The sequence below is a fragment of the Tachypleus tridentatus genome, chromosome 13, assembly GCF_004210375.1.
Source record: "Tachypleus tridentatus isolate NWPU-2018 chromosome 13, ASM421037v1, whole genome shotgun sequence".
NCBI lineage: Eukaryota > Metazoa > Arthropoda > Merostomata > Xiphosura > Limulidae > Tachypleus > Tachypleus tridentatus.
Genome location: NC_134837.1, coordinates 96,093,131 through 96,237,309, shown reverse-complemented (window position 1 = coordinate 96,237,309; position 144,179 = coordinate 96,093,131). Strand labels below are relative to the sequence as shown.

The following is a 144,179-nucleotide window of genomic DNA, read 5'->3' as shown; positions in this document are numbered from 1 at the left end:
TTAATGTTTTCTACGATAAATCTTAAGTCATTCTGTCTCTTGTACCCACACTTTGATTACTTATCAGCTTTTTAAACATTAACAATTATATTATTATATTTCTAAAATGGAATTAGTCAGAGCTAACTGCCTTTTCTTGTCTTATTTGTTTATGATTTGGTTTGGTTTGGTTTGAGTTTCGCGCAAAGCAACACGAAGGTTATCTACACTAGCCGTTCCTAATTTAGTAGTGTAAGACTAGAGAGAAAGTAGCTAGTCATCACCACCCATCACTGACTCTTGAGCTACTCTTTTAGCAACAAATAGTGGGATTGATCGCACATTATGACGCCCCACGGCTGAAAGGGCGAGCATGTTTGGTGTGACGGGGACTCGAAACCGTGGCCCTCAGATTACAAGTCGAGTGCCTTAACTACCTGCAGAGCCTTGTTTATAATTAAGTTCAAAGTTACACAGAGGACTATCTGTGTTCTGCCCATTACGGGTATCGAAACGCGATTTTTAGCAATATAAATCTACAGACATACCACTATGCTACTAGGGGCTCTTTTTCTTGTTATTTACGTATATATAATATAATAATTGTTTGTTAGGAGACATGGAATCATTTTTCTTGTATAACATCACTTTTTTCCCTTTTGTATGAATATGTGATTTAATATTAATTCATATGATTTAGTCTTAAATAGCTAATGGTAAAAGGTACGTTATGTTGATCATAAAATTTTCCAAGTTAGCTTCCTTTAATATTGGCTAGGCCCGGCATGGCTTGGGGGTAGAGGATCGCAGGTTCGAATCCCCGTCACACCAAACATGGTCACCCTTTCAACCGTGGAGGTATTATAATTTTTCGGCCAATCCCACTATTCGTTGGTAAAAGAGTAGCCCAAGAGTTGGCGATGGGTAGTGATGACTAGCTGCCTTCCATCTAGTCTTACATTACTAAATTAGGGACGGCTAGTGCAGATAACCCTTGTTTAGATTGCGCGAAATGCAAAACAAACAAATACTCAATAATGGTCAGTGTATACAATTTCCGTAGCAGTTATATCAGGTTGTCGAAACAGATAAGTCTAGGGTATGTTTAACTATTGCTGTATGCACTAAGTTTGTCTGTTAATAGATGTGTCGTTACGTCTGGTTGACATCGAATGATATTTCATATGACCCGCAGTAAACAGGGGTGTGACTTGTTTCTACTAGGTACGACTAAAATGTTTTGCTCAAGGACACAACATGTTGCACACAACCTGCAACCTACTAAGAGAGAAACAGCATTTCTCAAACTGTGGGTCACAAACTGACTTTGGAAATACATAATAGTTTATGTGTTTACTTAGTAAGTTTTTAGTAAGCTTCTCTGCATTAAAACTAGTTTCTGAGTCACAACTAACTATTAGTGTGTACAAATGGGTTCTAACCCAAGAAAGGTTGGGAATCACTGCTCTACAAATTGCTGTCCGATCTGGTTAATACTGAATATTGTTGAATCTGGTTTTTAAAGAATATTGCTTTGCTAGCTGCTTCTACGTATGAAGTAGGTAATATTCCCAAGTGTTAATGAGTCTGGAATTGATTACTACAGGGTAATTCTGGGTCTGATTGTTACTATATTATGTTGAAACTGGCTTATGAGTATTGCTGGAATTAGTTGTTGCTGATTAATACTGACTACAAATGGATAATGCTGCGTCTGATTGATGCGAACCAATGCTGGGAGTGACTTTCAACCCTTTAACGGGCAGACAAACTTCAACTTAAAAAAACAAACAAAGTGGTTCTGGGTTAATTCAGTAAGAAATAAAAGAAAAAATAAATTACATTATTTTATTTTCCCTTTAATTTATACGTCTTTTTTTTCGGAAGAATGGCAATACAGGTGTCACTACCTTATTTCTCCCAGTGGCACAACAGTATGTTTGCAGACTCATACAGCTAGAAACATGAGTTTGATATCCTTGGTGGGCAGAGCACTTTTCCTAGCACATCACGAAAATATTTTTTTTGTGAATATCTAGTCATTTCCTGTACGCTTTCCTTGATCGTACCTTTGACTTAATATATTTTGTGTGTTGTGTTTAAACGTTCTTCTTAATAAAGCCTTACAGAATGAACTATGCGAGAAACATTCTTCAAGAAATATTCATAAATCGTCAAATGCTTGATTCTGTAATCTAATAATTTTGAAGACGAAGGTAATCAATTTTACGATGACTGTGAAACTTACAAAGATATAACTTTTTAACGAAAATTGCTCATAAATATTTTGACTAAATATTTAAAAAACTCCTGCCAAGAAACATCAATAATAATGTATTATATTGCCATCTAGTGGGGTTAAACTATATTTAAGTCGTTTTTGACACATACAACAACTTGTGTTTATTTACATAACATGATATTACCCCTTATTCAATCTATAATTGTATTTATATTTTCCTAACATTATAAAGGCTTGCTGTGGATATAATAATAAATATATATAATAACAAAAAATTTCAATATATAATCCCGACTCCACTGCAACTTGAACGCGAAATTTCCAGGTGACAGTTGAGTGCTAAAACTAGTATGTCATTCAGGTTGGAAACACTTCACCTGCCAGGTTAAACTATCATGTTTTTGTGCTTCTTCTGTTCTTCATAATATTATAATATCTATTTTTCAGAACTTGAGTCAACATTTTAAAAAACGTTATAACTTGATTGATACTGGAACTGAATATTTCCGCTTGAGATAAACCAGTGAGCTAATTTGTACGTATTCTAGAACTGGCTTCTAACGAGTAGTGCGGGGTTTAGTTGCTGCTACATGGTACCTACTACTAGTGGATAATGCTAAGTCTGATTCATACTAAGTACTGGTGGAATTGACTTCTAATGAGTAATGTTGGCCTAACTGCAATTACGTGTTGGCAACTACTACTGGATAATGATTGGTCTTGTCGATAACATTTATTTCTTAAACTAGCTTCTAAGAATAAATGCTAATATTAGCTGTTGCTGCATAGTTCCGACTACTTCTGGATAATGCTGGGTAATAGCATTGTTAATTAGTGCTGAAATAGCTCCAAATGAGTATGGCCGGGCTCAGCTTTTGTTGCATAGTACTTGTGCTGAATACTTCTGAATTTCACTGATACTACATAATGTCATATTCTATGAGATATTTTCTTGGTCTGAATGATATCACATAGTACTAAAATTAGCCTTTAATGAGTAATGTTTGGCGCAGCTGTTGTTGCGTAGTGTCAACTGCTAAGGGATTACACTGTGACTGAACAATGTCACATAGGCTTCTGAGAAATAATGGTTAGTCTACCTGCTGCAACTGGATAAAGCTGTTTCTAATTGATACTAATTAATACTGGAACTAGATTTTAATGACTGTTACTTGATTTAGTTTCTGTTATGTCATGGCAACTACAACTTTATAATATATACTGGATCTGATTGATAGTCATTAATGCTCTCACTGACTTTTATTGATTGGCTTAGCTGGTACAGCATCGTACAAATTGTTTCTGAATACAGCTGTTTCTAAATTATACTAAATAATGCTAATAATGCTGCAGCATTGTGTCGATTGCTGCTACTGAAAAATGGTATATCTGATTGATACTAATTAATTCTGTAATTAGTTTCTAATCCGTACTGCTGGACTTAGCGATGTTGTTGTACAGTTCTGTCTGTTGGTTATTAATGATTAACTGCTGAAACTGGATTACCAGCATTGCTCCACTTGCATAATGGTGGACCTAATAGACACCAATTAATGTTGAAATTGGCTCCTAAGAGTATTGTTAGGCTTAGCTTCTGCTTCCTAGTACTGATTGCTGCTAAATAATGCTACACGTGAGTGATCATGCATAATACGGAAAGCAGTTTTTGATACGTTTATCACGGACTAGCTGTTGCTGAAAAGTTTCTACTGGATAATTCTTGACCTGATTATAATAAATATTTTTGTAACTAGTTTTTAACGTGTTACTATATAGTTCTTGATAACGCTATCTCTGACTGATACTAATTATTGTTGGAATTGCTTTCTAATGAGTACTGTTGGGCATAGTTGCTACTGCATGGTATCAACTGCTATTGGATAATGTTGAGTCTAATTGTTGATTGACAGTGAATACTAACGAGTCTAGTTGCAACTAGATATCCCTGAATCTCACTGCTAACGGATACTGCTGGGTCCCATTCATATTAATTAATGATGGTATTGACTTATATAAATTACTAGACTTAGCTGTTGCTGCATAGTGACGACTGTAACTAGATAATTGTCTGGCTGACTGATAATAAATACTTCTGGAACTAACTTCTAACTACTGATATTAGGCTTAGGTACTGCTTCATTGCAGTTAATTATTAAAATAGTTTGTAACTGGTATTGCTGGGATTAGTTGATGTTGCGTCGTGTCGAGTGCCACTGGATAATACTGATTGCTGCTAGTTAAAAGCCACTTCCAGGTCAAACTATCATGTTTTTTGTGCTTCTTCACAATATTATAATATCTATTTTTCAGAACTTGAGTCAACATTTTAAAAAACGTTATAACTTGACTGATATTGGAACTTATAACACTAAATTTATTGTTTTTCTTTAACTGATTTGGTTTGGTTTGTTTTGAATTTCGCGCAAAGCTACACGAAGACTATCTGCACTAGCTGTCCCTAATTTTGCAGTGTAAGACTAGAGGGAAGGCAGCTAGTCATCACCAGCCACCGCCAACCCTTGGGCTACTCTTTTACCAACGAATAGTTGGATTGATCATAACATTATAACGTCCCAATGGCTGAAAGGGCGAGCATATTTGGTATGACGGGGATTCGAATCCGCGACCTTCGGATTACGAGTGGAGTGCCTTAACCACCTGGACATGCCGGACCCAGTTTCTTTACTGAATTATGACTAGCTTTTATATCTCCTATCTACGAGGTGTTATGATCTGCTGGGTGTTAAGATATGAAATCAATTAATATGGTGTGAAACATTTGTTTAGATAACATGATCATGTATTTCCAGTGCTTAAGTTTATCCAACCATGCAGAGAGAAAGTTTTTGGTTTGCTGATCTGTTTGTAAAAGCTGATGCTAGAAGGTTTTCTCACTCACGCAATTGTTTAACTTTATAAGCCTCCATTACTTCAGGCCCGCATGGCCAGGTGGTTAGGGTGCTCCATTCGTAATATGAGGGTAGCGGATTCGGGTTTCAGTTACATCAAAGTTGATCATCATTTTAGCTGTGGGGGCGCTATAACTTGATGGTCAATCAAATATTCTTTGGTAAAATGATAGCCCAACTTATATATTATTTATGTTATTGATTGTTTGTGACAAAAATGCAATAGCATTAAAGAATATTATGATTTTGTGTTATGTTCAATAAGTTGTTAATTTCCGATATATATTAGTATAAGATAATGGTTGAGATAGACTCGCCTTTTTACGTTTTGTTTATTTATATATTTGTTAGTATATACAGAAATATTTTGTCACAGTTATTAAAGAGATTTCAACAAATAACTTGATTAAGCTTTGTGGAATTTTCTTTTTAATTTTCATATACTTATTTTTATTGATATATAAATACTGTAACAAAAAGAAAATAAATTATTCTATTCAAAACCTATAAGAGCTTAAGTTTTCAGCATATTATCTCTTTGTGTATGAGCTGTATACAAATAACCAGAAACATAAAAAGTTAAAGCATAATTTAATCTTGATAAATCCTTTTGATGCGCAACTCGGTTACAATTTGCTTGACGGTGAGACGTAAACTAAATATCTTAGTAAAATATAAGTGTAACTATCATTGCTAACAAGCAAATGGTATACAGTGCTTAAAACATATTGCAGATTATTGAAAGATAAAGCTAACATAATTTATAAATGCTTTTTGGTTAACATACTTCATTTTGAGACTTTTCCAGAATATATTTCCAGGATACCTACTTATGAATTCTATCGGGTTTTTTATTGTTTTTGCATTGAGACACGCATTTTTACCCATTATCAAACAACTTTTACGAGCCATTTACGCACAAGTGTTATCGGATATAAGAATCTATTTTTTGTTATTTTCAGGCCAGTTTCCTTGGAAATTATCAGATAGCCTTTTTTCGCTATATCTCTTATGATTTTTTTGATCTGATAATAGTTTAACAGCATCAATAAATATGCTCAACTACATAAAACAATGACATGAAATAGAAGATACAAGTTGGAGCTAGGTAGCAAAATAGATATCATGACCAGCTTTTGTCAGCTTAGATAGGCCGATTGTGTTTTCGTATTACAATCTGCCCCCAGTAAAGGCGAAACAATTCCAATTGCTAAAATAAGTGGAAGATCTAAATAACTTGTCCGTTAGAGAATTTCGCGAAAAGGTCAAAATAGCCTGTTTGTTTGAGAGTTTCATGTATACCCATCTCTAATTTTGAATTCATACACTATAGGAAAGGTAGTTAGTCAACAGTATCCACCGCCGACTCTTCAGATACAAATAGTGAAACTTGATTGTCATCTTTCTCCTATAACAGCCACAACCTCAAAACACGGAGTGTGTTTAATGTTCATTTTTTCTTACAGCAACAACATGTCGTGAACCAAAAACTTTTAAGTTCACAATCTAGAGTGTCGCGGGTTCGAATCCCTGTCACACCAAACATGCTCGCCCTTTCAGTCGTGGTGGTGTCATAATGTAAAAGTCAATCCAACTATTTGTTGGTAAAAGAGTAGCCCAATAGATGGCGGTGGGTGGTGATGACTAGCTACCTTCCCTCTAGTCTTATACTGCTACATTAGGGACGGCTAGCACAGATCGCCCTCGAGAGGCTTTGTGCGAAATTAAAACACAAACAAACAAACCAAATGTTGATAAAAACGTGGGAATACTTGATGTACAAGAATGTTTAGTGTAAATGTCGTTATTTAGTTTATTTTATGACTTAATATTTAATGATTGTTTAGTTTTTTTAAGTCAGGAATGTTGAAGATGACGTGTTTTAAAAGTTTTAGTTGTGACAAATATTCTTACGTTACTCTGTAGGAGTCATTCGTTGTGTTTGTAATTACATTTTTGTCTAGGCTTTACTAATATTATTGATATCATGATAGTCGAATCTTCGGTATTTTTCCCATTACCTTAAAGGAGTATTGTTACCTTACTGCGACACTCGCGTAGTAAACAACTTCAGGGTCTCAGTATAATGTATACGAAGGCAAGCGAGTGAAACTTAAGTGGATAAAACGTGCACTTCAGTTGGAAAACTAGTTAGAAAAACAAACAAACATTACGTTAGCCGACGTGTGAATGATTATCCGTAACAAAAGATAATTTCAATTTAATTCCACACTTCACTAGATGCAAGGGGGATAATTTGTCTCGTCAAAGCATGTATTAAAATGACAGAACCTGTCTTTGTGAGCTCTGAAGAAAATGAAACAATTACCTACAGTTCGAGATATATTTGTGGTAGTTCCCTAGTGGCACAGCGGCATGTCTACGGACTTACATCACTAGAAACCGATTTTTGATAACCGTGGTGGGCAGAGCATAGGAACTCTTTTATAGATTTCTGTTTAAATATAAAACAAAACAAACAGCTGTGATAACCCACGGGGTAACTTAACTGAAATATTTACTGTTAAGAGTGGTGTAAAATAATTCTTCTTATCAACTGGATTTTAAAATAATCGAGTCAGCCCGAGTGGACGTTTTGACAAGAAAAGAGAATTTTTTTATAGTTTTAAATAAAATTGTAACTTCCTATAGCGTAAAAATTACAAATGACTTATTTTTTATACATTATTTTAAAACAAGTGGATTGTGTGCTGTATATTTATTGTTCGAATTTGTCGTCAAAAAGTCACGGGCACCTACTGTATAAGAATCCTAGCCTATACGTGTATAATAAAACCTGACATACACTTGTGAATTGAAGTAAACGTGAACATAAAGGAAAAGACTGAGCGCGGCCGATGGCTAGTGAATCGTACAGGAGATCCAAGTGTTTCAGGTTCAAGGTATGGTATTATCTATTATGCTTAACAGTTTTAGCTATAGGTGTATTATACGAGTTACAGTTTGTTTGTTTGTTTGTTTTGGAATAATCAAATTTTTAAATAAAAATTAAATTCACCAAACTGATTCATGCGTGCAAACGAATCTTCTATAATATAATCTGAAATGGCTGAAAACATATTTATCAAGATGCTTGTTTTCTTAAACTTGCCTTCAGTATAATCCCTTCCACCTCTTCTTTGCTTATGCGTCTGACCATATGGATTTCCGTCTGAACGAACTAGAACCAATTTTACAAGACATGCACAAGATTTCCCTGTGAATGCATAATAATAACTCAGTCTGTATCTGTCACAGCTATATAAAACGGGTAGGAGTTTAACGACAAGTAAGACTTCATCTACTGAAAGACTCGATCACTAAAGTGCTCCATCAGTAGAGGCCAATTATATTATTTTTGCCAATGGTTTGCAGTTCAATACACACACTGAAAAATCAGAATTTATCCAGTTGTATATAGTATTCTATTGTTTTAAAACTAATTTTTAAGGTTACGAAAACACGAACTTCGATTTTGAATTATTTCAGAGTATATTTCGTTTTTTACTTATTCTTTAAATGTTTAAAAAGATGGCAAAATGAGAGAAATGTCGGAAAATACATTGTTTTTATATTGTGACGATTAACTGAATAATTTAACGTTCTAACAAATATGCCACTCATATTTCGACTGTTCCAATTGTTCAATAACTTTTTTCCGCATTCTGCAATTTGAGAAACTGGAACTCTAACCGCCACTATTGTCAACTCGTTAACCTACGAAGCTTCAAGCCCACTAAATAAAATGGCGAAATTCGAATTTACACAAAACTTAGTTATCAATTTAAAAATGAAAAATAAAGTTTGTTTGTTTAGAATTAAGCACAAAGCTACACAATGGGCTATCTGTGCTCTGCCCACCACGGGTATCGAAACTCGGTTTTTAGTGTGTAAGTCCACAGACATACCGCTGTGCCACTGGGGGATAAGAAAGAAAGAGTGAGTTTCTTGGTAATATCTCTTCAAAGCCGTTTATATTTTTTCAAACCATCATTTCTATTTCTGCTTCATTTTGATATATCGACATATATACATATCTATACTTTTTTTTTTTTTTTACATTATCCATTTCTCTGCTAGTAGTAATATCACAACAGAACTGAATTTTTATCACGTCATTATCTTCTTCTGTCATACTCTGTTCTTACAGAAAATTAGTATGGAGCTAGTGAAGATTGGTTCCTTTTTTCAATTTGTTTTTATCTCGCCTTTGTCTGTCATTAGGCCCTGCTTTATTCTTGTCTATAATCTCTTTATCAACATTTTGTTTTTTCTTTTCTTCTTTCTATATTCATCTTTTTCACATCCCTTCTTCTTCAGTTTTTTCTTTACATCTTATCGTTAGAGCGCTCGATTCGTAATCCTAGGGTCACAGGTTCAAATCCCCGTCACATTAATCATGTTCGCTCTTTTAGCTGTAGGGGCGTTGTAAAGTTACGGTTAATCCCACTATTCGTTGGTAAAAAAGTAACCATAAGAGTTGGCGGTGGGTGCTGATGACTAGCTGCCTTCTCTCTAGTCTTACGCTGCTAAGTTAGGGAGGGTTGGAGCAGATATCTCTCGTGTAGTTTTGCGAGAAATTCAAAAACAAGCAAACAATTTTCACGTATCGTTTTGTTGTTTGATAGTCTACATTCATCTCACTCTACACAATTTCTACCCAGTTCATCTCTTGTTACTTGTGTTAAAATTATCTCATATTTCCTGATTCGCATCCCTCATTTAATTCTCAATTTTTCAATTATGGTTTTCTTCTTTTATAAAAAAACTTATATTTAACTCTGTTCGTTATTTTACCTTAACTTTTTAAAACTCTGTCTCGTTTTATCAAATGACTATAAATCATTATCCTCTTCTACGTAATGTTTTCGTTTTATCTCACATTTTTTATCTTCAAAAATATATTTTCTTGTTTTTGTTGGGAATTTAGCACAAAGATAGACTAAGCGCTATCTGTGCTCTGCCCACCGCGACTATCGAAACCCGGTTTTTAGCGTTGCGAGTCCACAGACATGCCGTGTGCCAGTAGGGGGCTGTTTTCTTGTCGTTATCCTTCCAAACTTTTTCTCACTCTCTCTTTTTTTTATAACCTCTATGTAACTTGTTTTACAATAGTTATTTTTAACTTTTCATTTCTTCGTCTTCCTGTGTGAATGAATTTATCACCTCCAATTATCTCCTAAAATTAAATTTTATTTTTTTTATTTTTTCTGCTTGCTCACCTCAGATTTTTTACATTCATATTTACTCGTAAATTATTGTTAGTTCGCATGGGATCCCCAAACTCTTCCTAAGGCAAACATGTGTTTGTAAATTTTAAGAAAAAATTGTAGTGAAGTTATATTGAGTGGTATCTGCTAGAAGGTAATTAATCAAGAGGTTTTGTTGATAAATGATTTGGGTATGCATATAAATTTGACTAGTTTTTTGTCTATTGATTTTGTTTCTACGTGAAGCGTTTTCTGTAATTGTTTGCTAATAAAACACTTGAAAAATATTTTTAAATGACTGAAGAAATACATACAGATAAAAGTTTCTCTATGCTACAAATGTCATATTACGTGAAGCATTACATTTATCACTGCTAGACGGAACTGGATTATTATAGTTAACGAAATCTGCAATATATTATTGAATGCACTTAACGAAACGTCAAACCTTTACTTGCTCCATGTGTGTCACCCCTTGAGTTCGATCGAGCCGGTCTCTTTGTAGCTTGACAATATAAAATCACTTGAATTCTATGCTTGCTACATTTTTGTTATACAAAATGCAAAAAAAGATGTTAAAATTTGCTTAATATAATTTGGATTATTACAATTGTAAAATATATCCTTATCACACGATTCATCTGAATACTTACATCATGAACGTGAAGGAACAGACGATAAATTGGAATATTTCTTATATGTTAAGGAACGTTCCACTCAACCGACTATAAAATAGCGTAAAACCATTGTCAATAATTTTGTTTTAGATCAACAACTCGTGGAGATCGTAAAAGATATTTTCCTTATTACACACCGCTATTGTTGACACAAATAGACTTTCCGATCATAAAATTTTATGCAACTTATGCAAACTGAGATGTAGTAGCTTTTTTGAAAAGCTTTTAAACTGGAGCCATAAATTTATGTGGAAGCTTTGGCCTAAAGGAAGATCTATATCTTTACAGTGTCTGTAAAATTATCATTTTAGTTTCATTATTATCGTTCGTAAACTGCATATGCACTTATTGACTCTTCTTTGTTTATATATTACATTACCACACAAAAATGTCTACGAGTTGAAAATACAACTTAATTTCATTAAAGAGGCTTTTGTCCATGCAGTTTATTTAGGAGGTATAATAATGGCCATGTTTAACATTTTTATTATTTGGGTATTATGACATACATAGTTTACTCCCGAAGAAAGCTGAAACAAAACCGATCCTTCTTACCGCAGCGTGATATTATATTTTAAATTCTATACGAACAATAGAGGTCGCCATAAGAAGAGAGATTTGCATCATAAACAGCATGAAATATAATATAAATTTTAAATAATATAAATTTCTGGTATTATAGAACTTAAAGTGTAAAGAAACATTTATACAAATGTCAATACTTACATGGATTATAAGTAAATATATAGTCAAAAGAGTGACAAAAGTATGAAAAAAAATAGGCAGCTATTAACTGAAGATGAACAAACTGTTTATGTGGTCGGTGAATTTCATTTAACACAATCGCCGCTAGGCTTCACTGATTTTGATGTATACAAAAGAAAAAAGAGAAAAAAAAGTCGGTTGTTGGATATTTTGCAGTCTGTGTTATCACAATACCAAGGCCTAACTAACACATTGAAAATAATGTACTATAAAATATAGCTCTTGGACTCCGTGCATATATGTTATAGCGCTTTTTTACCAAACCATCATACTTTTTCTGAATGGTTTATTTCGAATTTCTGAGAAAGCTACATGAAGACTGTCAGTGTTAACCAACCTAATTTAGCAGTGTAAGTTTGTTTGTTTGTTTTTTAATTTCGCGCAAAACTACACAATGGCTACCTGCGCTAGCCGTCCCTAATTTAGCAGTGTAAGACTAGAGTATAGGGAAGGTAGCTAGTCCTCACCCCCCACCGCCAACTCTTGGGCTACTCTTTTACCAACGAATAGTGGGATTGACCATAACATTATAACGACCTAACGGCTGAAAGGGCAAGCATGTTTGGTGTAACGGAGATTCGAACTCACGACCCTAAGATTACGACTCTAGTGTCTTAACCACCTAGCCTTGCCGGGCCTGAATGGAGTTATAGTAGAAAAGATATTTATGAAAAATATACTTTCAATCACAACATTACTTATCATGTTTTGTGGTATTCATTGTCACATGGAGCAAAGAAAACAACGCAAACTAAAAAGATATCAAAATAATTAATAATTTGTATACAATAATTTGTGTAAATATGAACTTAGATAATTTACTGACAGAACTATCGCTTGATGCATGGAACAACACGAAGTATGCGCGCTTGACATTTGTCGATCGCCTTACGTTTTTCGGCTTCCCTGCTAGTACTGCGGTAAATCTACGGAGTTACAATCCAAAAATCAACGGTTCAATTCCTCTTGGCAGACACAGCAGATAGCCTGATGTGGCTTTGCTACAGAAACCCCCCACACATTACGTTTTTCGGTTTTTAAGTCAGCAGCACATGACAGGGAGAATTTTTATTTCATACTTAAAGAAAGAGACGTATATGCAACAATGTACAAAACAAAAGTACTGTTTTTGGGTCCCCACAAGTAAAACAAACTAACGTAAAATTAAGAAAAGAGAAATATTGTTTCTTCCTTCAGAGTTATGCACGGCACGGCCAGGTGGGTTAAGGCGTTCGACTCGTAATCCCCGTTGCACCAAACATGCTTGTCCTTTCAGCCGTGAGGGAGTTATAATGTTACAGCCAATTCCACTATTCGTTGGTAAAAGAGTAGCCCAATAGTTGGCGGTGGGTGATGATGACTAGCTGCATTCTCTCTAGAGAGAATGCACCGCTAAATTATGGATGACTAGCGCAGATAGCCCTCGTGTAGCTTTACACGAAATCAAAACAAACCAAACTTGCTTCGTCGAGATTTGAATTTGCAAAATGCTTTGTACCTTTAATATTCAAACTTGTACACTTTAGATTCGACTTCAATTCAATTTGGTTACAAAAATACGAAAATACATCGCTAAATGGCTAAAGGTTTTCCTAAATAGGTCGTATTAAAAAGACTATTTCTAGATGCTCAAACAAAGCACCTATACAATTCTTCTCCTTTGTGTTTAGCGTTCAAAGTAATGACTCCTATTAAGACACTTAACTATTTAAACCATCTATTTTCATACACGTTAGCCATATTAATGTAATTAATACTTCTGGCGAAGTACTTTTTATCTATTCAAACTACTCCTGTAACAAACACTGATTGTGTTAACCCAATAGCCAGTCCCCTTAAAACTGTTTAAATTACGCACTATTCCTTTCGTGTTAACTTATAAGTTACTTGTGGCAAAATATTTTTCATTATTAAAACAGTGTTTTTCACACTTCTTGTCGGTTAACCAAATGCCTTCTATCTTCCTTAAGTACTAACTATGAAGCTAATACACGTTAATCGTGTTAATGTAATTATTACTATGAGTAAAACATTTTTTTTATCTATCTCGCTTACACATACTACTTTTGTTATGTTAATCTCATAGTTATACATCTAGAAAGGAACTTTTTACTTATTCAAAATATCTAGCCTTTTCGTTGTAACCTCATAGCCGGTCCTAATTAGGCCCTTTGAAACTACTTAAACTATCTCGTTCGCAGACATTTACTTTTATTAAACTACTAGTTGCTCCTAGCATGACAACGTTAACTATTCAAATATCCAAATTTAAACACATTGGTTTCATTAAACTAATAGTTACTCCTAGCATGACATTTTTTAACTATCATTTTAATTTATAAACACTAGTTTCATTAAACTAATAACTCCTAGCATGACATTTTTAAACTGTGATAGCCTACACGTAATAGGTCTTCCCTGATTCAGAGATAAGTCTACAGATTTACAACGCTAAAATCAGGGGTTTAGTTCCCCTCTGTGGACACAGTAGATATTTCGATGTGGCTTTGTTATAAGATAAACACACGAGTACATATACATATTTTGTAACAGTAATCTAATAATTCTTCCTAGCAAGGAACATTCTAATTATTCACATACATTAGCTTACATGAACTAGTGTTGCTATCTTAACGTAGATAATACTCCTGGTAAAGTGCTCTTTAATTGTTCAAGTTATCCAACTATCGCACACATGTCGTTATAACCCAATAATTTATCCCAATACGTCACTTCTTAAATATACCATCTTTTTTTTTTTTCACACACCAATCTTATAGTTTTAAATTAAGTTATTCCCAGGAAGACATTTTTAATAATTAAAACTATGTTGCTGAAACACACTTGTCATGTTAACGAAATGGTTACTTCTTCCAAAGCACTTTGATTATTGAAATAATCTAACAATCATACATATGTTATAATAACCCAATAACCAATCCATTCAAACCAGTTTTAATTATTTAAATTACGTAGGTTACTCACACTAGGCCAGGTGGTTAGGATGCTTGTCTCGTAATTTGAGGGTCACGGGTTCGAATCTCTATCACTCCAAACATGTCCGCCCTTGAGCCATACGGACATTAAAATGTGACGTCGATCCCACTATTCGTTGGTAAAAGAGCAGCTCAAGAGTAGGCAGTGGTTGGTGATGACTAATTGTTTTCCCTCTAATTTTACACTGCTAAATTAGGGACGGCTAGACAGATAGCTCTCGTGTAGTTTTGCGCAAACTTCAAGAACAAACAGGTCCCACGGTCGGATTTGATAAGTTTAATATTTGTAATATGAGTTTAAGCCTGTATGGGTTCAAATTAATACATACAATTGTGAAAATAATTAATGTGTGTGTGTGTGTATCTGTATGTATCTATGCATATATATATATATATAGAATGACTGTAAAGACATTTTTTAATTTCATCGTGTCATCTCACAAACGGTATGGTATAGGAAGGTGATACCATACAGGATGGTTAAAACCATTCATCATCCCATTGAAAATACCATACCTGTTACATGTTACCACCAGAGACACCACTGTGACTTCCTTTATGTATTTCTTATACATAAGAAATGATTCTGTCAGTCACGATGTGACTCATTCATATAACATGAAATGAACAAATACAGACATACACGAACGAATTAAATTTTATTAATTAAAAAAAACACATTGTTCAATCAGTTTTCAGTGAATGTCATTGGGTGCATAATGTTCGTAGAAAGCTTTGTTCCAATGTTGCCCTATACTATTTCGTTACAAAATTTGAGGAGATAGGTCGATAAGCTATTTACAAGCAAATTATCACCACTAACTAGAGCTATCGCTGAGGTCAGCCATGCCATAGCAAGAAAAGCCAGCAGAAGTGCACGTTATGTTGTTCAGTGTATGTATTTTCCAATTTCAGCTGTCCCTAAGATATTTTTCAAATATCTCCTTACAGTCCACTTCATGTTCAAGCATTAAAAGAGACAGATTTAACACACGTTGATTTTTGAGTTGTAGTTCTTTGTGTGCCAGTTTTACTATTATGTATTTATTTTAATATCTATGTTTGGTTCAGTTAAATATACATATAGAAATGTACGTAATTTATAATGTTAAATCACTATCGCGAAATTCCCGCCATTTCAATAAAGTTGTAGAAGATTCTCGAACGTAAGAATCAACAATGTATTATATATATGTATGTAAATACCAGTATTGTTGTTTTTGCTGAAATCTCTCGTCCAATGGTTATAAACGGTAGCCATCACAACACAAAGAGAACACTACATATATATTGTTGGTTTGCTACAGTTGGTAGACTATGACTTTCATTAACGCTTGTTTATTAGGAACTTTAGGTATTGATCAGGAACGTTTATAGATTTCAAACATTACAAACGGTTTAACTTAAGCGAATTAACACCGGACGTTAATATTTTTACGAAGACATTATATAACTTCAGCTGTGAAATATTCGTGTGTGATCATCGAAAAGCTAAGTGTAATCACCCGTTAGTTGAATGTACCAATATCAACTCGAAATTAATTCACTCCTCGCGAACCCTCGATAGTATATCAAGGAAGTCCCGGATCACATAGAAGACTCAATATTGTTTGTAAGTTTGTAAAACTTGTATATAAACCATTATTATAAATTGTAATATTGTTTGCATTTTAAAACATATTAGCATTAAGGAAGAAAACTATGTGTAACAATCTAGTTGGCAAATACCACAAATTTGATAATATCAACATTTAATTAAACTTCAAAATTTAAAATACAATTTAACTCAGTTTCAGGCTATTTCAAATTGTAATACGTGAAAAAATAAATTGGAAATTCGTCCAAGATAAATTATAATATGTAACATTAGCAAGACTGGAATTCTGTGGTCAGTGAGCTACCAATATCTTATGGTCTGATGAAACACACTGAACTCCTCATGGAAGTTTAAAAATGGACAACTCTAACCTTTGGTTGGAAACTAATCCATATGTAACTTTTCCATGATACCAAAATGACAGTATGGTGTGGATTCACAACTGGCTTTATTATCAGACTATGAATTTTGAAGAACAATCCGCACACGAACTTGCAGAGTCAAATGTTGCACGATTCCATACAATGATAACAACTAATTTGTTTCCCATGATACTACAATGAAGTAAAATAAACACTTTTATGGCACTTTCCTTGTGAATAAGTACTTCTTTCACTAGAAGTAATACCAGTTAATTTATGGGTGGATAGTTGTGGTAATTGCATCCTCAAAACTCCTGTGCAATTTTATCTTCCAATTTTTATGAGATATAGCACACTGAGTTTCAAATCTTTCTTTATAAACATTGGCTCGAAGAATAGTTTTCATAGGTTATTAAGTACTACTGTGTGATTTTCAGTGTATCACATGCATTCAAAACATGCAGTTCATTGAAGACTGAACGCTTTTATAAAAGACACAAAAAATGGTGCAATGAATACAAAAATAAACAGAGACTGAACAGTTGTTATGACTGATTATTATACAAGTCTGTGTGTATTGGCACAGATTAATGGTTAAACCATAGTTGATCTTTCAGTAAAAAAAAACCCAACAAAACTGTTACAACAGTTATAACTGTTATGAAAGCAATGTTTCATTTTCTTTTCATTTGTTATATACTATGACAACTTCTTTTAGACAACACAAGATTACATTTCAGTAAGGTTTTAATGAAATCTGTCTAACTAGTGGAAAAAAAAATATCAGTATGATTTTATCAAACTGAGCTTAATATATATTAGTGGTACTTGCATTTCGTAAGTATTTTCTAATCGCTTTTACTTTAGTTATTTTTCTCGCCTAATACGCCGAGTTCAGAAGTATTAAATGAAGTATCGTCAGTTCTACTAGAACCAGCAACTGTCATGTCGCACACAGTGTACACGTTTGATGGGTAATATTAATCGGTAGCAAATAAACATCTAATGCATTTAAAGCACACTTTCTGGAATTGGCCAGTTTCGATTATCATGCATTTCGTTCCACGATGAACCATCACCAAGACATTATGAGCGCAACAAAATCACAAGTCAGTAATTGTTTTATTATACTGCTCCCTCTCTGTTTTAACTTTGACCAAAATATGATTAATTAACGCCGTCATATAGTACACTAAGCCTACATCACTAGGACTAGATGTAAATTTTAAGGTTTAACATTTCAATAAATACTTTGATAGGACTTTAAGAATCGGTAATAAATCAGTACGATTTATAAATTGTTTAATTTTCAAAATATCAGAGCTCATTATGATTTTTTACAACAATAAGGTATAAAGTACGAATTTGTCTAAATTCAGTACAAAACTTGCCTTGAATGCGACGAGATATCCGAGAATGATTGTATTAGACTTAAATGAATCGCTGCGTTTTACCCATGCTGTAATAAATTGCCGTCTACACAGTTCTGCTACAATATCATTACAGCGGTTTTGACATCCGAGTAGTGATGCAATTTTTTGCCTAGCTTTCAAGGCAGTATTTAAAAATATTACCTACAGCGTGATGCACTCTTGGATAAACACAGCAAATAATTCATGTCAGGATGTATAATACCTTATTTTTATATATTCTGGAAATAAGGCTCAGTAGCACTAAATAAATTTCAATTAATTGTACATTTTATTTGCCTAACCTCTTGACAGTTTTCTTTTGTGAGCGCTAATCTTGTATGCCGTTCTTTTTGTACCCTGCAAAAAATTATACGCATACGCGACAAATATGGATATAAATTTAATATTTAATATAAACGTTTGTAATCCATCATAAACTGATATTAATGACGTATGTCAATGGTATTCTATTGCTAAACTACATATATATATATTATTTCTTAATTGACTTAAATGGGCACCTTACACTAAAACAGCTTTACTGGTTATTTACCCTTTCGTTCGTTCTACTGTATAATAATGTAAGACATCAGAGAATAAATGTAGTATATTCTTTTCAGCGCCCTCTAATCATGAATAAGATCGTTATAAAAAAAAAAAAAAACGAAACAAGAAAGGTATGACTCTTTAAAAAGACGTTTTGGTTTGTTTTTCTTTTCTCCAGCAACATATACCCTGTAATTTAAATATTTGCCCCATAGGCTTTCAACTTGGGTGGTCTGAAGTGGAGAGCGTGATCTCCGTGAATGTCACAGTTTTATGCAATTAAAGGTTTTAATAGGCTTATCTTACTTTGCCATCTGCCATCAGAAGTCTCCATATGATGGCTTTTATCCTATTTTTCAAGCCTAAGGGTTTGAACATTTCCTCGTGAATTTCTACTTTCCGGCTATTTACTTTTTGGGAAAAATATAGCCATGCCCCTTGACCTTTCAGATTGCAGGTAGCTGGTAAATTCAAGTATCCACTTAGGTGTTCATGGCAAAACCGTTTTGTCTCGTAACTGAACTTTAGTGTGCCGGCTGATTATTGTTTGTTTGTTTTGGAATTTCTCAGAAAGCTACTCGAGGGCTATCTGTGCTAGCCGTCCCTAATTTAGCAGTGTAAGACTAGAGGGAAGGCAGCTAGTCATCACCACCCACCGCCAACTCTTGGGCTACTCTTTTACCAACGAATAGTGGGATTGACCGTCACATTATATGCCCCCACGGCTGGGAGGGCGAGCATGTTTAGCGCGACGCGGGCGCGAACCCGCGACCCTCGGATTACGAGTCGCACGCCTTACGCGCCTGGCCATGCCAGGCCAGGCTGATTATTATAGTACTTAAATTCCAGCACGCTAACATACAAAAGTATAAACAATTAGACCATAAGTTAGGTAAAAACTAAAATAAATAGTGTCAAACCTTTTACATAGAATGATAGTCATGCATTTTATCTTGTAAATGGAACAAAACGGAAAGATAGTTATGTCGACAAGAAAGAAAACACACGTACAAAGATTGTAGTTTCGATACGAATAAACTCGACTTAATGTCTCTTCTGATGTTTTTGAAGAGTTTTTATTGATATAAAAACTTGATATAGAGAATCATACAAAGACGTTCCTTTTCCTTTGGACGGACCATTACACTTACACAAATGTGCTACGTAGACGTCAAACATACATTTTCAATTTGAAAAAGAGGGGGGGATATTTAATCACGAAGTAGGGACACACCTTGGATCAACTACGCAATTTCTTATTTTTATGGTGAGAAGCTAATGGGGCTGTATTTTTTATCATATACATTAGCCAGCCATAAAACTCATATTACTTCTGCCAAGGTTACTGGTTGTGGTTGATGCTTATTGTGTTCTCTTATTTTCCAGAAAGATGAACCAAAGGTAGCCCAGTGGCTAATGTGCTGGGTTATCTACCTGAGGTCCCATGGTTTGTGTCCCGTTACTAAAACAAAAAACACTTCGCACTTTCGAATCGTGGATGCTTAAGTTTGTTTGTCTGTTTAGAATGAAAGCTATCTGCACTAGCCATCCATAATTTAGCAATGAAAGCCTAGAGGAAAGGCAGCTAGTTACCACTATCCGCCGCCAACTCTTGGGCTACTCTTTTATCAACGAAAAGTGGGATTGATCGTACAATTGTGACCACCCTCACGGCTGAAAAGGCGAGCTTGTTTGCTGGAATGGGGTTCTAACACGAGCTTCTCAGACTGCGAACTGAGCGCTTTAACCACCTGACCATAAGAGGTCAGGATGCTTAAGAGTGACACTCAACTCACACTCTTCGGTCTGAGAAGAGTATCAGAATAGTTTGTTGTGAACGATGTTGCCTTTTATATAACCTAATACCACAAAATTAGGAACGGTTAACGTATATAACCCTAGAGCATCCTTGAACAAAATTCAACAAGAAACAAACAAACCCCAGAAAGCTATGAAACCGGTCTTTAGTTTTGTTTGGATGATATTTTGAAGGTAGATTATGTACGATTTATTATAATAGTACTGTTGATATATGCAGCTGCCAATAGAGCACAAGATTAACAAAATAGAAAAAAAGCATATGAAAGAAAACTGTTGATACAAAAAACACCAATTAAAGCTAAACTTTAAATTAAAATAACTCATTGTTTTCTTCAGTTTCTTTAATACTTCTGATATCAACAGATTAACAAAGGTAATTAAATCAGATAATGAACAAAAATTATCACATCTGGCAATATGTAGCCTACGAGTACTGGAAACAATAGTTGGGAAATGATATTCAAATAAGAAAGGATAATCTCATGAAACTCTGTAATATAAAAACTAATCTTTATTTCTTTGACTTTCCTTTGGTTAATGAAATATATATTGGAAAGCGAAACTCCTAACTATGGTCAACAATTTGTTATCCAGTTACAATATATATTTTAACAACTTGCTGACTGCGAGTGACAACCGTTTTCTGACCGGTACTCTCAATTACAAATGTTTTGCCCCCCGCTGGTACAGCAGTATGTCTACGGATTTACAACGCTAAAATCAGGGGTTCGATTCCCTTCGGTGGGCTCAGCAGATAGCCCGATGTGGCTTTGCTATAAGAAAAAAATACATACAAATGTTTATGACGAAATTGCGAACTGCATGCTATTTTTGTATTTAGAAATTGTGCGCGTCATCTAGTGACAAACGTATTTATAATAATAGTCTCTTTGTTCCATTATGTTAGGGATGGTGCTCGTATTTTTAAAACCGTTATTCCTTTGAAATAATTAAATAAATAGAGGAAAAGAATACGTAACATATTTACCATTATACGTTTATTTTAATTCCTACGTGTGTTTCAGTTTTATATATGTGACGTATATTGTTCGATGTGTATTGCGCAAGTCCCTCTGTTCTCTAAATTTGTAGAAGATTCTTAAGAGTAAGAATAAACAATATTTATTTTACAAAAGCGCTAGCATGTTCGTCTAATGAGTATAGCTTTGTAAAATGCGCTAGGAGAGACAGGAATAGAAAGTTATTGGTCAGCTACAGTCAGTATAATATACGTTTCGGGAGCTATAATTGTGATTAATGGTTATTAATCGGAAGAGTAGAGAATTTCACCAAGAGTCTTTATATATTTCGAACGTTATAAATTAACTTCAAACGTTGGTATTTCTACGAGGACAATAAATATCTTCGTCAGTAAAAAGTCAGCTTGTAAACGGTATCACACCAGCCAAGAATAGATATCTAACTAGCTTGAGTGAGGTGTAACAATATTAACTCAGAATCAATTCACTTGTCTTGGACCCAGACCTTCAATCAAATATTTAGTTCTAGAACAGATAGAACACTCAGTATAGTTTGTAAGTTTGTAAAACTTGTATATAAACATTTATTATTATAGATTGTATTGCTGTTTGTCTATTAAAGTGTATTTGTGTTAAGAAAGAAAATTGTATGTATCAATCTTGTTTGAAATCGTAATACGTAACGTATGAACCATGATAAATCAGAGACTCGTTCGAAATAAATTATAATACGTAATACGTGAAAGTAATTTGAATGAGAACAGCGCCAATAAATGAGTCAATCCAACATGTGGTATGGGGACAGTAGTGAGATTATTTGATTGTTTATGAATTTCGCGCAAACCTACACGAGAGCTATCTGCTCTAGCCGTCCCTAATTTAGAAATGTAAGACTAGAGGGAAGACGGCTAGTCATCACCAACCACCGCCAACTCTTGGGCTACTCTTTTACCAAGAAATAGTGAGATTGACCATCACATTATAACACCTCCACGGCTGAAAGGGCGAGCATGTGTGATGTGACGGGGATTTTAACCCACCTGGCCATGCCGGGCCTGCCAATAGTAAGAGGGGAGAAAATTGTGTACAAAATTAGTATGAGAGCAATCAAGAAAGAGCAGGTGGGCAAAATCAACGGAAATGTTCAAGCCATTAGCCATAGAAGGTGCCAGTAGCCAGCCCACAAAAGTCAATTACTGGGTCAAGTAAGACTTTTTTAAATGATAAGAGTGTCTAGATCAGGCTAAGCAGAGAGACCATGAGGCACCAAAACCCTCCTAGCACCAAGAACAAAGTCAATAGAAGGACCAGAACAATATAGAGGATGGGCCAGAATCCAGATCTCACAAAACATATTGATTTGATCAGCAAGAGGTATTTATCAGAAGCAAGACTAAAGGAAACATATGAATTAGGCTAGTACTGGAATTGTGCTTGCAGTCAGATCATGGCCAGTTGATGGGCCAGCAGCCAGGCCATAAGAAACATATGTACCAAATTAGTTGTCCCTGCACTAGTTATCAAAGCACTGTTCCACAAAGACTATCATTACAATCATGTCAATCAAAAGATAAACTTATAAACGTGTATTTTGTGGTGTGAGAAATGAGAAATGTGTTGATCCTCTTCTCTTCAGAAAAACGTTCTGTTATATAAAGTCTATTGAAAGCTAGTTAGTTGTGAAATTATGAATTTTCTTTGGCTTGTTATTTGATAAAGTTTTAACATATTTTCAACCATTTAGTAAAATGTGATGAGAAGAACATACCAAGGGGATTTTAACTATGTTATTACAGTTACTTATTAAAGATAACTATTATATTATTTTATGTTTGTCATACTTTTCGTTCTGGCAATAATAGTCTTTCGTATAGTTCTTGGCTTCACTTCAGTATATGCATATTTATCATAGTCTTAGCTGATCTTGTTTTCAGCCATTAAAACAATTTTGTTGAAGATTTTAGGTCTTTTGAACACATAGTATTGAATGTATATAAATATATTAGTACTGTATGTCCATATAACTACTTCGCATGGTGGGATAGATCTTCACCAAAATTGGTATGGTGGTTCATTAGATCCCTTCAAGAAGTACATACAAATTTTCAGTTTTGTATTTTGCTGCTTTTATAAACATTTATTATTACTACTTCGCCCTTATTGATGGATTTTCACCAAATTTAACAGAAGATTTGTTGTGTTCATGCGGTTTCACATTTTGTGTTTTACAGTAGTGCAACGGAAGCAACTTTTTATGTCCTAAATTAACCTTCTATTAATCATGAATTTAGGTAACTTCCGTCCAGAAGACGGGTACTCCAGCTAGTTATCAATAATAAGAATTATATTAAATTATCTGAGATTTCTCAATGATAGAAATTGGAGTTGGGAATGAGAAGCTTGAATTACGAAAATTAACGCAAATAACAAGGGATAAAATTTGTTTGTTGTTTGTAATTAAGCACAAAGTTACATAATGGGCTGTATGTGCTGTGCCTATCAGGGGTATAGAAATCTAGTTTTTAACATTACAGACCTGCAAACGTACATCTGAGAAACTGTAGAGTTCGAAGAATAAAGAACAAGGTAAAACTATAGTCGTCGATCCTCATAATTAGAAAAGATACCATGATTGGGAGTTAGTACTTCATTTTTGTTTCCTTAATTACAGAAATCTGGTATAATCTGGTGGTTAGGGTACTCTGCAGGTTTGTGGGTTCAAATCCCCTCATGGAACATACCCCTTTAGCCATGGGGGCATTATAACGTGCGGTGAACTTTACTATTCGTTGCTAAAACTATATTCTGAAAGTTGGCAAAGAGATCATTGTTTGACTTTTCTCTAGTGTACCAATGATAAATTCTGAACGACTGGAGCAAATAGCTGTAGAGTAACTTGAATAAATATATAATTCTTTTCTGTAGATGGTTGGATAAACAAAGGCTTTTAATTTTCTTGTGAATAATTTACTATAATATACTTATTTTAATATCGCTGTTTGTGTAAGTTAAATTTATATTTAGAAATGTACGTAACTTATTCTGTTAAATCGCCTAATGTAGAAGATTTTCGAGTGCAAGAGTAAAAATGTGCTATACAGAAATAAACGCCTATTCTCTAAAGTTGTAGAAGATTTTCGAATGCAAGAGTAAAAAACCCATATGCTATTTAAAGTATTTGACATTATGGGTTCTATTAACAATCTAAAAAAAGAAAACAGATTAAATGTAATTATACAATTGTAATTATATAACTAATTACCAGTATTGTAAATATTACTAATTACCAGTATTGTCGTGCAAGCTGAAATTTGTAGAAATTCACCTCACTCTTATAAAAATTATCCAACATGAGGTGCCAATAGACAGTATATGTTACTTGTTTGTTACTGTTGGTATAATATAAACCTCGAAAACTATAACTGTGATTAATCTTTATTAACTGGGAACTTCAGACATTGATCAGAAACGTTTGTTTATAGATTCTGATCATTACAAAGGATTCAACTTCAGCGAATTAATATGGAACATTATGTAATTTCAGCTGTGAAAATGTCGTACATAATCAGCGAAGAGTTAGCAAGCTTCCTGTAAGTGAATTGTGCTATATCAACTGGAGATAATTCACTCATCATAAACCCTCGATTGGATATCAAGGAAGTTCAGGATCATAAGACTCGATATTGTTTGTAAGTTAGTAAAACTTTTGTGTATAAATCATTATTTGTTATAACATTTAATTAACTTCCGAATTTAAATTACAATTTAACTCAGTTTCAGGCTATTTCAAATTGTAATACGTAACATTCTAAATTTGAAACCTAAAATTGACACAACGCAGTTAGTCGAAATATAGGCAGGCAAAAGCCGCATTTTGAGCTAGAAACACGACATAATTAATGAAATTATATACATATTTTATAAGTTTGTATTATATTTTGATCATAAGTATTAGGCCTATTGGTACCCACTGCTTTGAATGATGTGGTATTTAATACGATAATACTATTTATTTGTCTACTGTACATAAATTACATTTTATATGGACTTTGGACTAACATAATCTAGTCTGGACCAGCTGACAAGTTTTGGTGCTGAACAAAAATGGTGTGAGCAGTGAGTTTGGGCAGACAAAGGACAGAATGTGAATGCTATTTCGCATACCTCAGGTTTGAAATGAGTGAAGGATTAATAAAGGAGATCGAAACAACAAAATAAAATATCTGCAGCTATATATGATTTTTGTCTAAATATTAGGCCTATTTGCTTCCATTATTTCACCCGCTTTTGTTGTTTAGTATTACAACGTTAATATCGCCTTGTCATAAATTGTGTTAAATATCACGTGAGAACCGAAAATACTGCAGTGACGACAATAAACACACACACAAAACACTAACATTCACTCTTTTGAGTTAGTTATGGTTAACTATTCAATAAAGCTTCATTACGTTACTTAAACAAATACACGTATCCTGTAATGTATGGTATTTTTCAACAATATTTTCACGTGTTTTAAGTTCTATTTCTGAAATAAATCATTACATGAAAGAACTACTCATTAAATATATTCAAATATGTATTACGTGGTGAACGGAAAATGACTTTTAAGTTGACATGATTATGGAAAGTTACGAAATGATCAAATTACGTTAAATAGACATTCAGAGACAAACAGATGAAGGCTTTTCTTCAATTGTTCTTTATTTCTGCAAACTTAGCAATTGTTTCATCATTTAATCCAGTCATAGGTAAGGACTGAACTTATAATTTTATTTAGCTTTTAATATTCTAGTAGCTTTTCTTTTGTGAACGTTTGTGTGAAATTTTACAAAAAGTTCATGTAAACAAAATGGTGCTTATTGAATCGACAGAAATACTGTCAAAAATGTGTATGCACTACAAATTCTGTAAAACGATAAAATAGTTTAGTTTTCTACTTCACAAAGCATAGGCCTCTAGTATAAAAAGAAATATATCTTGAAGTTATTTGAGTTATCGTCACGTTTAATTACGTTTTGAAGTGTTAAAAATTATATATTTCACGTTTTATTTGCAAATAAAGAAAACCCCTTGGGCTACAGAGTCACGAAGTTAGGTTATAACTTCATCCACGCCTAAGAACAAATAAAACTGGTTTATTCAGTAAATAGAATAGAACAAATATCACGAGGAATATTAAACACAACAATGACGAATGTAGCAGAAGACAAAAAAACAAAACAAAAACTGTCATTAAGCGAGTAGTTTTTAATACAATAAAAAATGTTGAAAACAAATTTAAACATTAACAATATAATGGAAGGTATGATAAACCGTGCAAAATGTGTATAATAATATTGTTAAGAGATTTTATAATTGTTTCGTATTACAATTTCAAATAGCCCATGTTACGTATTACGACTTATCTCAGAGTAGCGTCCAATTTATTGTTACGATTACAGTTTGAAACAGCCTGAAACTGATTTAAATTGTAGTTTAGATTTAGAAGTGAATTAAATATTGATATGCACCAAGTTTATGATATTTAACAAGATTGATACACAATTTTATTTCTTAATACAAATATATTTTAATATACAAATAATAATACAGGGCCCGGCATGGCCAAGCGTGTTAAGGCGTGCGACTCGTAATCTGAGGGTCGCGGGTTCGCCCTTTCAGCCGTGGGTGCGTTATAATGGTACGGCCAATCCCACTATTCGCTGATAAAAAAGCAGCCCAAGAATTGGCGGTGAGTGGTGATGACTAACTGCCTTCCCTCTAGTCTTACACTACTAAATTAGGGACGGCTAGCACAGATAGCCCTCGCGAAGCTTTGTGCGAAATTCAAACAAAAAAAACAAACAATTTATAATAATGGTTATTACAAAGAATGATTTATATACAAACGTTTTACAGACTTACAAACAATGTTTAGTCTTCTATCTAATCCGAAACTTCCTTGATATCTTCTCGAGGGTTCACGACGAATTGAATTAGTTTCGAGTGGATAATGGTAGAATTCACTTAACCCTATCATGACGGGTCATGGGTCAAAAGTAACGTCATCGCGTTTGTTAATTGGTATTCAAAATTTTATTTAACTACTGTTTTATGAATATATGTCATTAGTTTGGTATCAAACTAGATTATAATTCAAAATTTCATATTATACATTATTTTTGTGTGCTACATGGTATTTTTAATGCAGCACTAGTTGAAATTGGATGTTTCTGATATCAAAATACAAAGTCTATGGTTTTGGACGAATTGGAAACTCAAATTAATGATATTTAAAAGCTAGAATGTAAAATAAAACCTCTCTATCTTTACAAAACGATAAGATATCCCTAACGTACTTAATTAAACACAACGCCCCTACGGCTGAAAAGACGAGCATGTTTGGCGTGACGGGGATTCGAACCCGCGACCCTCAGAGTAGGAGACAAGTGTCTTAACCACCTGGTTATGCAGAGCCACATACGAAATTCTTTAAGGCTTAGCAACCTACGACAAGCTGCAAGCGAGTACAAAGATTGTAACTAGAAGAGATAATTATTTGTTTTTCTTCTTTATTTGCTGTTCTATGTTTTAAGGAAAATAACTTTAAAATCTTACTTGTAAATAGTAATAATGTATATACATATCTGTGAAGGTTAGTAAATCATTTTTGTATAATATTTTATCAAAATATTTGAACGAGGAATCTAAGACCCTGTCGTGAATTGGCTGCATATTTGCATATTTATACGCTAAAACTGTTTGTTGATTTGGTTACTCTAAGTACGTGACTATTACTGAATTTTGTATTGTTTGTAACTTCTTAATAAGTGGTGTGTATTGTTGGTAAATGTCGGACTGACATATTAAATTACTGGACGTTTGTACAATTTATACATTTTAATATTTGGTGATGATTCTGTATTTTTACCCAACAGTCACTTGACATAGCTTATATATGTAAAATCGGCTCGTTTGGGTTGAGAAAATATTTTACGTAGAAGAGCGAACAACGTTTCGACCTTCTTCGGTCATCGTCAGGTTCACAAAGAAAGAAAGAGGTAACTGACCGGAAGCTGACAACATGTTTGGAAGGGGTTGTGTAACTGAGTGTCGGAATGTAGAGGGCGGTGTTACATGTTTGAATATATAATTTTATATTATTTATTTTATTATATTTCATATAGGTATAAAGGTGTTCCTTTACTTTGTTCATAACAAAGTATAGCACATCACAATTAACGGGTCAAGTACTACTACCCACAGTTCGCCCTAACCTCACACTTAATAGCTAACAAAATAAAATTTTGCGAAAACAAGCTTGACCGACGTGTATGAAAGTCCTGAAACGTAAGACAAAATCTAGAGTGTCGTAACACATACTGGTTACAGGTTAGATCTCTGTGATGTGATTTAACTACGTTAATTTAGAATCGTATGCTAATCCTAAAATGTTTACTGGTGTGACAATATGCAGACAAGTTCTATGAAAGTATAATTTCATTGAGTATAGGTAACGGATTTACTGTTATGGATTAATTTTGTTACCTACATTTGTTACTGTAGAGTTTTTTATGCATGTGACGTATATTTTTGATTGGGTATAGCGCAAGTCCCGCCTGTTCTCTAAATTTGTAAAATCTTATCGAGCGTTTGTTTATTTTGAATTTCGCGCAAACCTACATGAGGGCTATCTACGCTAGCCGTTCTTAATTTAGTAGAGAGAAGGCAGCTAGTATCATCATCCACCGCCAACTCTTGGGCTACTTTTATACCAATAGTCAATAGTGAGATTGACTGTCACATTATATCCCCTCACGTCACACCAAATGTGCTTTCCTTTCAGCCGTGGGGCGTTAAAATATTACAGTCAATCCCACTATTCGTTGGTAAAAGAGTAGCCCAAGAGTGGGTGGTGATAACTAGCTGTCTTCCTTCTAGTTTTACACTGCCAAATTAGGGACGGCTAGCGTAGATAGCTCTCGTGCAGCTTTGCGCAAAGTTTAAAAAACAAATAAACAAACAAGCATAACTTTTAAATCGTTGAAAATAATGAGATTTAGTATATGTTGAGTACAGAGCTAAAGAAAAGGTTTTGTTGGTTTGGAACTAGGGGATATATATAAACGGCAAGCAGCGTTATGCATGGCAAGATAGATAGGTGAATGCTACATAGTATGTATTCGAGTATAGTAGGAGTGTTGTGATCTGTGGTGCTAAAGTTTAGGCTATCTTTATATAGTAAAGCCAAAATTCTGGTACACTCACTGTGATCTAGGTTCAGAGATTATTTTATAGTTAGGCAGTTTGAGAGACAACTTAGAGCTCAACAGTGTTTCATTCATGGCAATGATATAAGCGATAATCTGTTGTGATAATACAAATAATTCATATTTAGTGCAGTAAAGACCTCCTTGGATGTTTACATGTAATAATCTAAGAAGAAAATTTGGCTTACATTTGAACATAGGCTTCCTGTTTATGTGTGATGATTTCCCTGAGAGTATCCGATTTCAGTCAACTTAGGATTAAAAAATATTAGAGTTTATAAATTTCACACCATTAGAAAGCCAAAGAGGATTGATTATCCCGATTATCTGTATTGTTAAATATTATCTAATCATTAACACATTGTTGAAATGATATGTATCTCAGAACGGCTGGTATGGATTTTAACACTTCTACTAATAAAGCAGAGAACAACGTTTCGACCTTCCTAGGTCATCTTCAGGTACCTAGGAAGTGTTAATACCAATACCAGCTGTTCTGAGACACATTTTTATTTCAAGCGGGTTTCTCGTCACTGAGAATTATTCAAATGACTGCCAGGTTTACAAATATATCTATCAGTTCAAAATTATAGATGGCTGACATAGATAGCCCTAATGTAATTTTATACCAATATCCAAAGCAAATGACCTCTCTAGAATAACTTTAGTATAAATAAGCTGTATAAATCTTTTCATGATCTATGACGGTCAGTCCCTATATTCGTTGGTAAAAAAGTAGTCCTAAGCGTTGGCGGTGGGTGGTGATGACTGGCTACCTTCCTTCTAGTCTTACGCTGCTAAATTTGGGACAGCCAGCACAGATAGCCCCTGTATGGCTTTGCGCCTAATTCAAAAAACAAATCAATATTTCGTAAAAAAAAAATTCGATAAATACCAGGAGGGGGGATATGTCCCTTGACAATGTGTGACTAACACAAGAAAGAGGTTAATACAATCAAAACCCCATTTATTTTAATGTTATAAATTCAATACCTAGATCGTACATAGGTTATTATTAAGAAAATGCTCACTTTTTTAAAACATGAAGGAAAAGAAACATCAGATGTTTCACATACTACACGTTCTCCACCTCTTTACGTTCAGTTTATCCTGGTATATTAATTGGTCCATGTTAAATTAATTTATAGATGGCAGATGGTCTGACTGGGGAAACTGGCAAGATTGTTCTGTCACCTGTGGTCTTGGAAGACGTCGAAGGTTCAGAACTTGTGACAATCCTACACCGTCTTTATTTGGTACAGGTAGGCCTTCAAATAATGATATTTCAATTTTCTATGAAATATGTGCTAGATTTCCAGGTTTTAAGCCCTCTACTATACTTTTGTGAATAAAGTTCATTTCGTTGACTGTCCAGTTATTGAAACTTGAATTACACAAATGATTGAGCAGCTCCTGTAATCTAGGTTATTACATTTGACAAGATTCCAACGATAATACCGTTTGAGGCTCGTGGTGCATGTTATTTTTAAGCTCTGACGAAAACCATCATTTTTAATCATCTTAACAAAAACAATTTCAAATAATTTCTCAAATGAACCTCCATACATATATAGTACTGACAACCTCTTGATATCAAAAGTCATGAACTTTGGCTCCAGGTTAATCTAGCCTAACCAACGTTTCAAAAACTATCAAAAACATAAAGAAGTGATTTGTCCTATAAGATCTTAGTATCCTTCAATCAAGAATCATCTTACACTTCTCTGGAAACCCTTATTATGGTAAAAAAAGTACAAATTCAATCACCATCCAAGTCACTAATCTGACTGTCACATCAAGTATATGGAACAGATAAAAAATATTTATCTTCGTTTCCACTATAATTAATATTACACAGAAATAATCCAATTCGCCTAACTGACACAAAATATTTTTTTTTAAAATCATATAATAACTACAAGTCTTCAAGTTCCTTCTGCTTCTGTTGCTCGTGCCCGACTCGAACACTTGCACGAGGGATGGATTAACGGCTGAGTATGATATTTTTTAATGAATATTTCTCACTATATCACTATATATAAAATATTTATATTCCTTTTGTCATCATGCAGTTAAATGGCGTATTTCTCTGTTAGTGAAATTATCAAAATCAATAATGAAACACTTTTCATACAGCAAAATATAATCAAAATATTAATATTAAAACAACTACGTGATTAATTATTTTCGTATGTATTTAAACCAAAGGAAATTTCTTCACTGTTGTCCTCATCTTACTACTATGTTATTCAAATTTATAAAGGGAACTCGGCAGATTTCCGAGTATCCGAGACTGAAACCGAACATGTAAACTGCTAACAGCAAAATAAAATAATTTTCGATGCTCAGATTCTTGTGACAGTCGACAGTTAACACAGCTGGCTCATCGTGTTTGTTCAGGGCCTTTTTAATACATAAACTTTCATACATTCTGATATCAAGAACGTATATTACGACTTGCAGGTACATCTTGAAAAAGTTCAACTTAAATTTCCCGAAAATACAGTCACGAATAAGTAAAAAATGTGCAGTGAACCCGATGCTTTTGATCATAGCGTATATGCTATATGATTGTCTATTAGGCCATTTACAGTTGTATATATTTAATCATTCCTTGTGTTATCTCAATGAAGAAAATTCCATTTGGCTTGTTTGTGTTATTTTGTTTGTTTGTTTTTTTGTGTAAAGAGGCCTGACTGACTACAATGAATTTTTATGCAATGCGTGCATTAACACAGTACAAGACTCAAGTTCACTAAGTTGCTGGAGTGGTTTTTTTACCGTTGAAAGCCAGCGTTCCTTGCCATTTTAGTGAGCACAAGAAGATGCTGGTACCAAAATGAACACTTTTTGACACTTGAAGTATCTGCAAGAAATTTCAAAGAAGAGATAGTCAATTAAATTCAAATGGATTTATTCGGCAACATACAATAGAATCATGCACATATGTAATACCAATATGAACATATAATAAACTGAAGGACAACAAATATACATTCAATAAGTTTTTCTTGTCCATGCTCATATCTTTGAAATTTTTTTTTAAAATCAGTTGACGGAAATAGTCTTGCTCTTTCGTGAGATTTCCTTATAAAAATAAATATTTTTGTTTTTAATAATTTTTCCTGAGATTGAATATTCAGCACAGACGAAGACTGAGGGATCAGTGTTAACATAAATATTAAATTTTAGGAATTACAAAAAGTGGACACATTTCCTGCATTTTACACTTGGAAATAAACATTTTGACGTATATAATTTTTATATGTTATTAACCTTTTAGATGATAGAGGGCGCGGCATACAAATAAACAGACATTTGGCTGTTATACATGTAGATAAAGGTTTTCAGTGATTTATAAAGTTAGTTTTTGTCACCAAATACATATTAACAGCTAGACTTAATGTGTTCTGTTTCAAGAATAAATAAAAGAAAAATTAAGAGTAACAAATATTTGTATTTCTAACTTTTGAAGTTCACGTGTCATGCTATTTCTTAGTCTACATAGTGCATTACTTTTTTCGTGATTTATAGCAAGCACATGTTTTGCTGGCATCACGACAATACAAACTGCAACGATAAACGTTCCTTAGGTGATGTCATTTTAGTGTCTACTGATTGACTGACAGACAACTCACTACTTTATTGTGGTACGAATGATTAAAACAGATGACTGTCTTCCAGACACTCTTCAGACCCCTTTCAGGGAAATAAGTATACACATATTTTAATGCATTTGAAGATCTTTTTTTTTTTTAAATTAAATTATATATTTATTCTTTTATAACATATCTTTCAATGTATTCTAATTCAAAATATCACGAAAATAATAAATGTACTTCTGGATAAGTAACTGAATTTTAATCTTAATCTTATCAGTGAAATTGTTTGGAACTACTTTGTGATTTACTAAAAAAATTGCTTGTAGCACTTTTAAGGTGTATTTTTATAAGAACAGATGACTCCAAACAAAAATGGCAAACTAACAAGGCACAAAAAACAAAGTTATTCCATGGAAAATTAACAAGACAAAAACAACATAGTTATTTCATGGCAAACTGACTAGAAACAAGCAACAGAGTTATTCCATAGCATACTAACAAGGCACAAGTAACATACACTACATGGCCAAATGTATGTGGACACTTCTAAATAGTGGGTCCGGCTATTTGCTAACAGGTGCATAAAATAAAGCATGCAGTCATGTAATCTCCATAGACAAACATTGGCAGTAGAATGGGTCGTATTGAAGAGCTCAGTTACTTTCAGCGTGGCACTTGGATAAGATGCCACTTTCTAACAAGTCGGTTCGTCAAATTTCTACCCTGCTAGAGCTGCTCCGGTCAAATTTAAGTGCTGTTATTGGGAAGTGGAAACGTCTAAGAGCAACAACAGCTCAGCCACGAAGAAGTAGGCCACACAAGCTCACAGAATGGGACTGCCGAGTGCTAAAGCACGTAGCGAGTAAAAATCATCTGTCCACAGCTGCAAAACTCACTACCGAGTTCCAAACTGCCTCTGGAAGCAATGTCAGCACAAGAACTGTTTGGCTGGATTGGTGTAAAACACAGTGACATTGGACTCTGGAACAGTGAAAACGGGTTCTCTGGAGTGATGCATCACGCTTAACTACCAAGCAGTCTGACGGACGATTCTGGGTTTAGCAGATGCCAGGAGAACCCTACCCACCTGAATGCATAGTGCCAACTGTAAAGTTTTGTGGAGGAGGAATAATGGTCTGGGGCTGTTTTTCATGGTTTGGGCTAGATTATTTAGTTCCAGTGAAGGAAAATCTTAATGCTACAGGATACAATGACATTTCAGAGAATTGTGTGATTACAACTTTGTAGTAGTAGTTTGGGGAAACCTTTTTTTTTGTTTCAGCATGACAATGCCCCCATGCCCGACCTCACTAATGCTCTTGTGGCCGAATAGGAGCGAATTCCCGCAGCCATGTTCCAAAATCTAGTGAAAAATCTTTCCAGTAGAGTGGAGGCTGTTATAGCAGCAAAGAGGGGACCAACTCCATATTAATGTCCATGATTTTGGAGCGAGATGGTCGGATGTCCACGCACTTTTGATCATGTAGTGTAGTTGTTCTATGGCAAACTAACAAGGCACATGCAACGTAGTTATTCCAGACTGAATTGTTTTTATGCAGACTGTCCTGGATCTTCCAAAGAAGAAATTAATTGTAACACACACCGAACTTGCCCCGTCCACGGAGGGTGGTCTCCATGGTCTTCCATCGAATGTTCAGCATCCTGTGGAGGTGGTCTGGGAAAAGTTGTACGTAGGTGTGATAACCCTCCACCAAGAGAAGGTGGAATGCCGTGTGTAGGAACTAATTTCCATGTACGAATTTGTAACATATTTCCTTGTCCTGATACGCTAGCTACGCTATCTCCCGGTGAGTTTTATGGATAGAACTTTTTCTAGTGTTCCATAAAGTTAGAAACAATTTGTCGATTTATTTGCTAATTCATATGAATAACTTTGATAGGCATATATTTTGAGTATGTTTAAGTTTGTTTCATGAAATTCGAAGTTCTTCTGTAATAAAACGAATATATATTCGTCCTAATAAATTAGTTTTTTTTTTATAAATATACAAATAACCTATCCAATAAATGTTGATTATTATTCTCTGTATGTATAAGCGCGAATATCTCTCTCTCTATGTGGGCCATATCTTTAAAGTTACAAACTCGGGGTACAGATACAACTTTGTGCGGAAATGACATGGGATAAGTGGTCGCAGCCTCAGAGGATGTCTTCTGGTTAAAGTGACTAATATAGCATTTTGTTGGCAAACAGGATGACCAAATGGTCTCATCTCTAAAAGGCCGAATTTTCTTGGTAATGTTTCTTCTCTGTTTGAAAACTTGTTTTGATCATTTTATCCATAATCAATTAAAATCAATTTACAAACTTCGTGAGGACTTAATTTGTGATCTTTCTTCTACACATCCAGGTTGGTTAAAGTACTCGACTTGTAATGTAAGGGTCACGATTTCGAATCCTGGTTGCACCAAACATGCTCGCCCTTTCAGCCGTTAGGGCGTTATAATGTGACGATCAATCCCACTATTCGTTGGTAAAAGAGTAGCCCAAGAGTTGGAGGTGGGTGGTGATGACTAGCTTCTTTCGCTCTGGTATTACACTGCAAAATTAGGGACGTCTAGCGCAGATAGCCCTCGTGTAGCTTTGCGCCAAATTAAAAACAAACACAACAAACACATGCTTATCTACTCTTTAACTCCATTTAACTGAAAACGACTGGCGCTTTCTCTTGAACATGCGGACACAGTCAACTAAATAGGCTTACTTCAGCCATATTTTGTCTTTGCATGCGTGTGCTACAAGAATCAACTACACGATGAATTTACAAAATCGTTTCGTATAGGCAAATTTTCTTTCACGTTGTGTCACAACAACAAGATAATAAATTATTTTTTATTATTATTGGAACGATAATAAAGCATAAATACGCTGCATACGACATCTGACCACATAGCAGAAAACAAATTACTGAAATAAGAGAAGTTTATTCTGCAAAGTTAAAATATGATGCAAAACACATGCAAGAAACAGTAAAAATGTATTCGGTTTTACTTTGAGTAAAATAGCTAACAAATTACTTTTTTTTACATTGTTATATGTACTAATTTTCATCAAAATAATTATTTAGGTAAAGAAACCTTTTTTGTTTCGTTTCACAAAAAAATTACGATTTATATAGTTGATTTAATCAAAACAACCTAGAATATTTTAAAACATTGTTATCCGAGCAACAGCGCGTATTCTGCTAATATTATACTTTTCGTAGTTAGATTTATAACTCAAAGAAGCCCTAAAGTGATACGTCTGTATGGCTGCGGACCTATACCTATAGAAAACGTGTATCGAGCATTGTGTAGCTTTGCCCATAACTAAAAACAAACAAACTCATAGAAATATTAAATATGGAGATCTTTACATGTTCGAAATGAGTATTCACGTAGTATAATAAAAAGTCAAATATAAATTACAAAAAAAAACAATAATAATCAACGTTTGTTTACTTCAAAATAACTCAATATCTTCATTTAAAAACTGTTACTAATCTTATATTTAAAAAAATATTATTGTATTGTCATTAATGAAAAGACAATGAACACGTTTTACTCCAGGTATAATTTATTCACTGACAGCTTTGGTCTACTTTTTTCTAGCCGTCGTCAGGCTAAACTGAATAAAGTTAAAGTAAAAGCAACTGTTGTAATGGAAAGCAAGTCTCGTTGAATCACCAGCTTAGCCTCACGACATCTACAGTAAAGTAACCGAAAATATGAAGTGAATAACTTTCAACGAGGAGTAAAACTTGTTCGCTGTCCATTTATGGAACATTTTCTTATTCGCTCTGTGGGTTTTAAAGAATATACTATTGTACTTTGTTGAAGTGACCACTGCTCAAGGACATTTCAAAGAATAGTTGTGTCAGGGTTACTGATGAGGAGTTAATTCTCCGAAACTAGTATAACACAGTAACACACACTGATTGAAGTTACAAAGACTGATCAAACTGTACATTGAAATGGACCTCTCTTGAGCTTAGACTTCGAAATTAAACAGTTTTTGGAATAATAAGTTTATTTATGACACTTCAGTAGTTATACACAGTTATAACAATTGGCAACAATTTGATGATACCAATTCTAAAATTCATGTTAAATATTACAAATCACCTCTAATTTTCGCGTTATGATATATCTATCAAAAATATTCTTATATATCGTGAAAATAACGGTTTTTTCTTTCATAACTTTATTTTTTCATTGAAAATTCTATTTGAGAATGTTCAAAAACAATATATGATAACAATACTGGTTTAAAAAAGCAACAAGTATAATAAGGTTATATGCTGAAAATACATTAGGTCATACTTAAAACTTTCATCATGGTATTACTTTTTATTACAAATTATCTGCTTGACTTATGTGACCTTTCATGTAAGTTCTCAGTTTTACGTTGTAAGAATCGACAGTAATCTACCATTGTTGCGGGATTCAATCATACTTTATCACTGTTCCATTGTAGAAGTATCGTGATGGAAGCATTCACTAAGTGTAGGAAGTGTATTTTTGGTGGCATCATAGACCATATTTTACAGCATGCCATCAATCATTACAGTATAGTTTTTATCTCTATGATTTCTTAATAAAATTTGACCACCAGTTTGAATGAATTCCCGGCAGAATATTCTTTCTGATTGTTTTCAAAATTATCATCTATCACCACTTCCCACACTATGGTCCAACAAAAATACCTTTTTCATTTCCACTTAAACGATTTTTTTACACTTGTAAGACATATATTTGAAATCATTACCGTCTTTGTTCATTTCTTTCACAATATTCTTTTTGAGTCCCAGTTGAATATGAAGTGGGGCAGAAACACATTTTGAGAATTCACTGAAGTTTGAAAGTCAATATTCTGTTTCCCTGGTATGTTATGCTCTTTCACTGGCCATTCTTCATATTTAAAATAACTTTTATCATCTCAGCTGTATCAGAAACGCAAAAAGCAACAATGTTTGGTATGCTCACTCTGTAGGCCTAGCAGAAATGCATCTATGAAATCTATGGCTTAGTGTTCCTACTCTGTAAAAGCACAACCTTTAGACTAAATGCAGGTAAGTGGATTGAGGATGATATTCAGTACTTAGTTCTTCTATTAGTGCATCACTGCTTGTACAGAAATGCGAAAAATTTTGCATGATGTAGTAAAAACTAATACTCTGGTGTTCACTTCAGTAAATTAAAACTTTTTTCTGGAGCTAATAGATTCCAGTGGTGTAAACGAGAGACAAAAATTTCCCCATGCTGCTTTGATAGAGCCAAGTCACGAATCAGATCATTTAGTTATTCTTGTGTGATCAGTTGAGGCAGACTATGTTGAGGTGTTACAAAAATAAATTACTAAATGAAAGTAATGAAGATGACTCGTTACCTTCTCTGCAGGATAATTCTTCTCCCAATTCTCTGGTGGATATCACACTGGAAGACCATCCCCATGAGGTACTGGTTTCATTGCAGATGTAATATTTCAATATTCAATGTATTGTCGAGGTTTGCCTGCATATCCAGAAACATTAGTTATGAAAAATTCCAGTCTGTTAGATTATTTTTGGCTTCAAGGCATATCATGGGAAATACGAATAGTATATTTGCTCTCTTCTTACCCAACCATTTTGCTAAATCAGATGCACAAATTGTGGAGCACATTGTTTTCTTGGTTTGCTAATTTTACACCCAAAATAATATTTGTAAGGTATCTTTCGATTGTGTAATATTTTACTTTTGTGAAACTGTGATATATTTTCCGAGTGAAGCAGAAACTGCTTGGATGATTTTCACACTTTATTTGAACTAAAAGCAACCAGCACTTCACATTATTTTCTGAGAAGTAGAAAATAATGTATATTTACAGAACCAGAGTTTAAAAATATAAAAAATAAAGTTTTTAAGGATTTAGTTATATTGTGGGTATGACGTAAAGAAGAAGATTGAACATTGTTTTGACTGTGTGCAGGACAAGGCAAAGTAACCAACTGAGTGAATGAGAGGCATATATAAATAATATATTTGAAATTTTACACCAAAAGGACATAGCCAGTGTTTGAAGTTATTAAAAACGTATTTCTTTCATTCATTAAACTGTCCAAGTAAACTTAATTTCACAGCATATATCTTATGTACTGAGTTAATTGTATGGTATTCCACGTAGTACGGATAAAGGGCCTGGCATAGCCAAGTGTGTTCAGGCGTTCGACTCGTAATACGAGGGTCGCGGGTTCGAATCTCGGTCGCACCAAACATGCCATTTTAGCCGTGGGGGCGTTATAATATGACGGCCAATCCCACTATTTGTTGGTAAAAGAGTAGTCCAAGAGTTGGCGGTGGGTGGTGATGACTAGCTGCCTTCCATCTAGTCTTACACTACTAAATTAGGGACGGCTAGTGCAGATAGCCCTCAAGTAGCTTTGCGTGAAATTCAAAACAAACAAACAAGTACTGATAGAGAACTGAGTTATTATAATAACTCACAATTTAGAGGTAATGAACAAATTCTGATTGCATTTTTTTTAAAATTAGCACTGTTAAATTACTCTGAATTACTTGTTCAATATTATCGACATTCTTTTATCTTTAAACAGAAGTTCTCTAAAACAAATTCTTGTACCCACACTAGCGTTTTCTACATTCTTGACGCTAACAATTTTTGACATTTTCTCTCCATCTTCCAACGTAGACATCTACACATTGATATCAACACACATATATTGTCTTTTGCCTTCATACAATTTCTTATGTCTACTCTGTGTTTCTCACTACAGACATATTGACATTGATATCATATAAAAACTGTCTCTCGTATGTATTCATGCTAATTTCGTAATATTAACAAGTACCTCCTCTTTCCTGCACTGTTATTACTTCTACATCTTAATACTAATATTATCACACACACTAACATTAACACTGTTTCTGATAAAACTGAAATAGAAACCTTTATAACCCGAACGCTTTCGAAAGGTGGACCTTTCTTCTTCAGGGGCAATCTGATTATCCGTTCTTAGTAATGAGAGAAGTTTAAGTTAATCTATTAATTTCAATTATTCCATGGACTTTTAAAAAGGTTCATTGTGTTGCACTCTAGATTTCACTCAGAGCCAAAACATTGAGCTACTTATACTGCCCACTGCAAAAAGTAGTTGTTGAGAATCTCAGTCATGCTAATAGATGCTCAACAATAACATAGAGTATATCCACATTTTTATTCTTTAAGTTACGTCACATTTTGTGTTGTAGATGATAGTGTGATTACTTTCTGACAATCTTGTGTAGTATATGTTGTTTGTAAAATAAAATCTGACGTCAACATTATTCATGCCTGTTCTGTCATTTCAAAAATGAATTTTGAGCTGTGCTTGGACGTCAGCTTTTCAACTGGAGACAGAAAAACACTCAGACAGACATCATAGTTTGCAATATTTACAATATTTGGTTAATTAAAAGTTTCGTTTTGATTTTAATTACCGATTAGAAGTATTGTTATATTACAATTTATAGCTTTTATTATACAGACGAATATTTTCAGAATAGGTACAACGTTTCAATCACTAGTAAAGACGGTTTTAGTAGTTAAATTGGTATTTAACAACTTAACAATGTGTTCAAAGTTTAGAGTAGACAGTAGTTACATATGCACGTGCATATCAACCTGCGCAAAATTTGTAATGGTCTAAACTTTAAAGTGTACAAAGTCAAGCTCAACAGGGTCTTCTTTCCTCGCTGATTTCTCCAAGCCCGTTCCCTTGGCTGTGGTTTCGCTAGATAGTAGATAGGAACAGTGGGAATCTCGTTAATCCATTCATGCGCGTCACTAATTAGATGACGAGGCATTTGGCTATCGATATTATACGATTACCCAATTTTACGTCAGGGTCGACGATATCGACAGATGCCGATAGTGAAGACGCATAAAGATCAATTCATTTGCACATTATACCTACATTGGTCTAACGACTAGAGGCTGTTTAAATTTCGTCATGTGTTGTGGGCGGTAATTGCCTTACCAGGCGAGGTGTTTTCATTGTTCGCCTTCCACAATACATCTATGGTGTAAAGCATCGCACGTCGGCACAAGAACTCTTCAAAATATTTAGATCTTATATCCAGGTCCGCCAGTACTTCCGTGTTTCTCGGATACCAGGCACCGCGGGCACCAATTGGTAAACCGTGGAAAACAATAGAAGTTGCACCAGTTAGATCTTTAATTTGTGGTGCGAGCTCTTCATAGCGGTCGACCTTGGAATTATATGCTTCCTCTAAAGAGCTATACATGAGTTCGTATCGGACCGTCACATCAACAACCACCGCTTTTTCCTCACGATGGAAGATCAGATCCGGTCTCCGACGTTCACCATTGCCTGTCTCAATGGTGGGTTTTACGAGTACTTTCCATCCTTTACTTACACATTCTTTTACTAGATGGTCACAGATCTTGTTGTGACGCCGTGTCCTCATAGATGTTAATTTAGGACATTGACCACTCAAATGACATATGGTCTCTCTCGGGGCAGAGCAACCCCGGCATTTCGCAACTTCTTTGTTCGTACTCAAATTCCCTCGACTGAGGGCTTCCCGTGTGGGATATACATTTGCCCTCAAAGCAAGACACTTCACCCAGTGGTGGTTTTCATTCCCACTGGTTTAGGTAACCAGTGGTTGGCAGATCTTGAACCTTTGAAGAGACTTACACCGTGCCCTTGCAGGGCAAGACCTTCCCAGCGCTTCCTTTCCATATCCCTCCAATTAGAATGATATGTCCCGGAAGTCTGTTCGGGCTTATGGATCGGAAGTCCCGCCTTTAAGGCAATTCCTTGGATGTTATCGAATAAGTTATCAGTTTTGGCTAAATATCTAATAGTTTTGTCCGTTGAATGGACATGCCTTAATCCTGTCTTGATCTTAAGAGTAGGAATCAGAGATTCCAACTTGACAAGTGCTAGGCCACTGTCTCGATAACTGGAATAGAGTAACCCGTCGGTCGTGCAAGGCGGAAGATGACACCAGCTCTTCACGGCCTTTTTAATTAGATTGTCCATTTCTTTCAATAATTTACCACTCGATGCTCCCAATTCGAGTTGGTAAAGGAGCCGGGGTACCGCAAATCGGTTGAGAATCTCAACACGTTGATGTGGTTTTAGCGGTACCCTCGAGATGTTATCTATCCACTTCTCGAGGAGAGGAAGTACAGGCTCGCTGTACACCCCGGTCCATGGACAGACATTAGCCCCTAGGTAACGGTAAGATTGTTCGGGTCCGATCATCGGGAGTCCTTCGCCATTAACTGTCCATGGTGAACAATTATTGACGGTAAAGGTCTTACTGGACCCCCTAATCAGCATTCCGGCACTCTTCGAGATGTTTAGTGAGAGGCCGTTACCCAAACAGTAATCGTTCACGGTGTTCAACATTTCCTGTAAGCTAGCATGGTCTTTTGCCAGCACTGCCATATCATCAGCATACGCCAAACTGGAAACTGGATCCAGCTTCTTGTTTAGCGATATGCCTCGGCCAACCTCTTCGATCTTACGGATAAGAGGATCCAGGGCAATGTTGAACAAAATAGGAGACATGGGGTCCCCTTGTTTTACGCCTCTGAGGAGGCGAATAGGTTTGGTATTCTCGATACCAATTCTAAATGACGTTACACCATCTTGATACATGTCCCCTACAAGTCGGACGAAATGTGGGTGGACATGAAATCTGGCAAGGCTGGCTAGAAGATGTTGGTGGCCAACCGTATCAAAGGCTTTGCACAGGTCTAGAAAGGCCATAGCCAGAGTCCCATGTTGCTTGGCTTTCCTCATGATGGAACGGAGCAGGAAGATGTTGTCTCTGCAACCCGCTTGAGGAATAAAACCGCGCTGTCTGGGATTTATCTGCACGGCCTGCTCGAGGCGACGGGCCATAATCCTGGAATACAACCTAAGCACGATAGAGGATATCGTGATAGGTCTCCAGTTTTTGACCTCGTGCAGATTACTCGATCCTTTCGGAAGGAGCACCGACTTATTGACCTTCATGCATTCAGGAATGGGGCCCGTGAATAACCAGATGTTATACAGACTTGCCAAGGAGGCGTCGATACCATACTTAAGGCGGTAGAGTAAGAACGGAAGAGTGATGTTATCGGGACCAGGGGCCCCTCTCTTCATGCCTCGAAGTGCCTGACTCACTTCGGTTGATGTTATTGGTTCCAGAATATTAGTGTTGTCTGTCCTGGGTGGAAATGGACAGCCGTCAAAATTGACGTTATTACTAGCAACACCGTAGACCTGATCGTAATGGTCTTTCACCTGATCTTTACTGAGGGGACATCTGACAGCATCCCGGCCATCTAATATCTCCTCAGCTAGGCGTTTTCGTTCGAGATCGAACATTTTCTGGAACCTTTTAAAGCGTTCTACTCTGTGGAACCTCCTCTTGTATGGCCTTCGAGCAGGATTAATGACTTTAAGAGCCTGCGTCGAAGTTCTCTCGTTCTCCATGTTGTCTGAGAATGGGCGATCTCGTCAACCCATGTTTTGGTCACAACTTCGACCTCCTGCCAGGTTGCTTCGTCGAGTCCCTTCTGATCTCTCAGCTGACATATGTACGGACAGAACTTAGAACTCCGATCGGGGATATTAATCCCTTCCCAGTCGAGCTCCTCGTACTGAACGACGTCAGCAGGATTTCCATGACTCTTGATGGTGTGTGAAGCAGTGCAGACGGGCGGATTTTGTTTATTAAGATCTCTGCGTTTGTCAGAGATCTGTTTTGGAGTTTTGCCGGGTAGATGTTCTGCACAGAGAACATTGATGTTCTTTTGGCCCGAGTATACTACTACCATCTCTCGGAGGGTTCGTATTTCTTCCTCGGACCAGACTACCTGGCGCGGGCGCTCCGACGGCGTCCGAACTCCTGTCATTTGAATGCGCTCGGCGTTCCGAATCCTTGGATGTTTATGTCTCTTATGCTGAGACACGCCTGAGTTGGTCTTAAATTTCAGGTCCCAGACTTCACAGCCGAAGCTGGAAGACTGACTGGCGAACGCTACGAACCGCCGATAGGGACATTTCGGTATATGACATGCGATAGCATGATGGTGGCTATCGTCTTTTCCACAAAACATACATCTCGCTTGTGCCACCGAGTTATGAATATTTGCCAGATGGTCCGCAAATCTAGGAAAACTCGTAAACTCGAGTGGGCACTGGTCGCAGGCCAAAAGTTTATTCTTACAGGGTAGGTTAACAAATACTGTCCTCCCTACCCTTTCAACCGTCAATTCCTTGTCACTATTCGGTAAATCTGTCCTTTGTCCCTTGTTGACTATGGGACTGTAACTTAAGCCGTCCACCTCTGTGGTTCGGCTGTTTAAAGACTATTTCCTCATTTTCAGAGGATTCATAACTTTGGCCGTCCACCTCAGTGGTTCGGCATCTGCCTCCCCTGGCAGTTTGACTAGTTGCAATCAAAACACCTTGGATATGTGTCTGGTTGTTGGAATAGGTTTCATTCAATACCTCTATTCCGGATGTTACGCTTTCCTCTCCCTCGACGCCGGGGAATCGCTCGGAAGCTACCATCCCCGGGCGGTGCCAAGTAGCATGGGTTTGGCCGTCGCCCTGGCACCCCACGAACGCCAAACCATAGCTTTTATCATTAATATTTCTTTCCATATCTAAAACAACCAGCTCTGATGTATGGTAGGTCAGTCCCTACAAAATGCTCATACAGGGTAGGGCTGCAACCTCCTACCGGGCACCCAGATAGCTAGCGAATTCGGTGAGTCCTCGCTACGGCTTAAAAGATTTTCCTTCCTTTGTCTGGAGCTGACTGCCCCTGCCTTTGGACATATGATGGTCGGCGAGCCCATCATACGGGTTTTTAGTGTTCTCCTTCACGTGTGGAGGATTCAGTTACAGGGGACCCTGTATCCAGCCGCACCGCTGGGAGGTACCTCCACGGGCAGTACATTGGCAATGTTTTATGGCTCTGTAGAGAGTCAATCAGTCACTATTAAGATGACGAGGCATTTGGCTACCCAAGAGAGTCATAGTTACTCCCGCCGTTTACCCGCGCTTGGTTGAATTTCTTCACTTTGACATTCAGAGCACTGGGCAGAAATCACTACAATCATGATTCAACAACAAAAACACAATTTATTTACAGAGTTGGTCACGAGAGTACAACCTTATGTGATCATAAATTTACATACTCTCCTACTATGTTATACACACATATATATACTTACTAAAAATACAAATGACTGTGTAGAAGGTAAGCTAGCGTTTTATTCAACTAAAATTTAGTAGATAAACTGAACGATAGAGAAAATAATAAAATGAATGATAAATACTATCATAACAAACAAAAATCGAATTTAATATATGGCACCTCTTCCCCACCTTTGAAAAATGAAGTAATGACATTAATCACTTTGAACAAGGTACCGCAGTTTTATGTCCTTATCTTTAACTCCCTCTTTATAATGACATTATGAATCATTCACAGTTTATGTACAGATATCCTACAAGAAAAATGCAATTTACGTTTTTGAATATTTAGCTACAACTTCTATAGCTTCCAGCTCTGGCTTGGCTTCCAAACGCTACCACTTTGAAGACCAGCTAACTACAATAGTTAACTCTGCAACATAGTTGCAGTGTCCTTTGAGGTGGAGACAGAGTCATCGGTAGAATCCATTGAAGGATGTAAAATGGACACGTAGTCGACATTTTAGTTTTGCTGCAACTACCTAGGACGATTATTATTTTGTTCCTTGTCGAGAGAATTGTTACTGAGGAAATATCTATCTATCTTTATATTAGAAATACGAAGTCATCCTATAACTGCACTCCATCTAGGATTTCTTAATTCATGCATTAATGGAGTAAAACACTGTAATTTTAAAAGGTATATTCCGCTTCGAAGCAAGTTTTGCAGTAAAATTATTTACTGCGTAAGATTAAGAACGTGTCAATCTCAAGGAAGGAAGACCTGATATATAACCTGTAGGTAGACTCTTGAATACAAGTTTTAATAGCTAAAGTAAATTCAAACAAATGATTATCTCAAGTTCAAAGATTTTTTATATATAAGCAGGTTTCACTACTTTCAGTAATGTTAGATTGATGATGATATGGAGTTGTAAAGATTATTTAATTCCCATAGCTTTACGAATTTCATCCATCAAATCAAACACAAACTGCAAACCATTATCAAATACAAGAGTCTTAGAAATACCATATCCACCCAAGTATTTATTAATTAGTTTATTAATAATCACCTTCATGCTTATTTGTTTGAGGGGATATAATTCAACCCATTTTCTAAAATAATGCCTCAACCAATAAATGATTATCTCCTGTCCTAGGCTTAGGATTATGTCCCATGATGAATTCTTATATTATCTCACAATATTTCATTAGTTTTAGTGCTTTGCATAAATCCACTCGCTGCTTCTGACCAAATTTAGTGAGTTGACAAACATAGAATGACAATAAAAAAGTTTTACGTTCTTTCTCATACCATGCCAATGACCACGTCTGGATACTGTGTATATTGTTTTACAGACGCCTACATGAAAAGTCATAGGATGATCATGCAATGCAATTAAATTTGCTAGTCTCACTGTTTTGGGGATAAACAGTGTAAATTCACTATTGATAGTAACCGTCTTATGTAATAAAGAACATTATCAGTCAAGATATGGTGTTTAGATTTACTTACAATATCTTCAGTTATGGTAGACTCGTCTGGTAATATTCCAGAATTAAAATAAGAGTATATATACTTATCTTCATATTTAGCTTGCTCAGTAACCATTTGTTCTCTAGTGTTAACATTGACAAGAGCAGAAAATGTAGGTGATAGCTTACTAATGTAAAAAATCTGTTGTTTTTTTCTAGACGGTCTAGATATGGCATCATGGAACTGATTTTCTTTTCTTTTTCTGTGCAGTATTTTAAATGTTAAATCTCGTATTTTAGTGACCAATGCTAACTTTGGAGCTGTCTGTAACCAGTTGGAGGCAGCAAGATCAATCAAAATTAACCAATACAAGGGAACACATTTATACCTATATTAATAAATATAATAAAATATCTAAGCACGCCCTCTACATTCCTACACTCAAGTACACAACCCTTTTTCAAACATGTGGTCAGCTGTCGGTCAGTTACCTCTTTCTTTCTTGGTGAACCTGACAATGACTGAAGAAGGTCGAAACGTTGTTCGCTCCTCTACATAAAAAATTTTCTCAATCCATACCAGCCGTTTTTACATATATATTGAATGAAACCAAATTCAAGATACATCTTTGATGGCAACAAAACACTGACCTAAAATGCAATTTTTTTACCAACAGTTTTGCTTCAAAATATCCTAACAGTTGACAGTTTTTTGGTCCATCTGCAAGACATATAATACCTTTGCTGCCTGTTTTAGTTGTAATGTTGGATCATTTCTTCTGATATGTTACCATATATTCTCATTTAGTACTAAAGAATCCGATCCATTATCTTTACTGCGTACTATTTTCACACCATTAATATTTAAGATTAGGTGAGGCATATCCATTTTAGTTGTTATTAAATAGTTAATTAGTTTGTTTGTTTGTAGTTAAGCACACAGCTACACAATGGGCTATCATTAAATAGTTAATCAATTTGTTTGTAGTTAAGCACACAGCTACACAATGAGCTATCATTAAATAGTTAATGGAAGGCATTACTCAGAACATCTTTATTTGATCCATGCTCTCGATTCCCGACTGTTGTTCTTCGTTGCTTTATTTCCAATTTACATATTTGATTTTCTAGGGACTATGCATCGAAAAGTGACGTACTTGGTTACAAGTACAGTATCGCACAGGTCTATTACGGTTCTCATTTTTATACACCTCACTACTGAAAGCTTATTTATTATTCTGTCGATGGTCATGTTGTTTAGTAAATGTAAGCATATCAGCAACAGGTGTAACAAAGGAGTATTACAAGTGTTCTTGTAAAGAAACGTGCAATTTTGATATTATACATGTTACAATTTCTTTTTTTGTAGCTTCAGGGTTCCATAATTTACTAATTTTCATAGTTTTCCAAATAAATCTATTAACTGAATTCCTGCATTGGCGTGGTACTTCCTAGAAAAGAAGTCCTTAGCTAATTCGACACTATCTAAAGTTGTTGGCTACTGATTAAGCAATGATTCGTTAAATTGTTCCCAGTGCTCAAAAGCCAGTTTTGATCCAAAAGCCTTCCATCATTCTGGTGGCCCTCCCTCAAACAAGAAGATGCTGTTTCCATCCATTTATCCTCATGTATGTGATGCATATAAAAATGTCTTTCTAGACTTTTAAAATATTCCACAACATTAAAATTCGACTCAACATCGAACTTCTCAATAGGCAGGAGTAGTGTACTGATTGCAGTGACGTAAATCCATTAATTTTCTACAGGTTTCTAGGTAGAATGGATTCTCGACGCTTGAGGTTGAAGGGAAGGAGATATAGGTTTTCTCACTAGTAGGGCAGTCATGATGGAGATGACATCTCTACCTGTTCTGTCAATACTGACACAGACTGCTTCACACTTGTCATAACAGGCTCACTAACTTCCATGGTAACACAGTAATTTTCAAATACTAGATAACATATATTATTGCTGAATTAATCACTCAATACGAAACTGAGAAGCAAACAAACTAAAAATCCAAATTCACATTTTAACCTTTAACTAAAGGTCCCTGTTTGGACAACAATATAACAGTTTAAGACGAATATGCCTCTGCAATTACGATTTAGCAACAAAACCTCAGTTTATTCACAGAATGGCCCGGCATGGCTAAGCGTGTTAAAGCGTGCGACTCGTAATCTGAGGGTCGCGGGTTCGCATCCCCGTTGGGCAAAACGTGCTCGCCCTTTCAGCCGTGGGGGCGTTATAATGTGACGGTCAATCCAACTATTCGTTGTTCAAAGAGTAACCCAAGAGTTGGCGGTGGGTGGTGATGACTAGCTGCCTTCCCTCTAGTCTTGTACTGCCAAATTAGGGACGGCTAGCGCAGATTGCCTTCGAGTAGCTTTGTGTGAAATTCAAAACAAACTAACAATTATTCATAGAATAGATCACGAGAGTACAACCTCATGTAATCATAAATGTGCATACTCTTCTATTACATTAATAGTATTTATACATCACTGCTAGATAAGATGGTGTCAGTTTCATCACACACATATGTGTATGTATTTACTCAAAATAAAAATGATTACGTAAAAGGTGAGTTAACGTTTTAATGCAACTAAAAATTAACAGATAGACTAAACGATAGAAGGAAATAATAAATAAACGATAACCACAACCATAATCATACAAAGTGCTATCACACAAATTTACAAGATTATCTGCTGGTGGTTGAACACGTAAAAACTAAGAGTATTAAATATGGAAATATTGTGCGAACTTGTTGCATAACATTAGAAATGTCTGGGGATTGTTTGTTTTTTTTGTTTCGCGCAAAGCTATTCGAGGGCAATCTGCGCTAGCCGTCCCTAATTTGGCAGTGTAAGACTAGAGGGAAGGCACCACCCATCGCCAACTATTGGGCTACTTTTTTACCAACGAATAGTGGGATTGACTGTATCATTATAACGCCTCCACGGCTGAATGGGCCAGCATATTTGGTGTGACAGTGATTCGAACCCGCGACCCTCGGCTTGCGAGTCGAGTGCCTTAACCACAGGGTCATACCGGGCCCAGGTTTATATATGGATGTGACTATGACATACTGTTATGATGTATGGAAAGTGTAGCCAGAGTATCTCTATCGTACCTCTATCAAATATTTGAAAAGACCAGCACCTCAAGTGTTGCTTAACGTAACACCTGGATTCATTTTAATTACTGTAATGAAAATTAAACACATATTAAAATATTACATAACGAATATATCCCACCAGGAAACATTTTAAAATAAAGTATAACACCAAACACCCCCTTCTCAAGTCCATGAACAAACACAAACCCATTTATTCTGAATAGTATTTCACAGTGCTGAAACGGGAACCTGAATTAACAGACCAAAAATGAGAGAATCTTTATTAACCAAATCCACTTCACTTTTTGTTTGTCTTTTCTGGCTAGCAATAAACACATGATCTATCAATTCAATCAGACTGATATGTACATTCGAAAGTAACTACTGTCAACACTAGATTTAAATATATTGTTAGATTGTTAAATTTTGACTTTAATAATAAACATTTATTTGTCGTTAAAACTTGTGTGCTTGAGAATGATCGAAACATCATCCCTGTTCTAATATATATTCTTCCTTACTGTAGTTCCCGAGTGGAACAGAGGTTAAGTTTATAGACTTATAAAATTAAAATTGGGGTTTGATCTCCTGTAATGGACACTGTAGATAGTTCAATGTGGTTTTTCTATAAAACAAACAGTCGTTACTGTAATAAAATATTAGGATAATTACCTGAATTGCCAATAAAAATAGTTTTGTACTTATTCATATGATACTTGTGTGATTAACATAAATGTAAATTTATTATTTAGTCTCAATATGTCTTAAATTTGTAAGTTCAATTGACGATTATACTTCGTTCTTCGATTTGGCTTTACCTGTTTGATCAGCATGAAAAACATACCAACTTATTAAACACTTGCAAAAAAAACAAACACCAATATCTTTAAACTTCAGGCAACTCACCAATGTTTAGATGTTTTAGAAACAAAATATACTTTAGTCGATTAAAAGCACATGAAGAAAAAAAAAACGAACTAGACATAAACAAACTGTTTGTGCTCCTCTTATTACTAATATGACTGTTTACTTTGTTCAGAATAGTATTTAGATACACTGACTACCTCAGGTAGAAAATATTCTCAGTTTTCTTGAGTTTTTTTCTATATATAAACATTCACTTTGATTGCATGATGCTTAATAGACGCTGTAAATCTACAAATAATGTGTTTTTTTTATTGAATTCCAAGTTAGATTTTAATTTGTCCGGAGTCATTTATTTTTAATAAAACCTACATTAGGAGTTTATAAATTTGATTAAGTAATTAAAATAACTTTTGGGACACATTTTAACGTAGGAACAAATTTGTTGTATTAACACATTATTTAAACTGGTAATTAACACAAACTTTTGTAAAACATTTTCGCTTAGGAATATATTTGTTGTATTAACACTTTTACCCTCTTCAGGTCATTGACAACTTTAATATATGGATATTTTTTTCTATTTTAGAAAGTCTTTCAGCTGTCAAGAAAAACTTAAGAAGTAAGTGTACTTCAACTGGAAAGTGGCCATGGCTTATCAGAAAACATGAGTGGTAGATAATTAGTTTTATAACACTAAAAAGCAGGGTTTTAATTATTGTGGGGGACAGATATCTCGTATAGTTTTGCGCTTAACTACAAAAAAAAAGATAATTAGTTATAAACGCAAGTTGAAACTGTATTAATAAGAATGTTTTTTGTAAATTTATTTTTATGTAAAGATTTCTTCCAGTTTAACGACTACGTTTGTAAATATTAATATGAAACATATATAGAGGGTATCCGAAACGTGTGGAACCACAGGTAAATTCTAGCTTTTCTTAGTTTGAGATATAACACTGAATATGATGCTGTCAGTGTATAAGAAGGCCTAATTGATCCTGCTGCTAATTCAAACTTGATTCGAATTACAAAAATACGTGTAATGCATTTTGTAAAATTCATTGAAGAACCAATGATTTCAGACTTTTCAGGCACCCGGTATATTTATGTGTGTCCGTAAATATCATTATTAATAAATAAATTTTAACCAAACATTGTTTTGTTATTGTTTCTCTACTAAACTACTTTCTAGATGCACATAATAATTTTGAGAAAAAGGCAGAGGAAGATGTAAAAATGTCATGTGAAAGTAACATCGTCACTAAAATCTTCAAGGAGTTTCCGAAGTCTCGAGCCACGTGGCTGAAAAATGGAAAGGCGTTGAAGATGGATCCAAGTAGGATGAAAATTACAGGACAGATGGACTTAGGTAATTCTATTTTGAGTAATAAATATATTTTTTGTATCTACTTATTTTGGTATGAGTAAATTAAGAATTTTAGGTGGAGATATCACTTGGTGCTTAGAATGCTGATGTTGATTTATATCCAACACATACACGCACATATTATAAAATAAATGTAGTCATGTCTTCTTCTTAATAACTAAAGTTAAAACGTAATGTTTTTAAGCAAATATCTTCCATACAATCATAAGACTTCGCTTCTTTACAAAGTTTGAGTAGGTTTTGTTTCAGTTTTAACTATAACGTTTAATATTTATTCTATAAAGAGTTAAAAAGAATATTTGTATGCAAATGAAATAATTAACAGAGATACAAGCTTAAATAGAAAACACAGTTAATTAAAAAACTGAATCACATTCTTTTCAACAGGGAAGTCAAAGTAGCAGAACCAAAATTAATTCGTTTACCATTAGGTCCGAAAATATTTCTGTTTTCCATAAAAAACAAAAATATTTTTCTATCTTTTTGGAGGCATTGGTTACGAGCATGATATGTGTGAAATACTGATAGAATCATTGATATTTATACAGATAGAGTAACGGTACTGATACCTGTACTTGTCCCTGATATCCAGCTTTTGAAAGAGTCGCTAGATCTGGTGTATGTTACAAGTTAACTGGTTTGTTACTTTTGATAGTACCACTCAATTCAAAGTGTCTTTTGTACAAGAAGTGTTCGTTGGGTGTCAAGTGTAATGGACTAGGTCCCATTTAGGTGCGACTTCGCAGTCATTGAAACATTTCATACGGCCATTAGATCTGTTTTGTACTATATGTACCTAACCTCTCACCTGAAAGGTTCAGGCAGGTCACTAACTGTTTAGATTATTTTAAATACACAACACTGCCTTTATATTTTGTAAATTTTGTTCATTCAAATGCAAAGTTCCACGGTAAAAAAGAAAATTCTCACAAGAAGCACAAGTAATTAATGCGAAAACCGTTTCACCCCGTATCAAATGTCTGATCCAGTACAAATTTCTAAAACTCTGTAACGTTAAAATAAAGTACGAAACGTTATAAATACATGAACGTGATCAGTGTGCGGTAAGTATCATAGAAACTATTGAGTAATTTGATATTAAATAATGGCTGACATTAACATAAACGACAAAGAAAACGAAACGACAAATAAATGTAATATAGCAAAATAGAGAAAAAATGTGATTTATTCAAATAATCGCAAGTTAAGAATGTGACAAGTTATCGGATTCATAAAAAGCTTGTATTCTTTAAGTACAAAACTACGCATGGGCGTTTCGCACTGTGCTCAACACGGGTATTCACTCTGAAATTTTAATCATAAACCCAAAAGATTACTGCAGGACCACAGTAGGACTGATAATAACAGATAAGTATCTATAGAATGAACAACTATTAAGGGCAAAGATACAAACAACAAAAAATCTGTAGACGTATAAACCAGATAAACAAAAAAACAAGAAAGAAAACGTTAATTGACAGGTGAATGACAAATCTCAAATTAGTAGATATATTTGCAAGTTATCAAACTTAATATAAAGTATAAATTAAGAGTAAAGTACCAAAATAACAGATCATTATGTTGCTCCCAGTAGCACAGGGTATATCTGTGGACTTACAATGCTAGAAACCACCTTGGTAGCCAGAGCACACACAGAACATTGTGTTGCTTTGTGTTTATCTCCATAGAAACACTATGTTACGAAACGAAGGGGTTTGACGTGGTAAATATGTTTACTGGAATGTAAATGCTGTAATATGTTAATAACAAGCTAGAAAAATAAATTTAAAAATTTAGCAGGGAAACTCTAGGTGGAACGTATTATAAAATATTAACTGATATTAGGCCAGATAATATGATATAAGCGAAAACAGTAGGAAGGAAAGTTTATACAAAAATGGTACAACACTTTACTGGTATTGGATTTCGACTTGTTTAGATGAAGGTTATGGGCCTATGAGGAGTATTAAAATAAATTAGTGAATTATTTAATAATGATTTTGCTTTTCACTGGGCCAAAATTGCCGTTTCGGTTTTTACTGTTAATATACAGTCTTGGCCAAAACGTTTGCATATCATTGAGAAGTAGTTTATCAAAACACACACGCACACACGCCTGTTTTATATAAAAGGATGTGTTTTTGGTATAATAATTTTTCAAAATAGGTCAACGCTTTTTTCAGGCGGTTTCTCTGTACTTGATGTAAAGTCATGCCTCGTCATGTGTCAAAAATTGTAGGGCGTCAAATTGTTCCACTGTCCAGAGATGGCGTGAAGCAAATGGACAGTGCCAGAAGAACAGGATACCAGTGTACTGTATCTATAATCCTGAAACGTCATCGAATTACACTAAACATTGTTCTAGGACAGTCTACTGGTAGACGCCTAAAAACTACTACCCGAAATGACCGTGTTTTTATTAGGTTGACACATTAAGACCGACAAACGTCTTGTCATAAGGAGACTGACAAAACAAGGTTATTTTAAAAGAGGGGCCATCTTCAAACTGACAGTAACTAGAATTCATAGCCGTCTCCGTTTTACTTTGGCACAACAACATGCTAAGTTTTAGTTTGGACACTGGGAACATTTCAGCTTTTCAGATAAGTCCTGTTTTCCTGATTACCAGAGTTGGTGGTAGGATTCGTCTACGACCTTTGCCTGGAGAACAGATTAGGGGAGACTGTCTTTCCCACAGGGAACACACAAGATGTGATGCAGTATATGTTTGGCAGCTATTCAACAAGGTGAAAAACTACATTTCATATCCTACAGGGAAACGTCAATAGTGCCTCCTACAGGCATCACGTGTGAACGATATTTCTTGCATATGCTAAAGCAAAGCTTGGCAATAATTTTATGTCTCAGGATGATAATGCCACTGCCCATAGTGTGCGTATTATCTAGGGTTATCTCGACTAAGAGAATTTTACATGATTCCCAGAGCCTGTAAAATTTCCTGACCGTAATCCCATTAGACAAAACTAAGCTAGAATCTTGCCAACCGCGACCCTAAATCAGCTATTATTATATTTAAGTTGCAGCGCCTTCTGTTGACAAGTTGGAATAAAACCACATTGAATTACATCAATAAGTTCATCGACAGTATGCCACACAACCTTGCATTAACTTATTAAATACAAAAAGGAACAACCAAGAGCTAAATAGATAATATGAACTGATATAACTTCGCAGACGCTATTTAGAGTAATTTGATGTTATATTTTGTCATTATATATGTTTTGGTAAAGTTTTGTTGAGATAAGTAAAATACCGTATTACACATCTTTCTACAAGTGTCTAATAAAGTTATTTGCTGCTCTAATAAATCGTTCATGATGTCCTCAGAATCTGTATCATTATACAAAGTATAATTTACATGCTAAATTCCGTATTACACATCTTTCTACAAGTGTCTAATAAAGTTATTTGCTGCTCTAATAAATCGTTCATGATGTCCTCAGAATCTGTATCATTATACAAAGTATAATTTACATGCTAAATTCCGTATTACACATCTTTCTACAAGTGTCTAATAAAGTTATTTGCTACTCTAATAAATCGTTCATGATGTCCTCAGAATCTGTATCATTATACAAAGTATAATTTACATGCTAAATTCCGTATTACACATCTTTCTACAAGTGTCTAATAAAGTTATTTGCTACTCTAATAAATCGTTCATGATGTCCTCAGAATCTGTATCATTATACAAAGTACATGTGTAGATGTTAAATATAACATGTAATTCTCAGTTTAACAGTTCTAATTGTATTTGTTTTCCATCTTGAGTTACTTAAAGTGTGCATTAAATGTCTCCAAACTTGAGTTTCGAATGGCCTTGTTGAAACTTATAATTACAAAATAGTTTAACACTTACTTGCCAATAGAAACAAAAAACTTTAGCTTCAACGTGATAAAAGACTTGAAAGCTAAACATATATAAAGTCTGAAGCATCTGTACCAGTTTAATAGAGTAGATGTTAACAAAGAGTTTTCTAATTGGATATCTATAAGACCTGAAGTAATACATTGTTAGTAACGTTAGAGATGAAAATAAGAGGTACATGGATACGGTACCCAGTTGCTTTCATATCAGCCAAAACACAACTTAAATCTTACCATTATAACAGTATTAATTATAAAATAACACGTTGCACTAGTTATATGAAAATAAATCAATCATTTTTTAAGATTATTTTTTCCTTGACACCAAAGTTACTATTTAATACTTAATTTCACGTCCTTTTATGTCTTATTCTTAACAGTTCAGTTAAAAGTACTGACTCTATTATATACTAATGCATTTACTTTGTTTTGTTTCTTGAGAAATGATCTAGTCAAACTGTACGGTTTCTACTATCGTTTAATATTGAATGTTATAATGTTCTTTCTTTAGAATTGTAAATCTTGGAAAAATAAACATTAATATGAAATGATCCTATTTCTGGCAATTCTACTTACTCGGCCGGGCATGGCCAAGTGTGTTAAGGCGTGCGACTCGTATTCTGAGGATCGCGGGTTCGCATCTCATTCGCGCCAAACATGCTCGCCCTTTCAGCCGTGGAGTCGATATAATGTGACGGTCAATCCCACTATTCGTTGGTAAAAGAGTAGCTCAAGAGTTGGCGGTGGGTGGTGATGACTAGCTGCCTTCCCTCTAGTCTTACACTGCTAAATTAGGGACGGCTAGCACAGATAGCCCTCGAGTAGCTTTGTGCGAAATTCAAAAAAAAAATCTACTTAGTTTATTAGTTTTGAACCATTTTCAAAATTAAACAAACATGCCAGGATTATTGTAAAGCTTATGTAGGAAAACTAAGAAAAAACAACAATAATATAATTACAATATCTTATATTAATTCAGAAAAATTCAGGTCTCTTTTTAAATAGTTAAAATACGACTTTCACAATCTTTATTTTCTGTTACGCGAATTATAAAAATTAGTTCTATTTAGTGTTTTAAATTTGAAACGTTCTTTAGATAAGTATTAAGATGAGATTGACAGAAATGATTTTCTGATACGATCAAAGAATAAGGTAGAGTTAAACTAAAACAAAAGGTTAATGTTGTATGAAAATGTTTAGGCTTATGCCAGATAAAGAAAGTATTTTATTTTAACGTTTGTAAAGAAAAGTGAGTTTTTTAATTCATTGTTTTTATTGTGGAGCGGATATGTTGTTTTTACAATTATATATAAATTCTATAAAAAATATTTTTTTAGGGATTGAACACTTAAATGCAAACGATAGTGGAATTTATACCTGCGTCATCTATTTTTCGTCCCATAGTAAAGCAGAAGTGTCCATTGCTGCTTTAACAGGTTAGATAATTGTACAAAAACTGCTTTTTACTTCATGGCTAGTACAAAATTAGTCGTTTGGTTATATATTTTATATATTTCTTAAGCTCATTAATTACTTTTTATTGCGACTTTAAATACTGAACATAGACCATTTGGCCACTAGATATCACACATAATCTTAAGAAGTAATGTACTTCAAAACCGAAAATAAATAATCTTAAATAGAAGCTAGTAAGTGCTATCGGAATAACGATATGTGAATGTGCCACATTTTACACCATATAACGATGAAAAAAACCATAACAATACGTGAATGTGTCACATGTTTCACCCTATAAAGATGAAAAACCATAACGATACGTGAATGTGTCATGTTACGCTGTATAAGGATGAAAAACCATAACGATACGTGAATGTGTCACATTTTACACCGTATAAGGATGAAAAAACTATAACGATATGCGAATGTATCACATGTTACGCCGTATAAAGATGAAAAACCATAACAATATGTGAAAGTGTCACTTGTTACACTGTATAAAGATGAAAAACCATAGCGATATTGTGAATCTTAACGTAGTACCTTATGTGGCTGTAGTGCGTTTTGTCTAAGACAAATTATATAAGAGAGGTAAAATTTTCAGCAATCATCAGAATACAGTTACCAGTGATAAAAGGAATGAGAGATTGGGTTTCTTGCTTTCGGAAATTTACATAAAACCACATAAACTTTGTTCTGATTCCTTTTACTGTTTATCCACAAACTATGAGACTTATATGTCATAACTATAAACGTTTAGTGTAGTTTCCTGCTACTATTTTAGAAACAATTCTGACGAGATTGCCACGTAATTATAAATTGTAAACGATATTAATCTACAACTGTATTGTAAGCCATAACAGGAATCCTTCTTTTAAGAGCCTTCTACTTTATAAAGTGTTTTATATACGTTATAGTATGAAATCTTCTGTTAAGGGCCTTGTACCGTATATAGTGTTTTATATAAGTTATATTATGAAACCTTCTGTCAAAGGCCTTGTACCGTATATAGTGTTTTATATAAATTATATTATGCAACCTTCTGTTAAGGGCCTTGTACCTTATATGATGTTGTATATACGTTATAATATGAAACCATCTGTTAAGGGACTTGTGGCTTGTATAAAACTACACAAGCGATTTGTGTCAATCTCTATTTAAATGAAAATGCATAATTTCGCAATAATATTTCGTCTTCAAAGAGATTAAAATTTTTTTTCATTTTCGAAGTTACTTTACATTCAATTGTTTTAAATATAATTCTAGCTCCTATGATTTTTGATCTCCTGTTATGTGAACTTACAGATAAAACATTTAAGTCATTGTGTATGGTACAGTACTGTGAAAACATTATTACGGCAAGGTCAAAAATTAGACTTTAGGCTACTTTCAGAGAACTGTGGAAGGTAAATCATGGGTGAAACATCAAACTTTTATTAATCGTCATATTTAATACAACAGAAACTCAGTGGAAGTGATTGAGTTCAGCAAACAGTTAATATTCTGTATGTCTCTTTTTGCGTTAATAACTATAAACAGTCTTTGAGGCATTGTTGCAATATATAAACCAAACTGTCCTTTGGGATCTTACTTTAGATGTTTCTAACACACTCTCATAAAGCTTCTTTGGAAGTAACTTTCGATTTGTCAAGTTTTTGATCTATCCCAGATCTGTTCAACTGTGTTGAGATTGGGACTCTGTGGGAGCCTTTGCATCATTGGAATGACTTCAGCAGCTTACTTCTTAGATAAGTAATTTCTGCATGGGTTTGATGAATGTTTGGGATCATTATCTTCTTTATAGTAGAATCCTTTGCCAATAATATGCAAGCCACTGGGTGTACCATGATGGATTAGTATCTGATGGTTCTTGCACTGGCCCATTATTCCATCTATTTTGCAAATATCTCCTGTTGTCCTAGTAGAAAAACACCCCAAATCATCACACTGCCTCTTTTATGCTTCATGGGGTGCTATGCATTAAAGTAAGTATCTTTTACCTTTCTTATGCTGGATGTAGGACCTATACTTTAAACCAGATGTTTCAGACTTGATCTCATCTCTCCATAACACTCTTTTCCAATCATAAAAAGTCCAGTTTTTGTATTGTTTTAGCAATTTCAGCTTCTTGAGAATACTTGGAGATCGAATTAATTTTTTCAACAGTTACACGACCAAATATTCCATTTTTATTAAGTCTTCTTGATACTGTAAATCTGGACACTTTTCTGTCATTTAGTACATGGTTGTTTATCTCATGCTTAAAATCAGTCACAGTCTTCTTTCTGTCCCGAAGGTTGAGTAAACAAAGATACTTAATATCAGTGTCATTAAGTTTAGGTGTTCTACCTTTTTCCTTTCCGATTTTCAAATCTGCCTGTCTTATTCTCACGATCTAGGGTGTACTTGACAGTGTTGAGGGAGCGTTTCAAGTCTGCAGCTATATGTCAGAGATTACAACCAGAATCACGTAAAGTTTTTATATATACTCTATTCTCTCTTCACAACTCTCTACGTTTTTAGGCCGTAGCATGACAACAAAACTTAATATGTAATGTTAAACACTGTTTTTATCAAGGTCTATTGATGGAGTGCTATTAAATTGATTTCTAATAACATATATTGGTACCATATGCTAGCTTCTTTCTATATACTTAAGACACTGCATGGGTTAGCATGACATTTATTTCAAACCTTAAATATGATCAATGTATTCATTCATGCATAACTTATGACATGCCCTTGGTACAAGTATGTAGGAATTCTAAAGAAAGATAAGTATTCTCACCCTGACTCATTCAATTGTCAACAGGAATCAATGAAACATTACCATAATGTTGAAATTTACATCCGGTAATAGCATGGAAGAATTAGCCCCATAAAATTGAAAGAATGACAAAATGTTTTCCTTGTTCTAACACTTTTACGCAGCATTGTATATGACTTTTTTCTTCACCTATTTCACTGAATTTACATTTATATAGATGTTTGATATGAATGTAACTTTCTGTATCACTCAGTTCGTACCTGGGGGATCCAATCATAGACTGGGTTACGAGGTTCTTAAGTTCTTGTTCATAATTACACTTTAAATGATGAAAACATAAAATTACATTATTCATCTTCATGTTTAATTTAAATTTAGTGTATGTTTTACTACAGTATACTTATCTTGTATCCCTCAAATATTATCTTTAAGTATTAAATATAGAATTTCACACCACTGATTAATAAATTATTTATTCTTCAACAGTTCGTACAGCCTTTCCCAAATATAAGTTTTCATAAATGGGTGATTATTTCGGGTAATGAAGAGCTGGAGACAATACTGCTATGGCGGTAAACTAAATCTTTATCCAAATCGAGTCATTATTACATGGCCTACAACTTCAGGAAATTGTAAAGCTTCAAACTGTTTCAAAGCAAGCCACACAAAATAACACCAGAAAAGAACACCCACGCGTTTAGAATAGTTACAATAGTCTTCAGTACGATGGATATTGAACTGACTTGTATAATTATAACTATCTTCTTTGTATATAGTGATGCCAGAAAATACTACGTTGACGGTTCGGGTCCCATTCAGTATGACACTTGAATGCCAAGCGTTACCGCTTGCTGGACAACTAGATAATGTTAAAGTTTATTGGCTTTTGAATAATAAGACCGTACAAGTTTTTCACAATCCTTCTATACAACAGGTAGAGAACAGATGTTTTGTTTTATCTATTTGTGTGTGTGTATGAACGTTTTAAACTATACAGGCACATGTTCTTATATTGTTTATGAGATATTCTTTGATTGTTTGTTTGTTTTTTTAATTTCACACAAAGCTACTCGAGGGCTATCTGTGCTAACCGACCCTAATTTAGTAGGGTAAGACTAGAGGGAAGGCAGCTAGTCATCATCACCCACCGCCAACTCTTGGGCTACTCTTTTAACAACAAATAGTGGGATTGACCGTCACATTATAACGCCCCCACGGCTGAAAGGGCGAGCATATTTTGCGCGACGGGGATGCGAACCCGCGACCCTCAGATTACGAGTCGCACGCCTTAACACGCTTGGCCATGCCGAGCCTATTCTTTGATAAATCACATGAAGTCTATTGAAACGAACGAAACATATATTTTAAGTATTCGCAAAAATACTGGTATAAAATTATTTTGACTTTAAATTAAGTTCTTTTTGTTATTCGTTGTTCAAAATATTTTCGTTATTTAACTAAACTTTAAAAGTAGACTTAATGTTGGAATTGTATTAAATGGAACTTCAAATAAAAGGATGATATCAAAAAGTAGGGGCCTGGTATGGCCAGGTGGTGAGAGCGCTCGACTTGCATTCTGAGGGTCACGAGTCCGAATTCCCGTTTCACAAAATATTCTCGCCCTTTCAGCCGTGAGGACATTATAATGTTTCGATCAATTTCACTATTTGTTGATAAAAGAGAAGCCAAAGAGTTGACGGTGATTATTACCAGCTGCCTTCCATCTAGTCTTACACTGCTAAATTAGGGATGACTAATGCAGATAGCTTTCATATAGCTTTGCGCGAAATAAAAAAAAAATCAAGAAGTTGGTTTAAAATACTTAAAATTATTTGCGAGACTACAACGATATCTTTCTGGTGGTTCTACCTCTTTAATTAACTATGTAATTTGAAAATATCCTTGTTAAAATGTGTTACTCATAACCGATGTAAACGTATGTTAAATTATTACTTTACAATAGATTTAAACTATTTTGTATGCTTTAAGTAACAAAACACATTAATTACTCTTTCGTGTGTTTTTTCTGATGTAGATTACATGTTTATTAAGAATACAAAATATATATTTTTAAGGATAAGATTAACAGGTAGAGTCGAGATGTTTTGTTTTATCTATTTGTGTGTGTGTATGAACGTTTTAAACTACACAGGTACATGTTCTTATATTGTTTATGAGATATTCTTTGATAAATCACGTGAAGTCTATTGAAAGGAACGAGACATATATTTTAAGTATTCGTAAAAATACTGGAATATAAAATATATCAAATATATATTTTTAAGGATAAGATTAACAACAGAAAACTGTTCGAAGTTTTATTCTTACTTTTAATATATTGTTATCATTTTACTCCACAAGATAAAAGAGTATACTGTTGAAAAAACACAAATTAGTGACTCCGGGATATGGAAGTGTCAGATTTCTGATTCCTCTGGACGAAAGTGGACAACAAATGTTATAAAAGTTAATGGTAGGTCATAAATCGAGTTCAAACTAGTCTTTTCTAAGCAGTTTTGTTTTCAGTTTTTATATTTTCCAAACGTTAATTCTTTCTAAGGAATAGTAAACAACATTTTTCATATCCAACCCGATAGTTAAAGGTGAGTTTGAACGTTATGTTTGATTCTTTTTCGGTCAATAGCACTATGTACAAAGATTGCTTTCAGCTGATACACAGAATGTACTCTCTGTTAGCACGCAAAATCATTATTGTATCAGTTGAACAGTTAGAAATATCCTATTCATTTAGCGTAACTTTTACTTTTAACAAATGTCAGTCGACAATTCTATTTGTTTTTTCTTAATTCAAATTTTTTCTGCATCTCAGATGTCATTAAGATGAAGATATTTCGATTATTTTTGAATAGACATTTCTTTAAACACACACAAACTCGCGTCAAATTGGAATATTTTGTATTTTTTATTATATATCGTTATGCATCCCTCCTAATTTTACAGAATTTTAAAATTTTATAAAAAAATAGTTAAAATATGTAATTCTTTAAGATTAAGAAAATAGTTTTTTTCTGGATAAATTCGATCATACGAAATACTAAATAAACATTGCTGTAAATGTAATTTTTAATGTACATATTCTTGGGTTTTAATCAATGGTTTGGTGGAGTTTAGCACTGGGTTTAAATTTTTTTACCAATGTTGTATATATTGAGTAAATTATTTTGTAGAGGGGGTTAATACATACATAACGCCACAATGATCAATTGCTTCAGCTGTGTGTTTGAATAACATTTTGAAATGTTATCTTTTTACAAATCCACAAGGAAATTACAAAAATTACTTAACTTAAAGCCAAGTTTTCCATTTATTTTTGTTCCATGAAATGCCAAGTTCTGCCACAAATGTCCGTAAGGGAGTTCTTCACAAGTCATATTTTCCGCAAGCCTCAGCTACTTGTATTACTTATTGCAGTTGTGGGTGTATTGATGTCAATGGTACTCTGTTGTTGTACTTATGTCATCAAGTAAGTACCTACAGGATAAGACTGATTTTATACAGTACCTGTAACAGATAAATCAAGATTACAACATAGACTTTTCATCCAAAACGTAAAGATGCAAGAATTAACCATTTTATGAATTGACGGTTCAACGTATCGAGATTACAAATACTATATGTGTGAGAAATTTATAATAATATGCTCTATCAATCATCTATTCGACAATCTTATTCTCTGCTTTTCACTTTACTTATTTTTAGATTTTGATATATTTGAAGATAGAAATATTATTTTTTCATACTAAATTGGTTATGTTTTATCTGTTTTTTAGGAAAGCTAACAGAAATGCCTTAAATAATTTCGAGATAATAAGCGCTACTTTGAAATCTGGGGGTGAAAAGAAAAAAGGTTCGGAAAAATCGAAATCAAAAAAAGCAAAATCAAAAAGTATGAATGGAAAAGAAACGAAATCAAGAAAATCAAAGAGTTCAAAATCAAAGGGATCGGAGTCTGAAAGTAAAAAAATCAAGAGCTAAGTGAAAACGTTCTAACTTCAGTATGTAAAAGTCAAAAGAAATCAGAAACATCAAAATTAATCGAATTCGAAGTCAAGAAGATCAGAAAAAAAGGGATTTTGTATCGAATATCATAAACCTATTAGTATTTCTTGTGGATAATTATTTCGAAGCTATGTACATGTAGAAGATAATATTTGAAAATTAGTTGTGCTTTCCTTTATTAATTATTTTTCAGAGCATAACTGTGAATAACATGATGATGTATAAGAAACAGAAACTGAAAATCTAGTTGGTGTGAAATTTATCACAATTTTAAAATATAAAAATCGAACTCCAGTAATAGATATCACATTAATAAAGAATAATATTCTTTGATAGATTGTTTAAACAGTTTTCATGCTGAGTAAGCTGTAATGGACAGGAACTGCCTGTCGTAAAAAAAAGTAAACAAAACACAAGTGTGAATATGACGTTTCGGAAGTATTTGTTGTGAAAGGAATAATATATTAGCTGAATTTCACATCATATCGTTTTTCACATTTTCAGTTCCAATTTAAAATATTTAATACTATTACATGAAAATTCAAGAAATAAAGAAAGACGCACACAAGAACTGTTATCACACATACATATGTATAAAAACCAGTGGCATTTTGACAACACACCATTAATCTGTATCATTTAGCAACAAAACTACGATCCGATATTGTTATCTTAAGTATTTATATAGTACTTCGAACGCTCACGAGGTCTGGCTTGAATTTCACTTTTTAAATTGTTTGAATTTATGCTTATACTTAACTTTATGTACACACTTCGAAGTGCTTGGAGAGTATTAAAACCATCGAAGTTGAAAGTTAATTGCCATTAATTGTATGTTTTCATTAGGTTTTCGTGTTAGGACATTATGTGTCAAGGTTTGGGTGACAATATTTTGTTAATGAGGTCTTGGCCTCCTACTGCCTAGAGTTGTTTATTACTACCACAGATAACTGTGATTTTATGCATTATATACACAAAGACAGTTTTCAGCTCACACAAAGACTCTATTCATACAGTCTGCACCAAAATTTACAGTTCTGGAAATACGATACCCATCTCTTGATCCTCGAACTATCGATTTTGCAATTTCGGATGTGTGTAAGAGGTTGATGGTCTGTCTAGTAGTTTTGGAATTTCCAATGGTAAACATCATGACCAGTCACTCTTCTTCAATCATAAAGAGTAATATTTGTTACTATTCACCATCTTTTTTATTTATGTGCATCACCGAATACAAACTGTCATCAGGCTGTTGTAGAAGTACAGCTCCAATTCCAGTACCTGAAGCATCAACCTGAACAATGAATAGTTTGTTGAAGTGTGGCATTCTAAATATTGGTGAACTTCCAACGTGCTCTTTCAATTCTGGAATGTCAACTGCTGTGACTGTTCCTACTTCACCTTTTTGGGAAGATATTTCTTGAGCAAGTTAGTTAATTTTGCAACAACTTCAACATGGTTTGAGATGAACTTCCTGTAGTATCCTATTAACCTCAGGAAGGATCTGATTTACTGCTCGGTTGTTCGAGCTGATACATCTTAATGTGGGTTAGCTTTCCCTTTTCCATGGCTATCTGTTGGATACCTACCTCACGTATAATAAACTCCAGCACAGAACAGGCTATGTAACACTTAAATGATCTGATGGTCAGACCGACTGCCCTTACTCGTTTGAAACGCTTCCCTAGTTTCTTTAGGTGATATTTCCATGAAGCTGCATATATTAAAATATCGTCCACATGATGCTCGATTTTGGTGGTTTTACATGCAGCATCCTCCTCAATTTGCAGACAAATGTTGCTTCTGAGTTGACTGATGCAAATGGTATCGTCTAAATCTGTAGCATCCGTCTGGTATTAAAAATGCTGTGTTCACTATATATCCTCTCTCCATCAGGAACTGCCAGTAACCTTTAATTAGGTTGTTCTTTGAAAAGAACTTGGCTTCATCTAGTTTTGTTGTAATAGCCTCTGAGTTACCCATAGGTTTGGAGTCGAATTTCATTACAAATTTCAGCATCCAGAAGTCTATACAGAAGAAGTTTCAGAAATTCCTCTTCATGATTACCAGTGATGAATAATAAGCTGAACTCGAAGACTCGATGATTCCAATTTCTAACATTGCTTCAACTTCCTGCTTCATCACGTCTCCCACTGCATATGGGATCTGATAGGACTTCACCTTGACTGGATTGGAGGATGTGGCGAAGGAAACAAAAATATAAGTGTATCTCATGGCTTGCAATCCTGTCTGCCAACCCCCTCATTCTCCCAGGTATCTCTGAATCATCATGTTAGATAAAATAGGAACGAATATAAATTCAACCATCTTGTTGAACAATGTCTCAGGATCTTTAGTGGTTTTATTTCAGTAAAGTCAAGAAAATTCTGGTACTGTTTTGTTCGCTTCAAAATGTGTTGGAAGTAACAAAATACATCAATCAAGAGATCTTATACAGGCAGCGGTAGACACCTAACACCAGCACGTACACAAAGATTTGCTAAATGATATACACATCTGAATTCTAAAACATTTGGGAAACCTCTGTAATCCTACTAATTACACAATTATGTCTACCAGTCATCACACTACAACTGTTAGACATAAAAGACACAAGGTTGGTTTAGGGAATATCATAGGTGAGAAAGACCTCCTAAATGTGCTGAAAATGTTTTCCCCTGTTACAATGTTTCAAGTAGAGGTGGCAAGGAAACTAGTAGTTGCTCTGTCAGTAAAATATCTCATAAGAATTGTAAGGGTCTTCTCTCAGTTAGTGTCATTACTCTCATCACATGCAAAGAAAAATGGTTCCTTCCTACAGTGATCCACAACTTCATTGTGCAAGGCTGGAGCTAACGATCTCTTGACCACCTGTCTTGTGTTTGTGAATCTTCTGAGGTATTTTGAAGTAAAAAAACATCATCCTACCAAACTTAGTAAAATGGTCAGCAATGTTGAAGACTATGTTGTGTTCTGTAATGAAGTAGCTGAATAAAACTTCTGCTCCGATAACACTGTCTTATGTTGTTAGGTTCACAAATGAAATGATGAGGGTGGTTATCTTTGCATTCTGGGTGATAATGTACAATGTTGTCTGAATATGCTTCTTCGAATCATTCTTGCCACCATGACTAATGGTGAAAGTTTTGTTGGAAATCTGGAATAATACATAAGAAACAAGATCTTAACTTCACCAAACAATAAATAATTAAAATTTGCGCAGGATTTCTCCTAGCCTAAGCATTTTTAAAGTTAAAGGTAAAAGAAAAACAAAAATCAATAAAAATTTGGGTGGAGTTAGCCTGGTCCAAAGAAAAAACAGTAAATTATTAAAAATTCTAGGTAATCGATCTGAGAATTAAAGCATTTATTAAATATCAGGTATAAAATAAAATAGGCCTAACTTGCAAAATGTATCTCTTTTCCAAAGTACATTTGGCCACTCAAGGAAACTCTGCTTCCCAAGATGTGTGGAATGTGCACTCGTAACGTTTTTTCTTTTCTGTCCAAGAAAAAAGTGAAGCCCGATTTCCAGTATGAATCAAGTATTTACTCAACTGGATTCGCCATAGAGAGCAAATGATTGGTTGTAGCTTATCAAGAATTTTTTTACGTACGAAAAATTTAATTATAATTACGCAAGTTGATAGATCTCCAGATAAAAATGGTGTACGTGCCTCAAATCAGGAGAAATCTCCAACTTTCAAAACCGGGTCAAAGGACTAAGCCCGGGAAACGTCTGTTAAAATTGTAAAAGTTGGCAAGTATGATTCTAGTGAATTTTGATATTTCTTATACCATATTTATAGTTTTGACAGGTTTTATGTGTGGGCTGAATTGCTTACGTATGTTTCTGTAACTTGTTAGCGATAAATTTTAACTTCAACATTGAATAAACAGCTCTTTATCCACTTGTTTTTAAATAATATATAGTAAAATAACTCAAATACATACACAGTTAATTATCACACAGGGTGGTTCAGTTACTTCAGAACACAATTGACAAGACGAATTATTCTTCTCTGCTATGTTATTACAATACAGTTGGTGACAGGCTCACTTACAAATGCACTGTTGATTACAACACTTGTTGCAAGAGATTTAAATAAATGTCTTATTTCGTTAAATATCGTCAGACGTTTGTTTAATTACGTTATAAAACAACTGATACAACAATTATTCTCTTTTACTTTGTGCTTACAATACAATCTGTGATTATTTCACTTCAAAATCATTGATATGTGCTCTTTATGGTTAAACTCACAAGCACACAATTTAAATATCTTGGACTATTTCTCTTATTAACTTTCTATGTAAATAACTATTTTTGGACGCTTATTTATAGCTTGTCCAAGGCTTACAACTTTCTACACACAACACTGTAATATGATGCAATAATAATACATTGACACAATGAGAAAACTTACAAATTTCTAGTAACATGGTGCAATAATACAAGAAACGCTAATTCACAGCAATGGAACTTCACAACGATTCGCACACAGTTACGTAACCAAACCTGCAATAAACTACAGCTTCCAAAAGTAACTAAATTTTACACTCATACTACATTTAAATTAAAACAGTTGTGTGTATCTTAGTATTTATATAACTATGTTAAACAATAAGGCCAGATTCTAAATATGTCATTGACACAGCGGAAGTTTAATGTGAATTCTAAATCATACCACATTAAGGTTGTCCTTTCAAATTTACTTATATAGATTTCCCATAGAAAGACATCCTTTCTTTCGGTAATGCATTCCCGTATTAAAAACATACAATGTACCTCAGTCCATGTCATGCTGATGTGTAAAAAATCAAAATATAAAATAGAAGTAAGAATACAGATAAAATCCATTTTACTTTGAAAATTCGTATTTAATCTTCGTAGAATATTGCCAATAATTTTCAATTGAGCTGGGATACAAACTAGAACCTAAGTCGAAATCTTATTCAAAAGCTTTGATGATTTCACACAAATTGTGCTGAAAAAGAAAAGGGGAGCTCAGAGGTACGTTTTTTCAAATAATCTTGAGAAAGGCCTGTTTTAGATATATTATGTCTTGGCAATCGAAAAGTGCGAAAAATATATCTAGTTTGTATCTTGGAACGGCTGGTATGGGTATTAACACTTTTATTGATAGCAGAGAACAACGTTTCGACCTTCCTTTGTTAACCTGAAGATGACCTAGGAAGGTCGAAACGTTGTTCCCTGCTTATCAATAATGTTAATTCCCATATCAGCCGTTTCGAGATACATTTTTATTTCAAGCGGTTTTCTCGTCATCAAGAATATATCGTTTATCTTTTCTAACCCTCCCCTAGTGGAACAACGGTATGTCTGAAGCTTATATCGCTAGAAACCACGTTTCGATACCCGCAGCAAGCAGAGCACGGATACTTCTTTGTAAAAAATACCAAACGACAAGTGACTCTAATGTAGAATAAAGCTTCGTAATTATCATTATAAAAACACTTTCCTTTTATGCACTCGAAAATGTCTTCCTCGAAATGTGTTTCAATGTTTCACTCACACCAAAGAAGAGCTTTGAAATAAGCATTAAAAAGGTGGTTAAACATGTATTTATTTATGGTGTTATTAGGTTCCTCGGCATTCGATTAATAAATTTCCGTGTTATTTACATTTCATGTTTTGCCAGTTTATGCCTTCTCTATAATACATTTCTTCACATAATTACCTAGTAACTGAAATATTTTTTTCTAAAAATGTAAAAGAAATCTGCTGATAAAAACTTGTCAATCAGGCGTGTTGGTGCTGTTTATAATATTTAACTGTACGCAGTGTTAACCTTTCTTGTAGGGAAGTATAAGTTATTGTATGATTGGTCTGTTTCGCTCTAAAGTAGATAACTCGTTTTGATCGGAAGTTAAAACTAGCTGTCCATGATTTAAAACTGATGGCCAGGACAGCCAGTAGCTTGTACGTATTCTTTAAATGTAAAATTTCCCACTGCAGTTCAAATTGTTCGATTCTCAACACAGAACGTTCTACACTAAGCCATGCACGACTTTATTGTAATCTACCAACTCTAATCTTAATTTGATTTTACCTTTGGGAGAGAGAGGTTAAATAAAGAATCCATCCTTCTTTATGTAAACGTTATAACGAAGAACCTCTTTAGTTTTTCTTGTAGTATATGTTGTCATTGATTCTGAATTTCTCACTTCACTACACGTATTTATGGTTCACAAACAGGTTTTAATCTTAATTTATTTAATAACTTTACATATATTGTAAAATGTGCCGTTCTTACACTGTTTCTCCTTGAAAGTATTTCTGTTGCCCATTAAGTGATAAGCTACCTTGTAAAAAATAAAACAAATTGTGAAACACCGTAGGTCGAACATGCTAGATTTTACACGTTGAACAGAATCGCGCTTTATTCTAACAGAAATAATTATAATTGTTAGTTCCTGCGGAAGGCTAGTGGCTTTTTCTGGAATTGTACAACAATGCACTCAAACATGACAATAACGTCCACCACCCACGAGAAGATTTCATTGAAATCTTAATTTTAAAATGGGTTTGGTTTGAATTAAACACAAAACGACACAATGGGTCACCTGTTCTCTGCCCACAAAGGGTATCGAAACCCGGATTTTAGCGGTGCGACTGGGGGACTTAAAAATGGGTTTTCATTACAGATTAGATTTTATTGAAGTATTCCTTTGTAGACAATAATTATTGATAAAGTTGCCTTGCTTTTCCGGCGCAACACTCATGAAGATTTCGCTGAAAAAAAATAATTTTAAGCTTGTTTTATATATTTGAAACTTATTTATCCTTATTATTTTTATTGGTTAAATCTGCAACATATATATTTTTTTAATTTCAGGTGTTTTATGTATTGGTCAGCTATAAAAATACTTCCTAGTTATAAAAACATTACTCGGTTATGATTGGTGCGATAGTTTCCGAAATCATGGTGTTGGACACAAGCTTCCTTATAAGATATTGTATATTGGAAACCTGATTGGAAGTCGCTGGCCCAAAATTCACGTATAGGATGTTTTTTGTTTTCTATTCAAGCATAAAATACTGTTTGTGAAGTCTTTATAAAACAATAATATATATATGTATATACAAACACACACATACATACATATACTTGTTGCCATTTTATAAAAATTTTAGTAATGAACTCTTAAAACGGATTCGACGAACCATCATAATACACGTTAAATTGGGATTTTCTTCTAAAACGTATCTGTAAATATATAATTCAAATTATATTCTTCATTATCTACCTACAAGTGTATAAATATTCATCTAAAAACGCTTGAGCTAAATAAACAGAACAATCTGCTGAAGGTTATACTTGATAAACACAGCTAAATAAAACAACTACAAGTTAATGGGTGTAGAGTTACTTTATCCTGATAGTTAAACTAAACTAAAAGTGACACTGCATGACATTTGTACTGAGCTGATGAGAAATAAAGTTTGGGATATGACCATATCAAGAGGGTATTTTTTTTATTTTCATGAATCGAAACTCTTTCTCAACTAAAAAAAACTACGTAACAGCTTCGAATCCATTCTTTAAGTCGTGAGCTTGAGGAATAGTTTCCCCAAAAGAGGCCTAATAACATTGCAATTTGTGATGTAAATATGCGAATACCATGAATCACGAGAATAATTATGTACTCTGTAGGCCACAGAACAGTATGATGTATGAACTTAAAAAAACAAGAAATAAAACATTTGTTACTTTTTTGTTTTACTTATTACTAAAACAGAACACTTTCGGAGACTCTTAGAAAGTACATCTAGTATAGATAGTAAAATCTGTGGGTGATAAGCAGGACATGCCTTGCAAGTGCTCATGCCAGCTTTTCCTACTGCACCTAGTCAACAATTATTTTTTTATTAAAACTTGACCTTAAGAATCCTTCCATAAATATGCTTGTGTTAAACTTAAACATGAAAGGAATATATTTTTGCTTACGGTGACTTACATCTTGCATTTTAATAAAACTGCAAGAATAGTTAACTATTTAACCTTTGCTTCAAACATTAATTACACAGTACACTTTTCAATACTTTCTTACACAAGTTTAACTTGAGCAAAAACTATTTAGTAAATGCACGTTTTATTTCACTGAAACCTTACATTTTATAAATACAAGGTCATACTTTAGAAGAATTTTAATAATCCGAACCTCAAATGAACATTTTTTTTTCTGCTATCTTATACCTAAAGAGAAATAGAATAATTACTTAAGTTTTTCACTAACACGTTACCATCGACTCAAAGAGGTTTTATAGTCCACAAAACAAAGCATTTTTTTTAATTATCACTTCTCTATTAGACTGTCCTCTATTTTGGTACACAAAGGTTAAAATTGAAATAAGGTTTCTAGTTTTGTTATATATCATTTCTTCAGTGTCCTCATTCATAGTATTCATTGTTTAGTTTCATAAAAAATACTTTATTATTGCTTCTGAGAGGAATTAAACAACTTTTAACTGTCTGCACGCCCCAGTGACATAGCGGTATGTCTGCGAACTCACACCGCTAGAAACTGGGTTTTGATACACGTGGTGAGCAAAGCACAGACAGCCCACCGTGTAACTTTGTGCTTAATTTCAAACAATCAATTTAATTGCCTAACTTTATCTTGTTTAAAAAAATGAAAAAGTTATTTTTTTTTCAAAAGCGAATGCTTTACTGTGTAATGTTATTTAAATACAGTTATGTTTCTACTATGGTTCCTAAACAATCATGTTTTAGATTTTTCTGGACACAGTGAATAGAAAATATAAATAAATTAGTTTGTGCGAGAAAGTCACACAGATAATGTAATTAACAAAACATAACGTTTATTTGCATGATTAGGATGTTGAAAATGTCAAACTTCCAATTTCCAACATATGTGCTTGTGTGAAGAAAACTATTGCTGTACTAGGTTTACTGAAAATATTTTCTTAAACAATAAGGATACTGATACATATATTTAATAAAGGCTTAACTTTCTGTAAATCATAAATTTGTAACTAACCCAACTGTAATACAGAATTAAAAAGTCCAATACAAATATTAAACATTTTCTAGAGCACTTTTTTATCTCAGTATACATGTGAAAAATCTAAAATGGTGCTCGGTGTGTGCTTGATGTATTAATCAACTCGAAAGAAAAACAGAAAATCTCATACTTTTTAACAAAACATTTTATGAACAAAATAAGTTATAAAACTTATTACCAACTTTGTTTAAAGCAAATATGAGTTTATTTATGAGACATTTCTATACATGTATACATATAAATAAAATCATGTCCTATGTCTCCAGAATACAACTTTATTAGCTCAATATCTCATTATTAAAGCTTTGTCAGGAGCTGACAATATCTTACAATTTTGCTTTTACTATTAAATCTGGATTAGAGAGCTTTCAGGATATTGATATCTCCTGACAAATTTGTAATAGTAAAATACTGAGTTAATAAAGTTGCATTCTGGAGACATAGGTTGTGATTTTATTTATGTTTACAGAAATGTATCAATTTTACTTTTACTTGAAGAAGCCTTTTCTTTAATACAGAATGGTACACTATCTAACAATGAACAAAATGCAGTTGTTCAAATTTAGTGTATATCACTAAAATGGTAGGTATTGATGATACAAGAATACAGCTGAGCTGAAGGAACCTATGTATTCTACTGATGAAGACAGCACACACAACAAACACACACAAATTATAAAATATGACTTCACAGACAGCCTTCTGTGACATAATTTTTGTCATATAAAATATGACTTCAGAATGTCTTAAGTGCTGCATACAATAGTAGTTAACATTTAAACACACAATTTTTTAAACTACCTCATAATACCATTTCCCATTTGCAACAAGGAAATAAAATATCAGAAAACTGATTCATTTTCAAACAGGTGAATAACAAAAACTAATAAACTGGTTCAAATCCTATTACTACCAGTATAGTTACAAGTATTAAATCACACAACATAGAAAGCTAAAACTTTGTTTAATTTTCTACACTTTTTATGTTGACATTCACTTGAGAAAAACATTATCTATCTTGAAAAATGTCTTGGTTTATTTTAATTACAAACTAAGTGTATTTTTTTTCTCTTAAAACAAGACTATAGTTTTAGTGAGTACATTTATAATTTCAGAACATTAACTTTATAATTTTCCCTTTATAAAAACCCTTTTTCTTTTTGCTTTAAGAATTTTCCGAATTCATAGTGCCATCTTCCTCTTCAATTGGCTCTGAAAAACTATCCTCTTGTTGCTCAGAAATGCCTTGACCACAACTAATAGTGTATGCAGGAAGACCTTTAACTTCTGTTCCAGGAGATTTAGCAGTAATGTGTTGTTTAGCTATGGGTAAATTAACATTATATTCAAAATAAATTTTAAGTTTTAACCATAAATTCATAAAATTTCTACCCAGAGTTACAAACTATTTGCTGAAACCACAAGTAGCAAATATTTCTTTCAAGGACAAGGACAAAAATCAATTTAAAATAAATGCTCTTTCACAACGTATTCTATCAATTGTTTATTTACATAATTAAAAATGAAACTTTCCTTCCATATTTTGGTTTTCAAAATTTGTAGTGCATAATGGAGAGATTTACACATTCTGGCAACAAGATCAGAAAACAAAATTACATTTATTCTTTAGATAATAATAATAAAATTATTCCAGTCAATGTTTCACCACTGCAGCTTCATCAGGGTTAGTAGTACCAAAACAGTTCTTTTGTCACAATTAATAATAAGTGCAAAAAGACCCTTAACTTACATTCCAGTAGTTTTAGGAGTAACGTGTTGTTTAGCTATGGCTAAATCAAAATTACATTTAAAACATATTTTTAGTTTTGACCACAAAAATTACAAATTCTCCATCCAAAATTATCAATTAGTTATTGTATCTCTAGCCCTGACGAAGTTGCAATGGTGAAATGATAGCTAAAGTACTTTTTTATTATTATCTTAAGAGTAAAGGTCTTACTTTTACACTTTCATATTTCTGTTGTTAAAATCATTTTAGTTAATTAAGTCAATAACAAGTATTTGTATTTATGACATAGCTGCTAAAGCTGTCTGTCATTGTCCCTAAATTTAAACTACTGACCAGAGGGAATGTAGCCTGTCAGAAGCACCCTGTCACTTACTCTACACTAAGGAATTGACTGTCACTCTTTATAATGCATTCATAGCTTAAACTACAACTGAAGGAAGTATTTTGTGTTATGAAACAGATTCCAACTTAGATCCCCAACTTGAAGCCCAGCAGGGAGCGTAGTATTTTCATTTCTAAGACTCTTAGGTTTAGACTTAGAGTTTGTTGTTTTTCTGCAACTGTTTCAATAATACTACAGAATGTGGTAAAAAAATCAGCTTTATGTAACACTAAGCCTTTGAATAATGTTTATTTTGAATATAAGGCAAAATAATATTGGAATAATTCCAAAATAAAACTGTCAGTGTGGTCCAAAAATGTATGAACTTCATTTTTGAAGAAAGAGTTGAACTTCTTTATCTCTTTGATTTATATACAGATCATTGCCTCTGTTATGAAATTCAATAACATTTAATACATTTTGGAAGTCATTGTACTTAATAAACTATTTTAATGTTGTAATAAAGAGTTGTAACATTATTCAAATTTTTTTCTTTTCATTTTGTCTTTAATTTTAAGAACAAAATTCCTTTAAATTTGGAATGATAAAACCTATCTTAACAGATGATTCCTTGGACATAAAGAATAAAAGCACATAAATCAGTTGACCTTAATCCATTGTGTAATTGTTCGTTCATGGTGTGCCTAAAATACACAAATAGAACTATCCAATGAGATCCATCATAACAAATATTGGATTTAATAATTATAAACTATTACAATTTTTGAGTAACAGTTTAAAGGAATTATAACCTTGAAAGACAGTTTTGAGTTTGTTAACAGCATCAAGTCATGAGATTCTGACTGCTAGTTTTGATGTAAATTCTTTATTTACTAACATATAATTAGAAGAAACTACTAAATTATGTATAAACATGATTTAAAATAATTAATCTAACTTTAAGGGTTACCCAAAAAATACTTAATAAATTGTGTGAAAGAAGAAAAAGAATCATTTCTTGTTTAATGGAAATATATATATAAACAAAGATTTAATTAGTATAGCATCTTGCTTGGCCCCTATATCAGCAAACATGTTTATGTCACCATGAAAGGATTTAGTTACAAAAATGTCCTAAAATATTTTAAATGATTAGTACATAAAAGATATGTCAATGATGCATTTACTGCATTTGAGAATAAAAAACAAATGAAAAGTTTCTTAATTACCTAATAAACAACAGAGAAATAAAATATTAAATTCACTGAAAAAGAATATCATTCTTGGATATCCTTGTCATCAATCAAAAAGGGGGGAAAATTTGAAACTGAAATCTACCATAAACCCATGTTTTCAGATTTGTACTTCAACAATTTTATACCAAACAATTCAAAGAAAATCTTATAAGAATTCTCGTATTCACAGTCAATAAACATACTTATAATGCCGAATTATTCAGAAAAGAGGTTAACAACATCAATCTAAGAAAGAATATAAAAACAACAAAAAAACACAGCAGTCTGTTGGGTAATGTTTTTTTGGAATAAAAACTTTGAATCGTCTTTAAACCTGCTGACAGATTAAGGAAATGTTGTGTGTTTATACAGGGAACAGGAAAATGAAACTGCTGGAATATTATTTACATGTAGAGATGCACCAAGTGTTTTAGGATATACACAAGATTTACTTCAAGAAGAGTGGTAAACTGAGTTAAGAAGCACAGTATGCAGAAGAGATTTAGGTTTTCAAACACGCATTGGAATATAGTGATCCTGTGATTCTCTGGTAACAATAAAGATCAAAGGGTCTGTACAAAATGACCATGCATTATGAATAAAGAGACATTGGTTATTAAAAACTTTAAATCAGAGCTGAATAGACTACCAAATACTGGTTAACTTCTTTAAAAGTATAATGAAAAATAGAACATGTTATAGCTACTAATCATTTTATAATCTAAAATTAGTTAATGTACTTTAAAAACTAATGTGTTACTGCAAATGTATCAAGAAATTAAAGAGCATCTTTCAAATGAGAAATTCTTCAACACTGTTAATGCTTCAGAAATGCTAGTTGTACAAATAATTGTTAGTGAATGAAATAAAGTTATAATTTACCATTATCTTCTGGTTTTATCTGGCTATAAGATTCTAGATCCTGCTGTGATTCTTCTTGATTAGATTTCAACTTGCCCTCATGAGTTGAAGCTTTGGTAAGCTTCTGGATAATGTCTCCAGTAGAACTTTCATCAGAGGCCAAAATATGATCCATTGAGTCCTAGAAATCATTGAAATACTATAACATGACAAAAAAATTCATGTTTATGGTATTTTGGACCCAATCTCTGTAACATTTTATATACAGTTCATACAAAGCACAATATTAGGAAACTCATTGGAATATTTAGCATGACAGTAACTGGCAAGATAAGTTTATTTGTAGTTAAATACAGAGTTACACATTCAGCTATCTGTGCTGTTTCAACCACAAGTTTCAAAACCCAGTTTTTAGCATTGTAAGCCAGCAGGCACATTACTGAACTACTGGGAAGCAGCAAGAAACACATATTTTGAGAAAATGAGTTGTCATTTAATCCGTAATGTACACATCAATGAACATTACAATTTATTAACAGTTGTGCAGAACTTTTGCAATTCAATCAAAAAATCCATTGATGAACTTTTCCCTTTTGATTTTGTTCCAAAATTTGAAAAAAGTGCATTATGGACATAAAAGGAAGTGAAAAATGTTATAAATAAATTAGAATAATAAAAGCAACAGGTTTTTGTTCTGCAAAAGAGTGTATGTGTTTTTAATACTAAAACAAAAGTCACTTAAGCTATATATTTTGTATATAAGTAGAAATGCTACTATTTTTTAAACAAACTTTGAGTATCTGCCTGCATGTACCTTAGACCTAGAAGTAAAATGTATTTTGGCTTCTTTTAACCTAAGGGCTATAAAATACATTATAATGAATTAATATAATCAATAAATGAGATATCATTCTTTAAATAAATTTAAAAAATATAATAATTTATTAAGTTTCCATATTAAAGAATATAATCAATAAAAGAGACACTATTTTTTAAATTTATTATGTATATTATTTAACTAAATTAATACAGATCAGGCATTATAATAAGTTTTCACAATGCAAAATCATTTGATAATTTTAATGACTAAAACAAAAAATGAAAATGTAAAGTTCAAGTTCCTAAATTTTGAAAAATTTGCTCGATTTTTGTTTTTCCTGCAATTTTGACTATAGATCTATATTTAGAAGAGAAAATGTAGTTTATAAAAATTCTGAAGAGTTAATTTTTTTAATGCTATAAATCCATGATGCCAACACAATCACAACTCACCACGTGATGAAATGGCTACTGACCTGTGGTGAATTGGTGCTTTATTTCTACCATCTATTCTTTTAAACATAATTACTTCTATCAATAAATAACTGAAAACATTATTGTGTAACATTCTATCTACCCCACTGTGATGTGGAGAAAATATTAACATATTCCTCACAATTTTGGGAATTATGTAAAAACTGTTGGACACCACTGCTTAAATAGTACACAAAAAACAGCAGATATATAATAGTTCATTATAAAAGTAAAAAAAAAAAAGTTACTTGTGAATGATACCAGGTTAGCCTATATAATAAATTGACAGTTTGTCTAGGACACACTTATGATTAAAAAAAAACTGCTAAACAAACTGGAAATTATTTTAGAACTTTTTTAAAAAAAGGGCAGATATGTAACAAAATTAAATTTCATATGTTACTTCATACAGATAAGTAACATAAGTACTTCTTCTACATTGCTCTACAGATAAATGATATAATTAACTTTCCTTTCATGTGTTCCTTCTTTTTTACCTGCCATTTAGGAAGGAAACCAATTTTCTCCAAAAACTGAGGACAGTTTTATTTACTTTAAAGACAATAAAATTTCTTTACACTTCAGCATTTCATTATTTTTTTCTAAAATTATATTTGATTAATTTTCCTTTTTCTCGTGAATAAAATCCCTCTCTGAAATAATTCTTTTTACAGTTTTCAGTACAGAGAAGTTTGTGTTGACACACAATTATAAAGTTTATTGTTACTGTTAAAACATTTTTTCGCATATTTAGTACGTTTTATATAAACATTTTTATTGCAGAACTGCATCCAAAAGAACGCAATTTGCATAAACATAATTTTATTTATATGAAGAGAGAACTATTAAGAAACAAAAAAAACAAAACACATTCATAGTGGTCTGGAAATGCTTAAAAATTAAAGGCCAAGTTTTATTCAAGTAGAATGTTTGAATTAAGATAATTTTAGTGAAAAGCCAAAATCTCTTTTAGGATCAATTCACACTTTGTAAGAACTTGAATATAACTGCTGGGTTAGTAAAGCATCTAAAATCCAAGTTTGTGTTTTTTAAAATATATGTGAAATAATTCCAACTTATAAGTCAGTAAACACCCATTTACTATCACAATTTCAAGCACAACTGTTAGTGGCTTAACTTTGAAATCAACAGAACTGATATGAAAATTATAACAACCATTTGAAAATACTGTTACAAAACCAAACATAAAATTCAACCTCTGAAAATACTGTCATTTTTGGTTTGAGTTTTATTTCTTTTAACTTAAAAAAATTGTTAAAAATATGGAAATGAAACTTTAATTAACAATCACCATTATACTAGTTTCTAGATCTTTCAAGGAGATATTCACATACTAGTTTATTAAATTATAAATAACCTTGAACACAGCAAGCTATCCAAATAATTCAAATTAACAATTAATAATGTAACTGTTTTTGAGTTATAGTGCAGGAGGTGTGTCCCTAACAAGATATATATATACACACACACACAAGAAAGACCACCACAAAAAGAAAAGCATTTTGTTCACAAATGATGAAAAGATTCTGAAAATAATGATAATGTTGAACAGTTTCTACCACAGATGTAACTGCAACATTTCAGTTTAAAATAATAGAATTATCACACCTGCCCAATTGTAATATCTTCATTTTCAGATGAAGGTTCCATCATTATTTTCCTGTCAATTTGCTTAACATCTAGATCTTTCTGTGCCTTTTCTGATTGAGTATCACTAGTGGAATCTATAGATGACTGAGAAACTTCCATTTCCTGCTGGTCTGGTTGTTCACGTTCATCTGACTTTGAAGGTTGCTGCTGTTCCTGAGATGTTACCATTTCTCTTTTCATTTGCTCATGCATTTTTTCTACCATTTTCTGGTAGGTTGAGCTATCAACACCTTTATAGCAGCGCTGAATGAAATAGCATAAGAAACAAATATGTTATCACCATAAGGTTACGGTAATGAATGATACAATCTCAAATTGTGAATTCTGTCTACTGTTCTAAACTTTCATTTAGCATTTTGGATAGCAAGACACACTTTTATACATTATAACTCTCTCAGCAGTTTTAGTCAATATCACAGACCACATAACCTTTAAATCATTTATCGATTTAACACTTCTAGCTTTCAAAATAGTGAGTATATCTTTCAGTTAACATATGTTTTTCACATAAAAGAAATTATATTTTTAATGAAGAATTCTTAATAAACTAAAATAAAGATCTGTCCACCAAATAATATACCAAAGAACACAGACAAGTAGCATGCAAAAAATAGACAATTTCCCCTAACTCTGAAAATTCTTCTGGCTTTCTAACTATGCAACAAAAGCTGTTACAAATTTAAACAAGCTAGTCATTAAGTTTCTCACTGAAATGTTGCTTTTACTCAAGTGAAATCGAGGATTATCTTTTCAGAACATGTTATACATCACTTGATAGATGTAAACCTGAATTTTCTATTGGTTAGAGATAATATATATTTAAATTTAAATTCTGAAAGAGACAATGTGACAGTGTGTGGCAGGAGTGGTCTGATTTTCTATTTAATAGCTCTGCAACCAAACAAAATTGAATGCTATAAAAATTATAGTTTGTATGAATAATGATGACCTTAGGAGTAATTTAAATTTAATTTTGTACTTTTTGGAGGGGTGGTAGATAAAATATGGAAAATATCCAGAGAAAATGTGCTCATACAATGAGAAATTCAGGAGTTTTTTTTTTCTTTTAGAATAAGAACTAATAACATATGTTATTAAATTATTGGATATTAGTTAAGGTTTCGTGATATATTAATTAGTAAAAAAAAAAATTAGTTGAATAAATTTTGGAAAGTAAGAGCCTAAAACATTGTTTTATGTACAGTAAAGGATACCAATGGCAATAGGAGTAATATGTATAACTACACAAAAGCAAAAGGGTTTAATATAACCATTTCACAAAGGAATCAGTATAAAATACACAAGTTTGTATACATATTTGCACACTATGAGCATTTATATTATAAATTTTGATGTTGTATGTGTATTTTTACAAAATACACACTATCATTTTAAGTAAGAATTCTAAGTCTTTTGTATTCTAAAAATCAGATTTTCTAGTGAAGTGCTTTTACTAAAGATTTGTTTGTCAAAATACCAAGTCTGTTTCATTATTAGTCTGAATGCAAAGTGATTTTCATGTCATCATTAAAAAATTATTCTTCATATCCCAAATCTCATTTCCACAATCTCTAAAAACCTCTTAAATACATTTCAAATATCTGTTTTCAGTAAAACTTCATATTTTATCTGTTATTTTCTACACCCCAACTGTATGACATCTATCAATTTGACCAACCTTGTAACCACTGAAAAAAATCAAAATAAATCTAAATTACCCTTTTCTCTTACTAGAATGACTATAAATTATAACAAACATGTTTAGTCTATACAATGATGTTGCACAAGTACACTCATGTTACCACACCCAATAATATAAAACTGACCTTTAGTCTTTGCAAAGTAACCTGTCTTGACAGTGTTTTGATGGATTAGTATTTTACAAAATAGTTATATTTCAATTATTATATATTATATACGTATATAGATTATTACTATTTACCAACCAGTTCTTTAATTTATTTTTCTCAAAATACAAAACATTAAATAAAGAAGTAAAGCAAACAATTATCTCTCTTTTGTTATGACCTTTGGACTCAATCGTAGTTTCTCGTGGATTGATGAAAGCCTTAAGAAGTTTTAGAAGTGAATGATGTAAAACCAATTAATTTTGTAAGGTTTTATATATACATTCAATTAACAAATAAATCATAAATCACTTTGTCAATATCCCAAAATTCCATTATAATTTATCAAGTTTAATAACTAAGCTGTATTTTGGTCTAAAAAAGGTTAAATTTCAAGCAGACTAAAGACACAAACTACCTCCTTGAAATTTTGTTTCAAAAGAATCAGATGACATTCTAACACAAGAAAATGGCTGAGAAAGCCAATGGGAAAACATTCTAAATTTTTTTTATCAATTATTCATATGTCACACATAAAAGTGCATATAAGGGGCCATTTCCAAAAATGAAGAATGGTGAGTGGTACCAACTGTGTTTGATTTAGTACCTGACCAATATCTCAACAAATAGAAAGAACAGGAAGTTCTTACTTTATATTTTAGTTTGATAATTTTAGAAATTTAATTCCTAATTCATAAAAAACTATAGACTTAGTATTTTGATATCACAAAATCGAATATGAATCATTCAGCATACCATATCACATACAAAAATAATTGTTTAAGTTTTTTTTTTATATTTTCTTTGAAATTATCAAATTGAATAATTTATAATACTATAAACTAAATTACAATATACAATTTGATACCAAACAAACTGGCATAAATTCATAGAACAGAAGTTCACTATACATTTGAATGCTAGTCCACAAACATGACATGGCCTTCACCTAACCCATCTGGAAAAAGTTAACTTCCCATCAAAACTATAAAATAAAAAATATGCTGATCAACCATAAAATAACACTTCCTTATATAAAAAATGTGTTTCAATTTTCCTTTCAATCTATAGAAATTAATAGTCTGAAAATACTAATACAAAATATACCACAATTACTCATTTTAAAAATGTATAAAAAATTAATGTACATTTTTCAAAGGACTTCCAAATAAAGCTAATCTACAATCAAACAAGTTGATGTCTTGACCATTAATACACCTTAATTGCATGAGTTCACCAAAACTGAACAGCAATAACAACATTCAGAAATGAAATGAATACCTTTTTAAGCTCTTCTTGAAATGTTTCACTGGCTTCCAAAAACCTTTTTCGTTTGGCTTCAAATTTTTCTTCAATTTGTTGTAATTCTGTTTCCAGCTTTTTCTGTAAAACCATATTTTCAAGTGTAATTTACTTTTACTATCCAGATATACTTAAAGGGGAACACAGCATTTGAAATAACTTTACTGTATGTGGAAGTATTGTGTCTACTTAAATTGTGTGTGTTGGTTAAGAAACATAATTATGTAATAACAGCTATAAACCAAAATAATGTTGGACAATTTTGTCACATTTTACATGGGTAAGACAACACACTGAATTGTGCTATGTCTCATGACATTTAAACTTTAATAATTTACCCACTACATTCTTCTGCATGCAAGTTCAGAAACAAAACTGATATTTTGATGCATGAGGCAAAATGGCAGCACAATTCTTTTCTGAAACTAAAACTTAATGCATTTTGGAGTTTTTTATTTTCACCATAGAATTAATAAAATAAAGTTAGTCATATGTTTTAAAGATGTATTATAAATAAGAATAATCTAAAATATATGTTTTCCTTTCCCCTGGACTCCAGTTGTTCTCTTTCAAAGGTGAAGTGGGAAGTTTGATGCTTGAAAAGTATCAGCCTTTTCTAGAAGATATTATAGAAAGACTATTTAAATTGTACAATATTACCTTACTTATACTTGAATTGGATGCCTTTTAGCTGTGTGCCACCAATAAAATACCTATTCAAGCAACAGAATGAAAAACTGAATTTGACTACAATTAATCACTTTTTCTTAAGTCTAATTAAGAAAGCAAGTCAGATCAAATAAGTTAACAGGTGAGTAAAGAGAAAAAACTAAAATGAAGAATCCTAATGATAGCTTCTGAAACAACTGGCATTTACACTTGACTAAACATTCAAGAGAAAAACTCAAACATGTGAGTCTACTGGTATAGGGATCCATTTTTTTTAATTTGAGGTACATGTATGTGTCAAAAGACCATAAAAGCAAACTAAAATACAAAGCTGAATAATGAAAATAAATTCACGGTGAGAATGAAAACTCTCTAAATGTGGTTTTTTTATAAGGTAAGAAGATGAGTTACCCAATACTTTCACAGAGCAAGAGGGTGTGTGCAAGAGGCTGAGAAAGTATGAGCTTAACATTAAAGTTAATAAACCACCTGTATAATTTATAATGGCTAATTTATTTCTGTAAGATAAAATGCAGCCATACAATAATGCATACTTTGAACAATAAGTAAATCCAATTATTGTACTCTAATGTCTATTACCTTTTATTGTCCAGTATGGGTGATTTTTGGTGGATTGTTTTGAATGTGTGTAGTTCTTGTACTACATTATAGTGGTGGATGTAATGCTGTGTTAATTGCTTGTGTTTCAATTGCTAACTGGTTACTGGGAATTTCTATAGTTGGGTTAGGGTCTCGGATATAACTTCTGTATGTTGAAATTAAAAGAGTCTTTGATGAATGAGCTGGCTGATGTTACATATTTGGAGAATGCCCATGCTATGTATTTACCAAGATTATAATTAAACGATTCATATGTGGACATTATTGGTCGTAATGGACAATCTGGTTTATGAGGTTTGGGGATGCCATATATTGCTGGTGTGCGTGAGTCGGTTTTGAGGTAACTACATTATGACTATAGCGTTACCTTTATTTCTGTATGTGGTCAGCTTTCTGACCCAAACGAGCCGTTTTGCATATAAAATCGATGTTCATCATGTTCAACTGAAAGTATTTCACCAAAAATTTGCTGAAATATAGTTATATCTGCTTGTTTTATATTTTTATAATAAGCTGCTATAATTGCAAATATCAAACATAAAAGAAGCCCCATAGAATTCCACATCACTTCCAAATATCTCTGAACCATAACCTATTTAAAATTTTACACATTTTGGCATATACTTTTCAAAGATTTTGTCTGCTACTACTTACAGTATTTAACATCACATGGTAAAGGACTCAACCAAATAGAGATGGTGTGTCCCATTAAGCCAATTAAAAGAGCATATCATTCTCTACATTTGTATGCCATGGTACAGTGGAAGATACAAAAATGGCAACCTCCAAAGTTTGCCATTATATAAAGAAAAATATTAATGCTTAGTTGTGAAATTTTGTTAGACTATTTCCAATGCCTTGCACCTAAATTTTAGCACCTATTTAATATCCTTAACTTCTGCTGCATCAAGCCTGGAGTTTCCCTTTCAAGCAAACAGAAATCATATGCAGGTCATAATACCTCAAATGAATTACTCCTTCATTTCTTGTGCTTTATAAAATCACATGGCCATTTTACATTTTAAACTAGTTCACTGGATAAAAGCCAAATGGATATTTTGGAAATAATAAAATAAAAATAAAGTTTTTCTTTAAACAACACAAATTATTTAGTTTAAGAAACTTGTTTAACAATTAAAAATGTTATCACAATTAGAGAAAATATCACACACAAACAAAACTGAAGAATTTGTTAGATTACAAACCCAAAGAGTAATATAAAAATAAGTCTCAAGGCTTTTATTACAATTAATTCACAAAAGTAACAAAATCATATTTAATTTCTAGGTGTTTGTAATTTACAATTTCATCATCATTAAAATTACTAAGTCCATTTATAATTTCAGAAGAATGAATTATCAGGAGTTCATAACTAGTGATTTCAATATGTTCAATCACAGGGTAAAAGTTATGTAGAAGTTCTATTCACTGGTTTTTCCTAATAGTATTTTTTGAGAGAGAAAAAGACAGTAATTGCTCAAGTCTAAAATCAAACTTCCATCACGAAGATCAAAACTAGAATATATACAGACATATATATACACACACACACACAGCAATGTGCAAAAGTGTTAGGACAGAAAAGTTTGTCACTCTTTCCCTTCTTTAGGGCTAATACTTCCATGCCACTACAGAATGTAAATTTCAACAGTATGGTAATGCTTCATTAATCCATACTGATAACTGAATAAAGGCCAGAGTTACAATACTTGTCATTTTTTAAAATTCCAATAATACTTATACAAAGGTTGTGTCATAAGAATTCTGCTTGAACGAACATACTGACCACATTTAGGGTCTCAAATAACTCTCATGGTATTCCATGCAATGTTTTATAAATATAAGAAGAAACTATCTATGGTACCAGATAAAATGAATTTAATAGCACTCCACAAATAAATCTTGAATAAAACAGTATTAAATACTATATATTAGGATTTGTTGTCAATGTCACAACCCCAAAAGCATAGAGAATTGACAGAAGAGTAGAACTTTCAAATAAAAGTTTTACGTGATGCTAGTTGGATTCTTCAACATATTACTTCTGATTCGAAATGCTCCCAAAGTGCAATAAAGTACACTCTAGAGCATGTGATCGGGACAGGCAAATTTGAAAATAGAGAAAGAAAAAAGGCAGAACATCTAAACTTAATGACACTGATGTAAAGTATCTTCATTTACAAAATCTTCAGGACAGAGGAAAAACTGCCACTGATCTCAAGCAAGAGATAAACAACCATGCACCAAACAAGAGAAGACATATCAAGAACATAACTTTTACTTCAGTCTCTAAGTGTTAACAAAAGACTAAAATTTGTTAAAAAGTATAAAAATGTGGCTGTTGATAATTAGAAAAGGGTTCTATAAAAAATTAATCCAAGTATGAAATATTTGGTTCAAAGTATAGATTGTACATCCATTGAAAAAAGGCGAAAGATGTACTTTTCAATGCATAAAACCAATGATGAAGCATGTGGAAAGCAGTGTGATAATTTTGGAGTACTTTTGTCTTGAGGCAGTAGGAGATATTTGCAAATTATATTGAATAATAGACCAGTGCAGGTACCATTAAATACTTGGTCGTGTAGCAGTTGAAAAGAGTTACTTCACTCTCCAAGTATTCTCAAGAGACTAAAATTGCTAAAAAGCACAAAAACTGGAGTTTTTATGATTGGAAAAGGGTGTTATGGAGAGATGAGTCTAAAATATCTGGTTTAAAGTATAGGTCCTACATCCAGCATAAGAAAGGTGAAAGATACTTACTTTAATGCATAGCACCCACCATGAAGCATGAAAGAGGCAGTGTGATGATTTGGGGTGTTTTTCTGCTAAGACAACAGGAGATATTTGCAAAATAGATGGAATAATGGGCCAGTGCAAGAACCATCAGATACTAATCCATCATGGTACACCCAGTGGCTTGCATATTATTGGTAAAGGATTCTACTATCAACAAGATAATGATCCCAAACACTCTTTCAACCCCTGAAGGAATTACTTACCTAAGAAGGAAGCTGCTGGAGTAATTTAAATGACATAATGGCCCCCACAGAACCCCGATCTCAAATCAGTTGAACAGATCTGGGATTTGACAGATCAAAAACTTCACAAATTGAAAGTTACTTTCAAAAAAACTTTATGGAAGTGTATTAGAGATATCTTGTGTAAAATCCAAAAGCATACTTTAATTAAACATGTTGCAACAATACCTGAAAGACTGTTTACAATTATTAAAGCAAAAGGGGGACACAAAATTTTAATTGCTTGCTGAAATCAAACACTTCTGCTGAGTTTCTGTTGTACTATATAGGAAGATTAAAACATTATGACATTTCATCCATAATTTAAATTCCATTGTTCTTTGAAAATAGTCTAAAACCTAATTTCTGGCTATGTCCTAACATTTTTCCATAGAACTGTGTGTGTGTGTGTGTGTTTTTCTCATACCTTTTTTATTTTTGTAAGTTGACTATCCAACATGCAAAGTATTTCAATTTTAAGATAAAAAATACTTTTGTAAATCAGAAATATTTTCCAATTTCACATGCAAAATATTTATAATGCCAAAATAATTATCAAATGTTTCTTGTAAAATACTTATGTTTTATGTTATTTTCACTTACAAATCTCTGTAAAGGTTCAGTTGATTTGACCAACCTTGCAACCACCATATAAAAATTAGAAAGTACAGATTATGCCTTTTTCATTATAGAATTACTACACATTATAACATGAAAACACAGATGTTTAGTCTAAATAGCTTAATCTTATAACATTATATGTTTATATATATTATTTTTATTTTATTAACCTTTCAGCAGTGCCTTACTACATTACAGAAGTTGCAATGACGTAGCTTGCATGCACTCATGTTACTACATCTGACAATATAAAATTGGCCTTTACAAAGTGACCTGTCTTGGCTGCATTTCAGTGGACTAGTACTTTGTAAAATACAATCAAATTTCAGTTATGATACATTACATATATATATGTATATATGTTATTACTATTTATAAATAAGTTCATAAACTTATTTTTCTTAGAACACAGAACAGTAAATAATTCACAAGTGAAGGATGTGAAACAATAATTTTTTTTAGGTGTTATATTTACATTTTGAAATAACCAAAAATCATAAATGACCATATAAATACTACAAACTTCCACTGTAATTAATAAGGCTTAGTAACTAAGCTTTATTTGGGTCTAAAACAAAATGAAATATCACTACTCACTAATGACTTTTTTTACTACTTGTAATCTAGCATGAAAAGAAAGAGTTCACTGCACAAATACTATGGAGAACATTCTGAGCTGTTGAATGGTTATACACACATCACTGAACAAAGCAAACACAAGCAGATATTTTCAAACATTGAAGATGTGGATGAGGTTACCTTGGTTGATTCAATAAATATATGAGTATCTTGAAAAATACAAGGGATAGAAAGTTCTGATTTTACATTCTAGCATTAATTTGAGTATCTAATTCATAAAAAACCATAAGCTTTGTATTTGGACATCACAAAAAAACAGATGATACACAAAAATTGTTATTTAGAATTTGTTTTTTAATATTTACTTTTAAATTAAGAAATTAACTGATGTATAATAATAACTTTGAATTACAATATACAATTTGATACCAAACTTATGGACATATAATCATAAAATAGTAGTTCAATAAAAGCATGAATGTGAGCCAACAAATGCTGTGACATGGCCTTTGACCCATGTTGGTAAGTTTAAAACAAAAACTTAATCTTTAGACATAACTTTTTTGTTAATTATTTCAACCAGTAGTCTATTTCAAAAGTATGCAGTATACACATAACTGTCTCTGCTACATTATTCAAAAGAAGAGTACCAGCTGAAATGTTAGCCAAAAACATTTTTTTTTGTTGTAACACCAGTTCAACTCTCCAGTCAATGTTTCAGACATTTAATATGTCTAGTATGTCTGTCTGTCAAACCTACCATGTATGTCAACATCACAAACATACAGAGATAAAAGCTTTGTTTGATAGACTTTAGAAGCAGATGGAGTACTTTACTCAAAAATATAAAAATATATCCAATAGACATTTACTTTACAAAAAAAAACAACTTAAATAACATGTACCTGATGCATAGTTAATGACTGAACTTGTCGTTTCAAAACGCTCATTCGAGCTGTTGTGACAACTGATCGAACATCTGGAACAACTGTATCTCCAAATATGTCATTAATTAAACGATGATTTCTCAAATATCGAGCTGCAGCCACATGTTTCACCGAAAATTCATCACTAGCTATTGAAGACAAAAACAGAATCTTTTAACAGGATGATAACTGTTTAGCTTAGATTCTACATCTAAGCAAATCAATGAATCAAGAGGTTCAAAACTACAAGTGTATTTATTAAATACTTTTTTTTTACCAGATCCTCAGGAAAGTCATCTAGCCACAAATTTAATACATTTTTGTAATAATTCCCTGAAAATTAAAAAAATATATATACATCAAGGTTCTGTGTTTTATTTCTTATATAAAGCCACAGTAAATTTTCTTCCAGTAATATATTACCAAACTAAGCTTTTATCATTTTGTTACAGTCTCTAAGTGCATCTGCTGAGCTGGAAGCCACATCAATTATCCAGTTGAAAAGAGTGGAAAATGAGCTTTTGTTACATTTTTAACTGTTAGTTTATGATTTCACAAACTGAGATATGTGGAATTACAGGACACTATGACAACCTGATACTGAGAAATGGTGACTAGTTAAAATTTATAAACCTACACTGATATTGAAATTGCAAAGTCCAAAACATTTTACCAAAGGAGCTAAAAGTGTTGTATTGCATTCAGAAAATTAACAAACACTAATATTTTCATTCGGAACCTGTTGATGTCAGTCCAAAATGAAACTCTGAGTTATTTTTTTTAAACTTTTATGCATAACAGTAGAATAATAAGTAAAATTGTTTTTAATAAATAAATTTCAATTTGGAAATGTTAAAAAGTTTGGGGGAACAACAAGTTCAGTTTCTGTAATTTTTAAAATCAATGGAACAATTTTTCCCTTGGGAAGGATAACTTAGGTTTACCTTTGTTCAAAAGCAACTTCATACATATTTCAGAAACATGGTATAGGTATATATATATTATTTATGAATACTTTTGCTGCAGAAAATTATTTCAGGAAAAAGCCTAAAAATGATAATCCATACATACCAGCATCATCATCTTCAGCAGGTTGGATATAAATCTTTTTATCAGTTTTCTGGAGTGGTATAAGTGTCTAAAAATAAATTGAAAATGATTAAAAAAGTTTAATCTATTATTCTCAAAAACATATTTTACTTCTATATAATATGTATACAATCTTTATCAATATTCTGTATTATAAATCTCACAAATATGTCCACAGTATATAAAAATACCTTAACAAATAGTTCCCTTACAGTTAAAGTGCATTTACAGCTCATCTGAATGAATCAGTCTTGTACTTCATCATCTCATGTAAACAATGTTAGCACTAATGATTACTACTTTTTAAAATATATTTTGTTATTTGTATTTCAAATAAAATAGCCACACACACTCCTTTCACACAAGTTAATTCACTTACAAATACATAATCTAAGTGTTTATAATAATATTCATTAATGTCTTAAACTACATATAGATTTCTTTCAATATTTTTGTAAGAAATGAAAACAATCACATGATTGTTAATAACAGCACGAGATTTCTCTTTAAACATCAACTTAATATTTCATGGTTATTTACTTTCAACTTTAAAATAAAACTTTGAATGAAAAACATATGATGTGTCACAGTTTTGAAAGAGAATTTAATTTCACTTTCAAAGAAATACTAGGTGCAATGAGAGGTAATTTAGCAAGCATAACTTACATCCATATAAAATCAGACAAAAGTTTAAGATTTACAATTAACACCTGCACATAAAAACTTAAAAATATGATTGCTAATTTTTAATAGTAGCTTCATTTTTTGTCTAATGGTTTAAAAAAAAAATTAAAAAAAGCTAGCCTCCATGACTTTTTTCCATAATACTTCTTGTGTACAAGAATGGTGATTTCACAGTGCCTACTTTAGCAGTTCTATCACAATCAGCCACAGGCATTGCACCTGGTAACATGACAAACATGTCTTCATATGCAATAGCATGAAATCCATTATATTCTTCATTTTCTTGAGAGATACATCAACTTAATGGATATGTTGTGGTAGCAGCTTGTGCCTTCTTTTACAGATGGTGATCCTTCTTCATTGTTGAGTGCTGTTGCATGTGGCAAAGGGACAGTGTTTGCTACTAATCATGCATTCATGGATTCTCACCTACTGGAAAACATGATTGCTGACCACAGTTGTAACTTGACTTGTTGCAGATCTCTGTCTGGATGGTCCTGGTTTTCAGTGTTGGATCATTATTGCTTTGTTTTTTTAAGGCAATTAGATGTAAGGGATATTTATGTCTTATAAAATCTTAGCCCTGATTTGAACACGTTTATGATTTGAGTGTATGAATATTTTGAATTTTAAAAGGCTGTTACATACCCATCCCAAAAGCCATCAATTGTCTGTGGCATCACACTACCTATGCAAGAACAAACAATGTAAAATGTAGCACTAATACACACTGTTCTATTAATGTTTTATTGATTGATTGATTTAGTGTTTTATGGCACAAAGCAGCTAGGCTATCTGCACCAAACGTCCAGTAAAAAGGTAAAAATAAATCAAATGTAGTAAAATACATAAAAGGAAATGAAGGTAAAACAAAACATCATTGAAAAACAGGAAAAGCATAAAACTAATGTTGACACCTAGTCTAAAGAGAGAAAGCAGAGTAAGAGAAGTTGTAAAGGACCTTCTCTAGCAAAATGGTAATGATCGTAACCCACCAGGAAGACTTAACAGGTAAGTACAAGAACCACCGTCAGTCACCTGAAGTTGGCCTTTCCAGTCCTGGTTCTGGGTTATGTTGTCATAACAGCCATTATCAAAAGGTAAAATAAGTAAAGTGTTAAAAGACATACAGCAAAATCTTAATAATGATTAGCCAAATGTCTGGTAAAAAGGTAAAAGCAAAGTAAATGTAGTAAAATTTGTAGAAGGAAACAAAGGTATAAACAAAACAGCAATTAAAAATAGAAAATGGCATAAAACCAATGTTGACATCCAGTCTACAAAGTTGTAAAGGGCTTCCTGTAGCAGAATGGTAATTATCATAACCCACCAGGAATAGATTAACAGGTAAGTACAAGAACTACTGTTAGCCATCTGAAGTTGGTCTTTCCAGTCCTGGTTCTGGGTTATGTGTCATTATGGCCAGTACCAAAAGGTAAAGTAAGAAAAGTGTTAAAAGACATGCAGCAAAAGTGTAATAACAACTCGCCAGGATGACTAATGGGTAGTTCAAACAGCAGCGTCAGTCACCTGAAGTTGGCCTTTCCAGTCCTGATGTAGAGTTACTTAATGTTCTGGCCATTTTACAAACTGAACTAGAGATAGAGACACTGAAAAGGAAACCACAATTAAAAAGGTGTAATGAATAAATATCAAACACTTAAATGAGGTTAAAAAGATTAATGGCCATTAAAAAACTAAAAACTTTATCAAGGTGGACAGTGTCACCATCACCAATAACACTGTCTAATGTTACAGACAAACTCTGGGACACAACATGTTTAAAATAGTGCCATCGTTGAGAATTGTAACAATGGCAGGAAAGTAAAATGTGGCTTACAGTGATTTGAGTGTTACACAAACTACACACTGGTGCAGCAGTTCCAGATAAAAGAAAATGATGAGTTAAAAAACTGTGACCAATGCGTAGTCTAGTCAGAACAACTTCCTCCTTCCAAACCTTACAGAAGCTAGACGGTCAAAGCCTAATATAGAGTTTTATTTGAAAAAGCTTGTTGTTACGTTGCTCACTCCAAGTGGACTGCCAGCTGGCACAGAGCCGAGCCTTGAATACAGGACCATAGTCCATGTACGGAAAAGGCACAGTGGTGATAGTGCCAGAGCAAATAGATTTAGCTGCCATGTCTGCAAGCGCATTTCCTCAAATACCAACATGACCTGGTAACCAGAAAAACTGGATAGAAGTAGATGTTAATGAGAAATGGGCCAGTCGGTTTTGAATATCAGCGAAAACAGGGTGTGAGCCAACGTGAAGTGATTCCAAGGCCAACAGAAAACTAAGGGAGTCAGTATAAATAGTGCAGTCGGAGTACTGCTCAGCTTCAAGAGATATGGCATACAGTTCAGCAGTGAACACAGAAGCTGTAGAGGGGATTCTGCTCGCAACCACCGAACCACAATAAACCATGGCAGAGCCCACAGAGTCACCTGATTTTGAACCATCTGTATAAATTGGAATAGAAAGGTTGTTTGAAAGATGTTCAGTAAATAAAAGACGGTACTTCCAATCAGGAGTATCTGCCTTTTTTAGATGACTTAAAGAAAGGTCACATTTGGGGGCTGTAATAAGCCATGGGGGAATGGGCTGACCAGTGGATTGTGCAATGTTTTCCAAGGACAAACCCAATTCTTCCAATTACGCCTGGATGCAAAGGCCATAAGGAGCAATGGCAGATTGTATGTTTTGAAAAAGTAAGGCCTACTGAGGAAAGAAAACACATCCCCAAGTGGGATGCTTTGGTAAGGAACGAAGTTTGAAGAATACAGTAAAGACAGTTGCAAACAGTGAAGGTGCAGAGAAGGTTTGTGTAATTCCACGTATAAGTTTTGAACTGGGGAGGTGCAAAAAGTCCCAGTGCAGAGTCAAAGTCCTTGATGATGAATGGGGTCCAGCATCTTTAAGGCCGAGGGTCTGGCAGAGCCATAGACCATTGATTCATAGTCGAGTTTTGAACGAATAAGAACACAATATATCTTTAACATAGAACATCGATCTGCTCCCCAACTGGCAGTACAGAGGACATGGAGGGTATTCAGTGCTTTTATGCATTTTACCAGTAGCTGCTTTAAGTGTGGTGTAAAGGTCAGCTTAGAGTCAAAGATAAGAACTTGGTCTCAGGGACCACTGGCAGCGAAATTTCACTGATACAGAGTTTAGGATCAGGGTAGATACCCTGTTGGCGGCAAACCTGCATGCAAACAGTTTTAGAGAAAGAAATATTAAAGCCGTTTGCTGTGGTCCACTTCAGTACATGATTGGGGGCAGTTTGTAGTTGCCGCTCAATATATCTCATGTTCGACGACTGACACGAGATGTGAAAGTCATCAACATAGAGCCTGTTTGCAACAGTGAGAGGAAGTTGTTCAGTGATGGCATTTATCTTCATACTGAAAAGTGTGACACTCAAAACACAGCCCTGAGGGACCCCAAGTTCCTATACAAAAGAATGGGAAAGTGTCAAACCCACACAAAGTTGGAATCTCTGATTGATGTTTCAAGTCGAATTAGGTGGTCCGTGGTGGAGTGCTGTCATCAGAACCCACACTGGGTGGGTGAGGAGGTTGTTTGATTCCAGTAACCAAACAAGACGGGCATTAAGCATTCTCTCTAAGGTGTTACAGAGACAGCTTGTCAAAGCAATTGAACGGTAGTGTGAAGGAATCTTGGGATCTTTCCCAGGTTTAGAGAAAGGTAAGATAATAGGCTGGCACCAGGCATCAGGAAAAACATTCTCCTGCCAGATCTGGTTAAAAACAATTAGAAGAATATCAAGAGAAGCAAGAAAGAGATAGCGCAGCATGTCATAGTGTGCATCATCAGGTCCAACAGATGTACTGCCTGAGCGATGAAGGGCTATTTTCAGTTCCACCAGTGTAAAGGGACAATTATAGTAAAAAAGACAGTCAGTTCGAAAGGAAAGAGGTGAACGCTCTGCCTGAGTCTTGACGGCCAAGAAGGTGGAGGAACAAGCAGAAGTGCTAGATACCTGGCAAAAGCTTTCACCTAGAGTATCGGCAATGCTCCAGACATCAGCTACCTCTTGGACAGAGAGAGTAAGATGGAGAGGGGGACAGAATTGTAGTGCCCACTGACCTTTCGAATCCTGTCCCCTATGACCTTGGAACTGATGGTAGAAGATACGCTAGTTGTGAACTTAATCCAAGATTCCTTCTGGCTGTGACGTCTTACCCACCTAGCATGTGCACGGGCCCGTTAGAAAGCAATGCGGTTCGAAAGTGTGGGATATCTACGGAAAGTATCCAAGGCCCGTTTTTGAGCCTTCCGTGCCAAGTGGCAAGAAGGATTCCACCACGGACGAGGATATTGTGGAAAACGTGTCAAGGTTTTAGGAATACACTGAGCAGCTGCTTGTATAATACAGTCAGTTGCCACTGCCACACAGTTGTCTATTGATGGCTGACTAACAATGGCAGGATCAAGTTCTGTGAGAGCAGTGAAAGTGGACCAGTCTGCCACCGGGTAGCGCGAGTAGGGTGGCATTGACCATGGCCAGTTTCTCTGAAAAGTATAGGAAAATGATCACTGCCTAGTGGATTAGTGTGAACCCTCCGTGAAAAATGGGAAAATAATGAAGGGGAGCAAACTGAGAGATCAATAGCAGTAAAGGACTGACTAGGTGCGTGAAAATAAGTGGAAGAACCAGTATTGAAAAGAGAAAGATTGTAATCAGAGAGAATACGCTCTACAGAATGACCCCTCCTATCAATAACAGCACTTCTCCAGAGGGGGTGACGTCCAGTGAAGTCCCCCAGGATTAGAAATGGAGACGGCAACTGTGCAACGAGAGCATGAAGGTCTGATTGATCATATGTCTCTCCAGGAGACAGGTAGAGAGAACAAACAGTGATGGTATAACCCAAGGAAACATGGATGGCTACGGCCTCCAAGGGTGTGTTAAGTGACAAAGACAGGGTGGGCACATGCTGATCAACCAATAGTGCCACCCCTCCACGTACTCGTCCATCACACAGCCTGTCATTTCTGTACAGAGAAAACTGCTGAATGGTGACTGTATCAGCAGGTTTTAGAAATATTTCTTGTAAAGAAAGACATACAGGATGGTAGGAAGCAATCAGTGGTTTGATATCATCCAGATTAGAATATAAACCTCGACAGTTCCATTGTACGAAGCTTCTTTATGGACTTTGGAGAGCCAGCAAGACCCTCTAGTCCCTTCTGAATAAAAAAGGGGGACATTTGCCCTAAAGATTTTTCTAAAAGAGAATATAATATAAGAAAATGAGGTACGTGTGTTACAGATGTTGAAGACTGCTCCTCAGAGTCCTCAAGACGTGGTCGTTTACCTATTGATGGTTTTTTTACTATTTTATTTAAATTTTTTGAAGGAAGATCCATAGAAAAAAGGAAAATTTCGGTACCCACTGACCCCAACCACCATGGCGCCCTACGAGGGGACACACTACAATGTCATGCAAGGACATTGCAGCAACACCAGGGTTTCATGAGCACTATACCCAAACACCAGCATCAGACATAATGTCCACAACACCCGTTGAGAACTTTCAATACTGGTACTTGGTTGACTCTAGCCCAAGTGGACCAGCCGACTGACCCAAGTGGGGCCACCCAAAGGCTACAGGAATTTAAGGCCAAAGTGGTGTGTTAGGGTTAGACCCCTAAACCACCAGGATCCTCTCCTCCCCTTCACGGGTCACCATGCACGACAAACATGTGGGTGGATGTTTAGATCCCAGAGGAGGTAAACTGAAAGAACAGAACCTTCCCTGGGAGGTCCCCTCACCACGTACAGGAATCCATACCGAGGGGACTAATGTTTTATATTGGCTGTGATTGTCATGAGCTTTGCTGATTCGCATATTCAAAAATCAGTTTTAATATAACATATTCAAGCCTCTGTGGTACTGTAGTAGTTTGGATTGTTAAAAGTAGTTACTAGCAAGTACAGTGGGTAACACCTACAGATTAGCTGGTACAGCACTTGCCTGGCATTTGACAGATCACAAATTTAAAACCTAAGTTAGTAAATATATATATATATATATTGTAAAAATAAATTATTACATTCTTCCATTTGCTGTATAGCACTCACCTGGAATATATACATATTTACTCTCATATTATACATATACACATATACAATATATATATTTTAAAAATAAATTATGGCAGTACATTACACACTATTGTTAGTAAGTCATATCTGTTCATACCAGGTTTATGTTACGATCAGGTTATGCAACTGCATTAGTAAGCAAAAAAATACACTGAAAAATAACAGATGTCAATGAATATGAATAAAATTTGTTAGGTATATAAAATACAAGTTTTTAATCAATTATAGATTAAAAAAAATTAGTTATACGTAAATTTTTGTTTTCCTTTATAAATAATAACACAACTGAACTCTAAATCAGTTTATAAAATTAGTCTTATATGTGTTGAATTTTGTGAGACAAGCAAAATTGGAACAAGTATATTTTTAATTTACAGACCCAAATATACCTTTCTCAGCTTGACTTACATTTCAAATTCAAAGCAATTAGGTTTTCATTCTTCTATTCTCAAAGTTTATCAATTATTTATCTGAGGACAGGTTTCAGAATCCACTAACAAACACAGTTTACCATTAATAAAGTCAAATTTCCTTGTCAAAAATTTATTCTTGTAACTTTACAGTCTTGTATAAAATTTGTCAAAAGACCCAGACTACCCATTTAATAAACATTCCTGTTCTAGAACACTTACAGATGCAGGACTCCTGTCCATTGCTTCTTTCTCTTCTGCAGCCTGCTGAGCTATTGGAGAAACAAAAAACAGAAGTCTTAGTTTTTTTTTTTTTAACAAAGCAAAAACTAATGAGGTAGTATTTTGTTTCTCATTGTGTTTACCAGAGACAAGTTGCCTAATGCAGTATTTTATTCCTGAAATCAACTAAAAAGAAAAGAAATACATCATTAGTTAATTTACAGTTGATCCATATGCATAATAATGAAATAATACTACAACACTTAAGAGAATATAATAATTCTTAGTTGAGTTTTTCAAAAGACTATACACAATATAAAACAAATGTGTTACCTTCAAGAAATAATTAAAATAAGCAGTAACAAAGTAACTGTAAAAATAATGTTCCCCATCAAACTCATATTCAAATAATTTAAAATTGTTTATGAGATAACATATGTACAAAAACCAGATAGAGCCTTATAAAATATTAAAACGTTCTGAATACAATCCAGATAATACTTGTAAGGAAAAATATACTTTCATAATGACCCAGAAGTAGAAAATACAATGCAGAAAAAATACCTTAAACTGTAGAATATGATTAATTTTAGATTAAAAAAATGCATTTACAACTAATTTGCTGAACATGAGAGCTTTAAATCAATTCAGAGGTGCAATTGCCATAGCAATCACTATTTAGAAATATGGTAGACCAATATTTGATAATAAGTAGATAACTTAGTGAGCTTTTACACTTGAAATTTGATTAAATTGGCAAGTGAACTATTTTTATTTACATATATACATTGCCAAAGCTTGGCCGCAACTTTAGTTCATATCTTGCTTTTAACATTTCCTTGTTTGTTCTGAACTAACCTACTCATGATCTTTTTTGAAAAAGGAGTGAGTTCTCTCAGAAGTATCCTATTGGGCCACAATTTTATGAACTTTAACAACATTACATAAAGAACATGAATGTTGATTGGTTGAAACAATAATTTACAATACATCCCCAACTAAATAAAATGCATGTTTCTACACTGGTCATAATGAAAAAAACTTGGTCACTACAGGAAGTGCCTACATCACTTAGTCGATGAAGAACAGTAACAACAAAATAGAAATCACTTTGTAAACTTTGCTCTACAATTAATTTATTTAACATATTACTTTAAAAAATTAGTACAATGATTTTGAGCTTTTCAATTGAATAAGTATATATAAATATATACGTACACTCATGTCTAAAGCAGTTTATCTTGAACAACTGGACAAGTGTCAATGCTGAGCCTCTAAGTCTTAAAACATAATTCTCCTTAGTTGAAATTATGCAAGATTAATATGATACTTGTTACTTATCTAATTTTTGTCTTTATTTTTCCTTTAAGCTTGCCTATTTTGCTTCACTCAAACGAATACAAATACATTATAGGTTACTACTACTGAATTGGAAACACTAAATTAAAAAGTTGAATAAAATTAGCTTTTACAGAAACATCAAACATGATCTCAGAGTGTGAATGCACGTTACTCAAAAAGCTCAAAAGACAATGAGTAAATTAACTAATCCTATGAGTGGGCTGACTGTTATTCATGTGGAATAAGGTAACTGTTTTAGCCACATGCAATTGTTGTTAGTTAAGCCTTATATAGAATTTCTAAAACACAGCTTGTTACAAAAAGTTTTATATGGAATGTGTTCATTATGTCATTAAAATAAAGGTGTCTGTTGTCTCCACTGCAAGACATTATGTCACAAAGTGGCCTTGAATGGGCTTCCAAAGAAACAGCTGTGACCTGCATAAAAGACAATGTTTAACGGTAAAAGGTCAAGGAGTTATCAGTAAGTCCTCCAAGTGTGGATATTTGTTGCAATGAACATTTAGCACTGTAAAAAGCTTGAAAAATTAAAAGAAAATCCCTGCTGGCACTAGTTAGACTGAAGAAACACTTAACCATAGACTAATTTGATATGGATTCAACACATTTGTGTGCATGCATATCACATGAGAATTGCCCAAGTTAATACAGTTATCTTGAGCACTATAAAAATTAATGCCTAGCTAATGCAATATAAGCAACAAATAAGACAGGCAGTGTGTAAAGTGTGGAGCAGTATTTGTACAGTTGATGATAGTTGGAAAATAGTTCAACTTATCTCATATCTAAGAAGATGGAAGATTATAATCTTAATACTGTTGACAGAGCTGTCAAGAAATTAAGAAATGGGAATAAAAATATTATGTTAAACCATCTGATAAAAAATTAAGAAAAACTATGTTTATTACCATTCATATCTAATTTATTTTATCAAGTAGCGCAATGATTTAAAAAATAAAATAACTTTCACACACACACATATATATTTAGACTGATGAACAAAAACTTTTTGTTGTCTTTCATATTTGAGATATTTATACATTCTACTAATAAGATTTGAAAAGTTTTATGTACTAATCCTGAAGAAACTGCAAATGTGAAACATCAGTTAAAAATAAAAATTCTTTTATAATTATTTAGACTTTATAGGCCATTCTTTTATAACTTTAAATATAGATTTGATTAAATAAAAAAAAACTGGTATATGCAAATTAATGTGTAATTGTAGAAATATTTATACAGAACATACTAGAGCAAATTTAAAATACAGAATAAGTGAACATGAATGAAATATTAGAAATAAAAACATAAAATTTTGCTTTCAGCTGAGCATACTAATGAAACTAAAGATGTAATTCAATGGGAAGAACTTATGTTATGACAATCTTCACACATCAATGGTAATAATATCTATGAATTTACTGAAATAATCAAATGTAATAAAAATAATTTTAAAGTATTAAATAAGAATGCTAAATATGAAATCAATCAAAAACTGAAGACATAAAAAACTGACTAGAACTTCCCACCAAGTGACAGTAGAAACCTTCCTATGCTACTAGCTGGAGTAATAAGAGTACCTTTAAAGAATGGCAAAAGTCAGCATAAAGGAGGACCAAAGTCACATTCAGCTGAGATTGGTCAAAATATTTAACTGTGAAATGAAGACACAAAGAAAATTTTATGGTACTACTTCTAGTAAACTTGTACACTTCTTTCAATTTTCATTGCAGTAACTTACTTACATATATACAGTTTTACTAATGCTGTATGTAAAAATAAGACACTTGAACCTGCTTACTCTTGTATTAAACACGTCAATTATTGACCATTATAAGGTAGAGTAACAGAGAAAATATTGGTAGCTTCTTTCCAATGAAGCAGTGTTACTTTAATATTTTTAAACATATGAAATGTTCACATTATCAAAATGATCAATAGTAGTAAAAAATTTACCTGCTAAGAAGTACTTTAAGACATTCAGGTTAATAAAAAGATCTTAAAACACATAATGATTGCACCAGTCAGTATAACATTTAGAAAGAATTCAATATTAGAAAGAACTAATTTTTAAATTCACACAAGTTCTTATCAGTTGTACATTGTGAAGGTTTGGTTTACTTTATCTTATTTGTTCATTTGACCTCACCTGATGTCACCAGAAACGCTGTGAATAAAATAAAGTTTTACTGTGTACAACTGATAAATGTGTGAATTCAGTGAGAATGATTTTTAATAAACAATAATAATCCAATGAGGGACATAGTAAACACCAAGTTCCAAAGTTAAACAATATTTAAATATGTCTAATTTAAACTGACCAAACATGTGGAAATTAAAAGTTTAGGCTTAACAAATTTGGTACCAGGTGCCCCACCTGTGGATCATATATTACAAGTGGCTTCAATGAGATAATTAAACATAGTATAGCTACCCATATAAATAAGAAGCACCTTGGTTGAGTATGAAAAGCAAAGAGTGACTGGCACTGGGGAAAGAACTATGAACACTACTATTGGAAAGCAAATATGTTAAAGAACACAAGTCAGTTACATACAAATGAAAAATAAATCATATTTAGCAGAAATTAATTAAGAATTCTGATTCCAACCATCAAAAATAGTCAAAATTATGCAAAATAGAAAGATATAATTAGATTTTCTTTCTCAATACTGTTCTTCTTCCTGATGATGGAAGATCTGTGACCTACTAAAATATGTTAACTTTTGGTAAGGCACGGCCATTTCAACAATTGTTGTGTACTTTTAAATGTTGTTTTAAGCGAGTTTAAATAAATATTTTTGGTAGCATTTAATGATTATCTTATGAAATTTTCATTAAATCAAAAAAACTTAAAACTGCTCAAAGATAAAAAAAAAACAGCACTGTGCAAAATTGTTAGGACAAGAGAACATTTTGTCATTCTTTCCATTTTAGGCCTAATTCTTTCTTGTCATTACATAATGTAAATTTCAACACTATGGTAATATCTGACCAATACCTGTTGACAACTGATCTTTATAATTCTCATATACTTGTACCAAGGGCATATCACAAGGGTTCTGCTAGAATGAACATACTGATCAAATTTTGGATCTGAAATAACTGTTATGGTACCCCATTCAATGTCTTAACTATACAGAAAGAAGTTAGCATATGCTAAAAGAAATAAATTTAATTGCATTCCACAGATAAACCTTGATAAAAACAGTGCTTAACACTACATATATTAAATTTTGTTGTCATGCTACAGCCTATAAAATGTAGAGAACTGTCAGTAGAGCAGAGAGTTTGCACAAAAGCTTTGGGTGATGCTGGTTCAACTCTACTGCAGACTTGAAATGCTCCACTAACACTGTCAAGTACACACTACCTCATGAGACCAAAACAGCTAAATTTGAAAATGGAAAAGGAAGAGAAGAACACCTAAATCCAACGATACTGATGTTAAGTATCTTTGTTTATACAGCTTTCAGAACAGAAAAGACTGCCACTGATCTCAAGCATAAAATAAACAACTATATACCAAATGACAGAAAAGTTTTCATATCTACAGTATCAACCAGACTCAACAAGAATGGTATACTTAGTACAAAAATGTGACTGTTGATGATTGGAAAAGTGCATCATGGTCAGATGAATCCAAGTTTGAAACATCTGGTTCAAAGTATAGGTTGTACATCAAGTGAAATAAAGGTGAAATATACTTACCTCAATGCAAGAAGCATGGGGTAGCAGTGTGATGGTCTGGGATATTTTTCTGCTGAGGTGTCCAGAGATATTTGCAAAACAGATGGAATAACACATCAGCACAAGCACCATCAGATACTGATCTGTCATGGTATACCCAGTGGTTTGGGTACTATCAGTAAAGGAATCTACTACCAAGAAGATAATGACCTCAAACACTCATCCAACCAATGTAGAAGTTACTTAGCTAAAAAAGAAGCTGCTGTAGTCATTCAAATGATGCAATGGCCCCTCACACAGCCCCAATCTCAATCCATTTGAACAGATTTGGGAGTTGATATACCAAACACTTGGCAAATCAAGAGTTACTTCCAAATTAATGTTAAGGAAATGTGTTAGAGACATTTGGAGTAAAATCCCAAAGAATTAAGTATGTTGCAACAATGCCAAAGACTGTCTGAATTTATTAAAACTCGAAGAGACACACAAAATGTTAACTGTTTGCTCAATCACTTCTATTGAGTTTCTGCTGTACTATGTATGAAGATTAATAAAATTCTGATGCTTCATCTGTGATTTATCTTCCATTGTTCTTTGAAAGTAGGCTGAAATTAAGTTTTTGACCCTGTCCTAACACTTTTGCACAGTAATGTATTCTACACTTACTAATCAAAGTTCCAACTACTAAATACAGTTTTAAAGTTGTATTTTTGCATAATGAAGCAAATCTGTACAAGACAATACTCCAGTTTTTTTGTTTTTTTTTTAAAATAAATATTTGCAAAAGAGTTCAGGTACATACCTCGTACTTTAGCTGCAACCCAAGCCTGGTAAGCTGGAGAATTGTGGTATGATTTCAGTGCTTCATTGTATTCCATCTAAAATTTAGAGAAAGTAAAAAAAACAACAAAACAAATAAAGTCTCAACAACAAACAAATTGACGTAACATGTTTTCTTACTACTCTAATTCACTAATTTCTCAGTTCAAATGCTGTTATCACTAGTGATTCTTATCAAACAGGTTCCAATTTAACATCAAAACATATTATTAGGATTACTGTTTTAATTATAATAAAGGCAAGAACTATTGCAAAATTATTGTTCAGTGTTGCAAAAACAGTCTTATGTTTAACTGGGGCTCTTAAGGTTCACATCTATTTTTAAACAAAGGAAATGAAAATATCACACAACAAGGAACACATCTCATTAGATAACTTACAAATACTCACATTCAAAAACAAATATCAGTAAATAACTACGAAATAACTTGCAGGTTAAAGGCATCATACAGTATACAGACTAATATTTTCAATCATGCAAATACAGCTATTTTCCTTTTCTTCTTCAACCAATTTCTAAGGTTTACAATTAATTTCACTCAACATCAGAAAAATTTCATTTCTTCCAACAAATGAAAGTATATGGAAGTTTAAGGAGCATTACATTTCATTCAAGGAATAGCACTGTTTTTAATAATAAGCAGAAATCGTGTAACCTGACACTATTCTTGATTTTGTGGCCTCCAAAGCAACACAAATAAACAAATGACTGCAGAAAGATAGGTTTTGAAATGAGGTTACATTAATTAAACATATTTTCATGTACAACTTAAGTAAAGGAATAATTAAAATTTTAAATTCAGAAGTATCTCATTAGATAAAATGTATACTCCTACATTTCAAATATTATATTCAATTTTTTGTCAATAGTTTTATGTTAGAATTAATCTACCATATGCAAAATAAGTAAAATTTATTTGTACTTTTCTAATTAGTGTGTAAATAGTTATAACTTAAATGTATTTTTCAAAATGAAAATGCATCTGTATGTTAAAGTATTAAAATTTTAATTAATTCATAGATTAATAGATACTATTGATTAAAAAATAATCAAACATAATCAAATGAGCAAAAAAAAAGTTTCATTCATCAATGTGAACCTCAACTGTAAATAATAAGCTGGTACTCAGTTTTGTTTTTGTAAACAAACAATTTAGGGTCTTGGAAAAGAGAACAATTTAATATTCATGGAGAAAAAAATTACACACACTGTAAAGCTGCACTTTAGAATCCTCAGCATAGTTTGCTGACAAATATAAAGATCTCATATATGCTTTTATAGTGTAGTTTATTACTTAACCCTTTCACAAGAGTACCCCTTTAAACACTTTTCTGTGCAAATTATTGTGTTACATTCAAAATTTAATTAAACACCTTTACTATCAACATAGGTGAATGAAATTAACATTATGATGTATGTTATGAGTTGAAGTTCTATGTTATTTAATTTTAAAGTGTTTTATTTCAAAAGTATTTAAAAATACTTGGAACTTGAGATGTATTGTCACATGATCAAAGAGCTATGAAAATTTTCTATTTTGGTACAATGTACCTTCAATAATACATTGACAACTGTATAAATTTATGTCTGCACTATAAGTAAGCACTTAACCTTTTGACTCGTACATTTCAAAGTTCTCTGAATGAGTGCAGTTGAAACAAGTTATAAATTTTGTCAACCCCTGACCACCAATTCACCTTTAACAGATTTGTTTGAGCTATGTATCCTGCATGTAGAGATTACTACAAATTGCATATACATAGTCACTAAAAGTAGGCCATTTTACCCTATAATCTAACAACTGTTTTAAATTGGCATGCAGTTCTGTCACAGAATACATATAATTAGCTCACTATTGTTGGCTACTCAATCAACTACAGCACTTACAGTTGTTTCTTACCTAAATGTGTCATAATTTGAGATACAGTTCAAATTGTATTTAAGTCTTATACTTCAGTTAATTATGTATTATTTATATTTTAAAATGCATAATCATAGTCAAGGCTTACAATGTTACACAGTGCATGTAAGTTTTGTCAAAAGATTGTACATGCCTTCTAGAGGTGCTGTAATATGCCTCAAAGAAACCATTGACTTGTGTCAAGATAAGTAGTAAAGGAGAAGAAATGGGAAAAAAAAAAAAATTAAAATCAATAAACAAAATCTTGAGGTTTTGTGAGAAAAAACATACGGAGTTACCATATTTTTGTTGCATAAATGTCCTTCCCTGGTAAAGCAGATAGTAATTACATCTGCCCATACTTAGAAAGTTAAGGATTAGAGATAGTCTGGTTACTATTACATGCTAGAGAAGTTTTCAGATTTAACCACAACACAACTTTTTTATCCTTCCAAATATGGAGTCCTGTTGTTGAATGACTGTCACTTCACAATCCAGCTTGTGTGACCTCATCTCCCATTGAACCAAACCACTGACCAGAGGGAGGTAGCAGTTCAATACCAACCTACTGCTGTTTTTGAGTTACTTATTAACTTACTTTTACTTTATGAAATTATTATTATGATTATTAATTTTACACCAACTTTTCTGTGTAATTAAGAGGAGACTGTGCTTTAATATAAAGAGACAGAAATCAAGACTGCTAATTGCTGATTAACACTATAGCAATAGGGCAAACACACTTAAGCCCATCCAAGGATCATAAACTTGTTATATAATTACACAATCTAAGCTGATAACTACTGCTTTCTCAAAATTATTAGAATACTAACTCCTTCTAGATGACTTATGGGTCAAAAGCCATGTCATCACATTTGCAGACTTGAATTCAAAATTTTTTTGAACTACTATTTTATGTCTGATTAAACTATCTGGACAATAAGGATTTCACGTGTGAAATTTGGAAATTTTCTGATATACAAAGTATTTTTAATTTTAAAACGAAAATTACTTTGTATGTTCAATGGGCAACATGCAAAAATAAAAAAAGACATGAAAAAACATTATTTAACAAATCTTAAGACTTAATAAAAAAAAATCTGATATTTTGGATATGAAAGTCTTTTTGAATATACACTTAATACTTTAAAAGTAATAGAATTAAAATTGCAACAAGCACAAAACTGTTATGAAGTCAGTCCCAGGGAGTTAATAAAAAATTACAGATAATATTAATATTTTTAACCAGTCATTAATAACATAAGCTATAAAGGCTTAACTAAGTAAGCAAAATAATTCTTATATATTTTATACAATAACATTTTGTGGAAACAGTGAAACTGAGTGGGTATTTTATTCAACAGCAACTGAGTCCATCATTGTTGTTACACTCTGACACATTCTCAGACACTAATGTCTTAAAAATCAATGAATAGGCCTACCAATTTCTATATACTTCATCTACTCAACACTCTAGAATAAGAAGCTGTTTTATATTTACTATTGGCATAACATCACAGTAAAAAGAAACAAATGTAAGCCTATTTCTTCAGAGCCTAAGTAAAAAACTATTTTGTCCACCAGTTAATAACAAATATTTTAAAAAGAAAACAGGTGCTTTTCCTTGAACTTTTACATTTTTTTTAATACTTGATTATAAAAAAACATAGAAGTTACACAGAAACATTTGCAACATACTTTTTCAGTTTCATAATCATCAACAAATTCTTGCTTGGAATCATCTGGAAGGTCCCGCCACATTTGGCCAATAATCTTTCCTATCTCCCATAACTTCAAGTCTGGATTTTGTGCTTTTACCTGGTCCCAAACCTGAAAAAGATATACTATACAATTAGAACCTGAAATTCTATACCAAATACACTACTGAACATATAATTTGTTTGTTCTTTTAAACTTTGCATAAAGCCATTCCCAATTTTGCAGTGATATGCTAGAAGAAAAGCAACTAGTCAATGCCATCTACCACAAATTCTTTACTAATGGAAAGTAGGGTTGACCACCACATTATAATGCCACTATAACCAAGAGGGTGAAAATTTTCAGTGACAGGTTTCAATCTCATAACTTGAATGTTGCACATCCAGCACCTCAAACATACAAATATTAGACTAATAAAATTAGCTTCCATGAAAAAAAACAAACCCTGAGGTTATGTACTTTTGCTTCTGCATCTAAAAAACTATAATCAAATTATGAATTCTTAAGTCACATAAAATGTACAGTTCAAAACAAAACCTGAAATGCTACTGCTGGTATTGAATAAACAAACTACACAAACTTTTTTTTTTATAAGCAGCATTTAACAAAGAACAAATTATTTGGCTGGCAAATATTCAACATACATGAGTAAGTAAATTCACAAAGAAGGTTAAAATTTTAACTAAAACATTCTTGTATGTTTTGCAGAAATTGAAATATCTAAAACAATGGAAAATATTGAAGTTATTTCATGTAATTTTTAATGAGAAATTGATCAGATGATACACACTGTACCATATATTAAAGCTTATGAATCACATCTTAGTATAGAGTCATAAGTTAACGATGAAATCAGTCTTTACACTGGATGTGTTTCTTGTGATTAAAGGAGAACTGGCTGAGAAATCTTATAACTTTGCATGCATTAAACATACCAGCTACATAGAAATAATTGATTATAACAATTTACGGTCTATTAAAAACTGTGAACTGGAGTGTAACACACAAAAATTACACCATTAAGAAAGCTACAAAAATATTTTTGTCATTTATGAGTAAACCTGAGAACTAAAAATTAGTTCTTGAATGCTAACAAGTGTTTTGGTTATAAAAAGATAGCAGTACAGTCGTGATAAAAATACAATACTCCTAACATAACAAGCAACATAAGGAAAAGGCTTTTTTGGTTTATCAGTGTCACAACTAGTACCTTAAACATATACATTACATGGCCAAAAGTATGTGGACACTCCTTCTAATTATAGTCGAAACTGACCACCACCAAATATGAAGCACAATGCAAACAAATAATTAGTATAAAAACAAAGCAGACATTGACAAAAAGAGAGAAATGTAAGTATATATATAGTTTTCATTTTAAGATGACAATTTTTTCTTCTTTCCTTCATCTTTTACAGTTATACACAATTACTTGTTATTAAAAGAATCAGTTCCACAGTTTTTTTTTGTCTTTAATTTTATTAATTTCAGTATATTTTTTTTTCACCTACTACTCTAATGAATTTAATTGGAAGGAACAATGGGTCGTACTGAAGAGCTCAGTGATTTTCAATGTGGCACTGTCATAAGATGACAATTTTTCAATAAGTCAGTTTGTCAAATTTCTGCCCTGGTCAACTGTAAGTGCTGTTATTGTGGAAACGTCTAGGAGCAACAACAGCTCAGCCACAAAATGGTTGGGTATACAAGCTCACAGAATGAAACCTCTGAGTAGTGAGGTGCATAGCATGTAAAAATCATTTGTCCACAATTGCAACACTTACTACCGAGTTCCAAACTGCCTCTAGAAGCAACGTCAACACCAGAACTATTCATCAAAAGCTTCATGAAATGGGTTTCCACGATCGAGCAGCCGCACACAAGCCTAAAATCACCACGTGCAATCCCATGCGTCGGCTGGAGTGGTGTAAAGCACACTGCCATTGGATCTGGATCAATGGAAATGTGTTCTCTGGAGTGATGAATCACTACCTGGCAGTCTGATGAACGAATCTGGGATTTGGCAGATGCCAGGAGAACACTACCTGCCTGAATGCACAGTGCCAACTGTAAAGTTTTGTGGAGGATGAATAATGGTCTGGGGCTGTTTTTAATGTCTTTGGCTAGTTCCAACAAAGGGAAATCTTAATGCTACAGCATACAATGACATTTCAGAGAATAGTGTGCTTCTAACATTGTGGCAACAGTTTGGGAAAGGCCCTTTTTTGTTTCAGTATCACAAGGCCTCCTGCCCGACCTCACTAATGCTCTTGTGGAAGAATAGGACAAAATCCCTGCAGACATATTCCAAAATTAGTGAAATGCCTTCCCAGAAGAGTGGATGCTGTTATAGCAGATAAGACAGGACCAACTCCATATTGATGCCCACAGTTTTGAAATGAGATGTTCAACAAGCACATATGGGGTTAATGGTCAGGCTTTCACATACTTTTGGCTGTATAGTGTATATATAGTTGAAATTCTTCTACAGTTTTAGCAATTCAACTATCAGAACTAAAATATGAAATAGAGAAGGCTTTTTACCACTATTCTTTGAAAAAACATACTATAAAATACTAATAAATTTAATAGGAATATAAGATTAAATATGTATTTTCCTGACTTCAGATACTGGAATAAGTACAAATATTTAAAAAAAATCTGTCATTATAATTTAGGTATTCTTTCCAAGTGAGTTCTCATGTTAAAATCATGTATTATTTGAAACATTTTGGCTTTAAATATACTCCCCATAACACAAAGAAAAAAATCCTACCTTACGACTGTACCTCAAGTATGGCATAAGTGGTTTGTCTGGGGGCTTTGGAGGTTTGGGCACCCGACTGTCAGACTGTAAGAAAAAGAAAAAAAGACATATTTCAGTATTTTTCTAAGCAAGTGTTTTAAGATATTCTCTGAAAAACATATCCAATACTCACCTGAATTCCAAAGGTCCATATAAACATTATGAAACCCTGTATACTTAAATATTAATTGTAAATGTTGCTGAAGATCCCACTTTCTCAAATAATTCTTTAATGTGGAGGTCTTAATATTGTTGATGTAGTAATATTTGAAGTAACTTCACTTTACGTATCTTTGACCAGTAAGAACTTGGTTTATAATTTTCCTCAAAATAAAATCTGTAGGAAAATTTGTAAAATACAAATACATTCAAGATAATATGACAAATTTACTCAATTTACTAAAAGATGAAAAATGAACTTTAAATTCTAAACAACACAGCTGGAGAATACCAGGGTGAATTTAGACCAGAACAGATCATAATAGTTTCTAAACTGAATCAATTACAGAAACTAAGAAGGTACATTAGAATTTAGGCCAGAACAAATCATAATAGTTTCTAAACTGAATCAATTACAGAAACTAAGAAGGTACATTATATAAATGGAGTATGGAATATTTTTAAAAAACTTTAGAACAAAAACTATCTATGTGAAGATAATAATTAAAGTTTAAATATGAATGAAAGGGCAGGAAGAGTTTATACTCTTCCATACTTCTTCATTATGAATTAGAATGAATTGCAAAACAAAAAAAAAAAGAAGGGGAAAACAGTGCTAAAAAAAACAACCAATTAAAATGATGATCCATGCAAATGATATTATTTTGTTAGCTGTAAACACAAGAAGAATGTAAGATATTTGGTATACCCAGGAAAACTGTAGGAAGAGAGGTTGATTGATTATTAACTGTTGAGAAGTAAAGCATATGCATGTCAGCATGGAGTAAAACAAATACATGTGAGATAGAAATATTACAGCTTTTACTTGTTTGAAGACACTATTTTCAGCAAGATATTCAATTGAAAGATAAGTATAAATTAGGATTTTGTTGATAACTAGGCTTTGTATTCACTTGTTAATCATTTTAAGAGCAGGCTACTGTTTATAAAAATAGACAATGAAACTATGGTCCTCTGTGCACCTTATACACACACACACATTGCAAATCATGTTATCTGTCTAAATATTTGTATATGTCCAGTTTGAAAAACTGTGCACAAAAGAAAAACTCAACATTCACTTTTGAAATGATAGCCAAGGATGAATAGTGGTGATACCAAGTTTTATTTCCCAAACAGGAATTAATCACAATATTATTTATATTTCAAAATGTGACATGACTCAAAAAATAAAGATGCAGATTTATTGAATGTTATTGTTGATTAGCTCTCAGGATGATTCAGTAATTACTTTTCATGATGGGTGGTGTACGTAGCTGAGTGAAAACAAGGGTGCAACATATCCATTTAAAAGTCCATGAAATAATTTAAACTGACAGACTAACCTACACTTTTCTCATCACTGGGGATGGGTACTTTTGCTTCTTCATATGTTAAGAGGAAATGTCTAATACACTGCCTCAAGTGAAGTACTGGCTGGCCATATCATTCAAGCATGAGGAAAGAATATTTAAAGAAGTTTATGGTTATCAGATGAAATCAAAAGACATGCTGGATAGTGACCTATCCTTACTAGGACTTGATGCTAATCAGAAAGAAGCATTAGTAAAAAAGAATGTGACAGAAGGTAACAGTTCCAGCAACATTTGTTTAAGGTCTTAATAGTCCTACCATGTCAAGGAAGTATGTGAATAAAAGTTCCACACAGTGCTAAGCAGTTTTCAATAAGAAGCATTTATTTTAACATAGCTTAATAAAGCTCAATACATCTAGAAAAATATGTGAAAAGAAACCTAAAGAAATGTGTGTATATATACACACACACAAGTATGTACATTTAATTACTTACATGTACTATTGTAAACATCTATCACAATTCAAAACACTTACTGCATTGGATCCACGAGATCCCAGTTTGACAGGGTTGAATGAAGGATGACCATGACTTGATGATACAAATGGACTACTGGTACTTGAAGTCTGAAAACATTTGCATTGCTAATTATGTGATTTCATGAGAGAGTTTCAAACAGTGGTAAGCATGTGGCAAGTTACTCAATGAACATGGAAAACAAACTTTTACAAATTACATTTTGACCAATAAACTACCACAAGGAAATGCTGAAAGAAATATTTTATTACAAAATCAGTTGCATCTTAAACATTAACATAAGCTGGAATAAGTAATAATAAAACTTAAAAGTACATTAAAGATATATAAAGAACAAACATAGTAATCATATCTCTAGGTTTTTGAATTCATTTACTTCATCATATAGTAATTTATATTACTTTAGGTATGTGATCGTTATATAAACTAATACCCCTTAAACAGCAGCCATCATCAATTGATACTGCTACCTACAACATTCCTGCTGTTTAAGGGTTAAGGAACATAACAGTTATGTAAACAGTATATGATATCACATATAATTTATTTAAACTATATTCAAGTAAGTAAAATAAAACAAGACAATTTGCATAAAATAAATATATGACATAAATACCACCCAAAATACACATTCAATCAGATTTGTTAGCTTGCAGTATAGAAAAACAAAAAGTATTACAATTCCCTTACTTAGTTTATTTTATATTTGAGCTATCAAGTATTATTTTCTCAAAATGATCATAGATTTCACACGTTTTTCTGAATTGTTCAAATTTTACAAGATTATGTTAAGAAAACTTAAAATCATTATTGCTTGTGCCAGTTCAGATCTTAAAATAGCTGAATAACTAATTTAATAGCAGCATACAGTCTGTGAAAGTACTAAAATTATGAAATTTTGTTCAAATTAAAGATATATCCTGGTGTGCACTTTTTAACAAAATCAGCTGAGGGTATTTGCCAAGGAAGAAATTAAGATAATGTTATATTTGCTTATTTTATTATTAAATTCCTAATGACCTTATTCGATGCTAATTGCACACTCTGCTTCATGGAAGATAATAACTGACTCATTTAATTGACTGAGTACTCAAATCCTACACAAAACAGTCCATCTACACCTTCAGACAGTTTCCATTTACCACAAACAATATTATGGTAATTAAGCCAGTCAATTCATGGTATGTAAGCCAAAAATGTATGTAAACGTCCTACCACAAAAGCCTGATGCTATATACTTATTTGACCCCCAGGTAGGTTTTAATCAACTTGAATTTGAAGAAGTTTGCTCTACCATCAACAATGACAAAAGAGTTGGGAATTAACTATGCAAGTCTAATCTTATTCCTGTTTGGGCACTCTCTGCAAGAAGTCTTGCAAATCTTAAAATAGTTCTGTTGTCTCTGCTTACAAATAGAGAATAAATGTAACATACATTGTATTCTTACTGTTATAAGGACCCTGCAGGTTTTAGTAAAGAATCAAGCCTAATATAACTTTAACATTCCCCTGTTATCTATTTCAATACTTGGTGTTCAAACATAATTCTGTACTAATTAAAGTTATCTTTTTTCACATATAAGCACATAACTGTTGAAATTTAAAGTGTAAACTTTTGAAATAAAATCATTAGAAACATTCAGAGCAATTATTATGTATGTTCGGTAACAACCACATACGGGCTTGAAGTTTGTGTTCACAAAATTACAATAGAATAACTCCACTAAGATTATAACACTTTCACAAGATTCACAAGCATATACTTAAAAACAAACAAATTTATAGATCAGCTGATTTTAAAATGCAAAACCCCATCACATAGTGAGTTCCTAGCTCTGACTGCTTAAATTGAAGGTATGTACTTATGTCATTAGAAAACTATGTCTGGAGTGGTTAGTAAAGATCTGCTTCTGATTGATGATTTTTTTTTATTCAATAAATATGAATTATACTACCTCATTCCTTTATATACAGGGGTAGGCTGTTCATGATAAAGCAATCTTTGTCTATACACGAACTATTGTAAATCTATTATTAATTTTTTGTATGACAAACATGGCAATGTATTTGTTTCGCTTGATCTATATTTACCTACAGGTACAGTGACATCACTGTGATATCACTCCAGGTATGACATAACTAAAAATACACAAAGATGAAATGTATATTTCTATACCAATACATTCATTGTAGTTTTAACACTGTCTGTAATTAGTACTTAAAATAATAAATCAAAAGGTGATGGTATACATAAAAGGCAGCAAAGAGAAAGAAGCAGTGAACAGTATATGAGTGCACATACAATGAATTTATCCTTTATTTATAATTTAAATAGGTTTACTGTAAGGAGTTCAAGGACATCAATTGTTCTACTTCTCTGCAAAACCCTTAGTAAAGGGTTTATTTTCAATCTTATTTCCTACAATTTGTAATATTGTTATTAGTTGTTTTTTTATAGTTTGTTTCAAAAACAGGTAGATAATATTGGGCTATATTAACAATGAAAATAATATACACAGAAACATGCACCATTAACTATTGCACCTTTTATCCTGTTGCATATTAATTAGTTAATATGAACACCATTTTTATGGAGACTGCATGGAAAACTGTGGAAGGTCATGATTATAACAAATGGTATGGCTTTTGTGTAAAGTTCTATACAGAAAATGCATATATCAAGCATAATGTGATATTACACATACCTTTATTATTTATACAAACATACAATGACTAAGGGTAACTATTGTACACTTTGTCCTAACATTTTTGCACAACTTAAGAGGTACTGAATATGAGGAACTAAAATATACTGTAAAAAAATTCAAAGTTCAAATGAAATGTGAAACACCACCCAATACCCACATGGGTAATTCAGAAGAATATACAGGAACCTGACAACTTTCAATCACTATCAACACAACAGTTTCTAACATACAGAAGACAAAACAAAATGCATCACAGTATAATTTTACTTCATATACAATGATGTCTTCATTTTTCTCACAAAAGCACATCTAAAACTGTCCACAACAAAAACTTGTGTCTTCATTATCGTGTCCACCTTTCAATCACTACATGGATGAAACTTATTTGGTAGCTGAACAAGCAACTTAATCACATAACATTAGGGTTATAATTTTTCTATGCTGAAAATGTATTTCATAAATATAACTATTCTTGTTCAGTGCTGCCCTCTATAAGCAAACATTTATTCACATGCTACAACCATCTAGTGTTAAGATCTCCAGACACATGTGAGCCCCTATATTCAATTCTACTGAACTATTATTTAGAGTTTGGGCAAAAACAAAAGCATCAGTTTACAGTGGGAAGAGGCAAATATACCAGAAGTACATTTTCAGTATAGGGAAATTATAACTTCCAATAAGGTACCTTACTTCTCTCACAGATATAGCTGGAATCCTGCATTGAATAGGTGGAAAGACCAATGTGAAGTAAAAAAACAAATAAAAACACTCTTTGAAAGCTTTCAAAGAGCACCTAAAAGGTAGGTCCCCACAGATAAGGATCATATGTGGAAGACTACATTACATCTGTATCAGTTAAACTCTATGTCCTGTATGGAAAGAAGTGTTGCAAACATGGGTGGGAAATGAGAGCAGCCTATCCAGGAGAGAACAATGTTTGGATAGGGATCTGAGCCATGTAATATTATAATCTTAATCCCTTTGAAAACAGTAATATGGATGAGAGTAAGAGCATGTGTCCCAAGGTGTAGAATGGCTAGGTGTAAAGGATCACACACAGCAAGCCAACTGCATCCAAAGCTCAACCACCAGGAACGGTCATCCACATGGTGTTAAAAATGAGGATCATACCATCAGTTAGTCAATTATAATCCAAAACCAAGCCACCAGAAAGCAAAATTTATGTAGTGGTAGGAAAGAGAATTATACCATCAACAACTACAATACTAGTGGTGGAAGTAGGAAAGAGAATCATACCTCAAGTTTAGCAGACACAAAGAGATACATCCCTAAATAAGTGAAAAGGTAACATGATAAAAAATTATACCAATTTTGTAATATGACATCCAGATGACCATCAAGAGAAGGATGTCCCTGTATAGCAAAAATCTCACCCAAAATCATTCTGACAGGAACAACCCCAGCACATTAACATTCCAGGTGTATGAAAATCCTCAAAGGAAAGCACACAAGGAAGAAGTATAGAAACCAGCATGTTCATCTATCTTGACCCACAACAATGTAGCAGTAAACATGAGACCAATTAAGTATGAAAATAGTGATACCTGTAATACATGTGAAGTTATATATTAATTGGTTCAGCTCTGTATCCAAAACCCAGTCACTGCAAATCAACACCCATGTGCAGTTTTAACAAGGAATCTCATTCAAAGGGGTTAACTCCAATGCTTCAACAACCTCTTGGATAGACCCATAAAATAATAGAACATAAGATTGGAGGGCATCTCACCATCTACACCAGCAGACTACCACCATCATACTTTCAAGTGAATGGATTCATTATTGGTTGTATCTTATATCACTATCATAATCAAGAGGATACTTCCATGGTCCACCAACCCAACAACTTGGAACTAGAAAGTAGTAAGGGCTCCTATACTGGAAGAAAAAAAAAAGAGAAAATGGACATATCAATAATACAGACAGGACAATAGGTGACTACAAAAAACCTATTTAAAAAGCAGACCACTCCTGATTTACACAACCTAAGGAATATGAGATTTAGGCAGCTATCACCTATTTTACACATTCAGTCCATGGGTTAGTAGGTTATAGAAAGGACATATAAATGAAGCAAATATTGGGTTGAGGAATAATTCGTGAGCGTTTCTTCAAGTTAAACAAATATATTCATAAATGAAACGCTTTCTCAAAATATTTCATGTCATTTGATAGATAATTTTTTGCTCTAATAGATGGTGTGTTTGATTTTCATATGTCTTTAATTTTTGCTTTCATTTTCAGCTCATTAAATGGAATGTCAAGTGGACAAAATCAAGCATTTTCGACACCATCTGCTTTTCGCATTTAATTTCTTGCAATTTCGTTTAAAACAATGCATACTATATACCTAGGTATTACATGAAATAAAGTATCATAATAAATGTTTTGAGTGTAATGTGTTCATGCATTGAAGTATTGTATAGTCTTGCATGTAATGCTTGAATGAAATTATTTAAAAACGCTCACAAATTATTCCTCAACCTAATATATTACAGGGAAAAAACTATAAATAATCTTATGGAATGCTCCATCTAAACAGTGTATGTTAAGTGGTCATCAACAGTATAATTTGAAGTTATTATGAAGTTATAGTGTTGATTTAACTAGTTTAAGGCACCACTCACCACAGAGCAGGATCCTTAAAGAAAAATAAGGTATTTATACAAAAAGGTAACTAACCCACTTAGTCTCATTACAGAGTGAAGGATGGTGGCAGGTATAAGATGGTACCCTAATGAGAATGAAACAGCTACCCAGAGCAGAAAATGGAAGATAAACATACAACAGGGGTGAGATGCAGGTAATAGGTATGTGCTTGATGGAATTGAAGACACCAGGAATTGTTTATGAGAAAAAGACAAGGAAGAAAATGCAAATATGATCAAAAGACAAATTCAATTGCTAAGAGAAAAAGTCACTAACAGAGGACCAATGCCAAGAAATGAAACTATAGGAAAAGGGAATCAACAGAAAGAAGCCTTGAAAAGCAACTAAAAGCATGTACAGGACTTAAAAGGCCATCCAGATTGGACTGTGAATAAAAGTAAGAGATGAAAATAAGAAAAAGGAAAAACATTCCACATGAGCCACCAAAGTGTAAGCTACAAAATACTGATTAAAAAAAAAAAAAAAAAGAACAGATCAAGCTGAAATAACCAAGAAAACTAGGTCTATGCTGGCCAAAAAGGTGTAATCAGAAAGATGCAAGAAAGGAGTAACACTGGTGGAAAAAAAAAAAAAAAAATTGCTCACAGAGCATTGTAGATAGAATGAGAATATAAACATATATACTGGTCCCAATCCTATCTGAACACACTGAAAGCTGGAGAAGTGCATGAGAAGCTGCTGACAAAAAAAAAAAAAAAAACACACACACAACCTCTCTGGAAGCACAGCCACTGGAAATTTTATTTATTGAGAAACTACTGCATTGGATAAAGTGTGCTGGGGCTGAAATGGCAAACTGCAATGAGGTTGAAAGCACCTAGAACATGACATGCTTAAAAACTTACTTAAACTATGCAGGCCCAAACAAGGAAATCCAAAGTCAAACACAGGAAACTAAAACAGGTGTCCCTTTGGCAAGTGATATAAGACACCACTGTCAATTTTTGGAATTGACCATGATTATTCAAATCCTGGCAAAACAAAGAAAGTGAGCTCAAGCATGTTACAGTACAAAGGATATCAAGAAGCTTTAATTTAAAACCCTTACCTTAAAATAAGCATTTATAAATCAAACTAATCTTATGTTATTGAACCCGAATAAATAAAAATAATAATATTAATATAAAAAAATATATTCAAAAACTATAACACCATAACAGCTTATTTGTCCAAAGCCAACAGACCAAATTCAAAATGTGTGGGTTCCCAAGTTCAAGACCTGAAAAAGGTCATTCACATAACGATCAATTTTCTGACACATGAAAGCCAACAATTTCTTAATGGAGTACTGCCACCTGAAGTCTGTGTAATTGTAATGGAAGTAAAATGAAAACCAAACAAATGTCAAGAACAATAGAGATAAGTAATCCACTTAGAACTGTTGAACTGAAGTAAACAGGGAAAAACAAACAGAAAAATATTCACACAACATATGAAATTTAAAAACAAAAATTGTAGGAAGAAAGCACAAACACAAAAAAATCTTGACAACACAACTCTAAAGAAGTGATAATTTGGAAGAATTTGATAGAAGGATTCACGTGTGCCAGGAAGGTATGTTGTACTCCTGTTGGTTGAGGGTTGCTGTATAATGATTTACAAATCTTGTATAATCAAAGTATATATTCAAGCATGGATAATAATCACATAACAGAGCAGCACCAATATTCAAGATAGTCAACTGTGAACCAAACAAAACGAAACACTTGTATCATAAACTGTACTGTAATATTTCTTTTTCATATTTCATGTTTAGCTATTTTCAACATAATATTTGATGCTATATACCTTTACTCCTGCAATTATCTATATTACAAGACAGGTTCCTGTGTGACATAACTGTGTCAGTAAATAACGTAAAACAAGAGATAAAAGTAGTATTTTTGTGCTTTTACATTCTACAATATCATATAAATCAGGTTTGAAATAGCTGTAGTGATAGTTGAGAGCTGGTTAAAAAAAAACTAAATAGTGCTTCATTAAAAATACTTGAACAATTTCAGCCAAAAGTATTTACATAAATAAACAAACACACCTATTACATTTATGACTACTGACTTACCACAGGCTGTGGTGAATTTGATGCAGTAGAACTTTGAACACGAGATCTCTCTGCAACAAAGCAAAAAAGAAAGTTCATATGTAAACCTTTTTATTTTCAGTAACGGTTCAAAACACTTCACAGTTTTGTAAGTGTAAACTTTGAAAACATATTGATAATTGTAAGAAGTTACATAACACAAATTTTTGAAAATGAATATTACAAGGTACAATTACATACAGACAATAAAGCCAAAAAATTGGCTTTATACTATTATTTACTCATATCCTTCAATAATACTGCTCTTTGAACTGAAAAAATGGACGTGACTATTCATTTTCCAAATTTATTTAAAATTAACATGTTTTCTATTGACAGATTCCTCCAAATAACCCCACTCTTAACCCTTTCTGGTGAGTTAATAATTTCTTACACAAGGAGACAAACTATACATTGCATTCCAAGTAAACCTTAACTAGCACTTAGTATAGAGTTGATTTTTTACTTGTAACCAATAAATCAAAGTAAACCTTAAAATTCATTTAGCTTTACTAACAGTAACAAAGTCCTACATGAGTTGTTTGACAGACTTATCCACCACTATGCCAAAAATTATTTTTCTTCAGTCAAACTACTGAATGGGTTTCCTTCAATATTAATATTATGATGCCAGCATTAAAATTTCTACCATTAAACCTTTGACTGCAGCTGCTTTACATGCTCATAGCATTTTTGCAAGCCATACACTGTATACATCAGTATTACATTAAAATGCCAAATGCAAACTGTATTCTATACAGTAAATCAGCAGTCAAAGGGTTAACCCCAAATTGTATGGGGACATGATGACCCATGCAACATTCTAGGGTTAAATGTAACCAAATTATTTATGATGACTTAATAATCAAAGACCATCTGCATGTAATCAAGGAAATGGCTGCAATTTATTTTGTAGAATAATAATATTATTGAAATGTTAAGAACAAGGCATGTTCTATTTTAATAATCTGAAGTGATAAGTTTCAAAACTTCAATACAAATCACATATATAAATAAACATTATTACTTGAATTTTTATTTTGTCTATTTGCAACTTCACAAAGAAATAATAAATTATTATATATTACAAACTTTAAAATTTTTCATCAAAACACCAACTTGTTTACATTTATTTTTAGTTACTTTTTATATATATATAAATAACCACAGTAAAAGAGACTCACGTGGTGTGCTTTGAGATGATGATGTTACACTGGAAGCTTGGCGATAATTTGCTGGAAGGGCCATATTTGGTTAATGCAGTCAAACTAGATTTTCAAAAGTCAGACTGAAAAACAAATAATTATGTTTAACATTTGAAATTTAGTCTGAAGGCAAAGTAATTTTTCTTTGTTTTTCACATAATTATACAAGATGCAAGAATTATTATAAATCAAATTGCATTAATAGGAACATGTGAAATTAAGAATTTATCTTTAACAAACCAGTAGAAATTAACAACTGACACAAATAAAATTAAATATATCAGTAAATACAATGTAATACTGAAATGTTACAAATATTAGCTCTATTTATCTCCATTAAATCCAAATTCCTTCGAACAAGTATATACTTCACTCTACAATCAAAAGAACACAAAAAACTTCAGAAAGATAAATATTTTCACTTTTTGATAATGTCAGCAAAAATAATTAAAAACAGAATATTATGCTCAACCTCACATTTAACCAACAAAAAAAGATAGTTTACTAGTTCAATTACTAGTTTACCTTAAAGTTTAGAATTAGTACATTTTTGTTGCAAAAAACACCACTAATTAAAAATTGTATATATACTGCTTTATTATATATATATACCATATTTCCACAGTTTTCTCTTCCAAATACCTCCTGAAAAAGTGACTGCACACTATATTTGCACCTACTCAATTCAGTTAGGTATTTTACTAGAGGCTACCATAAAAATTGTTTAGAAGTAAAGGTTTCAAAAAATATTTTATATCCAATGTAATGAATGGAACATATGATTATATACTATGTGAATCAGAAGAGGATGAAGTACAGATTCACTGCAGCAAATTCAATAAATGAAACGAATCTTATGGTGATGACAATTCCAGTGATGATGACGATTTATTCAAGAATGAAGGATTATCTTTGTTTATTACCACATGTATTCTTCTCAATTATAAAACTGTCACATAAAAAGTTTCAACAAAAGATTTCATTTCCAAGTGTTCAACACAGTGATATTTGTTGTATTTACAAACTAATCAACATGTTTTGTATAACTTGGGTGTTAAAAAAAAAGTCAATTTTCTTCAATTTAACTTTGAAAGTTGGATGTACAATATATTCAACAAATACAGAACTTATTACGAATATTCAAAACTGAATTTTATAATAGGTTGCTTATGTTCAAGATACCCTTTTCAAATTATCTTTCACAGAACCATCATCAACCATATTTGTAATGAACTTCAATCATTGGTTTGTTGGTCAGTTTAGTGTTTTATGGCACAAAGCAGCTAGACTATCTGCACCAAACATCCAGTAAAAAGGTAAAATTAAAGCAAATGTAGTAAAATTTATAAAAGGAAATTAGGGTAAAACAAAACAGAGTTAAAAAAACATAAATAGCATAAAACCAATGTTTACATCTAGTCTACAACATTAAGAGAAAAACTACAGTAAGAGAAGTCATAAAGGACTTTCTGTAGCATAATGGTAATTATCATAACCTGCCAGGAAGACTAACAGGTAAGGACAAAAACCACCGTCAGTCACACAAATTTGGCCTTGCCAGTCTTGGTTCCGAGTTATGTGACATTATGGCCATTTCTAAATATTAAAGTAATAAAAGTTTTAAAAGACATGTCACAAACTTTTAATAATAACTCGCCAGGATGACTAACTGGTAATTCAAACGGATAGTTCAAATAACAGTGTTAGTCACCTGAAGTTTGCCTTTCCAGTCCTGGTGTTGAGTTATTTAATGTTATTGCTAGTTTCTAATTTCAAATCAAACTAGAGAGACTGTGATTCTTAAAAGGGAACCACATTAAAAAAATGTTTTATGTATAAATTAAAAAGATTAGAGGCCTTTAAAAAACTAAAAACTTTACCAAGGTTGACAGTGTCACCATCACCAATAACACTGTCTAATGTTATGGACAAACCTTGGGAGAGAACATGTTTAAAATGATGCCATCATTGAGAGTCGTAATGATGGAAAAAAGTAAAATATGGCTTATTGTAATCTGAGTGTTACGCAGACTACACACTGGTGCATGAGTTCCAGATAAAAGAAAACAATGAGTTAAAAAACTGTTACCAATGCATAGTCTAGTTAAAACAATTTCCTCCTTCTGATCCTTATGGAAGCAAGACGGCCAAAGTCCATTATAGGGTTTTATTTGAAAAAGCTTGTTTTCGCATTGCTCACTCCAGGTCGATTGCCAGCTGGCACAGAGCCCATCCTTGAATACAAGACCATAGTCCATGTATGGAATAGGCACAGTGGTAATAGTGCCAGAGCAGATAGATTTAGCTGCCATGTCTGCAAGCTTGTTCCCTCAAATACAAATGTGGCCAGTATCCAGAAGAACTGGATAGAAGCAGATTTTAATGAGAAATTGGCCAGTCAGTTTTGAATACCAGCGAGAACAGGGTGTGAACCAACGTGAAACTATTCCAGGGCCATCAGAGAACTAAGCGAGTCAGTATAAATAATGCAGTTTGAGTACTGCTTAGCTTCTATGCAATCCAGGGCAAGAGAAATGGTGTACAGTTAAGCAGTGAAAACAGAAGCTGTAAATGGAATTCTGCACGCAACAACTGAACTGCAACAAACCATGGCAGAGCCTACAGAGTCACCTGATTTTGAACCATTCATATAAATAGGAATGGAAAGTGTGTTTGAAAGATGTTCAGTAAATAAAAGATGATACTTCCAATCAGAAGTATCTGCTTTTCTCAGATGACTTAAACAAAGGTCACATTTGAGGATTGTAATAAGCTATGATGGGATAAGTTGACCAGTAGATACTGCAATGTTATCCAAGGACAGACCCAATTCATCCAACTGCACCTGGATATGAAGGCCAAAAAAATGTATGACCCTCTGAGGAAGAAAAATACAACCCCAGGTGGGATACTTTGATAAGGAACAAAGTTTCAAAGCATATAGTAAAGACAGTTGCACACAGCAGAGGTGCAAAGAAGGTTCATGAGACTCTACATACAATCTCTGAACTAAGAAGGTGTGAAAAGCCCCAGTGCAGTGCTGAAGTCCTTGATGATGAATAGGGTCCAGCATCTTTAAGGCCAAGGGTTTGGCAGAGCCATAAACCAGTGATGCGTAGTCGAGTTTCAATCAAATAAGAGCACAATATATCTTTAGCTTAGAAAATCGATCTGCTCCCCAAGTGGTTGTAGAGAGAACACAGGATGTTCAGTGCTCTTGTACATTTGACCTGTAGCTGCTTAATGTGTAGTATAAAGGTCAGCTTATGGTCAGAGATAAGCCCCAAGGACTTTGTCATAGGGATCACAGGCAGCAGAACTTCACAGATACAGAGTTCAGGATCATGGGGGAATACCCTGTTGGCAGCAAAAGTGCATGCAAACGGTCTTAGAGAGAGAGAAGTTAAAACAGTTTGCTGTGATCCACTTCAGTAAATGATTAAGAGCAGTCTGTAGTTGCCGCTCGATATACCTCATGTTCGACAACTGATATGAAATGTGGAAGTCGTCGACAAAGAGCCCATTTGGAACAGTGACAGGGAGTTGTTCAGTGATGGCATTAATTTTTATACTGAAAAGTGCTACACTCAAAACACAGCCATGAGAGACTCCAAGTTCCTGTAGAAAAGAACGGGAAAGCGTTGAACCCACACAAACTTGGAATCTCCTGTCCATTAAAAAGTTTTTAATAAAAATGGGCAAATGGTGACATAACTCATATATATGGAGGTCTAGCAAAATGCCATACCTCCATGTTGTGTCATAAGCCTTCTCAATGTCAAAGAATATTGATACAAGATGTTGTAATTTAAAAAAGGCTTCTCTGATTGACGTTTCAAGTCGAATCAGGTGGTCCATGGTGGAGCACTGTCAGCAGAACCCACACTGGGTGGCCAAGAGGAGGTTGTTTGATTGTTTGAACCAAACAAAATGAGCATTAACCATCCTCTCCAAAATCTTACAGAGACAGCTCGTCAAAGCAATTAGACAATAGTTTGAAAGAATCTTGGGATCCTTCCAAAGCTTAAAGAAAGGAAGGACAATAGCATGGCACCAGGCATCAGAAAAAACATTCTCCTGTCAGATCTGGTTAAAAACAATTAAAAAATAGAAGATAGATGGTGCAGCATGTCATTGTGCACATCATCTGGTCCAACCGATGAATGGCCAGTTTCAGTTCCACCAGTGTAGAGGGACGATTATAGTCATAGAGACAATCAGCTCGAAAGGAAAGAGGTGATCGCTCTGCCCAAGTCTTGATAGCTAAGAAGGTGGAGGAAGAAGCAGAAGTGCTAGGTACCCAGCAAAAATCCAAGATTCCTTCTGGCTTTGACATCTTACCCATCGAGCATGTGCATGGGCCCACTGGAAAGCAATGCAGTTTGAGAGTGTGGGATATCTATGGCAAGCATGATTTCACCACGGACAAGGATATAGTGGAAACTGTGTTGATGTTTTAGGAATACATTGAGTAGCTGCTTGTATAATACAGTCAGTTACTGCTGCCACACAGTCATCTATTGATGGCTGACAGATGATAGCAAGATCAAGTTTTGTGAGACCAGTGAAAGTGGACCAGTTTGCCTGATCCTGCTTTCACCAGCGCACACTGGTTGGATAGCATCGACCATGGCCAGTCTCTCTCAAAATTATAGGAAAATGATCACTACCTCGTGGATTATTGTCAACCCTCCATGAAAAATGGGAGAATAATGAAGGGGAACAAACTGAGAGATCAATAGCAGTAAAGGACTGACTAGGTGCATGAAAATAAGTAGAAGAACCAGTATTTAAAAGAGAAAGGTTGTGATCAAAGAGCATACGCTCTACAGAGCCACCCTTCCTATCAATAACAGCACTTCCCCAGAGGGGATGATATCCATTAAAGTCTCCCAGGATTAAAAAGGGAAACGGCAGCTGTTCAATGAGAGCATCAAGGTCTGATTGATCATATGTCTCTCTAGGCAACAGGTAGAGAGAACAAACAGTGATGGTATGACCCAAGGAAACATGGATGGCTATGGCCTCCAAGGTGTGTTGAGTGACAAAGACAGGGTGGGCACATGCTGATCAACCAACAGTGCCACCCCTCCATGCACTTGTCCATCACACAGCCTGTCATTTCTGTACAAAGAAAACTGCTAAAAGGTGACTGTATTGGGAGGTTTCAGAAATGTTTCCTGTAAGGAGAGACAAACAGGATGGTAGGAAGCAATCAGCGTTTTGATGTCATCTAGATTAGAAGGTAAACATCGAATTCCAGTGTATCAAGGTGGCCATTTTTAATGATGTGTAGGCAAATTGGGTGGAGAACCCTTCTGTTTACAGCCACGTCTTTTTACCTTACTGTACTTATTCAAGGGAGGTCTATCAACCTCCATGAATCCTGCCCTGGGTCGATTGAGCAGGTCCTTGTTGTTGGAAGGGGATTCCAGTGACTGAGGACAAGAACAAATGATTATCTTGCAGCTTGGGGTAGGAGAAGATGTGTCTGACTAAATGCCTGTACCTGGAACCAAAGGATGTGGATCTTGGAGTTTGTTGGTATGTATCTAAGGGACAGAGATGGGTGTAGAAGTTGATTCATCAAATTTTATAATTATGGAGGTCAAGAGACTTTTCATTTGTTTTGCGAATGATTCTCTTGGAGGCACAGAGAAATCTGTTTGCACTCCCACTGTAGTTGTGGAACGAAGTGCAGCATCATACATCCGAGATGAGGTGGTAGACAGCAACTTTTGAGCCTCAAGATAAGTAATGTTATGAATAATCTTCAAATGCTCCCCCTCTTTTTCTTCCAACCATTTAGGGCAAGAACAATAGTAGAATGGGTGAGAGCCATTGCAATTGACACAATGAGGGTCCATTTCACACTCACAGGCATCATGGTCCTTGCCACCACAACTAGCACATGTCAGGGAACCACAACTTAATGTTTGAGTGACTGAACCTTTTGCACTGGAAACATCAGAGTGGGTTTGAAATGTATGGCCATACCCCTCAATTAAGATAACCTGCCTTGATGGTGGCAGCTACACGCGGTGATTTAAATGTCAGACAGAACAAGGATATTGGTTGGCAGTGTAACTCCATCTTTGCGAGTGGAGATACGCCTCACCACAGAAAATCCTCAAGTGGAGAAACCAGTGAAAATCTCTGACTTGGGGATGTTTTTCAAATCCCTATCAACAATAACTTCTTGTGATGAATTCAAAGTAGCATGAGGTTCAACCTCAATAGGTATATCCCTAATTTCCTTTGAATTCAACAGGAGTTCACTGTGTTGAGATGTGGATGTTTCCACCAATATGTCTCCAGATCAAAGCTTCTTTACTGACTTTGGAGAGCCAGCAAGTCCCTCCAGTCCCTTATGATAAAAAGTGGGACATTTGCCCTAAAGGCTTCTCCAAAAAAGAATGTAGGTTAAGAAAATGAAGTACAACAGGTGGTACAGATGTTGAAGATTGCTGCTCAGAAACTTCAAGACGTGATCATTTACCTATGTACTGGTTTTTCACTATTTTCTTTAAATTTTTATTTGGAGAATTCATAAGAAAAAAGGAAAATTTGGAGTGCACTGACCCCACCCATCATGGAGCCCTATGAGGGTAAGCACTACAATGTCAAGCTAGGACACTGCAGCAATGCCAGGGTTTCGTGAGCACCATACCCAAACACCAGTATCAGATGCAATGTCCACAACACATGTTGAGAACTTCCAACACTGGTACTTGGTTGACCCCAGCCCAAGTGAACCAGCCAATTGACCCAAGGGGAGCCACCTGTCTACAGGAATTCAAGGCCAAAGTGGTGTGTTAGAGTTAGACCCCTCAACCACCAGGATCCTCTTCTCCTCTTCACTGGTCACCACACACAGCAAACACGTGGGTGGATGTTTAGATCCCAGAGGAGGTGAACTGAAAGAACAGAACCTTCCCTTGGAGGTCCCCTCACCACGTACAGGAATCCATACAGAGAACTTCAATCATGCTATTACTAGATTTTTCTAATGATGTAACAGCTGGCATCTCACAAACCCCTATGACCTGGACTTTGAGACCTAAGTGGTACATCTACTCTTTAAAAAATTCATTTCAGATCTTTTCATTCTAGTGACAATAATTAATTTAATTAAACCTGAAATATTTAAACAGCAGATAATAATTCAGGACAGAGAAATTTAAGGACCTTTAAATATTATATACAAAAACAAGCTTTAGCCTTTAACTAAGCCTGATGTAAACTCAGGAAGTTTGTGGTATTTTTGAAATAAAAGTATTGGAAATAGATTTTTTATTGCATGTTATTAAGAGCATGCATAACATTTTAAGACTAATTGTTTCTTTAGACAAATTTTACAAACATATCAAATGAGGCTTCATAACTAGAAAAACATACCTCACAATATCCAAATACAAATTACAGTATAAATGCATATAACAGATTGTAACAAGGTAAAATAAATAACATAACAAAAAGCAAATCATAAGATTGAAGGGTAAGAAACATATATCAAATTAATAAAGTTTTTCTTTCAAAAATCAAAAATATATGTATTAAAATACCATTTATTACTTCTATGCAAGATTTATATTAATACTATTTAGAGACCATCATTAACTTTTCATTGACCAACTTTTCGTTGATAAAGTAGATGAATTAGTAATCCAGAACTTAGCATATATTCTACATCCAGTGTTTCATGTTGTAAGTGTTGCATATTTACATTTTCTGTGTTATTTATCACAACTATTCATTTCTGACACCAACTTCATAGACAACTATTTCTTTATTTATCAATGTTTCAGTATTATACAGGTTGTCATTATGAGAAGAATTGAGGACAGTAGTTATTACTCAATACTTGGTTCAAATTATAATGAAAACTAAACTACATAACCGACACATGGTACACAAAATATGAAACATGCTCAACATTTTTGTACAACTAATCTTCCTCAAATTTAGTGCATCATCCACATCAGAAAGTACATACATTTCAAAGCCCAAACACCCTAAGAGGAAAGTAAAACTGTCTTACCAGAAAGTGACTTCTACCCTACCAAAACTTATAATTTTGTCCTCTTGTATTATTATTCTCACTATTAAGTATGAAAAAAGGATGATACCTAGACACTGTCAATTTCCATTACAATCTTAAACACTTTAATCAGATTTCCTTAATTTTTTTTTAATCAAACAGAAAAGAAAAATTTGAGGAACTTTCTATGACAACCTTTCATCCCAGGTTTTACCCTAGTAACCCTCCTTTATACTCTTTCCAAGAAATCAATAGCTTTCTTAAGGTAAGGAGTCCAAGACTAGACATAATTCTTCAAATGAGGCCTAAACAGTAACCTGTACAATGAAATTATAACATCTTTAGATTTATATTCAATATATCTGTAAATATAACCTGAAGTCTTACTTCCCTTCCACTAGAAACAACATACTGCTGTACAATCAAAACACTAAGATCCTCTTCTTTCACAGCACTGTTAGGATTATTACCAAAAAATTATATTTACAATTTAAATTATGATAGCCCATATGCACTATATTACTTTTATTTATAATAACTAAAATCAAAGTGACAGTTTAAATTAAGGTAGCCCACATGTATTACTTTGCACTATGCACAACTAAATGCCATCTGCCATTACTTGCTAAATTATCCAGATCTCTTTATAAAACAACAGTATTCTCAGCACAACTAACTACACTGAAAACTTTTAATATCAGCAAATTTTGCCATTTCCTTATCAATATCATTAATGTTGAAAAAAAAAAGGGTCATAACACAGGTCTCTGAAATATTCCACTTGAAACTCCAATCCAGTTTGATTAAGCTCCACTTATTGCAACCTTCTGATTCTGCCCATCCAATCAAAGCTTAATGAATTGAGCTAACTTATCTCCCATACCCACAGAGCTCACTTTCTTTACAATTATTTTGTGTAGCACTTTCTTTAATGCCTTCAAGAACCCCAGCTGTACCAGAATCCACAACTCTACTCTCATCAACATAAGCAGTGACATATTTAAAGGTCAAAATACACAAGACAAGATTTTCCCTGAATGAAACTGTAACTGGTATTTTTTGTATTAAATTATAAATGTTTCTAAATGTTTTATATGAGTAGTCAAAACTGATTAAGTATACTGAATATAATCATTTGGAAAAAAAAACCAAAGTGATGAATTACCTTCCTTGAATATATACTTAATAAAAGGAAAATTAATTGCACTATTTGAAAACTGTATATGGCATTAAAATACAAGGACAATGACTAATAGTAATAACGTGCTCAACCACTGACTAGAGTAGAAGTTAAATGGTGAAGTTGAACAGGCAAGATGCAATTGTATAAGATATTTTTTCGAATTTAAGTTTATAACCAGTCCTACATAACACAGTAATATATGTAGTTACTAAAACGTATTAAAATTACCGTAACAAGTTTCTACTTGTATGCTCATACTATTCACTGGTACAAGTATAAGTTAGTACTGCTACTCGAATTAACAAAAGCTGAAACGGCGGTATATACTACATTGTATACACAGATTAGGCTTCACTATGGTTACTCGATTGCAAACAGAGTAACAAAAACAATAGCAATGAAATTATACTATAGCAATTTTGTCTTTAATTTTATATTTCTTCTAACTTATATAGGTCAATTTCTAAGTAAATATAGGCACACAAATACCATAATATTCCAAATCCAAGCCCCAACAACAGATCTGACACAAAGACTCGTCAAGCGTCACCTGCGTGTTTCATACTTTTGAATAATAAAAGGACATTAAAAGTATTGACTATATTTGCGACCATATAACAAACTTAAGTCAAAGCAAATAATCTTTCAGTAATATTTAATAGGATGTAAAATTATTCTTATGTTATCTCAAACAAGCCTGTAACTATAATTTAATTCTACGAATCATTTTAAATTATTCTAATTTCATGACGAAATTTCACTGAATATGTTCTCTCTGTGATTTGGCGCTAAGTTTGTGAAGTTAAAGCAGTAAATTCCTTAAGTCGATTTCCCTCAAAGAACAGAGCGAATACAGCTCATTGGGTAGCTTTGAGATAAAACAAACTGAAGAGAAACTATAGAAGTAAACTATCATATATCTTTTATGTATAGCGTTTCTATTATTTTTAATTAACTGAAGAGGTATATATTCTGTAATACATAAATATGATGAGTTGAGATATGTATTTGGTTTGATTGGTCCTCAGTATTTAATAAATCCAATACGTTCTAGCAAGGTTTGTAACTTTTAACAATCTAAGCCAATGGTTCCTAAATATTTCTCATTTGCTATCTCCAGAAAATACAGCTTTATCTATTTTGCTACTTTCACCCCTCTCGCCAAACTCGCGACCCACGTTTGGAACCACTAGTTTAGATACATACTTTTTAGTAACGAATATCTATAAATAGCTGAGATACAATTATGGAGTATTATATTAGGATATTAGTATAAAATCTTTAGAACATTAATTGGAATATGTGTCTATACGTTCTGCAAATCCAGCACAATTAAATTGAAATGATGAGGGATAAAAAGCGATGCTATTAAATGTAAACGCACCTTATTTTCCCACAAATGAATTATAAACAGTTCATAAATAAAATATGAATAAAAGTATAATAAAAAAATCTTATCTGACGAATAAGACATACTAGGGGCTTGACCACAGCTGTCTAGCTTTAAAGCTAGTTTTATGACTTTTGGATGTTAGAATAGAGGAAGAAAACGTTTTTATCAAAATTCAAAAATTTAAACTAGAAGTGAATTAAAACCATATAACCCGAGCGCTTTCGAAAGGTGGACCTTTCCTCTTCAAGGGCAAATTGGGAATGATGTAATGTGACATCATAAAGATTATCCGGTTTACTTAAGTGTTTAAGTAAAATAAAGTACAGTTTTAAATGTACATATATTTAACCACTTCTAAAGTAAAAGATCCCTAACACCTTTTCACGTAACCTTTTGCCCTCGGCTACATTGTACCGGAAATTGGACGCTCACAACAGGACATAGAAAAATAGGCATATCCTGAAAAAGTGGATGACCTTCATGAAGTCACTAAATTCCATTTATATATATGACTTGGTTATAGGGTTTTATTCATTTCTATCAAGATTTCTTGAACCTACGTGTTTTTCTAACAGGGGCGTAGATCCTGGGGGGGATGGGGTGTACATCCTCCTTCATTTTAGGTGGGGATATGGTGCATATAATCATCCCTCCCCCTGCAATTTGGTCTGTTGAATTGTTTTATTGCATCACAGGCCTACAAATTGTATGTTTGTTCTTGTGATTCTCGTGTTCTTACCAATCGAATTACATAATTAGGCCTAGATGTAGGCTTTTTCAGTAGCCGAAATGTAATTCTTTAATATAGGCGTGCTTCTAAGCTTTTCGATCTAAGCGATAGTTCGTAAGTATCAGTCAGTAGGCGTAAGTATACATGCAAGTATCGTGGCAACAAGATTACTCTGTGACTGCATGTTTACAGCTTTCAGGTTCACGTAATCAGAGATTACCAATTTGTAAATTGAACAGTCCACATAAGCGGTTGCAAAAATCATCCACCCCCATCGGGTGTAAAAAATCTACGCCCCTGTTTTCTAACATCATGAATATAACCAGAAGATTAGAGATAAAGTTAAAAGCTAAAAACATAACAGAAATGTTTGGAAAATATTAGAACAGAGCAAAGTAGAATGACAGGCAAAAAAAAAATAGTATTAACATGCAGTAGACGTTAGAATAAACACATATTATAAATGCAAATATCACTATGGTCGAAAAGGAGCATTATGAAATATTCTCTGTGAAATTAAATTTGTCATTGTACAGATGATGGGAACAGTACCCTCGAAGATTTTTTTAAAATGGTTTAGCAAAAGGGAAACACTTACTTTGAAGTGTGCTAGAATGGTGTAGCACTTCAATAGAAATTACACAAGTAGATTTCTACACAATGGACTATCTGTGCTTTGCCCACCACAGGTATCGAAACCTGGTTCATAGCGATATAAGTCTGCAGACATCCAGCTATGCTACTGGGGAACGCGTCACGTGATTACAACTTTTGTAATGTTAATCAGATAAAACTGAGAGATCAATACAATAAAAATAATAAATATATGTATGAATGTTTATGTTGAGATTTAAACTGTTTAGAATGAACATTTGTGATCGCATGTTATAACCTGCAGTTATTGTAGAACAAAAAAAAAACCAATTTAGGTTTATTTTTTTATTTTGTATGGTGGTTATGAGGTAGCCACCACACAGAATTGGAGAAAGATAGATAAAATATAAAGTTGTTTCTATTAAAATGTTTGATAATTAGCTCGAGATAATTAAGAAGTTATAAAGACTTTAAATGTAAAATTTGGTAATTTTCTGATGTATAAAGGTAATTTTAAACTTAAATTCAAAATTGCTTTACACATTGGATAGACAAATTCGAAAAGATAAATGAACGATCTAATCATTAGCTAAAAATATATCATATTCCGTATACGAAAAGACTTGTAATGTTTACCAATAACCTGCAAAATTTAGGGAATATATATGTAGATTTTTAAATTCAATACAACTGCTTTATGGTTACTTTCATGGATAAGGGCGAGGCGGAATCTGCTCAGACCATAGTCAAAAAGTTGTACCATGTGTTTACAGCAGCTCGCAGCAACTGCAGTGGTAATCGTTGCAATAGGTAATTCAGAAAGTCTTTAAAATCATTTTGTTTTAGGTGCTTCATCTTTGTGGCCTATAATAGGTCATGTATGCACTGGGGGAGGGGGGGAGTTTGCCTGAATCCTCTATTTTTGTGATGTAAAAAAAAATGTTTATTTAGTTATAGCGCAGCTGCTTATGATATTTAACGTTGCCTACATAGGCCCCATTTACTGACGAAATATTACATTTTTATCTTGAAACAATCACATGCATTGACGTCTGCTGACATTTTGTAACTGGAAGTCTGAAGCCATATTACTACTGTCAGATTTTGTAGCCAGATTCTTCACAACAGATATCTGTCACTTGTTGGAGATAAACTTCAATAATAAACAAACATCAACACAACTCACTTGTTTTAAAACAATATATTGACACAGCTCAAACGTATATATAAATGTTCGTTACACAGTTGGTTATCACAGTTGTATCAAAAGCTTTAAACTATTGTCCCTCTTTTGTCAAAGTCCACACAGGCTGATTCAATTACTTTAGAGCACAATTGACAAGACGAATAATTTTTCTCTGCTTTGTTATTAAAATACATCCTGTGATAATGTCTCTTTAAAATTCGCCACAAAATGCTCTTTATCACTAAACATACAATAAAATAATGCAGATCTAAATAAAAATATTTCCACGTGTATTTATACACTGACAGATGTCGAAAGCATTTCATACGGTACTGGATAATCTGATGCAATAATAATCAATTAAAACAACTAAAAATTTCAGAGAACTCTAGTGTGTATTTTTGTTTGTTCTTTGAATTTCGCGCAAAGATACACGACAGCTATTTGCGCTAGTCATCTCTAATTTAGCAGTGTAAGACTAGAGGGAAGGTAGCTAGTCATCACCAACCAGTGACAACTCTTGAGCGACTCTTTTACCAACGAATAGTGGGATTGACCATCACATTATAAAGCCTCCACGGCTGAAAGGGCAAGTATATTTAACACGATTCGGATTCGAACCCACGACCCTCGGATTACGAATCGAACTCCATAACAACTTGATCAGGCTTTTCTTGGAAGAACTCTAGTAACATAATACGACAATGTAACAATCGGTAACTTAACTCGTAATAATTTAACGTGCATGCTACACAACGTCTGATTCGTAAATCATTATATAAAGGCACGTGTCATAAACTCTTGCTTCTAAAAGTATCTAAACTCGACACATAGTCTACGGAAACAATCGCGTATATCTAACAGCTACATCTGGTAATGAGCACAAGCAAGCCTTATCGTATTGTGGAAATAGAACTACAGTGATTGTGAGTTTGAAATTGAAACATGTTTACAGTTTTTATTTTTGTACAAGAAAGGAGCTGAGAATTGTATTAATTTTAAGCCCATTTGAAACTTACCCACTATACAAGTAACAGTTAGTCTCACGAAGCTACACAGTATGGAATGTAGAAGCTGGACCTTCGATACTTCTTACTGAACAGAATGAAGCGCCTACATGAAATTGATTGGAGTAATATATGAATGTTTTTTTGCCAGCAAAAGAAAATAATTAGTACTTAACGACCATGATAGAATGGTACATAGCTTTACTGTTTTAATAGTTGATATATCATTTGACATGCAATTAGAATAGCTACATTATGTTGTTCTATGCATATGTGTGATATTTTAAATTACAAATTGTGTTTAATCCATTAATACCTATATGTTATATTATAATTCGTCTACATAAATATTAAGATAACAATAACCTTTACTACATATTTTATATATCATACAAACTACAGTGTTATATTAAAGCTGAATACTTGTCTCCTCTTTATAATTGCTACGTACTTTTATTTTCAGAAACTGCTAACCACACAACTTAGTCACTGTCTCCGTCAATCCATGGTGCTAGCGATGAATATAAAGCTTGTGAAGTTGACACTACTGATCTATGTTCTTGTGGTGACACCAAACTGCTTTACTTGAATCTCGAACTTTTTCAAGTAATGGCAACTCCATTCATTCTAGACCATCATCATTACAGTAATCATGGATACATGAGAAACTTATAATTGTATTTTGTAGTCAGTTTATTGACACCAACAAAATCACTTGATGAAACATGTCAGTCTATTAGTAACTTGTAAAAAGCTGAAAAGTATTATTATCTTCATAACTATGTTGCACCACCAGAAGTGTTTCTTACTATCTTTTCTAATAAGTTTAAAACAACTTGGTTTGAAAAATACCCATAGTTATTATACAGCCAAAAATTGGATGGCATGTTTTGGGGCCCTTATGCTGCTCTTCCTCCATTGCGTATAAAGTAATATTTGTTATTTAATGACTGGGTAAATAATTTGCTTCTGCATTATCACTACTTTTCTTAAAAATAATCTTTAATTAATGCGGCTACAGGATAAGTGCTCACATGATAAGACTCGGATTTGTCACCTTAACTTCATTCATATGCGTTAGAAGTTACTGATCAGTTTCTAAAATAATTCTTTACTATAAAAATATTTGATAAATTTCTGAAATGACAAAACTATGATCAAACATTCCTTTTCGATCACTGAATAAAATTTCTCATTAAGTTTAAACTTTCTATCGACGTGGGCAAATGATAACTTAACATCATTTTCTACGTATAACAAAACTGCCTCTATTTCTAAGTCAAGCATTCGTAACATAAAATGTTGAGATAAATTCAGCAAGCTTCAAAATATATTCAGACATAAGCAAGACGAGTTATCATGATCAGTTTCCTAATTAAATTTATTGAGGTTTTCCCTCTTTAATTAGATCAGCCTTGTACTGTAACCTGAGCAAACTCTGAAGGAAAAGAACTTAGTAAAAACCCGAATAGACCTAAGAATGATCTTACCTAACATTTTTTATGAAACTCAAACAGTGTCAGAATTCATAATTGAACAGATGAAATAATAAAAGATGAAACAAAACTCCTAAGATGTAGTAAATAATTTTATTATCTACATAATTTTTGAGATTCAAGTGTACACCCATTTAAATCAAAACTTTTAGTGGAGAGTAAAAGTAAAATATATATATTTATATATATCATTTTATTTTGTTTAGCTGTACTTCACGTCAATCCTGACTACATGTCATAATTTTATCATTAAAACGTTGTTTTCAGTATTTATAAAAAGTCACTCAAGTTTCTATGTTATTTTCTTTCTTTTTTATCCGCAAAGGGAGTGCCGGTTCTGTGTTATTTCGTGTTCTCCAGAAAAAAAAAGTTTTATTCTTATCACCATAACCTGAAGGTCGCGGGTTCGAACCCCGTGACACCAAACAGGGTTGTCCTTTCAACTGTGAGGGTGTTATAATGTGACGGTCAATCCCACTATTCGTTGGTAAAAGAGTAGCCCAAGAGTTGGCGGTGGGTGGTGATGACTAGGTGCGTTCCCTCTGGTCTTACACTGCTAAATTAGGGACAGCTAGTAAAGATAGCCCTCGTGTAGCTTTGCGCGTAATTCAAAAACAAACAAACAAACTTATCACCATTTCTTATTCCTCACCATCCCTCCGTTCTACTGTTTTTGGCCTTAAATTATTCGTTCTCCGTAATACGCCTCTCTATGCAGCTGCTCAGGTCTCTTACCCCTTAGACCGCCACCTACATATGACCAATAAATTTGCTACTTGTGTCTGTAGTGCTTTATAATTACATATACACATACAGACCCAGCAATAAGTAATTTAGTTGTTTGTTTTTTCTGTTTTTTGAGGGCACAATATTCGATTTATCTGTCTATTTTATGTAAAGTAAATCTTCTAACAATAAATTTTAACAGTTACATTTCAAAAATAAATCCATTAGGATATAATAGGTAGCGTTGAAAAATTAGCTCCAAAATCGTAAAGCTTTAGAAGAAAGAAAAACAAGCAAAAGTTTTTATTTCTATACGATAAATGCTCAGAAAAAGACTGTATCATATAATCCCCATGGAAGAAGAGGGTGTATCTGACCCTTGGGTTATAGTGTATCACAAGAAAACTAATTTGTGATAAATTTTCATAGACATTTTATTAGATGTTTAACTGTGCGCAACATTAAGCAATAAACTATGAAAAATTTTAAAACACACCTACCAACAAACAATTACAAAATTTTCATTTATTCATAGTATGTATTTGAATTACATATTTATCATTCGAATTTATATTTCAAGTATTCTAATTTTTTTGTTATTTACAAAAGATGTACATAAAAATATTTGATTCTGAAGTTCACAATATTTCGATTTTTTTTTATTTAAAACACTCATCATACTAGTAAGGCGTCCAAGTTTGTGGTTAAATTAATTTAATAAGCGCTTACAAGAAAAAGTACAAACAATTAGACACATTTGTCTATTTATTAACTGCTACTAAAATCAATGTGTCAGATAATCTGCCTTAGAATAAGCTCCCCCGCTAGTACAGCGGTAAGTCTACGGACGAACAACGCTAAAATCAACGGTTCCATTCACCTCGTTGGGCTCGGTAGATAGCCTCATGTGGTTTTGCTATAAGAAAACACACACGCTTTAAAATAACATAAACATTTTATAATGTTGGAACGACAATAGAAGAAATCTTGTAACTACACGTACACGATAAACTACAGAAAAAGTAGTTACATAAATTACAATGTAGACGAGGAGATTCCAAAATTGAATAAAATATACTAAAACAAGACATAACTGTTGCATTATATTAATGCGAGAAAGTTAGTAATAATAATAAAATATCTATAATTATATTCAGCTTTATAGGTTTAAGAAACATTATTCAGTGAATTTTCAAATGGAAACGGAAAGTGTGTTTGTTTTAAGCACAACACTGAAAAAAATGGGCTGTTTACATTATGCTTACCACAAAGATCTAACTCTGGAGATTAAAATCTTAGATCTTTAAGCTTACGGCTGAGTCAATGTCACGAAAAAGAGTCACAATATACTATATTACATCCATTAAGTTTTAAAGTGGAAATTAATTCAAACGCTATATTTAGATTAAAATGCTGTAAGAATCAATAAAAACTGCATGAATATATTTTGAGAAATATCTAAAGAATATTCAATTTCTGTAAGTTGTCTTTTATAAAGAATACATTTTCTTTAGAATGTTCTCAAGCCAATATTTCAAGTAATCTCTTGCAGAATGAAAGATAGGAATTGGTACCATCTACACTTTTAACACTAAAAGTATTTCTTCCTAGGCTCGGCATGGTCAAGTGTGTTAAGGCGTGCGACTCGTAATTTGAGGGTCGCGGGTTCGCATTCCCGTCCCGCTAAACATGCTCGCCCTTTCAGCTGTGGGGGCGTTATAATGTGACGGTCAATCCCACTATTCGTTGGTAAAAGAGTAGCCCAAGAGTTGGCGGTGAGTGGTGATGACTAGCTGCCTTCCCTCTAGTCTTGCACTGCTAAATTAGGGACGGCTAGCACAGATAGCCCTCGAGTAGCTTTGTGCGAAATTCAAAACAAACAATTTCTTCCGAGAAAGACCTGGCATGGACAGGTGGTTAAGATGCTCGACTCGTAATTTGAGTGTCGCGGGTTCAAATCCCTGTCACACCAAACATGCTCACCCTTTCAGCTTTGGGGGCGTTATAATGAAACGGTCAATTCCACTATTCGTTGGTAAAAGAGTAGCCCAAGAGTTGGCGGTGGATGGTGATGACTAGCTGCCTTCCCTCTGGTCTTACACTGCAAAATTAGGGACGACTAGCGCAAATAGCTGTCGTGTAGCTTTGCGTGAAATTAAAAAAACAACAAACAAACAAACCCTCTAGTCTGACACTACTAAATTAGGAACGGTTGGTTCAAAAACAATCTCTCTAGAAAAGTAGTTTGGTGCGTCTTTCAGTAGGAAATGTTTACTGACTTGAAAGTTACAGACCAAATATAAAATGCCAACATAATAAATGACTTCATAAGAAAGTTTAGGGCACTTAAGGGTAAAAGTTAGTCTTTCCTGGTCAATTTGAGGGCGTTAATTTCGATATATATGCACTCAAGTTCACAGATTATTAGAGCGTGAAAATGCATGCACTAAACAGGACGTCAAATCATCGTTATTTTAACTCACATAACGTTTGTTGGCAACATTGCCATGCATTGTGTCGAAATAAAGTTTGAAATAAGCAGAAATATGTTTTTATGTCCAACATGCGTGAACACATACTGATAGAAACAATTTATCGTGGCATGTAGTTAAAGAAACTGTTAAAACTGTTTCATTTCTACTTTTATTAGTTTTGGAATATTTGCGTTAATGGTATTTATACCTTTAGGTATTTCATATACGTTTAAGCAATTTTAAACAGTTATCACTTGACTCTATTTACGGTATTTAAGAACAGCCGGGGTTGTATTATATAACATATATGTGTGTGTTTATTTCCAATTTATGCGAAATAAATGTAATATAACAATATTTACATATCTGTTGCACCCTATCTTATCAGCCGTAACCTGTTGGTTAAACTGCACAAACCAATTTTTGTGTGATACGTTATTTTGATATTTTGACTCATGTGATGTTCTTAGATCCCATTCCAGATACACGTACACGATTATGTGGACGCATAAGATTTAGTAAAGACCTCTACTTTAACACTGTTGAAAATGAATTGTGACCAATTACTCTTGACAATTTTCTTCTTAGCGTTTACCTCAGTTACTTGGAGACTGCTTATTTAGGTGCTTGCCCCACTCTTTCCTAATAGGTTCGGTCCTGATGCAGCCTTTCGTTGATACTCTTATCATTCACCACATCACCACAATGTTCATCAGTTGCTCCTGTTTCTCCAGTATTCGGCCTTATATAACACTAGTCTTATCATTGCCTTAGAAATTTTATCTTTCAATTTTATTAGTGCCCGTCTGTCACAGACCACTCCATTGTGCCCATCTGTCACAGACCACTCCATTGTGCCCATCTGTCACAGACTACTCCATTGTGCCCATCTGTCACAGACTACTCCATTGTGCCCATCTGTCACAGACCACTCCGTTATTTTCTCTTCACTTCTCTCTTGTGTTTCTTTCCTTAAACTCTTTATTCAGTTCTCCTTCTCCATGTACAGCTTATTTAAGATATTTAAACATCCTCATTTTTTACCTCTTCACCATCAAGATACACCTTGTCATTCTCTCTTACTTCGTCTTCACTGAATTTAGGTTGTTGTACTTTGTCCTCTTATTTTCAGACAAATTTCTCTTTAAATATTCTCTTCATCTGTTTAGTTCCACTTGTACTTTACCTTTGTACAACATCGTTATAAAATAATACACACCATGGAGCTTGCCTTTGTATACTTTTAGATATTGTGTCCACCACTGTTATGAAAAGAAAAGAACTCAATGCTTATCCTTGATGGAATCCCAGTTTCACTCAAAAGCTCTTTGAGTATCCTACCACACTTTTTAGAAATTTTCCCTTCATAAACATACTAGACCAGCCTCACATAGAGCTACTGTGTATTATAATTTTTTAAGCAACACCATATCAGCTCTCTCGGCACTTTGTCACAAGTTTTTCCAGTTGATGAATACCATGTAGAAGTATTTTTCTCTTTTCCTATAAGTTTCTTTATACGACCCCTTGCTGACCTCCCAGTCATAAGCCTAAACCGTTCTGTTTTTATTTTTATCCCTATTCTCAGTGAAATATTCACGAACCTCTTCCAAAGCTTCATTATATGACTTAGCAGCTTAATACCTCGAAAGATGCTGCAGTCTTGCACTTCATCCTTCCTTACGAATACTGGCACAAGGAGACTTTCCCTCCAAGCACTTAGCATCTTCCCTTTGGTCAATAAAACATTAAAAAGCATGAAAAATATCTGACTCCCCAGCTTTGCTAGTTTCTTAAATGCTTCAACAGGTATATCATCTAGGCCTACTGCTTTCCCAATTTTAATTTTTTTCAAACTCACTCTCTCACTTCGTTACAGTCATATGCTCCATGATTCTCTGGCTTTTCATACGTTTTCCTGGTTTATTCTACTCATTATTTTCATTTATTAGGTGTTTGAAGTTCACCATCTCTTGTATATCAATCACACCTAAATTAGCCTACCGTTATCAACCTTAGTATATGTCACCTCACCCACTAACCTTGCTCTCCTTTGTTATGTATAATAATTTATCTCGGACGAGTCGCCGATTAATGTTACGTCTCACTATTTCATATAACCGAAAATTTTAATTTTAATTTAGAAGTTAATTAAATGTTAATATGTATCAAATTTATAACATCTGCCATCAAGATTGATACACACAATTTTCTTTATAACACGAATTCAATTTAATATAAAATAACAATACAATTTATAATAACGGTTATTAAAAATAATGGTTTATTTACAAGTTTTACAAACAATGCTGAGCCTTCTGTCTGGTCTGGAACTAAATATTTTATTGACGGTTCACAACGAACGAATAATTCAATATTGACACCGGTGCAGTTCACGTGACGGGTTAGGTATTTCTCGCTTCTCACCCGTGAGTTTTTCCGCTGAAGGTATGCGATGTCTTTGTAGAAATAGTAATGTTCGAAGCTAATTCTCTAAGTTGAATGGTGTAATGTTTGAAATATATAAACGATCCTGGGCAACTGTCTGTACTTTTCAGATTAATAAGCGCTTATCACAGTTAAAGCTTCCGAAAATTATTGTACACTGACTGTAGCGGCCCAACAATTTTATACTGTCTCCCCGCGTATTGCGATGGCTACCTTTTATACTCATTAGGCGGAATTCTCTAAAATTCAGGTGGCAATAATTCTGGTATTTACATACATATATACGTTGTTTGGTTCTTACGCTCGAGACTCTTCTACATATGAAGAATACAGGTGGGACTTGAGCAATACACATTTAACTATATAAGTTACGTACATTTCTAAATATATGTTAAACTGAAATAAACTTAGATATTAAAATATTAAATCCGTTACACCTTTCACTGACGTGGACTAATCTGCAAGCAGTTTTCTCGCCCTTTCTTCTCTTCACCTTTTCATACACCCTCTGTTTTGGCAATAGCCATTCCTTGTTTTGTCTCTTCTTTTTTCACTATTGTCTTTACTTGCAGACCTCTAAACCGTCTCCAGGATCTCCTCGCCCTCCCTTATTTCTTAGTCCGTAGCCATGCTTTCCGTGTCTTTTCTCATAACAACCTCCCTCCTGGTCAATGTGACCATTCGGGTCAGCCCTTGTTGCAATTAACTTCTCTCGATACGAGGCCCGGCATCGCCAGGTGGTTAAGGCACTCGACTCGTCATCCGAGGATCGTAGGTTCGAATCCCAGTCATACCAAACATGCTCGCCCTTTCAGCCGTGGAGTCATCATAATGTGACAATCAATCCCACAATTCGTTAGTAAACGAGTAGCCCAAGAGTTGGCGGTTGGTGGTGATGACTAGCTGGCTTTCCTCTAGTCTTACACTGCAAAATTAGAGAGAGCTAGCGCAGATAGCCCTCGTGTAGCTTTGTGCAAAATTCAAACCAAAACTCTCGGTATGCTTTGGAGCGTGTTTGTCGAGAATCTA

At 33.4% G+C, this 144,179-nt stretch overlaps 2 protein-coding genes across 5 annotated transcripts; one reads left to right on the top strand and one right to left on the bottom strand.

The window, feature by feature from the left end:
* Positions 1–63,430: 63,430 nt before the first annotated feature.
* Positions 63,431–131,744, bottom strand: Bap111 (Brahma associated protein 111kD). Of its 4 annotated transcripts, none has more exons than XM_076479077.1 (14): positions 131,586–131,744; positions 121,852–121,955; positions 120,650–120,699; positions 113,185–113,274; positions 111,145–111,219; positions 108,348–108,479; positions 104,711–104,786; positions 98,857–98,906; positions 91,386–91,452; positions 90,294–90,463; positions 83,858–83,959; positions 80,688–80,972; positions 77,787–77,946; positions 63,431–64,048 (listed from the first exon to the last, which is right to left on the bottom strand). In XM_076479077.1, the coding sequence occupies exons 2-14, from the start codon at positions 121,913–121,915 to the stop codon at positions 64,038–64,040; spliced, it is 1,332 nt and encodes a 443-aa protein (XP_076335192.1). In that variant the 5' UTR covers positions 121,916–121,955; positions 131,586–131,744; the 3' UTR covers positions 63,431–64,037. The 4 variants fall into 4 exon arrangements, with proteins under 4 accessions (XP_076335192.1, XP_076335190.1, XP_076335188.1 ...); XM_076479075.1 differs by lacking the exon at positions 63,431–64,048 and adding an exon at positions 65,044–67,703; XM_076479073.1 differs by lacking the exon at positions 63,431–64,048 and adding an exon at positions 73,378–74,920.
* Positions 63,886–64,911, top strand: LOC143238661 (uncharacterized). The gene is made up of 2 exons (XM_076479078.1): positions 63,886–64,010; positions 64,318–64,911. Exons 1-2 carry the CDS (start codon positions 63,889–63,891, stop codon positions 64,520–64,522), a joined length of 327 nt encoding a protein of 108 aa, XP_076335193.1. The 5' UTR covers positions 63,886–63,888; the 3' UTR covers positions 64,523–64,911.
* Positions 131,745–144,179: the final 12,435 nt, after the last annotated feature.

Coding starts and splice junctions, on each gene's coding strand:
- LOC143238661 (XM_076479078.1), top strand. CDS start 63,889: ATGTCCGTAAGGGAGTTCTTCACAAGTCATATTTTCCGCAAGCCTCAG. Junction 64,011..64,317: donor TGTTGTACTTATGTCATCAA/GTAAGTACCTAC, acceptor TCTGTTTTTTAG/GAAAGCTAACAGAAATGCCT.
- Bap111 (XM_076479073.1), bottom strand. CDS start 121,915: ATGGCCCTTCCAGCAAATTATCGCCAAGCTTCCAGTGTAACATCATCA. Junction 120,700..121,851: donor ATCATCTCAAAGCACACCAC/GTGAGTCTCTTT, acceptor GCTTTGTTGCAG/AGAGATCTCGTGTTCAAAGT. Junction 80,973..83,857: donor TTCAAGAAGAGCTTAAAAAG/GTATTCATTTCA, acceptor TATTTCATTCAG/CGCTGCTATAAAGGTGTTGA.